The sequence below is a fragment of the Malus sylvestris genome, chromosome 8 (genome assembly GCF_916048215.2).
Source record: "Malus sylvestris chromosome 8, drMalSylv7.2, whole genome shotgun sequence".
In the NCBI taxonomy this organism is placed as follows: Eukaryota; Viridiplantae; Streptophyta; class Magnoliopsida; order Rosales; family Rosaceae; genus Malus; species Malus sylvestris.
The window spans coordinates 8,313,415-8,440,991 of NC_062267.1; the positions used below are offsets into that span (position 1 = coordinate 8,313,415).

Sequence of the window (127,577 nt, forward strand, 5' to 3'; positions counted from 1 at the left end):
AGTTGAGAGACCAAGAACTGCTTTGCACGCTGAGTTTATTGCAGCCCAACGGGCGGTTATGTTGGTTGAAAGCCTATCTACGGAGGAGGTAAAGTTTAATTATGAAGGAGATGCTAGTTTGGTGTTGGCAATCATGAAGGGTCGAGGGGATGATTGTTCAAAGTTCAGTCCCGTAATAAATGATTTGGGATTCTTCCTAGCGATCCAGCGGGAAGGTAATTCGGCAGCGCATCGACTTGCTCGGATAGGGATCAATTGTGTTCAGGAGGTTTTGTGGTTTGAGGAGCCTTCGAATTTGATTCAAGATATTCTCATTAAGGAGGGATTGTAATTTCTTATCTATTATTCATTTGAGGATAGGTTTATTGATGTGCGGGACGCTCTTTTCCTTCGATCGAGTTGAAATCCCCGACAATGTTTTTATCGAGGCCCACTATGCACATTATCCTCAGTTTGTGCGTATTCTAAGTTGTTCAATGAATATCGTACTTTGTTTCAAAAAAAAATAAAAATAAATAAAACTCCTTATCTAATTGATAAAGCCAAAATCAATTGTTGTTATGTATATAATATTGGTAATAAAGCAAAACATAAATGTATTAAATATTTAAATATAAACATATTTAGTCCAACATACAACATAACAGTTAATATATAATTTACATACTGGTGGGGTCTCTTCCACTTATATACAACACACAAGTCTGTAAAGTGACCTTGAGGTAGAAGGTGAACCTTGTCACTCCAAGCGCTCAATCTCCATCACTATTGCTAAAGACACCTCGTACCTATCAAAACATGTCAAACTGCAAAAACGCCATCTACACCATGGAAATGGTGTACCGGGAAAAGAAAACCCGGATAAGTTATAAAGCTCGTGTGAATGCTAATAATACGATGTATGTGTAAAAAAGTTAATCGATCTTATTTATAGAACATTTCAGAAATTCTTTGCATGTATAAAGTAATCTTCGCTCCACAAATCTTGATAGGATACACACAAGTTTTCAACCGACGACTTTTCGTTCATACATATGATAAAATAATAGGAGGTGGATTGTCTGCCCTCCCATTTTCATACTCTTCTCATCCTCTCCTATTTTGTGTGGTCACGGTTAAGTCACATCAACATTTTATATTCCTATTACTTTTTATTTTATTATTTTTATAAAAAAAATCAATATAAAATGTTGACGTTGCTTAACCGTGACCATACAAACAGGAGGGGTTGAGAAGAGTATGGAAATGAGAGGGCAGACAATCCACCTCCAAAATAATAGGGTTAGAACCACGCTCACAGCCTTGTTCCACACCGCTTGTGTCACAATCAACAAACTCTTGCTCGGACAAAGCCATCAATGTGCCATTGTAAGCTTAGTAATTCCGTCCATGGCTGCCACTGCTGAAAATGTCCAACAACATCCTGCAAGCATTTTATTACAATTAAATATCATGTTGTTTTTGTGGTATAAATTAAATAGTGGTTAATTTGATGGACATAGATTTGTATTTAGAGTACAAGAAACCATTTGGTTAAGTTCCTAGATTGTCTACAAATAAAATTGATTACCACATTGGCCTTGGTCCTTGATTGGTGTCACGGCTCCTTTCCTTCTCCAATCGACAGTTGGCGGTGTTGTAGCATTTTCATATGGGGTGTGATATCCACACATCATTTTTTATTTCTCACACACCCTTTTAATTTTCGGCCGTCAAATCGAATGAATTAAAGAATAACAAAGAATAAAAATTAATAGGAATGTGTAAGAAGTTAAAAAAAAAAAAAGTGTAGATAGCACATTTTTTTTCATATTTGAAAGAAGTCTTTGTGGAACAATCGTGCCCCATGAATCCATTTCTCGAGGCATTGAAGTCTTCATTTGTAAGGTCTGCAAATTGATTGACGCTCAACTTAGTAAGGTTTGTTTGCATCACTATTGGAAGATTCTATAGACTCCACCTTTTCCTTGAATGTATTGAATATATTGAAACGCTTCTCCTCCTCGTTAATGTCGGTATATGCACGTCCATAACAAGCCATTCATTGCTCATATTTTCCGTACATTGATGCATCTTGGAGAGTGCGAGACGTGGCTTGAGAAGACAAAGCCCCCAAAATAAAGATTAAGGCCAGATAAATACAGTTGCAGTAGGAAGTCAATATTTGCAAATTCTAAAAGTTGCAGTGCAGTCCCTTGAAATGTTTCGGTAACTAGCGTCGCCGTATCATTAACATTTAAATCCATTCCCCGTCTATTTCTAGTGATCGAACAACATTTCTATGCTCTGAGAAATTATATCCATCATAATTTGTAGACTGTTGCTGTTCAACAATGCAAATATACGTAGAAATTATGGGACGAAAGATGAGTCTTCCTAACACAACACACCCTTAAGTTACGCGAATTAAAAGAACCACCATGATAAATACAAATGTCATGACAAACATCAGAAGCCATGTGAAACAAGTAGTCTTGGACGCCTTTGAGTATATACCTGCTGCCCGTGTAGTGGCGTGACGGGTGCTTGCCAAGCTACCTTCAACAGCCTTCTCTGTAGAATCAAGTATCTGCACACAAGCCATATAACTAAGTTATGAGATCAACATACATGTCATTCCATCAGCACTCCATTTACATCTAATACACACCAAAGAATAAACAGATAAAAGTATTTTTATGTAACAAACGATGTTGCATTATTGCTGGGAACATTTTCCGATGATAAAAGGGTTTTGGCTTGTGACAATGTACGTTCTATTACAATCATGACTAGCACAGTCAACAGCTTATATAAGAATACATAGTGTTCCAAATTTTTCAGAGATCCAATAAAAGATACTCAGCAGCGTATCCTTCTTTTCCTAGCTCTGATTGCCAAGCTTATTGTGTTATTCAACTTCCTTCTTTATTTTAAATTTATGAACATGGAAAACCGGACCAGATATCATATTGCAAGCCTCCCCAAACCCCTTTACGGTAAACTATTTCTCAACAAAAATTAAATCAGTTCTGTTACCACTTACCACTTCAATTCCTCGGCAAGTTTTTTTTTTTTTTTTAAATTTTTTAGCCCCCTTCTCTTAGGAACTCATTACAGTCCCAACATTCGTTTCTTTGTTTAACATTTTCCTTTTCAAGAATTTCTCCTAATCTCACACCCTCTAAATCCAAAGCAATATTCACCAAAACTTCCCTTCAGTGTCGCCCTAAACAAATCAAACCACAGCCAGCTAAATCCAAAAAGTATTGACTCTATAGACTTTATAACATCCTGCAATAGATATCTCAGGGTGCTTACTTTTTCAGTGTTTTCCAGGGAGTGACTCATCATGAGACTACTCTCTTTGAGCTGTCTAGCCAATCCAACCATTTCGTCTGTCAAATCCTCTTGAAGCTTTCTGTAAACAAGAGAGAAAAGTTTATAAGAATCGAAAGCATAATGTGGAAAGGAAATGTAATTAGCATTTGAAAGTCTTAACGGCTGAATTGTGTGTTCTACCTTATGGACATCAATTGACTTGGGATTGAGGAAATTTCCTCTCTAACAGTAACTGTATCTACTCTGATGGGTTATCTGGTTCAAGGTCACGTTATTCGAGCCACCATCTGTTGGCAATGGTGTACAAACATGCAGAGGGATTTTAGAATCGCTGCATATGGCAGGAAAGCATGGGTTGGCCTTGGACTAGGGTTGCTACAATTTGGATGGTCCTCCTAGTTCCTTAAGCACTCTGAATAACAGAGAGGCTGGGGTCTGTAGGCCAATATTTATCTTTGGGTAGCGTCTTGTCTTTGTTACCATCAAAGTAAAGCAAGAAATTGTACAGAAAGAAGGAACACATCCCAAAGTTGCCTGACTATCGTTCTAAATTTATCTGATGTCCCAAGCGAGCATCCGTGTCATTTCTATTTGTACATATGCATTTTTTTAAGCAAAAATCAACTTCTATTTTTACTAAAACAAAAGTTTCATACTGAAAACACATATAACTACATCGCTGTGTTAATTAATGACTAACATCCTAGAACTCCCGTTTTCAATTTCATCCAGTCTCATAACTCCAGTTTAATAGAAAAAATTGAGATACTATGAATATACCTATGCTTTTCAATGTGTGCTTGGGCTGCTGCATCCAGTTTGACAGGCCCTGAAGAATCAACACCAGCAGTCTCGCGAGTTCCATCTTCAGTATTTGAGATAGGCCTGTTTAACAAAAACACAGTTAAAATAAAACAAGTCATTGCAGACAAAATATCACTAAGAAGGAGCTGAAACCATAGTGATCCCAACTATCATTCACTTACACAAATCTCCTTCTCAAACCTGGAGAAGGGGGAATCTGATTGTCTCCTGTATCAGAGGAGTTTGCTTTGACAGAAATTCTTGCAAGGGGCACCTCGGGTGTTTGAATATCAGGCTGGGAATTGGCGAAAGAAATCACAATTAGGAGCAAGGAACTCCATATATTGCACATATATACATTACATTCTTCGACCAAAAAACAAACAATACATTACATTCTAAAGAAATATTTGCTTGCCAAACGGTTAATCAGGTAAACTCGTGCTTTCATATATGATGCCAGATTCACAATATTTGATATACCATGTCAGATATCTAGCAATAGAACATTATCCATATATTACAGATTCAGTCTTGAGATGCCATGAACTGACACAACAAATTACATGTAGCATGAAATGGTGTGGACAGCTATAAAAACTATCTCTAGGAATTGTTCCCCGCATAAGAACTAAAAACTGTCCAACCATCCATCACAGCTCAAAAAAATAAAAACCTGTAATATTTTAGTTGTCATGTCAACCAGTCTCCCAAGAAATTTGTTTCAGCCTAACAATATTTTGTTTCTCATACCTTATCATTATAATTTCCCGGCCTTCAAACTAAATCTACTATTAGTAAAATTGATTCGAATCGTAGAAATTCACAGAACATTGTAAATTAAAGTACACATTTTGCCAGTGTAGCTGGTTTAAAGTACATAAAACCAACACTTCAACAAAAGGCAACGTGTATGCTTTCTAGATCATATGCACTCACTGGTGGAGCAGCTAATTTGGAAGCAATGGCTTCAATCTTCTCTGAATAGTCACTCAAAACAGCCTTTGAAACTCTGGGTATAAAATCGAAGATAATGATATCAATTAGTAAACTAAGAATGTTGCAAACTCTTAAGTAGGGCAGAGTCTCAAGAAAATACATAGAAATAGAGAAGATGAAAATGTTGATCTGTGTAGCCACCATTAGTACCCAGTATCAAGAAAATAGTGTTTGGAATGTGAATCAATATTTCCATCACACCTACCAAAATCTGTAAAGGTTTGTAAGGTAAAGGAAAGGAAGCGTATTGGAACATGCATCGAACTATTGGACAAATAATCGTTAAAAAAAAAGTAATCAAGGGAGAAAATAAAACACATAAAAAAAGGTCGTACCCAGTGCACAAGGCTCCCGCTTTACGCAGGGTCTGGGAGAGGTGAATGTCGGCTAGCCTTACCCCCATTTATGGAGAGGCTGCTCCCAAGTCTCGAACCCGAGACCTACCGCTCATGGGCGAAGGCACTTGCCATCGCACCAAGTGCGACCTCTGGAGAAAATAAAACACATACTTCAACAAAAAAAAATAAATAAAAATAAAACACATTCTGACCTGGGTAAGCCTTCTGGAGTTCTCTCTTCAGCTAGTTGTTCTACCAGTTCTCGTAAAGTAGCAACATACTGCAAAGTAGCGGTACTTAGTCATCCATAAATGGCACACATCTCCAAAGAAAAAACAAACAAAAAAACCTAGAACTGTAAATATCACGCTGAGAAACCGGAAATAGTTGGCACAAAGCAATTACCCGCAAATGGATAAAACTTTGTAACCTATAATTCTAATAACAACATACATGAACAAGTTTTGCCTGGTTCTGTTGCTGAGGCGCAGCTGCAAGCAGCCTCTTCAAATTCACCTCTGTTTTACTGATTCTCATCCCAAAATCCTACACCATTTAACAAACATAAAACAACAAACAATTCAACACTCAACCAACACCCATGAAACCATCACTTTTTTTGAAAATGATCTCTATGCTTTGTTTTTTTATCTAAACATCGTCAATTTGATATTGATCAGTTCAACAATTGGTATTTGTAAAGTGATCATTTCATCAATTTCCCAAAAAATTAACCCAAACCTTAAAAAAAGAAAATCCATAACCCAATTCTGCACAGGTCATACGTACGAGTAATCAAGATGCAAGAGTTCCCTATTCAAGATACACAACTCCTAATTCTAGCGCTCCTAATCTTGCACAAGCAGAAAGTACACAAACCATGGCATAGCAATCGGGTTTCAAATTCCCCTTCAGGCAGTGGAGATGTACATTCGCATAGGGTGCGTTTGGTACGCAGACGGAACGGAACGGAACGGGACGGGACGGGACGGGACGGAACGGAACGGGACGGGACGGGACGGAACGAATGTGTAATTTTTGAAAAAGACATGGGGTATATTTGTCTTAAAATGGTAAAACATTGTGTTCCACAGACGTGGAACAAACCCGTTCCAGGGGGGAGGTGGGACGCAAAAACACCCAAAATCTGTCCCGTGGAACAACCCGTTCCACCCATTTTTGGCTCACCAAACGCGGGACGGAACGTCTCGTCCCGTTCCGTCCCGTCCCGTCCCACGTACCAAACGCACCATAAAGAACCTTTCAGATAAGCTGACACAGAGCTTTAACAATTACACCAAATCTCGATAGAGATATCTAGATTATGCAGGTACCTTTCTACCATAATAAGTGACGAGATTAAATCTTTAAAAGAGAAGAACCACACAATAAAAAACCCTTTAATGTACCCACAAATCACGGCAGTCCAAGAAACAACATTTTTCTCCGGCATTTCATCAAATATCTTATGTGCATGTTCCAAATACCCACATTTCGCCACAAGGATATGAATGAAGTCCGATCGCCTCGCACACGCTTTCAGATGCAGAAGCACCTCCTTGTCAGGATTCATCAGATGCACAGCCAATGGTTACAAACCCTTAAATCAAAACCTCCCATTTTTTCTAATTGACAACCCCTTCCTCACCCATCAGATTCTTCTAATTGACAACAATAGTTACAATGGACGGACGGGATTCCATCCAATCTTAGTCGTTGGTTTTAGGTTTCCTCATCCACGAGTCCACGACCTATCTGACTGATTCGATTCGACTTCGACTCTCTCACTCTGTCACTCAAGTCTCTCTCGCCGTCTCGGACCCTTCCCTCCACCACCCCGACATCATGACGGCCCTGGCGACCACCACGACGGCCCAGCAACTTCGACGACATCCTAGACTTACAGTTACAGAACCCAGTCACCCCACCACCCATCTTCACGATTTGTCATCTCTGCGTATATAATTGATCTGTTACCGCCAGTCCGGATAAGAAGGTAAAACCTAATGTTTGATTTTTGGGTGATTTTGGGGTTTGATTGAATTGATTTGTAGGGTTTGTTAAATTGGGATTTTGCTGATTAAGATGAATGTATGCGTTTGGTGAAATTTGTATGGATCATGGCAAATGAATAATTTCCCCGTAACTAGTTAAAGAGTGAAACTTCTTCATGATCATGGATTTTTCCAGTTTTATTATATGTAATGACGACTATTTCAGTAGGAACTATATAATTTAATTTTCTGTTAGCAGGACAATGGTAAGGCCTTTTTGTACTCATTATTAGTCCCCAACCATTTTCTGTGTTTGAATCTTCAGATTTATGAATGCCCTTCGCTATTTGCTCGATTGGAAGTGCTCAATATCTCTGAAAATCCTCTCACTGATAGATGTGTATATTGCCTCTCCATTATCTTGGAAAATTGCAAGGGTAAAGTGCTTTCTTTGAAGCTCAAGTTTTTAAACTTTTCCTGCTCCTTATTGATGTGTGGTAGCGTATATGCTTCTTGGTAAATCTAGTTCTTTTAAAGGTATTTGTTCAAAGTAACACTAAGGGCTTGTTTAGTATTTCTGTGCTTTGAAAAAAAGTTGCTGTGAGAATAAGCGGCTGTGCTGTGAGAATAAGCGACTGTGAAATAAATCAGCAGAGTATTTGGTAAACTTTTTTGTAAAAGTGCTTTTGGAAAAAAAAAACAGTCTGATAGTGAGTCTTTTCATTAGAGGAGCACTGTAGCTCCGTGTGCTTTGAAAAAAAAAACCAGTTTTCCAAAGCTGCAAATAGCAGCTTCAGCTTTTTCCTTTGATTTCAGCTTATTCTCACAGCAACTTCCAAAATAAGCCATTTTTTTTCAGTTTACCAAACACCTAAAACCTTCACAGTTTTTTTTCATTGGTGTTTTTTTAAGCACCTCACTTCCAAACTACCCCTAAATCATCCCTGCTAGGGGTGGGTTCGGTTTAAATCGGTTCGGTTTTTTGGTAAAACCGAAACCAAACCGAAATTTCGGTTTGGTTCATTTTTTTTCGGTTTTTTTTCGGTTCGGTTTCGGTTTTTTGTTTTTTTTTTTTCAAAAAATGAAAAACATTGAAATTTTAAATTTTAACATATCCAACACAATCATAACATAAGCATTCTAACTAGAATCAAAGACAATGAAATATTTTTTTTTTTTTAAATCGTACAAATGACTTAGAAAAATTAAATTGTATGATGTTGTTCAAAGATCAGGGTTGTTTGCTTGTAACTTCATGTTGACCACTTGATTAGTAAAAGTAATGCGTGGGTGAATTTATTTAGTGTGTGTTGGATTCTTTTCCATCACAAATTACCCAAGTAATCTACTCGAAATAAATGTTTATAGATTCTGTTACATGTTATATGAGAGTAGATTTGGAAAAGAAATCTGGGGTAGAAGCAGACAGTGCTATGGAGATAGATTTAGGTACTTCAGGAGGAGGTTTGGTTCCGGAACCTTATATGAGGGAGAAATAATAGGTTAGGGTTTAGAGTTTTTATAGGCCTGTTTTTTAATATTTTGAGCTTAAAATTTGGCAACACATTGGGTTTAGCACATTTTAACTTACAAATTGGGTTTAGAAAATATTACCCAAAACAAATAATTAAATAAAAAAATTAATTTAATTAATTTGGTTCGGTTCGGTTTCTAGATCACTAAAACCGAACTGAACCAAAAGAATTCGGTTCGGTTCGGTTCGGTTTTTTCAATTTGGTTCGGTTTTTTCGGTTTCGGTTCGGTTTGGTTTTCGATTTTTTTCGGTTTTCGGTTTTTTGAACCCACCCTTAATCCCTGCTTATATGGACTTTGCTTTGTAGCTCTTTGCAGCTTGAGCATAGAGCGCTGTTCTGTCACGTCTACAACAATTGAAAAGGTTGCCGATGCATTGAATGCTGATTATGTGCTTGAGCAACTTTGAATAGGTGTGCTTGACATATGGTAATTGCAATACACATTAGTGGTTGGACTATTTTGTAGGTTGATTTGATCTCTAGATGTCTCCAGGATGTTGCAAAGGGATTGACTGTAATGACCAAAATACCCTCCTAATTTTAAATAATTACGCTCCAACTCAACACAAATGTGATGGTAATGGTGTAAAAAAGGCAAAATCGAGTGGCAAAGGTTTGACTGCAGATTTGCTATAGTAAAACACTCAACTTTAAAATAGAAAATATCAAACCCCATTTGGTTGACCAAGAAAATAAAATGTGATTTTATTGATTTAAAACCCAAAAATTGAGTACAAGGGATGGACAGCAATTATCCCCAAATCCCCTAATTGCCTCTCTATCAAAACCACGTACTTGGATTATTTACAATTCCAACTTTAAATGGCAAAGCATGCTGAGGAAGACTTGATCAATGATGAATGTGAACAACATGTTCACCGAGACGTTGATGGCTTGTCCGGCTGATCGAATCTCGAGAGGGCATATCTCACTCGACACCAGCCACCCCATCGAACCCAAGACCATGCAAATGCCACCACATATGCACATACCAAGAACAAGATCCAATTGACTTGATGTTTTGTAAATGATCATTCTCCACTGAGACCAAACTTCATGGCTATCATCACTCCGATAGCAACCTGCAATGCAATTTTAATTAGATAAAATATACTTTAGAAATTCAGATTTAGTTGAAGAAAACAAAAGAGACATTTCCTATTATTGTTTAAATTAAGCTGGTAATAATGAATTAGTTTCATTGAATTGATCATGTCATTAATTATGTACCTGGCATATCATCATTTGTGTACCACCTTCAGGTTGACAGGCAAGCTTAAGAGATTGAAAAGGGGAGTGAATGAAGAATTAGTGTAGGAACAACACAAAAATTCATATGATATAAACTAATGAAAGGTTCACAATTCGGTTTAGTTACAAAATATGAAAAAATTTATGTTTTCATTTCGACATTATTATAATATAGAAAAAATATCCTTAAGTATCATCGTTTTCAATCTAGCCCTCATCACGTTGATGCAGCTCCTTCATCATGTTGATATGCTGCATCACGAAATCCGGAAAAGGGTGAGGATCATCATTACATATAAAGGCAACTTTTCTTTTCCCAAGCTCCTCATCTAGTAATATAATGGATAGTGTAATGCACAAATTGTTTTAAAATCATGCAACACATTACAATTACTACAAACTTTGACGTACATGCTCACGAAACCAAGAAGGATACTTATCTTTGTGTCTTTGCTCCATGTTTAAACTACTTTCATGCTTTATTATTTCCTCATGTTCCTTGCATAACAAGTCAAATAAATATTAGAGGGAAAAAACTATTCAACGTAAATATAGAGGATGTCACCTACTCAAGGAATGGTGTCACGTCGTCACAATTGTTGAATATAAACCATTCAACCATCTTCACGTCAGCGCTAGCGAATCCAACACTTGAACTACCCATAAATGGTTTTGCAATTTCGGCAAATGCAGAAAGCTTCTCTTGTTGAACGACACCGCCAATATTTTATTCACGTCGATTGGAAGAATTTTCAACATTACGGAGATACATTCCACAAAAAATAAGGAATTCATTTCAAAGGTATCCCACTATAATAGATCCATTAGGACGTGATTTGTTCCGCACATTTAAACCTTCCCAATAGTCTACAAAGAAATTAAACTGTTACAATTTTAATTTACAATCATAAGAAACAATGAGATTGAATGGGAGAATAATACTGCTACCTTTCTATTGGGTAATCTATCGGAAATTAACAAACCCATCAAGTATCACTTTATCTGCTAAGTGAATCATGACTTGAATCATTACATCAAAGAATGCAGGGGAAATATTTGTTCAAGCCGGCACGATATCTTCTTTCAGCCTTTCAAAGTATGCCACACGCAAAAATTTTGGCACATATTTGTTGAAAAAAGCTTGATAATTGAATGATCGGTTCAATTACGTTTTTCGGCAAAAAATTTCGTGGCACTTTTCAATATTTTGTTTGAAAAGTGCCATGAGATAATCATAGCATGTGTTTGACATTTGAAACATGACCTTGCTGTGCATGAACTCCACAATTTTCATTAGTAAACCTTCACACCCAAGGTACAATTCTCCTTGAGCTTGTTTTAATCATCTCTCAATGGATGAAGTCGTTGAATTTCTTGTGGATGAAGATTATTATCATCCTTATCCACTTCTACATTATCACCGTTGATAGTATAATTGTATGACATTCCATATCTACCCAAATCTTGTTGAATTTCTCTCAATCTTCAATCTACAATTATTACAAGTTTGGCATGGGCACTTAGTATAACCCTTAGCGTTGACAAGTTTGCTTACACTTTAAAAAAAATTCTGAAATCCCATTAAAATATTCATTAGTCACTTGATTCGGATTATGTATCCATTCCCTATCCATGGCATACAAAGTATCCACTCCCTGTTGATGTTAATAGTGGTAATACATGCACGGATGTAATAGTGAAGAGAGTAATTTGACGACAACAACAACAACAACAACAACAACAACAACAACAACAAAGCCTTTTCCCACTAAGTGGGGTCGGCTATATGAATCCTAGAACGCCATTGCGCTCGGTTTTGTGTCATGTCCTCCGTTAGATCCACGTACTCTAAGTCTTTTCTTAGGGTCTCTTCCAAAGTTTTCCTAGGTCTTCCTCTACCCCTTCGGCCCCGAACCTCTGTTCCGTAGTCACATCTTCGAACCGGAGCGTCATTAGGCCTTCTTTGCACATGTCCAAACCACCGTAACCGATTTTCTCTCATCTTTCCTTCAACTTCGGCTACTCCTACTTTACCTCGGATGTCCTCATTCACAATCTTATCCTTTCTCGTGTGCCCACACATCCCACGAAACATCCTTATCTCCTCTACACCCATTTTGTGTACGTGTTGATGCTTCACCGCCCAACATTCTGTGCCATACAACATCGCTGGCTTTATTGCCGTCCTATAAAATTTTCCCTTGAGCTTCAGTGACCTACGACGGTCACACAACACGCCGGATGCACTCTTACACTTCATCCATCCAGCTTGTATTCTATGGTTGAGATTTCCATCTAATTCTCCGTTCTCTTGCAAGATAGATCCTAGGTAGCGAAAACGGTCGCTTTTTGTGATCTTCGCTAGATTGCTCCGATCATTAGTGTGGATAAGTATATAAATGGATAGAGATAGGAAAGCAAACACCAGATGTACGTGGTTCACCCATATTGGCTACGTCCACGAAATAGAGGAGTTCTCATTAATTGTGAAGGGTTTACACAAGTACATAGGTTCAAGCTCTCTTTTAGTGAGTACAAGTGAATGATTTAATACAAATGACATTAGGAAATATTGTGGGAGAATGATCTCGTAATCACGAAACTTCTAAGTTCCGGAGTGTGGTATCGTCTTGACTTGCCTTATCTGTCTCGTAGGTAGATGTGGCATCTTCTCTGGAAGTACTCTTCCTCTATCCAGGGGTGGTATCTTTAACTGGTGGAGATGCACAAGGTAATGTATCAATTTCACTTGAAGCTTACTTGTAGTTTCAGGCTTGGTCAAGCGCGATACAAACCATGTAGTAGGAGTCCTCCAAGTTGCCGAGCTAGGGGATCTGCTGAAAGAGGCGACAGACAAGGTAAGCAATCAGAGCTCCAAGCAATCAGTCCCAGATCAGAACTTTGATTTCGAGTTCCTGCTGATTGTTCACATTCTCCCTATCTTGCAGGCAGCATGAAGGATAAAGAGAAGAAAAATGAAAATAGATGATATGAGATACTTTTGCTTTTGAAGAAGTAACTTTCCACATGCTTATTCTTGAACTGGGCTGGAGGGTTTTCTGGTTTCCTCCAGAGTATAAGGCCGACTGAAGAATTTGAGGGTCAAAACAAGTCCATCAAATCTATAGTACGTTCGACCCTGCTGATATGGGATACTTTTGCTTTTGACAGAGTAGTGGATGTATCGGCACGTGTGCTGTTATGCTTGTCTCCACATGCTTCCTTGTATCATTCTCACTTGCCCTATATGTTCCTCAGGCAGATGCGGTATCTTCCCTGGAAGCATAAGATGTTGAAGATGAGTACTCGAGAGCAATGCCAGGTAAGTAATCAAGTAAGGGGTTCCAGGCAGTCCGTTCCAGACTGGAAGCTTGATTCCAAGTGTTGACTGATTGCTCTCTTTCTTCTTGTCTTGCAGGTAAGAACAAGGCCAAAGGAAAATACAGGGAAAAAACATGATATGGGATACTCTTGCTTTTAACCCTGATGATATGAGATATTCTTGCTCTAGTATAGCTTGTTTGCAGAGGTATTATCGGGGGGAAAGAAAGCTGAATATTTCGAAAGGCTTCTTTGGGAGTGCCTTCTCAGATATGAGGAAGGGTTGAGCATTTTTGCAGGTCTGCCTGTCTGTTGGCGATGAAGGTCAACATATATAGGAGTCTTCCTAACCACAAGTAGTAATGCTATTCCTTTACCCTGCTTGGTCATAACATGGTAGTGGGAGCTGCCAGCTTCACATGTTTTAACTCTGTCAGAGCACTTTGAAAAAGTGGTCTGTGGTATCTGGAAAGCTGATGTTGCGTGTAAAGATTACAGACAAACTTTATCCAAGGAGATCCGGCTCTTGAAGTTGGGAAAGTGGTGCCTCTTCAGTTTTCGAACAAGCAATCCTGTCGGAGATCTGGCTCTCGAGATTCGGAGAACGATGCCTTTTCGATTTTTGAGAAAGCAATTCTACTAGGGGTCTGGCTCTCGAGATTCGGAGAGCGGTGTTTCTTCGATTTTTGAGAAAGTAATCATGTTGGGAGTCTGGCTCTCGAGATTCGGAGGGCGGTGCCTCTTCGATTTTGGAGCAAGCAATCTTGTTGGGAGTGTTTTCTCGAATGTGAGAAAAGGTTGGGCATGTTTGCTAGTCTATCTTGCCACGAAGCACAGAGGTTGACACACAGGGACTTTCCAATTATCCAGCAGTGGTACTGTTCCTTTACCCTTGTGGGTAATAATATGGTAGCTAGACCTTCAAAATTTATGTGTCTAAACTTTGTTAGTGCTGTTTCTTTGCTATTCTTTTACCCTTCTTGGTCAGAGCGGTGTAGTGGGAGCTGCAAGCTTCACGTGTCTCAACTTTGTCAGAGAACTTTGGCAAAGTTATCTGTGGTACCCATGAGCTAATGTTGTGTGTGGGAAGTGGGTGATTGAACAGTAAGATTCATGTGATTTCTACTTCACCAGAAATCTTCGACATAATGCCCATAATTTTCGCAAAGCTGACAGGTGCTGACAAGGCTGGAAAAGTAGATGCCTCTTCGATTTCTGAGATCGGCCCTCGTGGTCTCTGAGCAGCCCAACTTTTGAGAAAGCAAGCGCCTCTTCGATTTCTGAGATCGGCCTTCGTGGTCTTTGAGCAGCCCAACTTTTGAGAAAGCAAACGTCTCGTGGTCTCTGAGCAGCCCAGCTTTTGAGAAAGCAAACGCCTCTTCGATTTCTGAAGCTCCGTCGAGTGCAGATTTTTATAGAGGCTGGCATTAAGTTCCAAAGCACACTTGAATCTCCACCAGTAGAAGCTCCATTCTTGCACTTCTAAGATCTTGAATTGTCCGACCTCTTCTCTCTTCAACACCTTTGAAAATGTCTGGCCCCTCCGACTGTCGTTTTGACTTGAACCTTGTTGAAGAGGCAGCCACGCCTTCTCCAGACAACATATGGCGCCCATCATTCGTCTCCCCTACTGGTCCTCTTACCGTTGGGGATTCCGTGATGAAAAATGATATGACCGCTGCGGTAGTGGCCAGGAACCTTCTCACTCCCAAAGATAACAGACTACTTTCCAAACGGTCTGATGAGTTGGCTGTTAAGGATTCTCTGGCTCTCAGTGTTCAGTGTGCAGGTTCTGTGTCTAACATGGCCCAACGCCTATTTGCTCGAACCCGCCAAGTTGAATCATTGGCGGCTGAAGTGATGAGTCTCAAATAGGAGATTAGAGGGCTCAAGCATGAGAATAAACAGTTGCACCGGCTCGCACATGACTATGCTACAAACATGAAGAGGAAGCTTGACCAGATGAAGGAATCTGATGGTCAGGTTTTACTTGATCATCAGAGATTTGTGGGTTTGTTCCAAAGGCATTTATTGCCTTCGTCTTCTGGGGCTGTACCGCGTAATGAAGCTCCAAATGATCAACCTCTGCTGCCTCCTCCTTCTAGGGTTCTGTCCAGTACTGAGGTTCCAAATGATCCCCCTCCAGTGCCTGCTCTTTCTGGGGCTCTACCGACTGCTGAGACTTCTCCTAAGCAACCTTTGTGAAGGCTCCCTCTTGTTTGTTTATTTTGACTCATGTATATGTACATATTTGTGACTTATCGGGGATACCAATAAATAGCTTTCCTTCATTTCAACGTATTGTGTTAAATACACCAAAGCTTTCTTCGCTAAGTTCTCTGAATTTTCTTTTGTTGAAGCTTGTATGTTGAAGCTTTGTGAGTGGAGCATGTAGGTTGAGGTAGTATTCCCTTAATTTCCCGAGTGAGGAAAACTTCTCGGTTGGAGACTTGGAAAATCCAAGTCACTGAGTGGGATCGGCTATATGAATCTTTGAACGCCATTGTGCTCGGTCCTGTGTCATGTCCTCCGTTAGATCCAAGTACTCTAAGTCTTTTCTTAGAGTCTCTTCCAAAGTTTTCCTAGGTCTTCCTCTACCCCTTCGGCCCTGAACCTCTGTCCCATAGTCGCATCTTCTAATCAGAGCGTCAGTAGGCCTTCTTTGCACATGTCCGAAGCACCGTAACCTATTTTCTCTCATCTTTCCTTCAATTTCGGCTACTCCTACTTTACCCCAGATATCCTCATTCCTAATCTTATCCTTTCTTGTGTGCCCACACATCCAACGAAGCATCCTCATCTCCGCTACACCCATTTTGTGTACGTGTTGATGCTTCACCGCCCAACATTCTGTGCCATACAGCATCGCCGACCTTATTACCGTCCTATAAAATTTTCCCTTGAGCTTCAGTGGCATACGGCGGTCACACAACACGCCGGATGCACTCTTCCACTTCATCCATCCAGCTTGTATTCTATGGTTGAGATCTCCATCTAATTCTCCGTTCTTTTGCAAGATAGATCTTAGGTAACGAAAACAATCGCTCTTTGGTATTTCTTGATCTCCGATCCTCACCCCTAACTCGTTTTGGCTTCCATTTGCAGTGAACTTGCACTCCATATATATTCTGTCTTTGATCGGCTTAGGCGAAGACCTTTAGATTCCAACACTTCTCTCCAAAGGTTAAGCTTTGCATTTACCCCTTCCTGAGTTTCATCTATCAACACTATATCGTCTGCGAAAAGCATACACCAAGGAATATCATCTTGAATATGTCCTGTTAACTCATCCATTACCAATGCAAAAAGGTAAGGACTTAAGGATGAGCCTTGATGTAATCCTACAGTTATGGGAAAGCTTTCGGTTTGTCCTTCATGAGTTCTTACGGCAGTCTTTGCTCCTTCATACATATCCTTTATAGCTTGGATATATGCTACTCGTACTCATTTCTTCTTTAAAATCCTCCAAAGAATGTCTCTTGGGACCCTATCATACGCTTTTTCCAAATCTATAAAGACCATGTGTAAATCCTTTTTCCCATCTCTATATCTTTCCATCAATCTTCGTAAGAGATAGATTGCCTCCATGGTTGAGCGCCCTGGCATGAACCTGAATTGGTTGTCCGAAACCCGTGTCTCTTGCCTCAATCTATGCTCAATGACTCTCTCCCAGAGCTTCATTGTATGACTCATTAGCTTAATACCCCTATAGTTCATGCAATTTTGTACGTCGCCCTTATTCTTGTAGATAGGCACCAAAGTGCTCGTTCGCCACTCATTTGGCATCTTCTTCGTTTTCAAAATCCTATTGAAAAGGTCAGTGAGCCATGTTATACCTGTCTCTCCCAAAACTTTCCACACTTCGATTGGTATATCGTCTGGGCCTACTGCTTTTCTATGCTTCATCTTCTTCAAAGCTACAACCACTTCTTCCTTCCAGATTCGACGATAAAAAGAGTAGTTTCTACACTCTTCTGAGTTACTCAACTCCCCTAAAGAAGCACTCATTTCATGTCCTTCATTGAAAAGATTATGAAAATAACCTCTCCATCTATCTTTAACCGCGTTCTCTGTAGCAAGAACCTTTCCATCCTCATCCTTGATGCACCTCACTTGGTTTAGGTCCCTTGTCTTCTTTTCCCTTGCTCTAGCTAGTTTATAGATATCAAACTCTCCTTCTTTGGTATCTAGTCGCTTATACATATCGTCATAAGCCGCTAACTTAGCTTCTCTCACAGCTTTCTTCGCCTCTTGCTTCGCTTTTCTATACCTTTCACCATTTTCATCGGTCATATCCTTGTATAAGGCTTTACAACATTCCTTTTTAGCCTTCACCTTTGTTTGTACCTCCTCATTCCACCACCAAGATTCCTTTTGGTGTGTGGCAAAGCCCTTAGACTCTCCTAATACCTCTTTTGCTACTTTTCGGATACAACTAGCCATGGAATCCCACATTTGGCTAGCTTCCCCCTCTCTATCCCACACACACTGGGTGATTACTTTCTCTTTGAAAATGACTTGTTTTTCTTCTTTTAGATTCCACCATCTAGTCCTTGGGCACTTCCAAGTCTTGTTCTTTTTTCTCACTCTTTTGATATGTACATCTATCACCAACAAGCGATGTTGATTAGCCACGCTCTCTCCTGGTATAACTTTGCAATCCTTACAAGTTATACGATCCCCTTTCCTCATTAGAAGAAAATCTATTTGTGTTTTTGACGACCCACTCTTGTAGGTGATCACATGTTCTTCTCTCTTCTTAAAGAAGGTGTTGGCTAAGAAGAGATCATATGCCATTGCAAAATCCAAGATAGCTTCCCCATCCTCGTTTCTCTCCCCAAAACCATGGCCACCATGAAAACCTCCATAGTTGCCTGTCTCCCTACCCACGTGTCCATTTAAATCTCCTCCTATAAATAACTTCTCCGTCTGAGCAATTCCTTACACCAAGTCTCCAAGGTCTTCCCAAAATTTCTCCTTCGAACTCATATCCAACCCTACTTGAGGTGCGTACGCACTAATCACATTGATAAGTTCTTGTCCTATTACAATCTTGATTGCCATGATTCTATCTCCTACTCTCTTGACATCTACAACATCTTGTGTCAAGGTCTTGTCCACGATGATGCCAACACCGTTTCTCGTTCTATTTGTGCCCGAGTACCAAAGTTTAAACCCTGAGTTTTCTAGATCATTTGCCTTAAGACCAACCCACTTAGTTTCTTGTAGGCACATAATATTTATCCTTCTCCTCACCATAACTTCCACTACTTCCATAGATTTTCCCGTTAAGGTTCCTATATTCCACGTTCCTAAACGCATTCTACTCTCCTGAACTCTACCCTTCTGTCCTAGCTTCTTCACCCTCCCCCGTCCAATGGAATCAAAGTACTTCTTTTGTGTGTCCCGTGTAAAGTTGATAGGTGCATATGCTCCCAAACAACTTTGAGTGGAGTCGTTCGAAAAGAAGTTTCTATGGCCCCCTTGCTCATTTAACACTGCATCCGGGTGCCTATGGAGATACAGCGACCCTTGCTCACTTATCACTGTGCTCGGGCCACACAGCGCGCCACTTACGGGTGAAGCCCTAGCTTTAGCGCGATTTCGTTCTGAATTCATTTTCATAAGGATTATGTTTTCAAAAGCAAATGAAATCATATTTTCTCTCCTCTTTGTGTTATCAGAACTTGAAATTGAAGACATAACATCGAATACCACCAACAGTTAATAGTGGAGCTAATCCGCAGACATCAGCATTTTTCAAATGAGAAACATGCATCACATTCTTTCAATGAAAAGTTGAATGTGGTGTTTTAAATAAAGAAGAATCATACTGGGTAATAGACAGACCTTGAAAATCACTAATGTAAACCATGTCAGGGCTTTAGACTAAGGCAAATGATTATGCGAATTATTGATGTTGTCTGTTATATGAGAGCTTGCTCCAGAGTCAATAAGCCAGCACACATAGAAGCAAGTTTGGCTGGGGGAATGCAACCTTGAAAGTTTGGATTCTTACGACTGTACCAATTGATTGTAAGATGTCCAGGATCCTTACAAATTTGGTTTCCGCCACAATTGTTATGATTGAATCTGTTACGATTATTAGGATTCCTCTGAAAATTGTTGTTCCTATGAAAATTACCTCGATTTGGAACATGCTGAGCACTTGAGGCCTAGGGTGGAGGCTCTCAAGGTGTATGAAGCAGGAGATGAGCATGTGAGGGCACCAGAAAATAATGAAAAGCCTGATAAGGCTTATCTGAAGAAGAATGAGCTTAATGTGCTTCCTTCGAGCAAAAGCCATCTCTTTGTTGAGCAAGAGACCATGAATTTCATCAACAGTGGTGTCTGCATGATGGAATTAACCCGATCCACTTCTTTAGTTCAATCTCGCTCTTGTATTTCTCCTCCTCCACCACCTCCCTATCCAACTACTTCTCCTCCATCTTTACAGTTTGCTGCACCTAATCCATTTCTCCTACTTCATCTTCTCATTCCCCACAACCTATCCATTCTATTCACCCCATGCAAACTAAACCAAAATCGGAAATTTATAAACCAAAGGCCTTTTTTGCAACCAAACACCCCCTGCCTTCTCATTTAGTTACAGACTTTCTGCCTTTCACATATCTCCAAGCTTCTAAGTTTTCTCATTGGAGGGCTGCCATTCAAGATGAATTTAGTTCTTTACAAAAAAACATGTACTTGGACCTTTGGTTCTAATTCATCCTTCTCAAAATCTAATTGGTTGCAAGTAGGTTTTTCGAATTAAAGATAAATCAGATGGCTATGTGGATAGAGATAAGATTCGATTGGTTGCTAAAGGCTATAATCAAGAAGAAGACATTAATTATAGTGAAATCTTCAACTCTGTAGCTAAACTTGTTATAATAAGAATTTTGCTCACTTTGTTAGTTCAAGTCAATTGGTTTTTACATCAATTGGATGTAAGCAATGCTTTTCTGCATGGCTTCTTGAATGAAAATGTTTTCATAACCCAACCTTCTAAAGTCATTGATTAGGATAAACCAACACATGTTTATCATTTGCAAAAGTCACTCTATGGTCTCAAACAGGCGCCTCAAGCATGGTTTGAAAAACTCAGGCTGCTCTAAGAACATGGATTTCAAGCTTCTCAATCATATCACGTTCTATTTGTTCTTTCTCAACCTCTCTTGGTGTTACTTCTGATTTATGTTGATGATATTATTGTCACATACCACTGTTCTACTGCTTGTACTGCAGTTATAACTCATCCCAGTGCACAATTTCTTGTTAAAGATTTAGGAGATCTTCACTATTTTCTTGGACTAGAAGTTCAATGATCCTCTTTGGCAGATTCACTCATCATACCGAATAAATCTTGAATTTATTTAACAACACCTCTTGGTTTTGCAAAACTTGATCTTTGCGTCTCTCCACTTGATAATCCTACATAATATAGGTCTTTGATGGGGCGCTTCGGTATCTTACATGGACACGGTCTAACTTATCATTTGGTGTAAATTTGGTTTGTCATTCATGCATTCTCATCGGGACCTCATTTTCAAGTTGTTCGGTAGATCTTAAGCTATCTCAAATGGACTATTAGTTATGGTTCATGGTTCCCTAAGGTCTCTACTCCTCTCATGCTTAAAGCTTTCTCAAATGCTGATTGGGTAGGCTGCCGTGTTTTGTGCATTTTTCTAGGTCCCTCGTATTATTGGAGAACCAAGAACAGCACCATAGCTCGCTCTTATGCCGAGGCCGAATATAGAGCCCTTGCTTATACTGATACTGAGCCCTTGCTCATATTGCTGCTAAAATCACTTAGGTCTATAAATTGTTTAGTGACACTGGTTTTAAATTGCCTATTTTGCTTCAAATAAATCTGTTGTGATAATGTTTCAGCTATAGAATGCTTCAAATCCAATGTTTCATGCTCACACCAAACAATTGGAATTGATTACCACTATATTCAAGAGCTAGTTCTTGCCAAGCTCTTACAATTCAATTTTCTTGTAATCAAGATCAAGTGGCTAACATTCACACCAAGTCTCTTCCCAAACCCAGATTTCTTTATTTGCGATCCAATTTTTCACTTCAACCCTTTTCGTTCAGCTTGAGATGGCGTGAAGAGAGTAATCTGAAAATTGAAAAATAAGTCAGGATAGTAAAAAGAAACAACCAAAAGTTAATTAGAAAAGTCGCTACCAGAAAAATAACCATAGACCACCAATCTTATTGGTGCCTATTGGAAATAGTAGACACTGAAATCGGTGGCAAACATCAATTGCCACCATGCAGCGACTGAATTAGGGTTCGTGTCCTATATAAAGGAATCTCTTGTAACAAACACCACCATCTATACATCGGTGGCCAAATCAACAGTAGAGATATGATATTTTCATCTCTTTGTTTATAGTTATAGATGCCTTTTAGCATCGGTGGCCAAATTGCAATTTATGTTTTTTAAAAAGGGGCCCGCTGAGGACCCATTTACCAATCCCATTATTTATACCACACGTTTTAGATGAAAATTTGTCATTTGACAATCCCAGGAAGTTCCACAATCTTTGCATCCATCTAACAACTTGAACATAGTCATTTCAATTACATAATCAACACATTTTTCCAGATTCACCTGCATAACGATAACACCAGGAGAGTTAACCTTAAGTTTACAAAATCAGAAAATAAGAAATAAGAACTGGAAAATTTATAATTCAACCAAAAATAGAAAATACAAACAGTATTTCAACTATTGTGTTTGTTACTCACAAATTTTGACAATATTTACAGATCCCGTTTCACAATTGATAAAGGGAAGCAATTTTATACCTTCTTAGCCTTGATCCATGGTTGGCTGTTTGTCGATCGTGGTTCCCCTGCAAACACAGACATGCAAAGTTGATTGAATAAAACCCCCTAATTTGTCTTTTCAAAGTTGCAAACCCCTAATGATAAGTTACACACCTGACCCAGAAAGCGTTTGCAAACTCCCATAACAAAACCCTAAAATTGGAAGATAAATGTTTCCTGCAACCAAAAAATGAAATCAAACAAAATATCCACACGCAAATCAGCAAAAAATAAAGAAAGCATTTAGCAAGAATCGAATTTTACAACAATCAATTAAACAAATTTATCACCAACCAAAGCACCCAAACCGTTGCGATTCCTCCACAAAAAATAGCGGGAAAAAATAGGCTAACTACCCTTCTAAAGGATCGGATCATGATGAAAACACCAAGACACACACAGAGATGCATAGAAACAGAAAGAGAGATAGAAAAACATAGAGAAGAAAAAAAGAGGAGAGCTAAAACCCGACAGCCATGCACGTGCAACACACATGACCAAGGGCAAAATTAGCACCAATGCACAAACTTCAACACTGAAAATTGCAAGTTGCCATCGAAAAGAAAGGTAAAAAAAAAAGGGAGAAACTTGAAATAGGTCCAATTTTATAGCCCAACATTAGAATTAGTCTAATTTTTAGTTACTTTTGACTTAGCTCCAATGACTAGGATTCCATGTCAGCATTTTTCTAATTAAGTTGATTTTTTTGCATTATTATTACTATTTTACCCTCTTATGACTTTTGCACGTTCTCCATATAATTCCCACGTTTTAAATTTTTATCAGAATTCAAATTCGTCGTTCAATTCATCTTTCTCCCTGATTTCTTGGTAACAATTTTTGAATTTGAATTTCTTATCAATCTATTTTTAAGGAAAGCTTAATCACTTTTAACTTTCTATACAAATTACATGTGTTTTATACCTGCAGATTTCTTCAGAGACCTATTCTCCAGATACAATTTTTATGATCGTGTTTTTCCTTCGTGGTTTGGCGATACTCAACCTTCTCCATCTATCAAAGGACTAAAACAAAGCAAATTGAATGCCACAACCGGAAATCTATTGGGGAAGAAACACGCCCAACAAGTGCTATAGGTGTAATAGAGTGCCAATTATTTTCAAGTCAAGTATATTATAATTGTTTTCTCCTTTATTGTTGTTTGTTGTGCGAATTCAAAACATGAAGACATTATCCTAATCCCCCTCATCCCTTTCTATCATCTCTCATTGATATGCTTATTTCTCTTTTTATTCAAAAAAACCAATGCACATAAGGTATTTGATGTTATGCCTCTTTGAAAATTCAACAAACAAAGTAATATACATGTACAATATCCTACAAGCCAACACGGATTAGAAGCACAGTAGCCTTGTGTTTTCACTGCAGAATTCAATTCATCCAAAATATCCTACAAGCCAACACGGTTTAGAAGCACAGTAGCCAAAATGTAATATACCTGTACAACTAATTATGATATGTATATATGCTAAGTTCCTAACATTATATGAAATAGCTAATTATGATATGTACAATTATTAGTATGCTGAAATAGCTATTACATTTATGTTTTTTTCCTGTGTTTTATAATTGTTTAGTTATGGAAGGAGCTATGATTGCGAATTGCACTTTTGAGAGCAAGACTCTTTTAATTCTAGTGTCTAATCATACTAAGTTCAAGGATATTGCTGAACAAATTTGTTCCTGATTTGTGCGATTAAGTCTTGAAGTCATGGAGTTGACGTACTCTCTAGGAGAACACCAATCTTGTTTACTGCAATCTAACATGGATGTGAGTGTAATGAAATTTTCAAGTTGTGCTGAAAATATGAAATCTATTCCTGTTAGTGTTTCCATGGTTGAACCAGTTAAGAAACTTGATCCCATTTCTTCCCCACATGATAAGCAGATTTTTACATATGAAGGCTTAAAACCCTCAGATGATCGTGTAGATTTAGGGAAGTTTTCCACTCCTCATGGGAAGACATATTTGTCCCATGCTTGGAGAAACTACATTAGCCATGTTGGTCAAGAATTTCCAGGTGGTGTCAAGGAGTTTAGACAAAGATTGATGAAGTATGCAGTTGAAAAGGGTTTCAGGTATGTTTATGTAAGAAATGATAGTGAACGTGTTACTACTGAATGCTTCAATAAAGATGATAAGGGTTGTGTTTGGCTTGTGCATGCCATTTTGAATCGTCCTAGCAGGTTATTCTACATTAAAAGTCTAAATAATGTACATACATGTAAAGCTAGGTTTCATGATAAAAAAAGCATCAAGATGGGTTCCAAAATTGTGGCGTCGGTCCTTGTTGATGAGATTCGAACCAATCCAATTGTAAGATCAATCGATGTTGTTAGAGATTTCAAGAAAAACTATGGTATAGCTTTTTCTTACTATAATGCTTGGTATGGTATAGAGTTAGCAATGATGAAGGTCCATGGTGATGATACACAGTCATATAGACAACTATTATGGTATGCAGAAGCAGTGCTAGCAACCAACCCAGGCTCTCATGTCCAACTTGATTATAATGATAGTTCATGTCGGTTCGAGCGTTTATTCATTTCATATAATGCTAGTATTGAAAGGTTCAAATTCTGCAGACCTTTCTTGTGCCTCAATGGAACTTTTATAAAAAACAAGTATGAAGGTCATTTGTTTGTAGCCATTGGGAAAAATGGTAATCAAGGTATGATTTAGACATGTACTTATATTATAGGCTGCATGAAAGCTAATAATTTTTTTTCCACATTGATAGGTAGTTTAAATGTTTATCCATGTTGTTGACAAAATTGATCATTTTGTTAATTTTTCTCCATGTTAAGTAGTTTAATAGGGTCTCAAACAGTAATATATGAGAAAGTATTGTTTTATAACTTTATACATGTTGTGTCCATCCTTTATTATAACTTGTTCTTATGTATTCATCCTTAACATATTTTTCTCTAACATGTTCTTCTTCCTCAACACATCATGATTTTTCCCACTAGCTTTTGGCATTATGGACTCTGAAAACGAAAACAATTGGACATGGTTTCTGGAAAATTTAGTAGAGTTATTACTTCCCCAAGGTCGTACGGTTACATTCATATCAGGCCACAACAGAGGTTTACTTGAAGCTGTTTCCAGCGTTTTTCCAGAAGCACCACATGCATTCTGCATGTTTCATTTGAAATTGAATATACAAAGTAAATATCCAAAGCAGATGGGTTCTGGTTATGGTGAAGTCATTGCTAACCTGTTCCAAAAATGTTGTTACGTTCCATCCCAACTTGTGTTCGATCAGGAAATGAAAACTCTCATCAAGGATGGTGGTACAATAATTCAGAATTTTTTGCAAAACACACCCAAAGAAAACTGGTCCAATGCCTACTTCAGGGGGAAAAAAATATGGTAAGATGTGCTATAATATTGCAGAATCCTTCAATTTTTGGATTTTGGATGAATGCAAGATGCCAACTTACCAAATGATTGATTGATAACATATGTGTGAAGCTGATGGAGATAAGTTCTGATAGGCAACATGAAGCCGAAAGATGGACCTCACCAATTTGCCCAACAATGGATGACGAAATGATGAAAATGGTTGAAGTTGGAAGACATTGGAATGTGTGTCGTTCAAGTGAACATATTTTTGAAGTCAGAGATGAGTATTCTGTCATGGTGGACTTACAAAGTCATACTTGTTCTTGTTATCAGTGGCAAATCAAAGGGTTCCCTTGTGCACATGCTTTGGCAGCTATTTTGAAAGATGGAGGTAACCCATATGATTATGTCGAAGATTATTTCACAACAGATTTCTATAAGTCTTCTTATTCATATCCCATCATTCTTGTACCTGATATTGAAAGGGATGAACAATCTATGAGTCAGGAGTTTGTGATAGAACCCCCATTGACAAAGAGGCCCCCAGGTAGACCAAAAGTTAAAAGACTAAAATCTATTGGGGAAGAAACACGCCCCAACAAGTGCAGTAGGTGTGGTGATGCTACACGCCACAACTGGAAAACTTACAACGCCTCTATTTGACATACATCTCCATTGCCATTTGGATTTTTTTTTTCAAATATATGGACACATGCTTTTTTTTTTTTTTTTTATCAATGTAATAAAATGATGCCTTAGACTTTTTAGTTTACTCATATTCTTCTTTTTTCCAGTATCTACTTACATGTCATATGGCTTATGCAATCTGTGAAGACTAAATTTTTATTATGATATCATTACTAAACCTTTCAAATCAAACCTATATGTAACAAGCAGCCATAAGATGGAAAATTTTATCCTACCTATCAATTTGGCTTACAATATAAACTACCTATCCTGTATAGTATGATTTTTCAAGACACAATTAGTTGTACAGGTATATTACTTTTTGGGACGGTTTTAAACTACCTAACATATGTAGGAAAATTATCGACAACCATTTTTTATCAACAATTTGAAAGTACCTCTCATTGTACAATTCGAAAGTACACCAGACGAACTATGTCTAGATAATGACAAAATAACATTATCTGAGATTTCAAACAAATCTTATTGTGCAATCAATAAAGGAAAACATGAAGAATATCCCCTTTCAATTGAAATTGAAATTAAAAAACAGATATGACAAAGCATATCTCAGTTCACATAACATCCAAACTTATCTAGCAGAAAATGAATTCGGATGGATTGGAGTCCCATCATTTATTAAATTGAAACATTTAAATGAAACAAAAACTCAAATTTTGCATAACATCTTTATCCTACTCTTCCTTTTCCCAGCTACCATCTCCCTCATTTATGAATCTACAAAGGACATGTGCTCTCATATTCTTCATTGCCCCTGTTGAAAAGACACATTCGACTAATTCTCCCTCAGCTTTTTTTGTGCTATATACATTATAGCAACTCCACAGTCATAACTGTTTAACAAAAAAAAAAGGGGTATGAACTTAAATATTACATTCTATCACCAAGAAACCAACAAATAGGCATAATACAGATGAAATTAACACTTACATGTTAGGAAATTGTTGTAAGCATGATATGTTTGCTTTCAGTGGATACTCAACATTAGTTTGCCTCAGCCACATCAGAAATTCTGTCATCATGGCTAAGCGTGTACAACAACGTATGTACCTTATCTCCTTTCATGATATGTTTGCAAATAGACTTCTCATTGAGCTTTCTTGAAATACTATCTTTCATGTGCTTAAAGTAGTCAGAAATTTTCACATGCTACAAAAAAAAAAAAAAAAAAAAAAAAAAAAAAAAAAAAGAACACATTACAAAGTTAGTGTGTGAAATAAAATTTGAAGGATAAGAGGTATACTACATAGTTATCAACTTACCAATTTTTTAGCATCTTCGAAATAAGGATCCACATATATATTCAACTTGGTTTGTAATGTGTTGTAATGTTCCCACCATCCACTTTGCTTGTTGAGCACAAGCAAAGTATAATGCATTCCTTTGAAATGGTTAAACGGAAAGAAAACATCGTCGTTCTCCCGTACCTTCTTCAATAGAAGTTCAAGATAAATATATATTCTCACTGTACAATTCGATTCATCCACAATATCCTATAAGCCAAAATGGATTAGAAGCACAATAGCCGAAAAGTAATATACCTGCATAACTAATTATGATGTAAAAATCATATTCTACAAGCGCAAGTAGAAGATTCTCTAGATTAATGCTAGAAGATCAAAATAAAAATGGATTACTGTGTTACAGAAGCAGGTAGTTTATAATTACCACATATACTAATAAAAATGGATCAGAAAAAAATAATAAAAATCAACATTTGACAATTACACTACTCATCACTAAAAAACATTGGACAATATTAAACTAGCTAGAATAAAGGAAAATTAACTGCAATGTTTGAAGAACTAAAATTTACGCACCCACGCAAATGTCGGCATAAACCCATATTTCAGCTGATCTTTTGGAATCCCAATTTGATCGTCATTCAAAATTTCAAAAAAAGAATCAACTACCTACATAAAGAACCAAAACATCTTATGAATCATTTGTAAACCTTTCATTCAAATATAATTGTATTCATTGCTATCTAAGTCAAATAATTATAAAAATTACAAATACTTGTCGACTAACACCTCCCTCATTCAAGAGTGCGAGGATATCATCACGGATCACTGCACAATGCTCTCCTTTCCACATTGAAACCCTATATATAGTTCAAACAACATAATCAACAGCTTGATATCTAACAGGTAAAAAAATGTAAAAATAAGGATGAAAAATTATACACTACCTATCATCATTCAAATCCAGAAATTGTTTCAACTTCTCTGCGTACGGTATTGGAAGACACTTGCCCACTCGTAGCCTACGCACAACTATTGTCTTCATCGGTGCCATTATTTTTGTGTTCCCATATTCATGCATTTGAATTGCTCGTGAACCAACACAATTTTTATCCATATGAACTACCATTTTTTTATTAACACAAGCATCATACTTGTAATCTGGCATCAACAAGGGCTTCCTTTGTTTTGATTTCACCCGCAAAATCATTGAGTTTTGTTTTGGAGATTTGTCTTTCACTATGTAATTTTCCTTACATTTCAGCTCATCCTTCAGATTCTTGTTTTCAATAGTAAGCTTCATAATTTATGAACAGTAGTCCTCAACCAAAAGACTCATCTCTTGTAATTTTCTCTCCAAGTCATTAAGGTCCGCCTTACTGTTGGAAGACTTTCCCAAGTTGTTTTCCAAAAATTCTGATGGCAGTATATCAAACATTGGGAGAAATTCTTCATCTGACACTTTATGAGGCTCCACATTTATCCCCCCACCATGTGAACGCAGTTGTATGATTTTCTTCTCTGTTTCAGGTGTTTTTGGACTGCCCCCACCTACCTGTACAACTTCCTGTTACATAAACACACAATGTTTAATTTTATTAAAGTACATAAGACTTTAGTTACATAATCTGTTCAAAAAATAACATACCTACTCCAACATGGATTAGAAGCACAATAGCTCAATAAGGAATTCGATTAGAATGGGAAATCCAAAAACGAACCAACTCATAGTCCAGCTCACTCATGGATTAGATTAAAATGGGAAATCCAAAAACGAGCCAAAACATATTAGAATAGAAGCACAGTAGCCAAAAAGTGGTATACTTGCACAACTAATTATGATGTAAAAATCACATTCTACAACTAATTATCATGTGAAAGTCATATTCTACAATGGTAGGTAGTTTATATATGTGTTGGATAAACATACCTCCAACTCATGGATCTTCATAATTTCCATCTTTGCATACAATTCCGACAAATTCCACTTAACAAAAGAGGCATATTTTCCCTTCCTCTGATTGGATTGATCAAATGAGTACGCTCACAAAACCAGAATTGCATCAGTAAGATATTAATATGTTACTTCATTTGAACACAGATAGAATAAAATGAAATAAAATGTAGATTAACATACCAATAATCCAATTACACAATCAGTTACACTTTCGTAACGTTCTCCCATATTATCAATTGTGCCCAACAACCAATTTTTTACTGCTACATCGCACGCATTATCCTTCATCTTGGTAATATCCTCAACGTACCCAACCATGTACAGACTAGTATTATTTCCATTCCTACTGAAAAACAGTGTCAAGCAAAAATATAAACGAACCAGTCGCACAAATCACCCTCATGCACACTACCATGCATCTTAACCACTCTCAAAATCCTTTCTTCCAATATCTTCTTACTTATATCTTTGACGTCTACAAGACATCTCTCATAAAAACCTGTAAACGCACTTTTTCTTCTCCTACTACTCAGGTTGATCTCTTCCCCTTCATTAGGCAACCTGAAAATCTCAGCTATATCTTTGGCAGTTATTGTTGCAGTTATTCCACCAAGCACAAATGCTTTTTGTACGGGGTCGCAGCACTTCAATATAGACACAATATTCGCATCACATTTCCTGCAAACACCATCAATGATCAAATTCTCACAGTACGCTTTGAACAACCTCCCAAACGGTGTACGGTTCATTAACTCAAGATCCGCATTTGTCACACTAAGTCTCATTTCTTCCATAACGCAACGAAACTTCAAAAGGTCAGACCTATACTTTAGGCTTATCCTTTTTTTTTTTCTCTCCATGCAAAACATCTTTGGCTACAAGTAATATAAAGTCTGCTATAAGCATGATTATTCCAAAACATACTAAATAATGCCCAAATGATAATATATCAAGACAAACTCATATTTATATAAGCAATGTTAAAAATAGACTAATTTAACAATGTGAACTAATTATTCTAAAAGTAACTCTACATAATAAACGACGTATCAATTTAAATTACCAATTATTAAAGTTCCAAATAATCCACAATTTAAATCGATAAAATTAAACCTCCCAAACTTAAACTAATCATTACTAAACCTTCCAAATCAAACCTATATGTAACAAGCAGCCATAAAATGTTAAATTTTATCCTACCTATCAATTTGGCTTACAATATAAACTACCTATCCTTGTAGAATATGAAAGATGAACTGTAGTACCTGTAATCTAGGTATCAAATACCACAAAAGTAAAAAGTCAACGCAGCATACCAAAATACTGGAGAAACAAATTCAACCAATCATCGTCCCACATTTCACATGCATAAGCAACACCCTGTTTTTTGTATTTTGATCCAACTCAAACCCATTACTAATAATGTAATTATATACCCTCTTAACCCCCCCTAATCGATTTCAAACTAGTGCAAGCCTTCACTAATGCGTCGTAAACACTGGCCACCAATTCATAGTCGTCGTCAAACTCTAAAATCTCGAACAATTGAAGTGAAAAAAAAAAAGAAATTAAGAGCAAAGATACGGTAGCACCTGTTATCAAATACTGGTATTGAAATCGTGGGAGTTTCATACCTGTTATCCAGGTAACGAACACTGCAAAAACAAAGCCCAAATCACCAAATCAAAATATTCGAAAAAAAAAAAAACCAGATTACCATGTATAAAGCTGAAATCTTCCGAGAAGATACAATACCTGTTCTCCAGGTATACCAGGAAACTCGAACCAGATATTCGCCTATTTTGTTTTCATCATATACTGGGTGAAAATTTATAGCTTTCATAGCTTCATATGGATTTAGGATTCAAACCCCGGTTTTCGCTGGATACAGACGTAAAACCAATTTGAAAGATAGGAGGATAAGGGGGGTCGTTTGATCTGCAAGAGACCTAATAAATGGGGTCTTTTGAATAAACAATGAGTTTAATCTGCAAGACACCTAATAAACCATCTAATGGCATTTGTTGTAATTTTGTTGGTACATTATGCGCATTTTAATTGCTGACATGGATTATTGTTGTACTTACTAGCCCCCACTTATGCTTATGTAATATAAGTGGATTCCATTCAAAATAGGCTTATAAAATTGGACCCATATCAAAAGACCTCTAAAAAAAATACAGTTGAAAATCATAATGAATGAAGGGCTAATGAAATGGGAGGTGAGTGGGTTTTGGTGTGGTCATGTCAATGAATAATTTTTTTCCTTTTATTATTAAAATAAAATAAATCATTATAAGAATGTATTTTATAGTAAAAATTAGCACCCATGCACAGACTTCAACATTGAAAATTGCAAGTTGCCACAAAAAAGAGAGGTAAAAAAAAAATAAAAAATTCAGTTGAAAATCATAATTTGGTTAACCACACTGTTTTTTGGTGTTTGAGTTTCAATAGCCACGGATAATATATTTTGGTGTATATAAAGTTAGAAAGCCACTTCTTTCTTTAGTGTGTAAAAAGGAGTCTCTTATAGTTAGAAAAGAAAACTAATGAAAATGATTTGAAAATTTTGAGTTTTGACGATAAGGACAAAATAAAAGGTAAAATGAATAGTACCATGATTGACTTTTTAATGTGAAAATATGATTTTTCGTCAAAGTGAACAGTACCGAGAGCTTTTCATTAAAGTTCCCTGAATTCTTGTAGTGAGTTTACCCCTGTAATTTTCTTTTACCTTTATTTAACTGCTAGCTTTTCTAAAGTATAACTATAAATACCAAAGTAACTTGTAGTTCCAGAAGGGAATGAAATCATATTTTCTCTCTTTTCTCTGTTTTCCCTTTTAATAGCTCATTACCCTCAAACTAGTTCAATATTACATAACCAAAAATCACATATCTAGGCCGTTTTATTTTTATTTATTTATTTACAGCAGCTAAAGTAACGAAGAATTAGATTAGAAAAATTACACACCAAGGCAGGGTAGTCAAGCAACAAGAATTTGTCGAAAGAATACAAGAATTAGTCAAGCAATAAAAATCACATATCTAGGTCGTTTTCTTTTTATTTATTTATATACAGCAGCTAAAGTAATGAAGAATTAGATTAGAAAAATTACACACCAAGGCAGGGTAGTCAAGCAACAAGAATTTGTCGAAAGAATATAAGAATTAGTCAAGCAACAAAAATCACATATCTAGGCCGTTTTCTTTTTATTTATTTATATACAGCAGCTAAAGTAATGAAGAATTAGATTAGAAAAATATAACACCAAGGCAGGGTAGTCAAGCAACAAGAATTTGTCGAAAGAATACAAGAATTAGTCAAGCAACAAAAATCACATATCTAGGCCGTTTTCTTTTTATTTATTTATTTACAGCAGCTAAAGTAATGAAGAATTAGATTAGAAAAATATAACACCAAGGCAGGGTAGTCAAGCAACAAGAATTTGTCGAAAGAATACAAGAATTAGTCAAGCAACAAAAATCACATATCTAGGCCGTTTTCTTTTTATTTATTTATTTACAGCAGCTAAAGTAATGAAGAATGTAGTACCGTTAAATTTCATAAACTGTGTAGTGCCGTTAAGTTTCATAAACAGTCTAATAAGTTTCATAAACAGTTTGTGCACATCATTTTTTTTTATTTTAATTTATTTTAATATTAAAATTATATCTTTTTCATTAAAATTTAAGTTATTTTGTCATTTTTATTAAAATTAAGAGTTTTTCATTAAAATTTTAGTCTTTTTATTAAATAAAGTTATAGCATCATTTTTTATTAAAATAAACTTAATCCAAGCTCTTTTCATGGAAGTTCCCTAAGAAATATGTCGGCACAATAATCCTCACAATTCACAATCTTTTCGAGAGAAAACGACTAGGAATTTTGGATGCATGCAGGTGTAGCCACAACTTATAATAAGGGGCTGAACGTAACTTTAATATGTAGGATCTTACACGTGAGTAATTATATTATAATAATTACAAACTTGATATTTATGACCTAACAATGTTATCATTCCAAATTATATGATAATAATACCACATAACCCATTTTTTTAATAAAATTATAGCCAAAATTTTATCAAGAAAAGAGATTGAAAGCATACGCAAACAATAAGAGTATTAAATGTTGATTTAAATTTAATGAAAAAATCAAACAAATTTAATACACACATGTGAATTAATTAAGAAACTTGAGGTAAGAAATGAAGTGACATACACCTTTAAGCCCCAAATGTCTTCAGTTTCATGAATCTTAAGCACTTATGATGTTAAATTATGTTTAATGGAGAAAATATTACTATACAAATATGAAAAACCTAGGTATATATAAGATATACGTATGGTTCTAAAAGATGCTAGGTGCTAGTCGGGCGGTGGGCTAGGGCCTAGCGACTAGGTGGATTTAATTAAATCTATTATATTTCGTGTAAATAAGAGTATGTTTATGCTTAAAATATATATGATTTCATCATAAACTACAAAATAGAATGACATATCTATTATGAGCTATTGGAACATAATAAAAATGTGGGAACAAGCATATAATGTGTTGATGCACAAAATCAGTGGGGACTTTGGTACAACAGAAAGTGTTAAGTTTGTGACCTTCGCTAGATTGATCCGGTCACTAGTGTGGATAAGTATGTAAATGTATAGAGACAGGGAAGCAAACACAAGATGTACGTGGTTCACCCAGATTGGCTACGTCCATGGAGTAGAGGAGTTCTCATTAATTGTGAAGGGTTTACACAAGTACATAGGTTCAAGCTCTCCTTTAGTGAGTACTAGTGGATGATTTAGTACAAATAACATTAGGAAATATTGTGGGAGAATGATCTCTTTTTATAGAAGAGAGTTTCTAGCTTTGTTCTGACATTGCCACGTGTCGTGTTGTGATTGGCTTCCGATGTTGACACGTGTCACGCTAGGATTGGCTTCTGATGTCGAAACGTGTTACGCCGTGATTGACCTCCTGGTTGGAGGGAAAGTCTTATGGGTTCTTGACGGTATAACGTTGACTGCTGCTCGGTAGTTTCGGGATTGGTCAAGTATGGTACAAACAGTGCTCCCCTAAGTTCTCGAGTGAGGGAAGCTCCTCGGTTGTGGACTTGCAAGATCCAAGCCGGTGAGTAATCACGAAACTTCTAAGTATCAAAGTGTGGTATCATTTTCATTTGCCTTATCTGTCTTATAGGTAGATGTGGCATCTTCTATGGAAGTACTCTTTCTCCATCCAGAGGTGGTATCTTTAACCGGTGGAGATGTATAAGGTAATGTATCAATTTCACTTGAAACTTACTTGTAGTTTCAGGCTTGGTTAAGCGCGATACAAACCATGTAGTAGGAGTCCCCCAAGTCACCGAGCTAGGAGATCTGCCGAAAGAGGTGACAGACAAGGTAAGCAATTAGAGCTCCAAGCAATCAGTCCTAGATCAGAAGTTTGATTTTGAGTTCCGGTTGATTGTTCACATTCTCCTTATCTTGCAGGTAGCATGAAGGATAAAGAGAAGAAAAAGGAGAAGAGATATATGAGATACTTTTGCTTTTGAAAAAGTAACTTTTCATTGGCTTATTCTTGAACTGGGCTGAAGGGTTTTCTAGTTTCCTCCAGAGTATAAGGCCGACTCAAGAATTTGAGGGTCAAAACAAATCCATCAAATCAAGAGTTCGTTCGACCTTGATGATATGGGATACTTTTGTTGTTGACAAAATAATGGATGAATTGGCACGTGTTCTGTTGCGCTTGTCTCCACATGCTTCCTTGTATCCTTCTCACTTGCCCTAGCTGTTCCTCAGGCAGATGTGGTATCTTTTCTGGAAGCATAAGATGTTGAAGATGAGTACTCGAGAGCAATGCCAGGTAAGTAATCAGGCAAGGAGTTCTAGGTAGTCAGTTCCTGACTAGAAGCTTGATTCTAAGTGCTGACTGATTGCTCTCGTTCTCATTGTCTTGCAAATAAGAACAAGGTCAAAGGAAAAGATAGGGAAAAAACATGATATGGGATATTCTTGCTTTTAACCCTGATGATATGAGATACTCTTGCTCTGGTGTGGCTTGTTTGCAAAGGTATTATCGGCGGGAAAAGAAGTTGAGTATTTTGAGAGACTCTGCTGAGAGTGCCCTCTCGGATGTGAAGAAAAGTTGAGCATTTTTTTTTATTTGAAGGTCTGCCTGGTTGTGGAGGATGAAGGTCTACATATATAGGAATTGTCCTAACAGCGAGTGGTAACGCTGTTCCTTTACCCTTCTCGGTCATAACAATGTAGTGGGAGCTGCAAGATTCATATGTTTTAACTTTGTCAGAGCACTTTGAAAAAGTGGTATCTAAAAAAGCTGATGTTGCGTGTGAAGATTGTAGATAAGCTTTATCCAAGGAAATATGGCTCTCGAAGTTCGGAGAGTGGTGCCTCTTCGATTTTCGAACAAGCAATCATGTTAAGGATCTAGCTCTCAAGATTTGGAGAACGGTGCCTCTTCAATTTTTGAGAAAGTAAAAAGTAATCCTGTTGGGAGTCTGGCTTTCGAGATTCGGATAGTGGTGCCTCTTCGATTTTTGAGAAAGCAATCCTGTTGAGAGTCTGGCTATCGAGATTCAGAGAGCGGTGCCTCTTAAATTTTTGAGAAAGCAATCCTGTTGTGAGTCTGGCTCTCGATAGTCGGATAGCGGTGCCTCTTCGATTTTTGAGAAAGTCATCCTAGTGGGAGTTTGGCTTTCGAGATTCGGGGAGCGATGTCTCATCAATTTTTGAGCAAGTAATCATGTTGGAAGTGTTTTCTCGATGTGAGTAAAGGTTAGGCATTTTTGCCAGTCTGCCTTACCACAGAACACAGAGGTTGACACACACAGGGACTTTCCAGTTATCAAGCAATGGTGTTGTTCCTTTACCCTTGTGCGTAATGGTAAGGTAGCTGGACCTTCAAAATTTATGTGTTTAAACTTTGTCAGAGATCTTTGGCAAAGTTATCTGTGGTACCCGAGGAGCTGATGTTGCGTGTGGGGATTGTCGACATATTTTACTTAAAAAAATATGCTTCTCGAAATCCAGAGAGTGGTGGCTCTTCGATTTTTTAACAAACGGCTCTGCTGCCCTTTCTTTTATAAGGGCACCAATTGTGTGTAAGAAGTACGTTAAAAAAGTTATTACTTGTAGGAATTTTCCCTTTATTTTCGTACTTCAGAGATTCATTGGACCTCATTTATCCTTCATCATTTCTGAAAATGTCTGGCCTATCCGACCGTCGTTTTAACTTGAACTTTGGTGAAGAGGCATCTATGCCTCCTCAAGACAACATATGGCGCCCATCCTTCTTATCCCCTACTGGTCATCTTACCGTTAGGGACTCTGTGATGAAGAATGATATGACCACTGCGGTGGTGGCCAGGAACCTTCTCATTCCTAAAGATAACAGACTATTTTCCAAACGGTCTGATGAATTGGCTATTAAGGATTCTCTGGCTCTCAGTGTTCGGTGTGCAGGTTCTGTGTTTAATATGGGCCAATGCCTATTTGCTCGAACCAGCTAAGATGATTCATTGGCCGCTAAAGTGATAAGTTTCAAACATGAGATCAGAAGGCTCAAGCATGAGAATAAACAGTTGCACAGGATCGCACATAACTATGCTACAAACATGAAGAGGAAGCTTGACCAGATGCAGGAATCTGATGGTCAGATTTTACTTGATCATCAGATGTGTGTGGGTTTGTTCCAAAGGCATTTATTACGTTCGTCTTTTGGGGCTGTACTGCGTAATGAAGCTCCAAATGATCAACCTCCGATGCCTCTTTCTTTTGGGGTTCTGTCCAATACTGAGGCTCCGAATGATCACCCTTCGGTACCTTCTCTTTCTAGGGCTCTGCCGACTGTTGAGACTTTTCCTAAGTAACCTTTCTGAAGGCTCCCTCTTGTTTGTTTATTTTGACTCATGTATATGTACATATTTGTAACTTATCGGGGATATCAATAAATAAGTTTTGCTTTATTTCAACATATTGTGTTAAATACACCAAAGCCTTCTTCACTAAATTCTTTGAATTTTTTCTTTTGTTGAAGCTTGTATGTTGAAGCTTTGTGAATAAAGCATGTAGGTTGAGGTAGTGTTCCCTTAATTTCCTGAATGAGGAAAACTTCTTGGTTTGAGACTTGAAAAATCCAAGTCACTGAGTGGTTGTGAGACTTCCGAGTATCAAGGTGCAGTAACATATGGTAGGAGTCCCCCAAGTTTCCGGTCGAGGGAGCTGACGAATGAGGCATTTCCTTTCTAAGTGGTAGCCCAAAACTCATTCTTCATATGTATTTGTTATGAAAGTTGTTAGGCCCAAAGAAGATGAGGCCTAGGTAATTTTTTTTTTTGAATTTTCAAATTTTCGAATTTCCGAATATATATATATATATATATATTTTAAAGCTTTGTAGATGAAGCTTTGGTGTTGAAGCTTTGTTGGGTACCATGAATTGATTTTGCTTCACACTATCTTGATCAAGAGTGTGTGAAGCTTTTGTAGGTGAAGCTTTTGTGGTGGGTGAAGCTTTTGTAGGTGAAGCTTTTATGGGTGAAGCTTTTGTGGTGGGTGAAGCTTTTGTAGGTGAAGCTTTTATGGGTGAAGCTTTTGTGGTGGGTGAAGCTTTTGTAGGTGAAGCTTTTATGGGTGAAGCTTTTATGGGTGAAGCTTTTGTGGGTGAAGCTTTTGTGAGTGAAGCTATTGTGGGTAAAGCTTTTACGGGTGAAGCTTTTGTGAGTGAAGCTATTGTGGGTAAAGCTTTTGTGTTGAAACTTTGGAGTTGAAGCTTTGTAGGTGAAGCTTTTGTGTTGAAGCTTTTGTAGGTGAAGCTTTTGTGTTGAAGCTTTTGTGTTGAAGCTTTGGTAGGTGAAGCTTTGGAGTTGAAGCTTTGGAATTGAAGCTTTTGTTGGGTACCATGAATTGATTTTGCTTCACACTATCTTTATCAAGATAGTGTGAAGCTTTTGAGAATTTGTAGTTGTCCTCCATTGATGAAGCTTTTGTTGGTGAAGTTTTTGTGGTGAAGCTTTGTTGGGTACCATGAATTAATTTTGCTTCGCACTATCTTGATCAAGATAGTGTGAAGCTTTTCAGAATTTGTAGTTGTCCTCCATTGATGAAGCTTTGTTGAATTTCCCAATTTCCCTTTTTTTTTGGGAAAACTAGAAATTTGTTGAATTTCCCAATTTTTTTTTTTGGGGAAAATTAGAAATTTGAAAATGTGGAAGAGACAACATATACAAATTTTGCTTCCACGCTGTTGAGCAAGAGATTGTGATGCAAGCCACACCTTGTAATAGTTGAAGGTTTGGATGAACCATATAAATTGAATTTGCTTCGAATAGTCTTGATTAAGAGCGTGTGAAGCTTTCTACGAGTTGTAGTGTTTGCATTGTTACAGAGGAAAAATGTTTGAAGCAGATGCAAGAGGGCTGAATAGCTTGATCTTCGTATGCCATGCACTAAAGTTGTTATTGGCTTGCAATAAGACTTTTTTTGGTGACTATAACTCTTGTTGGGCATAAGTGCTCCCCTAGTTAAGTTGTCAAGTTTGAGGGTTTTTGATTATTTGTGAATGCTAGGAGTTCACATGTACAAGTTGTACCACTCGTCTTCTGGTATGTGGAATGAATGGTGAGTTGCTTTCATCACTTGGTTGGTGGTACGAATGTGAGTTCCTTCATCACCTTTCATCACATTTCATCACCTGGCTGGTGGCACAAGGATGAGTTCCTTCTTCACCTGGTTGGTGGCATGAATGGCAAGTTGCCAAATGATATTAGAGTACGTGTTGTACATTTCATCACCTGGTTGGTGGCATGAAGATAAGTTCATTCTTCACCTGGTTGGTGGCATGAGTGGCAAGTTGCTAAATGATATTAGAGTACGGGTTATACATTTCATCACCTAGTTGGTGGCATGAATGAGAGTATGGGTTGTACATTTCATCACCTGGTTGGTGGCATGAAGGAGAGTACATGTTACATTTCATCATCTGGTTGGTGGCATGAAGATGAGTTATTTCTTCACATTTCATCACCTGGTTGGTGAGAATAAAGGCAAGGTGTCGAGGAACATTGTAGCAAGTGTCGAATGACACAAAGTATGTTGAACCCTTTCGAAGCACAGTTGGCTTATGTATGAATGTGTTGGAATGTATGATTGAATGAATATATTGTGAAGCTGTTCATTTATTTGTATAGTCTTGTTGACATATACTTACACTTTGTTTCATGTTGGAAACATTCATGTTGAAGCTTTGAACCCGAGTGTTTCATTGCTAGGAATTTAAGAGGATTAGGACTGAGTTGTCTAAATCACCTCTTTATTGAATTTATGCCAAATAGTCTTCGTTACATAGGATGCCGAACGATTGAAGCTTAACACTTGTACAATGTGAGTTTACTTGTAATAGTACTTCAAGTGATCAGCATTCCATGGATGTCCAATGGTCTTACCATTGGAGCTTCTAAGCTTGTAGGAGCCAGGGCGACTGATGCCAATAACTTCAAACAGTTCATCCTAGTTTGGACTAAGTGTTCCTTCACTCGGGACTCTATCGCAGAGTAATATTTTCTTCAATACCCAGTCCCTTACTTTGAAAGAACGAGGTTTGACCCTTGAGTCATAGTAGTTGGAGATGCGCTGCTTGTAAGCGACATTTCTTAAATGAGCCTGGTTTTTGTGTTCCTCGACTAGATCTAAGTTGAGGTTTAGTTGTTTGTCATTTTTGCTTTGCATGTAGTTTTAGACTCGGAACGTTGCTTACTCAAGCTCAACTGGGACAACTGCCTCTGTACCAAAGGCAAGTAAGAATGGGGTTTCTCCTATTAATGTTCGATACAAAGTGCGGTATGATCAAAGAACTTGGGGTACAAATTCTGGGGAACAACCTTTAGTCTTTTCTAAGCTGGTTTTCAAAGTTCGCTTGATTATTTTGTTGATGGCTTCAACTTGTGCATTAAACTGGGGATGAGCTTGGGAGGCAAAACATAAGTTGATGTTGAACATAGAGCAGAACATCCTAAACTTATTATTGTCGAACGTCACCCTTTGTCAGTGACTATCGCATTGGGAATGCCAAATCTGCAAAGGATGTTCTTCCATACAAAGTCTTTTATTTTTGCTTCAGTAATGGTTGCCAAGGGTTCTACTTCAGCCCACTTTGTGAAGTAGTCAACTGCAACGATTGCATAGCAGACCTTACCCTTCCTTGCAGGCATTGGGTCGATCAAATCAAGTTCTCATTAGGCCAAGGGCCAAGGGCTGATCATAGGAATCAGCGGCTCGGGAGGGGAGTGAGGAATATTTTCGTAGCGTTGACTCTTATCACATGAGTAAGATATTCTGATGGCATCTTGGTGGAGTGTTAGCTAGTAATATCCTTGGCAAAAAGCCTTGTGTGCTAGGGATGAAGATCCAGCATGATCTTCGCATACTCCTTCATGTATTTCCCGAAGGACAGTTTCTGCCTCTGCGGACGTAAGGTATCTTAGGTATGGTAGGTTAAAACCTCGCTTGTAGAGTTGATCATTAATGATCAAGTAACGGGTAGCCTTGTATCGAATATGCTTAGCTTGGACTTTGTCATTTGGAAGGGTGCCATGAGCAAAAAATCTATAAATCGGGGTAATCCAACTATCCCTCTGTTGTAAGTTGCACACTTCCGCAGCCATGGTGCTTGGTGCTGCCAACAATTCGATCTGAATTTTTCTCCCAATCTTGTCTTCCACCGCTGAGGCGAGGCGAGCCAAAGCATCTGCATGACTATTTGCCACTCGAGGATTTTGGGTAATCTAGTAGTGGAAGTGCTTGAGCAACAATTGTGTTTGTGCCAGATATGCTGCCATGGAGCTATCCTTAGCGTCAAAGTTGTTGGTGACCTGGTTAACCACCAATTGGGAGTCACCGAAGATATCAATTCGTTTAACCCCAAGGTGTTTGGCCAAACATAAGCCTGCTAGGAGGGCTTCATATTCGGCCTCATTGTTCGACGCCTTCCGAGGGTAATTAAACAACTTCTTTAGGCGTAGAAACAATGTCAACAGGATATGTGAAGTCGGCAATGAAGTCTGCCATTGCTTGGCCCTTCTCAGCTGGCTTTGGTTGGTAGGAGATGTCAAACTCACCCAATGTTATCGCCCATTTGATCATTCGCCCGTAAATGTTAGGACTTTATAGTATCTGTCGAAAAGGATGATTAGTAAGCACGATGATGGAGTGTGCTTGGAAGTAAGGGCGAAGTTTTCAAGCAGACATGACCAATGCTAGAGCCAATTTTTCAATGTTAGAGTATCGTGTCTCTGCATCTTGTAAGGCTTTGCTAGCACAGTAGACAGGCCGTTCGACATTACTATCATTTCGAACGAGAACGGAACTTAGTGCTGAAACCGATACCGACAGATAGATAATGAGAGTGTCACCAACCTCAGGATTGGAGAGCAGAGGAGATTTACTCATGTAGTCTTTAAGGTTTTTGAATGCCTCGGCACATTAATCTATCCATGTAATGTACTTCTTACTTCCTTTAAGTACTTTGAAGAAAGGAGCACATTTGTCTGTGGCCTTAGAGATGAACCTAGTTAAGGCTGCCACCTTACCAGTAAGGCTCTGGATGTCTTTTGAAGTTACCTGTTCCTTTATGTTGAGGATTGTTTTAATCTTCTCATGATTAGCCTCAATGCCTCGTTGGCGTATCATAAAGCCTAAGAATTTGCCAGAGCTTATGTCGAAGACACATTTGTTAGGGTTCAACCTCATCAATACCTCTTCAGAATGATGAAAGTTTCAGATAGGTTGGTGATGTGTTGGTCAGCATGTTTGCTCTTGACTAGCATATCATCAACGTAAACTTCCATGCTCTTCCCAATCAGTTCGGCGAACATTGAATTAACCAGTCTCTGATAAATTGCTCCTGCATTCTTTAGGCCGAAGGGCATGACTTTATAGCAATATAGTCCCTTGTCAGTAGTGAAGGCTGTGCGCTCTTGGTTTGGAGGGTTCATGAGGATTTGGTTGTATCTTGAGTAAGCATCCATGAAGCTTAGGAGTTCGCACCCTGCCTTAGAATCTATAAGTCTGTCTATGAGAGGAAGAGGAAAGCCATCATTCGGGCATCATTTGTTTAGGTCGGTGTAATAGACACACATTCTCCAGAAGACCTTTTGGAGCAGGAGACTTTCCTTGGTCGGATTCTTCTTAACAAGGACAATATTTACTACCCACGTTGGATAATTAACTTCGCGGAAGAAGCCTATGCCTTTGAGTTTTTCAACTTTTGCCTTCATTGCCTCGTACCGTTTAGCATCATAAGATCTTCGCTTCTGTCTCACTGGCTTGGTCTTGGGGTCAATACTTAAGCGATGACATATGATATCGGGAGAGATGCTTGGCATGTCCTTGTATGACCAGGCGAAGACCTCAGTGTTCTCTTGCAAAAAAAGAGATCAATGACAACCGAATGGGTGGTGACAAGGTGGTGCCAATCTTCACCATGCGATCCGGATAATCTTTTGAGATAGAGACCTTCTCCAAAAAACGGGTTATGCTTGCTGGGTGAAAGAGTCATATTGAGGATCGTTGGGTTGACTGTTACCACCTTGAAGATCTGAGTAGGCTTCATCTGGGTCGGTCTTTATGACTTGGTCATGTATAGAAAGGGTTTCCTTGGGCACATGCAGGTGTTGTTGCTTGACCAAAGTGTTGTAACATGATCGTGCACTAAGTTGATCTTCTCTGATGTAACCATTGCCATAGGGGGTTGGAAATTTCATCAACAACATATGTGTGGATACCATGGCCTTGAGATTATTGATGCTTGTGCGTCCAAAGATGACATTGTATGCCGTTAGGCAATTAACCACCAAAAAGTTAATGGTAATGGTAGCTGTGTAAGGGCCAGTACCAATGGTGAAAGATACGTATGCTCCCCAAAGGTTGCACGATATCACCGGAGAAGCTTATCAGGGGAGAAATTGAGCGATCGAGCAAGTGTTAAGCTACATTAAGTTCCCTGAAAGCTTCAGCAAACATGATATTGAACGAAGCCCCTGTGTATACCAGGATTCGTCATACTTCAAAGTTGGCTATGTAAGCTTCCAAGATCAGTGGGTCGTTGCGAAGGTAGATGATACCTCTTTCTTCCTCAGGGTATAAACATATTGGATCCCAATTAGGCTTTTGATACTTGCCTCCCCTGATGTTTTCCACGTGAAACACTTGGTGGCCAGACCTTAAAGCTCGTTCACTATTTTTCATGGCCTGTTGCAAGATTTAGATATGGGTGTGCCACCACTTATGGAATATATCACATTCATCTGGCGTTGGTTACAGTTGCCCCTTGGAGGGTGAATGAGGAATTGATCAATTTTTCCTTCACGTGCCAAAGCTTCAATATGATCACGAAGGGTGATACACTTCTCGTCGTTATAGCTGTTATGCTCGTGGTAGCAGCAAAACGTGCTCGTGTTCTTCGTGGGCTTGTAATTCAGGTGCCTTGGCTTTGGCTTGAGTATCAGGTGTGTTATGCTGGGGTAAATGGCCACGCATGTGGTGTTCAAAGGTGTGTATACCTCATACCTCGGGGTAGGGCCTGTCCTGACACGTGCTTGACCCAATGTGTTAACTACCTAGGGTCGTGGATTATCGTGGCGATACCCTTGGTTATCGCGGTAGTGTCTCTTACTCCTTTTACTAACATGAGACTGGTGAGGATGGAAATCTTTCCTTTTGCCCTGAGATTGATACATCTGTTGACTTGGCAGAGTATTAAGTAAGGTAGAGGGAGGCACCGCTGCTGTTTGGAAGGTTGAGGTATTCTCATTTGGGTGAGTCTGGCTTCCACTTCCCACTTGCTGATATGGGATGATTGTTGGGGGTTTCTCTTAGTATGTTCTTACCTCGGCGGAGGCATGGTTATAAGCCTGCGCCATTACCTCAGAGTAAGTTTTCCAAGTGTTGGCATTGATCATGTACTTAAAGAAATGGTCACGTAGGCCTGCCGTGAAGGCTTTGAAGGCAGTCATATCATCTGCCTCGGCACAACGGGAATACTCATGGCTGAAGCGGCCAGTGTACATACATAATGACTCGTCTGGCTTCTGGTGAATAGTGTACAAGTCATCTGCAGAGTGCAAGCGATCGGTTTGGAAAATGTGTTGAGAAACAAACAGTTTCCTCAAATCCTCAAATGAGTCTACCGTCTCAGTTGGAAGACGGCAATACGATTTTAGAGCTCTGCTAGAGAGGGTGGAGGGGAAGAGAAGACATCGCTCTTCGTCGGTGTGCATCTGGTATGCCATGGTGGACTCAAAGAGGTTAAGGTGTTCAATCGAGTCCTCATTTTCAGTATAGAGTTGCAAGCCAAACTTCTGCTTTGTCTTTGCTTAGAGGGGGTGTCGAGGATCTTCCTTGTAAGAGAGCTAGACCTAGGTTGGTTCCAATCAGGTATCTTAGCTTGTCGTTTGGCCTTCAACTTGTTTACTTCCTTAAGAAGCTGTAGGACAAGAGGGTCCTGAATGGAGTCATGTACCACTAGAGCTTTCTTTCGTAAATTTCCATCTCCTCTTGGAAGTAGGAAGGTTTGATCAAGAGCATGTGATTTTTCCCGGACTCATCGTACTGACTTCCAAGGTATGTCTGTCGGAACATCTCTGAGTCCCCTATACCTTTGTGTTTCTCAAGGACTTGTTGCCCCTTCCCCAAATTGGTAGCCGATCTGGGACATGGGAGGGGACCGAGTCTTTCAGAGACACTTGGGTCATTGATCTTCGAGCATACATGGATGGGATTGTCTTGACGTTGCTTAAGAAAGTCTCGACAGTTGTGAAAGACAGCTTTCGATCCTTTCACTCCTTCTATAAGGAGGTGCCTTCCTCCACTACTCTTGCTTCGGGTCGAAGCAGCTGGGTTGAGAGAAGTCTCATGTTGGTCGCCATTTCGATGAGTAGCTCACTACCCATGTCGAGGGCAAATGACCCTCCGTGTTGGGGGGCATCCAGTTGATGGTTGACTTCCATAAGGGTGATAGGCTCATGTGTTTTAGTATATCTAGCCTTGTAGAGCATCTCGAAGACCTTCTCATATTGCTTTTGGAGGATCTCATTCTTTATCGCTATCTTGTTGTTCTGAGCCCCCAGCTTATCGACTTTAGCCTAAAGAGCAAACTTATTTTGTTCATTCTTTCGTTGCTTCGCACCAGGTACAAGAGGGGTGTCATTCTGTGTGTTGTGGCTTCCTTCGCTCCCTATGTTGGAAAGGGATGCCTGGTCAAAAGAGAGTGTACAAATGGTGGAAACCAGCTTAACAAAGATGAAGAGAATGGGAATAAGTGTCGTTCCCACAGACGGCGCCAAATGTTGATGCACAAAATCAGTAGGGACTTTGGTACAACAGAAAGTGTTAAGTTTGTAACCTTCACTAGATTGCTCCGGTCACTAGTGTGGATAAGTATGTAAATGGATAGAGACAGGGAAGTAAACACAAGATGTACGTGGTTCACCCAGATTGGCTACGTCCACGGAGTAGAGGAGTTCTCATTAATTGTGAAAGGTTTACACAAGTACAGGGTCAAGCTCTCCTTTAGTGAGTACTAGTGAATGATTTAGTACAAATGACATTATGAAATATTGTGGGAGAATGATCTCTTTCTATAGAAGAGAGTTTCTAGCTTTGTTCTGACATTGACACATGTCATGTTGTGATTGGCTTCCGATGTTGACACGTGTCACGCTATGATTGGCTTCTGATGTCGACACGTGTCGTGCTGTGATTGACCTCCTGATTGGAGGGAAACTCTTCTGGGTCCTTGACGGTATAACGTTGACCGGTGCTCGGTAGTTTTGGGATTGGTCAAGTATAGTACAAACATAATGTGTGTTCATTTAAGTATTCAACAAGTCTCTTACAATCATTGAAAAAATAAAATGCAAAATGAAAGTTATCTATTTCCTGTTTAAGTGAGTCGTAACCTAGGCGGGTCTAGGTGGGTTAGGCGGGTACATAGGCGGTTTAGACGGACGCCTGTCTAGGCGCCATTTCTTAATTTTTGTACATATATGCATTGTTCTTAATATTAGAACATTGCATATACATACAAAAACATATTTTCAAAATAATGAAAACGATTAAGTAACCCATGTGGGCTTTGATTGGCTCCGCAGGTGGATGCACGGCTACAAACGAGTCACTTTACAAATGAAGTTTCCGTTGTCTTTACCATTTTTTGGCTTTTTTATTAACTAGCCTTCACGCACGCGCTCATGCGCGTGCATAAGACATTTTTTAAATTACGGCGTGCTACGCGCGACTTATATGTTTTAAATGTATTTATATAAGTAAATTGACAAAAGGAAAGTCAAATATTTGAAGTACATGAATAATCTTAGATCATACTAGAAGAAACCTCTCATAAACTAATTAAAACAGCTGAATTCACATAATAAAATCGGTCTCTATAGAATTTACATTAAGAATATAGAAAATAATATTTAATAAGCAATTGATTGAAGCACATTTGCTAGCCCACTGTGAGGCTAAGCCCACCCCTTCCTCCTTAGTGTAGATAATATCGTTTGTTAAAAAAACAATCATTCAACAACTAATTTAATCACATTATTATCCGCATGCGAAATACCTTTTTTATAACCCTCATTACATGCCTCTTAAGATGTTTTGAACGTGTTTAAAAATAGAGAAAATAATATTTAATAAACAATTGATTGAATCACATTATTGCTAGCTCATTGTGAGGCTAAACCCACCGCCCTTTCACTTAGTGTAGATAATATTGTTTGTTAAAAAAAATATCATTTGACAACTAATTTAATCACATTATTTTCCACGTGTGAATGACCTTTTTTATAATTGGCATTACACGTCTCTTAAAATGTTATGAAGGTGTTTAAAAATAGAGAAATTGAATCATATTATTGCTAGCCTATTGTGAGGTACTAATTTTTTTTTAAAGCACAAAAAAATTAATTATAAAAAAAAACTGTTAAAAGGAAGAAAATGCCCTTCCCTTATTTGATGCATTATTTTGGGATGCCTTTGAAGTTTTTTGTATTGGGGACTTTTTTGTCCAAATATTTTTATTGAAGCTTGGTGACACCAAAAATACTATTATTGTTTGTTAAAAAAAACAATCATTTGACAACTAATTTAATCACATTATTATCTGCTTGCGAAAGACATTTTTTATAACTGACATTACACGACTCTTAAGATGTTATGAAGGTATTTAAAAATAGAGAAATTGAATAACATTATTGCTAGCCTATTGTGAGATATTAATTAAAAATAATAATAATAATAAAAAAATTAATTATTAAAAAAAGCACTGTTAAAATGACAAAAATTCCCTTGCCTTATTTGATGCATTATTTTGGGATGTCTTTAAAGTTTTTTGTATTAAGGGCATTTTTGTCCAAATATTTTTGTTGAAACTTGGTGACACCAAAAGTACTAATCACCTTTAGTATTGGCCTTATATATAGATGATGATTATTACTTTTGACCCTTGATCAATTATAGTTTGGAGGAATCCCACATATACTTCTCAAACCATCCCTCGCTTATACTTTTCTTTTTGTTGAGAAGTCCCTAACTTAGACTTAATGCTTGATTTGTTGATGTTAATAGATGTATACTTGTTCGGATACAATACTTCATTAATTAATTACCTTCTTGCTAGATGAATATTACTAGTGGCGGAGTCACATGAAGACCAAGATGGGCACGAGCCTATCCTGAAATATTAGCTTATATACCTTATTTGTTGGTTTTGTAACTAAAGAATCTGTGGCCCGGTGGTTAAAGGGGTTTTTGTGTTCCTGCACATTAGGGGTTCAAAATTTGCTGGTGGAACCTCCTTCAAGTTCTTTATCAGCAGTTGTTTTTTTGGTTAGTTGATACAGAACAAGGTTAATTTATGTTAAAAAAAATCTCATAATAATAGTATTGAGCCATGATTTTAAATTTTTGTTTGAAATTAATGTTAACTATATTGTTAATATCGTAACAAGTTTTGTTTTTATGATATAATTATTTTAATACTAAATTTTTCATACATGTTAAAGATCGACCAGCCTTGTTTGATTAAAAATCTTCATGCCAATACAAAAAAGGAACCTTTAATTTTCTCTCATTAGTTATATTGCTATATTTTTTATCTAATTTTTTTATATGATTTAAAGGCCTCTCCTAGTCTGAATTCTTGGCTTTGCCACTGAATATTACATAACCAACAAATCACATTTCTAAGCCTTTTTTTTCCTGATTGACATTATCGAAGGTAATGAAGAATTAGACTAGAAACTACACACCAAGGCAGGCTAGTCAAGCAACAAGAATTTGTCGAAAAGAAAACAAGAATTTGTCCAAAAAAAAAAAACAAGAATTAGTCGAAACACCTGTAGAAGCGGTACTTGGGCATGCCCAACTAGTCTCTATATAAGCAAAAAGATGAAATAAAATTAGGTGTGGAAGCACACAAAGAAAAATCAAACCCCAGTACAGCATGATTTTCCAAAGCGTTCATGGACATCTTCTAGGCCTTAGTTTGTCAAATTTCCATGCATTCAGACCGAGAAGGGGATAAGCAGTAATCTATGTATTAAGGTCTGTATTTGATGATTTGTCCATGAGACTTGGATTCATGCATCTTCTCTAATAAATTGTTAAGACTGGATATGCCTTCTGGCCGAAATGTTCCGTGCGAAAAATAAATTATCTTAGAGAGGCCATGCTTATTTGGTAGACCATTCAAAAAACGGCACTTCACGGCCGTTGTGTGTTTACCTGTATTCCGTAACCAGCAAGGGTTCAGAAGAGAGGCCTTTAGGGTTAGGTCTCACCCAACAGGATTCGATTAGGGAGTTGTTTATTTACTACATATTCGGGGATGGCCTTGAGGGTAGTCCAAGTAGGCACACGTTTAGTGGAAGGGTTCCTAAAATTTTTTTATATCCTTTAATTAACATATAAATACAAAAAAAAAGTAAAAAAATATCATAATTCGTTTGTTAATGCAGTGGAAATGTTGGCTTCAAATTTTTTTTAGGTGTTAAGTTTGAAACACGAAGCTGCCTTTCAGTCAGTAAATTTTTCTAAATTTTTCTTGTTTTTCAAATTTACTACCAATCAATCTCTCCAACTTCCAATTTATCTATTTAAATGCATATAAAGTTATAAAACTCAAGTCTTTTTGCAATTTTTTTTTCAACTTCTCATTCTCTCCATTTTTTTGCAATTTATCTGTTTAAATGCACATAAATCATAGTTTACTATTCTCAGGTTTCGTGATTTTCAACATTTGGTACATAAAATTTTTTTCGTCCCAGAGTCATACCTAAATTGTTAATTTTGAAACAATCTCATACATCTGTTAGTCTGCCTGAAGTCTCCAATTAACTGATAACGTGGTGCTCATGCAGACAATAACTGAACATCACGTGTCATTAAGGATCCACGTGGAAATTAAAAATTAATGTATTTTTTTTGGTCGTCTTCTACCTCCCTTCCTCCCTTATCCCTCCATTCCCTCCTCTGCACCAACCCACCAAACCCTCCTCTCCTCTCCTCTTCGACTCGTCATACATCCACCCTTCCAGAAGCAGATGATATCAAAAGTGATTCACATAATCAAACATCAAACGACAACCTAGAACAAACAGACATCAAATGTTAACAACACAGACGAACAAAAACCCAATAACAATGTAAGAATCTTGGGTTGTTCGGAAAAAGGTACAACCTTTATATTTCCAGCTGCAGCGATTAAACACAATAAGCACAAATAAGACCAAAACAAAACCCAGAATCCAAAAACCAAGTCTTTTCAAATCCAATCATATCAGCAACCGACCGATTGAAAACCCACAAAAGTAAACGAACAAAATCGAAAAACAAAACATACCCATATGAAGAAACCGAACTATGAAAACAATCCGGAGCAGAAAATCGAAAGAATTGGCCCAGATAATTCGGGTGATGAAAAGACCCTTTTTTTTGTTTATTTTTCTGGAGAAAAAATAAATAGGTGAGAAAAATGGAAAGGAAAACCCACCGAGAACAATGGGGTTGGGAGGAAAGGGAGAGGCCTTGGCCCTTTGAGTGGGTGGGTGGATGGATGGGTTGTTGAAACAAACAAGACCAAAACAAAACCCAGAATCCAAAAACCAAGTCTTTTCAAATCCAATTATATCAGCAACCGACCGATTGAAAACCCACAAGTAAACGAACAAAATCGAAAAACAAAACATACCCAGATGAAGAAACCGATCTATGAAAACAATCCGGAGTAGAAAATTGAAAGAACTGGCTTAGATAATCCGGGTGGGTGATGAAAAGACCCTTCTTTTTTTATTTTTCTGGAGAAAAAAAAATAGGTGAGAAAAATGGAAAACAAAACCCACTGAGAGCAATGGGGGTTGGGAAGGGAGAGGCTTTGGCCCTTTGGGTGGGTGGGTGGATGGGTTGTTGAAACAAACAAGACCAAAACAAAACCCAGAATCTAAAAACCAAGTCTTTTCAAATCCAATCAGATCAGCAACCGATTGAAAACCCACAAAAGTAAACGAACAAAATCGAAAAACAAAACATACCCATATGAAGAAACCGATCTATGAAAACAACCAGTAGAAGAAAATCGAAAGAACTGGCCCAGATAATCCGGATGGGTGATGAAAAGACCCTTCTTTTGTTTATTTTTCTAGTTAAAAAAAAAAAAAGGTGAGAAAAATGGAAATCAAAACCCACTGAGAGCAGTGGGGGTTGGGAGGAAAGGGAGAGGCTTTGGCCCTTTGGGTGGGTGGGTGGGAGGGTGGATTGGTGGAGTCGAAGATTGAGGGAGAAGGGTGGATGTATGACGAGTGGAAGAGGAGAGGAGAGAATGAAGGGAAAAGGGAGGAAGGGAGGTAGAAAACGACCACAATTTTTTTTTGATTGAATTTTTAATTTCCACATGACCCTTAATTATACGTGGTGTCTAGTTATTGTTCACATGAGTACTACGTCATTAGTTAATGGGAAACTTAACAGTCAGACGAATGTATGAGATTTTTCCAAAATTAACACTTTATGTATGACTCTGGGATGAAAAAACTTTATGCACCAAATGTTGAAAATCACGAAACTTAACGTAGTAAACTAAGATTTACCCTAATTTTTAATGATATTTGCTGTGAAAATAAAACTTTTTATGTATTTAACGAATTCTTTTTTATACAAATCAATATACAAATAACTGGAGATTAGAAAATTTTAAGATCCCACTTCGAAGAGTCGACTAAGGCCCCCAAATTCTCAGGGCCGGCCCTGTACATATTTTACGTGCCATTACAGCTGATGAATGTTGGTCAAGAGTTTCTACACAGTTGTTTTCATGGAACTTAATTATTAGTTAATTTTTTTCGTCATTGTTTTAAGATGCAAGCCAAATGTTTAAACCAATTTTGTAAATCAAGCAATGTGGTTGTTGATAATTGGTTTGTTCCCTCTAATTAATATTATCCCAGAAATTATGTCCTGTTGAATTGGACATCATTCGGACATAAAAGTCGAGTAATGTGTGTTGAAAATTATAGTTAGTCATCTGGGGATGACTTTTTTTGCCACAATATTTGTTGCCGTTTAAGAGGCCACATGAAGTCTGACCAATTCTCGTAATTGACTCGGGTCAGGATTGTATGTAAATGCGTTTGCTCGAAAAACAATTCAGAACAATTAGGAGAAAATAAAATCAAGAAATTTTGTCATGTTGAAGATTAAGAATCAAACACCAATAATGCCAATTTTGTGTGCTTAAATAGTATCTCACGTAAGACTATTACCTGTTTGATTGAATTTTCTTTACCATTCATACATGTGAGAACAGAGCCTGTACTTAAGGTGCATGAAATCACCAACTTTATTCACCAAAACATGTTCATAGTGATTTGTTCATTTAATTGTTAATATCTTACTTGTATAATGTAAATAAGATTTAAAGTGGACTATTATTCTTGAAAGTGTAATTACCTAGAAGATTCAATTGATGCCTTCATTAACTAACCATATCCCCAAGAATGCAATAATTAATTTGAAAAGTCTGGATTAGGTCGAACTAAAACTTGTTTTGGATAAATACAAGTTTTGGGTCTAAGTTGGAGGGGAAAAGATCTCCATATAAGGCGTAGATAGGTACTCAAGGTTCCTACACTCAATTATCTTGTCATCACCCCATTCTTTAAGGTTCAAATTATTTGCTATCTGCATTTTTCTTCCAGTTCATAAATAGTACCTACTTACCGTTTCCTTCCTACGTACCCTTCCCTGTACCGAGTATCGTTCATAATATGTCTTCTCTTTTTTCTCAAATGGAGAGAGCAAGATCATTTCTTCAGTCTCCCACTTATGGAAACCTCGTCACTGTTCTTAGCATTGACGGAGGTGGTATCCGAGGGATTATCCCCGGAACTATACTCAGCTTCCTGGAGTCTGAGCTTCAGGTATAACTATCAATTCAAACCCGTAATTTAACTTCAAATTAAAAAAATTTAAACGTCACTTTAATTTATCTCATGCAGAATATTATGCTTGCGCATTTTAACTAATCTTCACTTTAATTTGTTGGTCATATGCAGAAGCTGGATGGTGAAGGTGCAAGGCTAGCAGATTACTTTGATGTGATTGCAGGGACTAGCACAGGTGGCCTCGTGACTGCCATGCTTACTACTCCAGATGAACATGATCGTCCCTTGTTCTCTGCTAAAGATATTAACGCTTTCTATCTCGAACAATGCCCGAAAATCTTCCCCCAGGACAGGTACCTACTTAATTACAAACTTAACTTGAAATCTGTTTGAAAGGGACCTTGCATGTTCTTATAAGCTTATCATGAATACATACTACAAGTTTTGAAATCTTCTCTCTGTTTCTTTTCTTTCATATATTTCACATGTATATAGTGGCTAACAATCAGATATTTTTTTCTCTTGTACAACAGCGCTCCAGTATTTGGTAAGGCCGTGGATATGGTAAAAGCTATGACAGGACCGAAGTATGATGGGAAGTATCTACATAAGATAGTGAAGGAAAAATTAGGAGACAAACGATTGAACGACACATTGACTAACGTTGTAATCCCAACTTTTGATATAAAGCGGCTCCAACCAACCATCTTCTCCAGCTATGAGGTTGGTTAATTTTTTTATACTATTAGCTTGGAATAATTTTCTGAAAAGTTTGCTCTATCTCTACATATATTTATTTTGTATATATGTTGGTGATTTTAGGCCAAGAAGAACAGTAGCATAGATGCTTTACTCTCGGACATATGCATTGCAACTTCAGCAGCCCCAACTTATCTTCCAGCACATCATTTTAAAACAAAAACTTCCACTGGTGAAACAAGAGAATTCGATCTCATTGATGGTGGTGTCGCTGCTAATAACCCGGTATACATTAACACATAGTTGCCATAGGTAATATGGATAAATTTAATGTAAAGACCGTGGCTTGCCACCAGTTGTCTCCCTTTTTTTTAGAAAAAAAAAACACCTATCTTTAATGTAAACATATCTATTCATGACAATATAATTACCAACTAGAACTACGGCTTCATCTAATAATATTTGTTCATTTATCAGGCTTTGGTTGCTATAGGCGAAGTGACGAGGGAAGTCCACCAGGGAAATTCCGACTTCAGCTTTTCCATGAGACCAACTGATTATGGTCGGTTCTTAGTTGTATCGTTGGGTACTGGTTCAGCAAAATGTGAGGAGAAGTACCATGCCAATGACGTAGCTAAATGGGGTCTTGTGGCATGGTTGAGCAGCGGAGGTTCTTGTCCACTGGTCGATGTATTTACACAAGCCAGTAGTGACATGATAGATTTTCACCTTGCCAATGTTTTCCATGCTCTTAACTGTGAGAAAAGTTATCTCCGAATTCAGGTATGGATACATCGATCCTTCTATATATGTTTGATATACTTACACTTTTGACAACATAACATACTTATATTGCTATATAAATCTAGATGGTATATAAATTCAAGCAACATTATATGTCGAAACATATTTACGCGAGCAAAACTTATGTTTGTAGGATGATACATTGGAGAAGACAGTGTCTTCAGTGGACATTGCTACGGAGGAAAACTTGAATAATCTTATAAAAGTCGGAGAGAAATTGCTGAAAAAGCCTGTTTCTAGGGTGAATTTGGATACCGGTGTATTTGAACCAACCCATCAATCTACAAATGAAGAGGCTCTCGTAAGGTATAATTTATCATCATTCACCAAATATCTCCACTATATACGTATTTTAGCATGATCATATGTTCATACTATTGATTAAACATTGCTGACTACTATTTGTTTTCTTAATTATTAATCAATCTATATGTGCTGCAGGATTGCTGGAATTCTGTCTAGGGAGAGGAAGGTCCGTGAAACGAGATCACCACATGGAAAGGGCGCCGTAACCAGCTCCAACTGATGATCACAACTCAGCCTGCTCTCTCTCACAAACACTTGTTATTCCCTTCAATAAAATTCTTTTTTTTGGAAAAATAGTTAATAAATACATTTTGTTGTGGTCTATTTTTATCTGACAAAGGGAGAGGGGCCGGCGGCACAGGAGAGAGGGAAGAGAGATGTGTGTTTGTAGAATTGTAGGGGAATGTGTGTTGTTATCCCTCCTATATTATGCCTTTATTTATAGTAGTAAAGGGAGATAAGATATTCCTTCTTCTCCAAGTAATACAAGTTGTAATAGGAAAGGATAACTAGAATAAAATCTAATCTAGGATTTACACAATTATACTTAAACTAGGAATGTTGATAACACTCCCCCTTGAGTGTGTAAATACTCAAGGTAGATTCAGCATCATGTAGAAGTTGAGGAAGTCGACTCGTCGGCACTGATTCCAAGGAACAACGCTTATTCTCAATAAGGTAGGAACTTGCATAAGTAGTAAGTCTCACTAAAAAACCCTAAGGCTATGGCAAAAACCCGAGTAAGGACAAAATCCATAGTCTAAGGAAAAATGTATGAGAAATGCAAAGTCAAAAGAAACGTCTACATGACATCATCAGGGATATGACCAGCCCAAGGTGGGTGCCTCGTTAAAACCTAGTTAGGTAGCAAAAACCCATTGGGAAAAATGCTCCTAATCGTAGGGAAAAATAGTACATTAAGATCAAGCAAGTATCTACAAGACACTCCCCCTGAGTTTGACATAATTCCAAAGAGAAATAACAAAGTTACAACTCAAAAAGTTTACACATACCAATTCCATGAACAAGTTTCTGAAACGTCGCCTTCGGCAGTGATTTGGTGAAGAGGTTGGCCAGATTGTCTTGTGAACGAATTTGCGTGACTTCAATCTTCTGATGTTCTTGTTGTTGATGTGTAAAGAAAAACTTCGGCGCAATGTGCTTGGTGTTGTCTCCTTTGATTTAACCTTTCTTGAGTTGTTCGATGCAAGCTGCGTTGTCCTAAAAAATCATCGTCAGGGCATTAACGACGAGATGAAGATCGTAGAAGCTTCGAATATGGCCCACTACTGCTCTCAACCAAAAGCATTCCCTAGTTGCTTCATGTAAGGCGAGAATTTCATCATGGTTAGACGAAGTGGCAACTAAGGTCTATTTAGTTGACCACCAAGAGATTGCGGTGCCTCCAATAATAAAGACATAACTCGTTTGAGAACGCGCCTTGTACGGATCGGATAAGTATCCAGCGTCGGCATAACCAAAAAGGCGAGAATCAACCCGATGAGCATAGAGTGTGGCATCACTCGAGGATTCGTAGGGATAGAACAAGCCCAAATCCGTAATACCCTTAACGTAACGGAAGATGTCTTTCACGCCACTCCAGTGTCTGCGTGTTGGTGCATTGCTGTATCTTGCCAAAAGATTAACAACGAAGGAGATATCGGGTCTAGTGCATTGAGCTAAGTACAATAAAGCGCCTATCGCACTTAGATAAGGAACTTTAGGCTCCAAAATCTCTTCATTATCTTCCTTCGGACGGAAGGGATCTGGTTTTGCATCTAATGTATGAACGACCATAGGAGTACTCAAAGACTTCGCTTTATCCTCATTAAAACGGCGCAACACCTTCTGGGTGTAGTTTGATTGATGTACTAGGATTCCATTCGAACAATGCTCTATCTTGAGACCGGGACAGTATCGAGTTTTACCTAAATCTTTCATCTCAAATTCCGACTTCAGGTGCGAAGCAGTTCTCGCAAGCACTTCATGAGTTCCGATGATATTCATGTCATCAACATATACTGCAACAATCGCAAATCCGGAATGTGACTTCTTAATGAACACACAAGGGCATAGTTCGTTGTTCACATATCCCTGACTAGTCAAATACTCACTCAGACGGTTATACCACATTCTTCCGGATTGTTTCAAACCGTAGAGTGAACGCCGCAACCGAATTAAGAGCATGTTCCAGGGTTTAGAAATATTTGAACCAGTCAATGTAAGTCCTTCGGGAACTTTCATATAAATTTCCGTATCAAGATCCCCATAGAGATACGCGGTTACTACGTCCATCAGCTGCATATCCAGTTTTTCAGAAACTACCAAACTGATAAGGTAGCGAAAAGTAATCACATCCATAACGGGTGAGTAAGTTTCGTCATAGTCAATCCCGGGGCATTGCGAGAAACCTTGTGCTACAAGACGAGCTTTGTAACGCACAATCTCGTTCTTCTCATTACACTTCCGAACGAAAACCCACTTGTAGCCAACAGACTTTACATGTGGAAGAGTAGGAACTACAGGTCCAAACACCTTATGTTTCGCAAGTGAATCGAGTTCGACTTGGATTGCTTGTTTCCAGTTTAACCAATCGACTCTACGTCGACATTCATCAACGGAATGCGGTTCAATGTCATTGCTCAACATGATCTTAGTAGCTACTGCAAATGCTAATGCATTGTCGACAATCATCTCATTTCTATGCCACACATCATCTAAGCTAGCATAATAGACCGAAATCTCACGATTCTCAGGAGGAGGATTCATCTCTTCAAGGACGCTTCCGTAATCTAGAATTTCCTCATGAGTTGGGTAGAATGAGTAAGCAATAGTCGGATTCACGGTAAGCTATTCAGGACCTTGTGTCGTGGTTTTCCTCTTCCGGGGGTGTGAATCCTTTGAACCAAGGGGTCTGCCATGCTTTTGTGTAGGAGCAGATGATTGGCTAGCCGCTAATGTACATGGATCACTAGAATTGGCGTCTCGGGTTTCTAGAAGGGCAGTCCGTCATACATTTGGTACATCCATCTTTGCATGCGTATTCGCAGCTGGAATATGTGATCTTGTCACGCGCGCTAGATCGGTGAAAGCATCTGGCATGCTCTGAGCTATGCTCTGGAGATCTAATATGCGTTGCACTTTAGCTTCGGACTGAGCGGTGCGGGGATCTAAATGAGACAAAGTGGGAGTCGTCCACGATAATTCACGTCGTTCATTAGGAACGTTGACATTCTTATCTCCCTCTAACGACGGGAAGATTGTCTCATAGAAGTGACAATCCATGAAACGAGCAATAAATAGATCGTCTGTCAAAGGTTCTAAGTAACGAATAATCGAAGGAGAATCATATCCGACATAGATTCTCATCCTTCGTTGAGGCCCTATTTTTGTACGTAAGGGCAGCGAGATCGGCACATATACCGCACAACCAAAGACGCGGAGATGCGATATGTCAGGTTCGCATCCGGTAACCAACTGAAGGGCACTAAATGGTTGTGTCGCAACAGGCCTCAGGCGGACCAACTTTGCCGCGCGCAATATTACATGGCCCCAAGCAGCAATCGAGAGCTTGGTACGTATGACCAACGATCGAGCAATCATTTGTAAGCGCTTAATGAAAGCCTCTGCTAGGCCATTCTGGGTGTGAACATGGGGTGCATGATGTTCAACTTTAACCTCAACCGACATGCAATAGTCATCAAAAGTTTTAGATGTGAATTCTCCAGCATTATCCAATCGAATAGATTTGATCGGATAATCAGGGTGGTGAACCCTGAGCTTGATAACTTGAGCCAACAGTTTGGAGAATGCAGAGTTCCTTGTGGACAACAAGCACACGTGTGACCCACGTGTGGAAGCGTCAACCAAAACCATAAAATATCTAAATGGTTCGTATGGAGGTTGAATCGGTCCACAAATGTCCCCCTGAATCTGTTGTAGAAAAATGGGAGGATTCGAACGAATCTTGTCATAAGAAGGCTTAGTAATAAGCTTTCCCATATAACATGTTTGACATGCGATTTCATGGATCGAACCTAAGCTTTGGGTTAGTGGATGCCCGTGTGAAGATTCGAGGATACGGCGCATCGCTATTTGTCCAGGATGTCCCAAATGATCATGCCAAAATGTAATTTCATGCGCGGTCCCTGTGGTAGGGCCGACCACATAGTGGCATTCTATGGGGCGTATGGTCGTAGTATACAGACCACTCGAGATACGCTTCATCTTCTCGAGAATACGCTTCTGGCCATATTCGTAGGAAGTTATGCACATAAATTCAACTCCGTTTTCTACGTGGGTTTTAGCGTGGTAATTGTTATCTCTAGTGTCCTTGAAACTGAGTAATGTTCTTCTGGAACGTGGAGAATAGAGTGCCTCAGTAATGGTCAAGATTGTACAATTGGACAACATTATACATGCCTTACCTTATCCTTCTATCAGGTTGGATGGGCCTGAGAAGGTTGTCAGAGGTGCATTCTTAGGTATGAAGTTAGTGAAATAGATGTGTTCACGCAAAACAGTGTGCCTGGTTGCACTATTTGCCAGACAACTAACTTTCCCACTAATCATACCTAGAATGAAAAATTAATTTGAATCGGTCACATGCATAAAAGTTTATAAAAACAAATACCAATTCAAAATAATTTCATTTATTCAAGGATTAAAACTTAATATCCAAAACAAATCGCCAACGAATAATCCAAAAACATAAAGGAAAATTGTTCAAAATCAACCAAAAACAAGGGGGGGTTTGGCCACTAGGTGGAATTCGGCCCTAATGGTCTTATTTTAACTAAAAATAAGTCTATGTCTAAGATTCTAATCTTCCATAGGGGTGGTATCCTCCTGAAAGTCAGAAACCTCCATTTTTGTAGTCTCTGGTTCATCCACTTGCGTGAAGTTTGATTCAATCTTCTTACGACGAGAATGATATTCATCTACAACCTTCTTGGGAGCTCGGCAAACACGGGACCAATGGTCCTTTGAACCACAACGATAGTACATATCGTCATCTATGGTTGTGGGTGCTTTGCCCTTATTCTTGAAGTTTGGGGCCTTGGGAGCGAGATTTGGGCGCTTCTGGCTTTGTTTCCTCCCTTGGATGGGCCTTGGCTCTGTGGACCTTTGTGGGATGGCTTATGGTCGCCCCTACCACACCTCTTTTGGTTTGTTGGGTGCTAATTAGTGCTATAATGTGCTTTAGGCACAGCAGTAGCCCCAGTAGGTCGAGCTTGATGATTCTTCATCAACAGCTGGTTCTGCTTTTCAGCAAGAAGTAAAACAGAGATTAAATCCGAGAACTTGGTGAACTTCTGAGCTCTATATTGTTACTGCAAGACAATATTAGAGGCAGAGAAGGTCGAGTAGGTCTTCTCCAAGAGATCCTCTTTAGTCAAAGTTTCATTGCAAAACTTGAGAAGTGATCGGATTCGACAAACTTCAGAATTATATTCATTCACAGACTTAAAGTCTTGGAAGCGCAAGTGCTACCAGTCGTGTCTTGCTTCAGGCAAGAATATGTTCTTTTAGTGATCGAAACGATCAGCCAAAGCGACCCATAATGCACGTGGATCCTCCTCAGCAAGGTACTCAGTTTGCAAAGCGTCATGGATATGTCTTCGGATGAAGATCATAGCAGTGGCTTTTTCAGCTTCGCCAACAGGTTTATCTATTGCTTTTTCAAAAGCAGGACGCAAGTTCGTTACAGTGAGGTAGAGCTTCACATCTTGAACCCACTTGAGGTAGTTCCTTCCAGAGACCTCCAAAGCGGTGAAGTCGAGTTTGTTCAAATTCGACATGTTCCTATCACAAAATAGATGGACAATATGTGGTTAGGGTAATGGAGAAAAATCAATCCATTAACATATGAGTAGAACATACAGGTTCTAATAAACATGTATTGGTTGGATTTTGCATGAAAAACTTCGGGTTTTCATGGGTGATATGTTGAAGTGAAAACTTCAGGTTTTCAAACAAGGCATGTTTATAAGAAACTTCAGGTTTCAAAGTAATTATGAACTTCAGGTTCATATATTTCTGCAGGCAAACGCAAATATATATGCAAACAAATATGCAACAAGTATATGCAAAAGTATTGTATAATTATAATTGAATTAATTATTTGGACGTTGGGCCAAATTAAAAATGTGGGTGAAAAAATATAAAAACCCAAATTATTTAAAGATATTAAATAATAAAATCTCGGGGGCCTAAAGTATGGGCAAAGCCCACGAGTGGCTCATGGGTGAGCTGCAGGCTCACGGGGAGACATGGCAAGAGAAATGGGCTGCTGTAGGCAGCAAAAAAAATTTCCTTTTTTTTCGAGCTGGGCCGCTGCAGGCGAGCCTAGAAAAACAAAAAATTTCCTTTTTTTTCATCAGGCCAAGAAGAAAATGGGCCAAATGGATGGGCTGCAATCTGGGAGCCCAGATGGCAAGGCTTCAAGCAGAACACCAAAGTCCGGAGGGCTGGTGTTTGTGATCGTGTCCATCTAAGCCCTAATGGGATCGGGTCTAAACCAAAACCACCCCAGCGTGTGCTGGGTGTGTATCACCGGGGAAGAACACCGGTTTTGATCGACGGCGCCACTGCAGGTGGTCGTGTCGGGGTTGTTGGGGCTCGAAGTGAGTCCCGGTTGTTATGGACAACCACGGAGATAAAAGAATCTGAACGTTTCAACAACTATAAAACCCTAAAAATTGAAATCGAATTTTCGAGAAAATTCCGACTAGATTTCAGTGAATCTCGATTGAATTGCCGACATGGGACGACTTCAGGTCGTCGGGAATATGAACCAAAGGTTTAGGGTTGTGGCTGCAGGCCATGCCATGGTCGGGGACACCATGAAAGGTGTCGGATTTTTGGGTTTAGGGTTTTGGAGCTTCTGCTCCGTGGGTTTTCTGGAGAAGATGAGAGCTGCAGGCTCTCGGTTTAGCGTGGAGACCCCATCTGCAGGATGGTGGTCATGGGTTCGAAAGAACCCTAGGTCCCAATCGCAAAAAATTTCTCTTTTTTTTCATTAATTCAATTAGATGCATATATAATTCAATGAATCACATATTTACTTTGATGCATATGCAAATAATAGTTTCAATGCATGTACATATGTAAGATTCAATTCATGAAAAATATCAAATTCACATAATTGCAGCAATTTTGGTTATGAGGCATACACAATTTATGTAGAATCTAAAATACGTTAAATGTAAAGTTTGGTCATGCATCATGATGAATGTTCATGCTATCAGGGCTTGCAAAATATCGCGTTAAAAGCCGTTGTTTTGAAAGAACTTGATTGTGTGATGATATGGATGAGGGGCCAACGACACCGGAGAGAGGGAAGAGAGATGTGTGTTTGTAGAATTGTAGGGGAATGTGTGTTGTTATCCCTCCTACATTGTGCCTTTATTTATAGTAGTAAAGGGAGAGAAGATATTCCTTATTCTCCAAGTAATACAAGTTGTAATAGGAAAGGATAACTAGAATAAAATCTAATCTAGGATTCACACAATCATACTTAAACTAGGAATGTTCACAACACATTTTTAGTTTTAAAAAAATAACGCTATATAGAAAAATAATTAACCATACGGTGAAATTAGTGCTAATTAAATTACTCTTGTGGTTCAGTGCTGAAATTCATTATTTTCTCTCCCAATAAAGACCACTCAACTTGTTGGTTTTGATTATTTTTCATCTTGTAATTCTTTATTTGATTATTTTTTTTATCTTTTAATTCTTTATTTGATTATTTTTTTCATATATAACCAAATTATGCAAAAAAGATTAATTAACTATCCCGATATTGCCAACTGACTAAAGTTTGAGCAGTTCCGACCAAAATATATAATTTTTCCATTTTGTTTCAGCCTTCTGTGTTTTTATTTCATTCGTTTGGTTGCTTGCTGGTACGAAAAATCAATCTTTAAAATCAATTCTTTGATGGGTCTATGAGAAACAAATTCAATCACGAAATGGAGTCAATCATTAGGTTATCGTTTCGCACATTCGGAAGAAAACTATTCCAACACAAAAAAAATTTAAAAGAATAATCTAATAAGATGGATCATTTGCCCCCGACTTGACTTTATTACAACAATTTAAATATCTATCAAATTAATTACAAAAACAAAAGAGTCATGAATTTTTATCCAAAAAACAAAAACAAAAAAATCATGGCTAGTTTGGTCATAGACACATAGCTAGGGCCATATATCAGTTAGGATTTGCAGCATGTCCAACGGGTGACCTTGCAAGGCGAAGCCACTTCTCTTCAGATAATAGTCTTGCAAACCTGCAGAATCACAAGTTACAACTTTCTGTTACTACTAAAATTCTACCTCAGAAATTATGGAAATTTATATCTGGTTTTGGTAATTGATATGGTGTACCTAGTTAGAGCCTCTTCATTGGACTCGTGTTTACAAGGCTCGACCCTGCCAGTCTCCTAATTAACCCTACAAACTGGTTTTTTAAAAAGGCCTTCACCCACTTTGAGAAGATCATCCAAATTCTTCTTACCGGCTGTCCACAGAAGATACTTGTCCTGTTAATGTGTCATCCTGCATTTTTATTTATTCCATTCGATTGTCTTATTACAATTAATATACATATATATTCCATGCATAGTATTAAGTCGGTAACTCAGATTAGAACCTGTTTTGGACTCATAGCAATTAAAAACACTTATGATAATGTTTGGAAGAAAAAACGTGTATATATAGACTAAGCGTATTTTTTTAGAGAAACAATTGAATTTTTAATAGAATTTTAAACATATTTGTATCAGAAACACTTCTAATAAAAGTGCTTTCTGAGCAAAACTATTCTTACGAATGAGATTTCAAATGAGCCTTAACATAATGTTTTTTTGTATCAGTTTCATTGATAATCAAGGTAGTTAAATAGTAAATGTAATCTCTATGTGCAGGATTATATTTCTCATATTTTTATGAGAAGTTGTTGACTGTTTGGCATGGTGTTGATCACCCGGAGTTCATTGGTGAGGGGCGTGCTCTATTTATTTTAGGGAAATTTTATTTAAACCCATGCAACTTCTTTTTACACCCAACTTAAAATTTTAAATGTTAACTTTCTATTTTACCCTATTGTATAATTACTATTAAGTACAAAATGAAATTAATAATAAAACTCAAATTTATCAATAAACCCGAACACTATAATTAAACCCTACGATCATTCTTTGTTTATCCTACGTTCATTCTAGCTAAAACCATAATAACTCTCATAAAGAAAAATAAGTTTTTCTACTGATGGATGGTGATTTTGAAGGTTTGAATCCTCCAACCAAGGTATGACTCAATTTATGAATTTTTTATTCGTTCAATTTCAATTTTTTAGAGTTTAGAAGATGAGTATTTTGGTTATAATTTTTTTTTCAATCAAAATTTCAATCAATCATTCATAGTTTGTTTATCTTTTTGCAACAGTAAATTGATGCAATCGGTTTCCCACTACACCCCAAAAATCTTACTGATATTGCAAGAACCTTGAATTCCGTTTGGTTCTTATGTTCCACCACTCTTGCTACCTTATTGCTGCTCTTTTCTGCCTCCTCCATCACAATGCCAAGCTTCACGAGAGCCTCTCGTTCTGCACACCTTGCAGCTTCTACTTCCGCCTCTACCTCATTGTTAACTTTACTTTGGCTTTTGTTGATTTCCAACCTGAGTGTTTCATACTCTGCAGTTTTGTTTCCTTGTCCATCAAATGAGCCTTTAAATCCGTAACATGCCCTTTTAGTTCTTTCAATTCCTTTTCCAATTCATACTCTCTCTGGCATGACAGGCTTTTTTCAAGCTTTGAATTGAGCCCCTTGTTTATTGAAATTAGCTAGTGTCTTGGACGAATGCGCCTCATAAGCACAAGTTACTTAAACCAAATTCATTCAATTTACAGAGGTGTAAAATTATCCCAAGAATTTTTCACTCCGCCAGGGCGACTTTCTTCCACAGCAATAACCGAAGGCATTAACTTCCCAAAGATATTTGTTAGCAAATGCAAATTAATGAGCGATTTGGGGGAGGGATTAGAGTAGTGGACACCCGAAAATGTTGTACAAGCATCATGAAGCATTTCTCGTGCATCAGTGACCAGGAGATACTGGGGCAGCTTCAATGGGTGTAAAAATAAATCCACATATTGAATTGGGTTTATGGGGGTATATTAGGTATTAAATTTGGGTTTAAAGATATATTAATAGTTTAGTTAAAAATTAAATGGGTGGAAAGAGTAAGTTGGGTGTAAAAAGAGGTTGCATGGATTTAAATAAAATTTTCCTTTATTTTAATAAGAATATGGGGAGGGGTGTGCTCTCAAAAAGTGCAGGACCCTTTGCCTTTGGGTTTAGGGGAGGAGATAATCTCTCTTAATACTCTTTTTTTTTTTTCCTTTTTCTTTCTCTATTTTTTATTGACCATGTCAGCAGTGCCACCTAGGTAATAGTTGATTAAGACATAAGTCGGTGTAATTGAGATGTAGTATAAAAACAGATTTCCCTCTCATTGTATTAGTAAGAAAGTTGGCTATGTTGTAAGGAAACAGTTATCAAATACACAAAGCTTCTCTCTTCCTTCTTCTTCCTTAAGGTTCTACTTTTGGGATTTTCTGATTTTTATAGATTTGTATAGCTTAATTCATAGTGTTGTCATAGTATCAAGAGCCAGTCTCGCTCGTGCGGTAGTCCTGTTTCTGGGTTTTTCGCTCACGTATTGCTGCTCTGCGTGCTGATTGAGGTGATTACGTTCTTGAATTTTTCTTCTGTTCAAAGTTGATTGGAAGATTTTTCTTTAGAAATTGATATTACATTGAAGGCCGATGCCATATGAGAATGTTATATGAAGAATATATGATGATTTATTTGAAGGCTAATGCCAGAATTCTTGATTTTGTGAAGATTATGTTGATTCTTGAAGGCCAATGCCAAAGTTGAGATTTTCTTTGATTCTTGCATAGTTTCTCTGTATTGTGTTGGTAGTTGATTTGTTTACTTGATTGTAGTGTTCGATTTGTGCGATTTCTCATCTGGATTTTTCTTGCCACCTCATTTGAGATCTGGGTTTTTCTGGATTGTAAACTGTTTGAGTATTTCTACAAGTTAATTGCGGCTATCAAAGATGACTTATGTGAAAATTGAAAGTCTACTGGGAATGATTACCGTCAAATTGAATGATAATAACTTCATCAAATGGAGTTATCAATTCTGTTATGTTCTTTGTGGTTATGATCTTCTTGATCATTTCACGAGAAAGTCTGTTTGTCCTCCAAAATTCGCTCTTTCTCCTAAGCTGGGTGTTACCAAGGAGATTAATGATTCATACAAAGAGTGGGTTAAGACTGACATGGCTTTGTTGAGTCTTCTAATTGCCACATTAAGTGATGATGCAATTGAACATGTTGTTGGTTGTAAAACTGCTATGAAAGCTTGGAATGCATTACATGATAGATATATATCAGTTTCTAAAGCTAACATCAATCATTTGAAGGTTGAATTACATACTATGCAAAAAGGGGGAGATACAGTTGATAAATATCTTTTGCGGTTGAAAGCTATTAAGGATAAGTTACAAGCTGCTGGAGAAAAAGTAACTGATAATGATCTAATTATTGTTGCTTTTACTGAATTACCATCTGATTATGATGTGATTAAAACTGTCATTTTAGCTAGAGACTCACCAATCACTCTTAAGAAGTTTCGAGCACAGTTAATAGGGGCAGAAAAGACTATTGAAACTAGAGTGCAAACTTTAGTTTAGAATATGGTTGCAATGTATGTTAATGCTCCTTCTCCACATGGTAAGGCTGTGAATGCTTCTGGTTTCTCTAATTCTTCTAGTAGCAGTTCTCAACCTCCGTTTTCACAGCCTTATGATAACACATTTCCTAGTTCTGGTTCTTCTTCCATGTCTTTGCCACAACAACCTTTTGTTGGTGGTGCTCAAACTTATAATGGTGGAAATTCATCTAATGGTAATCATTTTCAGTTTAATGGTAGTTCTAATGGAGGAAGGCCTTTTCATGGTAACAATTACAGACCTCGAGGCAATGGAGGTTATAAACCAAGGTTTAATGGGTCCAGAAATGGTAATACTTGGCAACCTTGGTAGGGTAATTCTTCAAATAGATTTGAACAAATTCCTGAATGTCAAATCTGTTCAAGGAAGGGTCATGTGGCTATCACTTGTTTGTATTGAAATGATGGTACTACCAATCAATATCCTCAAAAGTGTCAAATCTGTGGAAAGCGTGAACATCAAGGCAATTATGCTTATCAAGGGTCTCAACCTCCTGGTTCATTATTTGCAAATTATGCCTATCAAGGGTTTAATGTGCCTCCACCACAGTTTCCTTATTCACCTGATTTGACCATGTCTCATTCACCACAATTTCATGTGTCTGTTCATTCGCATCCATATGGTTCTACACAACACTTTTTTTCTCCTGTTGGTTTTCAAGCTATGAGTACACCGATCACCCATGCAGATGCATCTGGAGAATCTTGGATTGTTGACACTGGGGCTTTTCATCACATGACTCCATATATCACTGTTCTCGATAGGGCTACACTTTATGAGGGTATTGAGAAGATCATTGTTGGAAATGGTGAAGGTTTGAAAGTTCAGAATATTGGCAATGGGGTTTTACACACACAGTCACATGATTTACATCTTAAAGAGATTTTACATGTTCCCATGTTAACTGTTAATCTTTTGTCTGTTAAAAAGTTGTGTAAAGACAATCATAGTTGGTTTATTTGTGATGATATTCAATTCTTTGTGCAGGACAAGGCAACAGGGGCAATCCTCCACCATGGAAAAAGTAGCAAAAATGAGTTGTTCAAGATTCATGTGCATATTTTTCCTACATTACTGGATCAAGGTGTGCATTCTTCTGCATTCTTGGGGCATGCTGTCAAAACTTCTCTCTAGCATCAAAGACTTGGTCACCTATCTAATGACATACTAACTGCAATGCTTAGAGAATAAGTTATATCTAGTGTTCCTGATTAACTTATAAAAATCTGTTCTCATTGTCTTAGTGGCAAAATGAGTAGGTTACCATTTTCTGATAGGACAGACAGAGTTGATATTCCATTTTGTAATATCCATAGTGATGTTTGAGGGCCTTCTCCAATTGTATCTCGTGAAGGTTACATATATTATGTTTCCTCTATAGATGAAGCTACTAGGTTTGTATGGATCTATCCTTTCATCAATAAATCTGAGGTTTTTGATGCATTTGTAAAGTTTTGTGCTTATGTTGAGAATTAATTCCATACCAAGATCAAAGTTTTACAATTTGATGGCGGTGGAGAGTTTTTGGATACTAATGGAATTATACATTTTATCTCCTGTCCATATACTCCCTAGCATAATGATTTGGCTGAAAGGAAGCATCGACATCTCATTGAAACAAATATTACCTTGTTGTCAATTGCTAAACTTCCTCACAAATTTTGGTTTTATGCAGTATCCCATGCAGTGTACTTGATTAATCGGATGCCTTGTAAAGTGTTACAAATGAGTTTACCATTTAAGCAGTTGTTTAACAAGAAACCAGAGTTGTCCAGTATGAAAGTATTTGGTTCAGCCATATATCCATATCTCAGACCTTTTGTCACATCCTGGCCTGGGCACTCACCACATCCCGGGCTCGACTTCACCGTAGCACGATATTGTCCGCTTTGGGCCCCGACCACTCCCTCACGATTTTGTTTCTGGGAACTCACAAGAGAACTTCCCAGTGGATCACCCATCATGTGATTGCTCTAGCGCGAACTCGCTTAACTTCAGAGTTCCTATGGAACCCGAAGCCAGTGAGCTCCCAAAAAACCTCGTGTTAGGTAAAGATGAGAATATACATATAAGGCTTACAGGATCCACTTCCCTGGGCGATGTGGGATGTTACACCTTTTAATGTACATAAATTACAATCTAGATCTGTTCAATGTGTCCTTTTGGGATATTCACCAGGATATAAGGGTGCTATTTATTATAACATTAAGACAGGGAAGATCATTATTTCTAGGCATGTCATTTATGATGAAAGCATTTTTCCATACAATGAAATACCTAGAAATTCTGGTACTACTTCATGTCAACCATCTTCTTCCAGCACTAGTAGACTTATAATTATTCAGTTACCTTCAATTTAGTCTTCTGCAAAGGTAGGTTAGCCTATTAATTCTGGAATGTCCTCTAGTCAATCTCTTAGTCCATTGGTACAATCTGGTGATAGTTCAGCTTATAATGCATAGGAATCATGTTCCAATGATAGTTCAGCTAATAATGCACAAGAATCCAGTTACAATGCTACTCTTTCCAATGTTAATGCCCTGTTGCATGTCCTTCAGCCTACTCAACTTTAGGTTGTTTTGCCAAGTATCAATTCCTCATCTTCTTCAAGTTTAGAAAGAGTTATTCCTTCTTCAGGCATTCAGATAAGATTGCGCACATGAATAATCACTAGACAGGATTATTCAGCTCTCGGTGTAATGTTTCCTGAAGTTCAGTCATTAACTCTTGATGATGATGATAATTTTTCAAGAAGCTTTACCTTTCTTGCAAATATTGTTGATGCTTCTAAACCATCAACTGTTAAACAAGTATCTCAAATACCTCAATGGCAAATGGCAATGCAGGAAGAATTTGATGCACTTCAAACTCAAGGTACATGGGTTCTAGTTCCTCATTCTGGTGATAAGAATGTTATAGGAAGTAAATGGGCATATAAAATAAAGAGAAATAGTGATGGTTCAATTTCTCGATATACAGCCCGATTGGTCGCACAAGGTTTTAGTCAAGAACAAGGGCTTGATTATACCGAAACATTTAGTCCTATTGTTCGACATACGACTGTGCGATTAATCTTTTCTTTAGCTGCAACACATAAGTGGGATCTTCGACAACTGGATGTTAAGAATGCTTTCTTGCATGGTGAATTGTAAGAAGAGGTTTATATGAAGCAACCTCAAGGATTTATCCATCCTCAGTTTCCCACTCATGTTTGTAAACTAGTGAAGTCCTTATATGGTTTGAAGCAAGCTCTTCGGGCTTGGAATGCTAAATTCACTAGTTATTTACAAGCAATTGGCTTCCATGTCTCTGTTTCTGATTCAAGTCTCTTTGTCAAGGTGGTTGACACTCAGGTTGTTATCCTTCTTCTATATGTGGTTGATATTATCATCACAGGATCTAGCACTTAGTTAATCCAGTCTGTGATTCATACCCTTAGTGAAGTCTTTGATCTTAAAGACATGGGGAAATTGGCCTATTTTCTTGGTCTTCAAGTTACATATAAATCCAATGGTGATTTGTTTATCAATCATGCTAAATATGTGAAGGATATTCTTCACAAGGCAGGCATGGATGATTGTAAGTCCTGTTCTACACCATGTAAGCCTCATAACCAGGTTTTGACTTCAGAAGGAACATTGTTGCCTGGTCATAACATTGTTGCCTGGTCATACTTTATATAGGAGTCTTGTCGAGGTTCTTCAGTATCTAACTTTCACATGACCTGACATAGCATTTGCTGTGAACACCGTGTGTCAGTATATGCATGCTCCTACAAATATTCATTTGGGAATGGTTAAGACGATTATGCGTTTTCTTAAGGGGACTATGCACTGTGGTTTAACTTACATCTTAGAAGGTTCCTTGCAGCTAAATGCTTATAGTGATTCTGATTGGGTTGCTGATTTGAACACTAGGCGATCTATTACTGGCTATGTAGTGTTTTTGGGAGAAAAACTAATTTCTTGGTAGTCGAAGAAACAATTATCTATTTCACGTAGTTCTACTGAAGTTGAATATCGTGCATTAGCTCATACCACTGCAGATATTGCTTGGATCTGACTTTTTCTTAATGATTTACATGAATGCTTGCCTACTCTACCTACTATATTTTGTGATAATCAGTTATCTATTGCTCTTAGTTTGAATCTTGTTCAGCATTCTCGCATCAAACACTTGGAAACTGGTTTCCATTTTGTTCATGAACGTGTACAAAGTGGCGATTTATCAGTTTAATACATCTGCACTTAGGATCAAGTTGCTGATGTCTTAACCAAAAGACTTCTTGGACCCGATTTTCTACAACATTGCTTCAATCTTAAGCTACGTTATCCTAGCTAAGATTGAGGCGCCCGGGGGGGGGGGGTATTGACCATGTCAGTAGTGCCATGTCAACAGTGCCACCTAGGCAATAGTTGCTTAAGACATAAGTCGGTGTAATTGAGATGTAGTATAAAAACATATTTCCCTCTCATTGTATTGGTAAGAAAGTCGGTTTTGTTGTAAGGAAACAATTATCAAATACACAAAGCTTTTCTCTTCCTTCTTCTTCCTCAAGGTTCTACTTTTGGGAATTTCTGATTTTTATAAATTTGTATAGCTTAATTCACAGTGTTATCATTATTTAAAAATAAGTTTTCAACAAAAGGAATTGTAAAATCAAGGTCCTTTATCTCATCAATGTAAGATGTATTTTCAACACGTCTTCTCATGTGTGGTGCATTTTTAAGCCTAACACGTGGATAACATAAATTGGGTGAGGTAGAACATGTGTGGCCATTGGGCTTCATATGTGAGACAACTTGCTATGATACCATGAAAAAAGTTGAGGTTCTACTATAAAACCAATTGACAAGATGATGAGCCCAATTACTTAGAAGCACATGCAAACATTCCTCTTCCCATCAATGTGAAATTTATTCCCAACAAATCGCCTATAGTCCATGGGCTTTATAGGGAAGAAATCTTCACTCCTATTTATTATTGTCTTTATCACCTCACCAATTGCAGCTAAATTATGGAATAAGACCAAAAATAATGTTGGAAGTCATTTAATTAACCAAATAACGTTTAACCAGTTAAAAAAGGTCTGAAGTTCGAATTAATTTTTATATATACCGGATTATTCGCAGCCACACCTCCATCTATAAGGTTAAAATCTTTTGCATTCCCTTGTGAGTCAATTGTTTCAAAATAGTGAGCTGGGAGAAGTAGGTGCAGCTGAGGTTGCAATGCATATGTCTCAGAGTAAAGTGTCAAAGCATGGTTTACTTTTCACCTGAGCACCCAAGAAAACCAGATATTAAATTCAATTATATATCTTCTTTTTTTGTTGCTATAAACAGGGAAAAAAATAACAAACCTACCTCATAGCTAGAAAATATAGTTGGTTTGAGCTGTTTTATGTCAAATGTGGGAATGACAACATTAGTCAATGTCTGGTGCAGTTTTTTAGAACCAAGTTACCGCCCGACCAAGTCATGTAGATCCATCCTATTTTGGCCCTAATAGGGCTTTGATAATCTTATTCATTTTCGGAAACAATGGACAACTAATGTTTAAAACGTTAATGTTCATATTAGAAACTATATATGCAAAAAGATAAGGTTTTTTTTTTTCGGTTAAGAACAATATGTTATGTATCAATATTAAAACAAAAATTGACATGAACATGTAGACATTACTGTTTCTGGGGGAAGATTTTAGGGCAGTGAGTGAGGTAGAAGTCCTTAATATCCTTGGCAGCAAACATCAGGCAGTTGTTCTCATCTAGGGTTTCAAGTATAGCAGTCACTAGACCACGAGTGCTTGTTCCTGCAATCACATCGAAATAGCCAGTGATTCTTGCATCCTCACCATCAAACTTCTGCAACATGATCAATGAAATTCGAGATTTAGTACGTAATGTGAAATATTAATATAATTTAGCAACTGTTCTCTGACATGCAATTAATAAGGATGCATATGAAGATGACATTGAATATGTTGGAAATTCAAATAAAAACAGGTTGTAAATGGTTGCTGCTAGCTGTTAGTTGCTTTACAGGTTGTATTCACATTTCCAGCAACTACAAACATGCTTGCTGCCATGTGATGGCCAAAGGTGGTGATTGCAAGCTGGAAGGATGCAAAGCATGTGTGTGAAAGTGTCTAGCTAGTAGCTGGTGCATGTGTGAAAGGGTGTAAAGATGATGAACACCATCATTCAATGCATGTTGTTGTATTGTTAATCAATTTCTATTTTGTATAAATAGGCCTTCTTGCTAGGCTTTAGTATATCATTCCAATTCCCATTCCATTTCAGCAATTGAGTTTGGAAACTCTTTGAAATATATCAAAGTGCATTGTTTGCCGAAGCTTGTTGCTTCCCTCATTTCTTTTTCTTTTTGTCCAATTTTATTGAGAGTGCAAAGTGAGAGGTGTGATAGAGTTTGTAAACTTATCACCCACATATTTTGGTATTGAGTTAGTAAACTTTGAATACCAACAATTGGTATCAGAGCCAGAATACCATTCTGGCAGGTGCAACAGTTATGGCATCCAACTTAGTACAGATTCAGGTTCCCATATTGAAGAAATAAAATTATGAAAGATGGTGCATCCAATTTAAGGCATTGTTTGGATCACATGAGTTATGGGAAAGTGTCAGTAGTGGGTATGTTGTGCCCATTACCGAGCAAGAAGCCACATATATTGCAAATCAAAGGAACATTCTCAAGGATTTACGTAAGAAGGACCAGAAGACGCTATATCTTCTTTATCAAGGATTAGAAGATTCAACGTTCGAGAAGGTTGCAGAAGCAATAACCAGCAAGCACGTTTGGGACACTCTGAGCACAATTTACCAAGGAGTAGATCGAGTAAAAATAGTACGACTTCAATCATTAAGAGCAGATTTTGAAGCTGCTCATATGGAAAAAGGAGAAAACATTTCAGACTACTACTCTCGGGTACTTGTAATTGTGAATCAAATGAAAAGGAATGGCGAAAGGCTTGATGATGTTCGTGTCATGGAGAAAATCCTTCGATCACTCACATGCAACTTTGAGCATGTGGTGACTGCCATTGAGAAATCCAAGGATTTGGAGAAAATGAGCGTAGAGGAACTGCTAAGATCCTTCCTGGTTCACGAGCAATGCATTCAGAAGAATGCAAGCCCCATAATGCTAGAGCAAGCTTTGGAGTCAAAGTTGAATATTGACAATTGGTCGTAGGCAGTGGAACGCACGTCGTGGGAGTTCATCCAACCGTAGCCGAGGACGAGCCCGAGGAAGAGGTTGAGGCTATGCATAAAATCGAGGTCAATCTCAAGAGTGGAAATCTACTCGAGGAAAGGCGCATATCCAGTGTCACAGTTGCAAGCAATATGGACATTATGCCAATGAATGTTCATATAAAAATGGTGAGCATGTCAACATGGCAGAATCAAGTGGAAATGTTGGTGAGGAATTTACAGTCTTACTAGCACTTCATGATATCAGTAACCAACAAGATGTTTGGTATTTGGACTCTGGTGCAAGCAACCACATGTGTGGAAAGAACGAGTTTTTTGCCAAACTCAAAGATGGGCCTTATGGATCTGTGAGTCTTGGTGACTCCTTAAAGTTGCCAGTTGAAGGCAAAGAAAAGATCAAAATCATCCAGAAGGATGGTAAAGAAGAATACATCTCTGATACCTATTACATACCAGGTATGAAGACCAACATTCTGAGCATTGGTCAACCACTCCAAAAAGGGTGTGTTATACATATGGAGGATATGTTTCTCACTCTCAGGAATGCAAGGAGAAAGCTTATTGCACGTGTTCAAATGTCAAAAAATTGAATGTTCCTGTTGAAGTTGAACACAAAGATTGGGAGTTGCAACATCGGTGTAATGGAAGATGAGTCATGGAAATGGCATCTTCGGTTTGGCCATCTTCATTTCAATGGCCTAAAGTTGCTGTGAAGTGGAGGAATGGTTCATGGTCTACCCCAAATTGAAGCCACACACCAAGTATGTGAAGGTTGTGTGCTTAGCAAGCAAGCACGGCTATCATTCCCTGTTGGTGATACATGGAGAGCAAAGGCACCACTGCAGTTGGTACATACGGATATATGTGGTCCATTGGATCCTATGTTTTATGGAGGTAATAGGTATTTTATTACTTTCATTGATGATTTTAGTAGGAAAACTTGGGTTTATTTTCTCAAGGAGAAGTCGGCTACCCTAAGAATCTTCAAGGAGTTCAAGGCACTCACAGAGGCTGAAAGCAACCATAAGCTTCTGGCTGTGAGATTAGACAGAGGTGGAGAGTGCACTTCTAATGCTTTCCAAGCATACTGCAAGGAACAAGGAATTAGGCATCAACTGACTACTGCCTAGACCCCACAGCAAAATGGGATAGCCGAAAGAAAGAATCGAACCATCCTTGACATGACAAGGTCCATGCTTAAAGAGAAGAATTTGCCAAAAGAATTGTGGGCAGAAGCTGTAGCTTGTTCGATTTGTTTGTTGAATCAATGTCCAACAAAGAGTGTCAAGAGGATGACACCACAAGAGGCTTGGAGTGGATACAACCGAATGTTGCACACCTAAGAGTTTTTGGGTGTGTTGCATATGCTCAAGTTCCAGAAGCCAAGAGGAGGAAACACGATGATAGAGGTGAAAAGTGTGTGTTTGTGGGCTATAGTGAAAAGTCCAAGGCATACAAGCTCTAGAACCTACTAACTGGCAAACTAGTGGTTAGTAGAGATGTCATCTTCAGTGAGGAAGAGGCATAGAAGTGGAACAACAAAAAAGTCAGTAAAGAGAAGATCGTCTCCACTGATTTTGAAGAACCAGAAGTTGTACCACTTGTTGAGCAACAGCCTGCTCAAACAAACACAACAACTCCATTGCACAGAATTGCAAGGAGTGGCCCTACATCTAGTGAAGAAAGCAACTCCTCAACTCCAGTGAGGCTAAGAAGTCTCACCGAGATATATGGACAAGAAAAAGAAGAAGAAACCAGCCTTTTCTACTTATATGCAGACCACGAGCCTCTCTCATTCAATGAAACTGTGGAAGAAGATCGTTGGAGAATAGCCATAGAGGAAGAAATCCATGCCATCGAGAAGAATGACACTTGGGAGTTGACAAAGCTCCCACCAAATCAAAAGGCTATTGGTGTCAAGTGGGTGTACAAGATCAAACGCACTGCAGATGGAAGTGTGGATTGGTACAAATCAAGGCTTGTAGCATAGGGCTACAAACAAAAGTATGGAGTGGACTATGATGAAGTCTATGCTCCAGTTGCAAAAATTGACAAGGTAAGATTGCTAATCTCTCTTGCTACTCATCATAAATGGAAAATTTATTAACTAGATGTCAAGTTAGCCTTCCTTAATGGAGTTCTTGAGGAAGAAGTGTATGTGGAACGACCGGAAGGCTTCCAAGTACAAGGAGAAAAAGATAAGGTGTATCGTTTGAAGAAGGTTGTGTATGGCCTCAAGCAAGCACCACGAGCTTGGAACTCAAGGATTGATAACTACCTTCACCAAAATGGATTTTTGAAATGTCCATACAAGCATTCAGTTTACATGAAGAACGGTGAAAAATGGGAGTTCTTAATTATTTGTCTCTATGTAGATGACTTGTTATTTACAGGAAACAATGAAGCAATGTTCTGTGAGTTCAAGCAATCCATGTTCAGTGAATTCGAGATGACTGACAATGGATTAATGTCATACTTTCTTGGCATAGAGGCGAAGCAAGAAAGTGATGGTATCTACATCTCTCAACAAAAGTACATGAGAGATATATTGGAGAAATTCAATATGGACAAGTGCAATATTGTCAACACTCCAGTTGTAACTGGATTGAAGCTGTCCAAGGAAGGAGAAAGTGAGTTTGTAAACTCAACCGTGTACAAAAGCTTGGTTGGAAGCCTAAGGTACCTTACAATCACAAGACCTGATATAGTTTATGGTGTTGGACTCGTGAGTCGGTACATGGAAACACCAAGGGAGTCTCATTGGTTGGTCGCCAAGAGAATTTTGAGGTACATAAGAGGTACTCTAAACAATGGTCTGTTTTATAATTTTGGTGAAGATGCAAAATTATTTGGTTATTCAAATAGTGATTGGGGAGGTGACCAAGATGAAAGGAAATGCACAACTAGCTATGTGTTTTTTCTAGGATCAACAACTTTCTCATGGACTTCAAAGAAGCAATCAATTGTTGCTTTGTCATCGTGTGAAGCCGAATACATTGTTGTAGCCTCAAATGTGTGTAAGGCAATTTGGTTAAGAAATCTGTTGAAGTCAATGTGTCATCCACAAGTGGAATCGACTGTGAATCATGTGGATAACATCTCAGCTATCAAGCTTGCTAGGAATCCAATCCAACATGAAAGAAGCAAGCATATTGATACCATGTTCCATTTTCTGAGGGATCATGTGAAGCAAAAGACAATCGAACTTGTCTATTGTCACACCAAGGAACAAGTGGCTGACATCTTCACAAAGCCCCTGCCAGTTGAATCATTCCAGCTACTACGTGAAATGCTAGGAATGAAGGCATTTTGATTTGAGGAGGTGTGTTGGAAATTCAAATAAAAACAGGTTATAAATGGTTGCTATTAGCTATTAGTTGCTTTACAGGTTGTATTCACATTTCTAGCAACTACAAACATGCTTGCTGCCATTTGATGGCCAAAGGTGGTGATTGTAAGCTGGAAGGATGCAAAGCATGTGTGTGAAAGTGTCTAGCTAGCAGCTGGTGCATGTGTGAAAGGGTGTAAAGATGGTGAACACCATCATTCATTGCATGTTGTTGTATTGTTAATCAATTTCTGTTTTGTATAAATAGGCCTTCTTGCTAGGCTTTAGTATATCATTCCAATTCCCATTCCATTTCAGCAATTGAGTTTGGAAACTCTTTGAAATATATCAAAGTGCATTGTTTGCCGAAGCTTGTTGCTTCCCTCCTTTCTTTTTTCTTTTTGTCCAATTTTATTGAGAGTGCAAAGTGAGAGTTGTGATAGAGTTTGTAAACTTATAGTTGAATATCAGAGTGCGCAACAAACGAGATTAACAAAATAACAGAAATATTATTAAACAACCGAGAATGCCGGAACGGCTATAAAACCCTAAGAGACTACACTGTGAATAACTTGTGTTCTACAAGCTACAAAACACCATATAAATAGAGAACTAACATAACCCTAATAAGTAAGAAAACGAAACCCTAATACTAGCCCAAATTCAAACAATAAAATAAATAACTATTTTCCAACACCCCCCGTCAAACTCATGGCGGTATACGACATGGGTTTGCAAACAAGCAGATGAGGACTGGCTCCATTAGGCGGACTGGCAGACATTCAAACTTGACTTGACTTGATTGGACTTGACTGAACTTGAACTGGCAAACTGGCGAACTTGCAAACTTGATTGGACTTGACTGGACTTGACTTGACTTGACTTGACTGTCAAACTGGTTCTTGATTCTTGACTTGATTCTGGCTGGCAAATTGGTTCTGGTTTAAATTGGCTAGTGTTGAGAGTATGGAAAGAACCCGTCACTAAACGGACGAGATTTTCATATCTCAATTGTAGCAACAAACAAACAAACACAAATACTATCACTCGAGTGGTCACAATTTCAAGTACTCAAATGACGGTCACAAAACAATCCCAAATAGGCCAACAACTCATGTGGACCTAAAAACAAACTTAACCATTTTTTTTCTTGTTGCCCGTGGACTTAAACTAACAACAAACAATTGTTTTTCTTTTTCCATCTCTTTTTGCCTTTTTTTTTCTATCCTTTCCTTCCTTCCCATTTTTCATTCTTTTTTCTTTCATGCGAACAAACAGCAAAACCTTTCTGTTTTCCTTGTTTTTTTTTTCTTCTGTGCAAACAAACAGCAACAACAAGATCCTTTCTATTTTCCTTTTTTTTTCTTGCAAACAATCAATACAACTAACAAATCTAAAACGAAAACACAAACAGTGGAAGATGACGGAAACAAAACTGATACAAACAAATTGATACCAACGAGAACTGATTGAACCCTAAGGATCGAACCCGCTCTGATACCAAGTTGAATATCAGAGTGCGCAACGAACGAGATTAACAAAATAATAAAAATATTATTAAACAACCGAGAATGCCGGAACGGCTACAAAACCCTAAGAGACTACATTGTGAATAACTTGTATTCTACGAGTTACAAAACACCATATAAATAGAGAACTAACATAACCCTAATAAGTAAGAAAAAGAAACCCTAATACTAATGGGCTAAGCCCAAATTCAAACAATAAAATAAATAACTATTTTCCAACACTTATCACCCACATATTTTGGTATTGAGTTAGTAAACTTTGAATACCAACAGAATATTCTGGCTACTGAAGCTCAGATTCAAGGTAACCAAGAATGGTTCCTGGGATAAGTCCTCTTATTCCACCCCCATCAATGCTGAGAATCGTTATCAAGTTTCCGTAAGTTGGGGCCTGTAATGGTATACTCTTGGTTCTGTCCATGACACTTTCAGAGAGAGAGAGAGAGAGAGAGAGAGAGAGATGGATTCTAGAAGAGGCTTTAAGCAAATATATAGTTAGACTTTTTTGGTGAGTACAGCGGTACTTGTAGACTCTTCTTGCATTAAGTTTCCAAGAATATCAACCAAGTTACTGGTTCATATGCATGCATGCACCCAACCAAGTACAGTGTCAGTGGATTATCATTTGATTCAAATATTCTGGAGTAGCTTCTTGGATAGAGCTCATCAAGTTGCATGGCAGGTTAATTATAAACATGAAAATCATTTTGTATCTAATCATAAATTGTTTACTAATCTCTGTGAGATAATGCAGACTGGTAGGTGAGACTCCAAGCATAAGACTGGTTGGTTATAATGTGAAGCCATTTTGGAGGATTAATAAGAAATGCACTAAGCTTGGCCAAACTCAAACCCCGTGATATGATCATGAACTGCCTACCCTTAAAGCAGGCCTCCATCAAGCATGCAGCTAATATTTTAAGCTTATTATTAAGGTTATCAAGTTCTTCTGTGCAGTTGCGTTCAATGAAGCCACATGATGATAAGATTCCTTGTCAAAACTGTATGCGTTATATATAGTTTGATTTGTATAAGGCGGCAATGTACATTAACAGCAAATTAAGAAGGTCAATTCGAAGGCCAAAAGTCGCTACTGTGATTGATCTATTGGCCAAAGCATTTGTAAGAAATAAAAAATTGGTCTACCATTCAATTATGTCTGCATATAACTTCAACTTGGTGGTAAAGTAATGCTGCATAATTTAATCAAGTTCTATATTGTCAAGATTTTTTTCGTGTGCTTTGATTAAAGGCGTATGTAGTATTTTGTTGTCCTGTCAGTAACCTTATACTTCAGCAATACTATAATCATTGAATGATTCTAATGCTCCTGTCAACAAGGAAGAGGAAAATAGTTTGGTTCTTTTCTTTTATACTGTGTATATATCACACTGCAGTTCAGAAAATAAATTTTTCCACAAAATTATCCAGCTTAATTGAATGCGTCCTGCAGTAACTTGGAGATATATGCTTCTTTTTAGCAGAACACGCGTGACCGATATACATAAATTTGGCTCCAATATAACTTAAGTGAAAAATTAACTTATCAGTTAACTTTGCCAAATGTTTAAACCAATTTTGTAAATCAAGTGATGTGGTTGTTGATGATTGGTTTGTTACTTAATCCTTGATTGGTTTATAAATTTAGTCTCCCTAATTAATATTATCCCTGAAATTATGTCCTGTTGAATTGGACATCATTCGGACATAAAAGTCGAGTAATGTGTGTTGAAAATTATAGTTTGTCATCTGGGGATGACTTTTTTGCCACAATATTTGTTGCAGTTTAAGAGGCCACATGAAGTCTGACCAATTCTCGTAATTGACTCGGCTCAGGATTGTATGTATATGCGTTTGCTCGAAAAACAATTCAGAACAATTAGGAGAAAATAAAATCAAGAAAGTTTGTCATGTTGAAGATTAAGAATCAAACACCAATAATGTCAATTTTGTGTGCTTAAATAGTATCACTCGTAAGACTATTATCTGTTTGATTGAATTTTCTTTACCATTCATACATGCGAGAACAGAGCCTGTACTTAAGGTGCATGAAATCACCAACTTTATTCACCAAAACATGTTCATAGTGACTTGTTCATTTAATTGTTAATATCTTACTTGTATAATTTAAATAAGATTTAAAGTGGACTATTATTCTTGAAAGTGTAATTACCTAGAAGATTCAATTGATGCCTTGATTAACTAAATATGTCCACAAGAATGCAGTAATTAATTTGAAAAGTCTGGAATAGGTCGAACTAAAACTTGTTTTGGATATATACAAGTTTTGGGTCAAAGTTGGAGGGGAAAAGATCTCTATATAAGGCGTAGATAGGTACTCAAGGTTTCTACACTCAATTATCTTGTCATCACCCCATTCTTTAAGGTTCAAATTGTTTGCTATCTGCATTTTTCTTCCAGTTCATAAATAGTACCTACTTACCGTTTCCTTCCTACGTACCCTTCCCTGACCGAGTATCATTCATAATATGTCTTCTCTTTTTTCTCAAATGGAGAGAGCAAGATCCTTTCTTCAGTCTCCCACTTATGGAAACCTCGTCACTGTTCTTAGCATTGACGGAGGTGGTATCCGAGGGATTATCCCCGGAACTATACTCAGCTTCCTGGAGTCTGAGCTTCAGGTATAAATATCAATTCAAACCCATAATTTAACTTCAAATTAAAAAATTTTAAACGTCACTTTAATTTATCTCATGCAGAATAATATGCTTGCACACTCTAACTAATCTTTACTTTAATTTGTTGGTCATATGCAGAAGCTGGATGGTGAAGGTGCAAGGCTAGCAGATTACTTTGATGTGATTGCAGGGACTAGCACAGGTGGCCTCGTGACTGCCATGCTTACTACTCCAGATGAACATGATCGTCCCTTGTTCTCTGCTAAAGATATTAACGCTTTCTATCTCGAACACTGCCCGAAAATCTTCCCCCAGGACAGGTACCTACTTAATTACAAACTTAACTTGAAATCTGTTTGAAAGGGACCTTGCATGTTCTTATAAGCTTATCATGAATACATATATACAAGTCTTGAAATCTTCTCTCTCTGCTTCTTTTCTTTCATATATTTCACATGTATATAGTGGCTAACAATCAGATATTTTTTTTCTCGTACAACAGCGCTCCACTATTTGGTAAGGCCGTGGATATGGTAAAAGCTATGACAGGACCAAAGTATGATGGGAAGTATCTACATAAGATAGTGAAGGAAAAATTAGGAGACAAACGATTGAACGACACATTGACTAACGTTGTAATCCCAACTTTTGATATAAAGCGGCTCCAACCAACCATCTTCTCCAGCTATGAGGTTGGTTAATTTTTTTATACTATTAGCTTGGAATAATTTTCTGAAAAGTTTGCTCTATCTCTACATATATTTATTTTGTATATATGTTGGTGATTTTAGGCCAAGAAGAACAGTAGCATAGATGCTTTACTCTCGGACATATGCATTGCAACTTCAGCAGCCCCAACTTATCTTCCAGCACATCATTTTGAAACAAAAACTTCCACTGGTGAAACAAGAGAATTCGATCTCATTGATGGTGCTGTCGCTGCTAATAACCCGGTATACATTAATACATAGTTGCCATGGTTAGGGAATATGGATAAATTTAATGTAAAGACCGTGTGGCTTGCCACCGGTTGTCTCCCTTTAAAAAAAAACACCTATATTTAATGTAAAAATATCTATTCATGACAATATAATTACCAACTAGAACTACGGCTTCATCTAATAATATTTGTTCATTTATCAGGCTTTGGTTGCTATAGGCGAAGTGACGAGGGAAGTCCACCAGGGAAATTCCGACTTCAGCTTTTCCATGAGACCAACTGATTATGGTCGGTTCTTAGTTGTATCGTTGGGTACTGGTTCAGCAAAATGTGAGGAGAAGTACCATGCCAATGACGTAGCTAAATGGGGTCTTGTGGCATGGTTGACCAGCGGAGGTTCTTGTCCACTGGTCGATGTATTTACCCAAGCCAGTAGTGACATGGTAGATTTTCACCTTGCCACTGTTTTCCAAGCTCTTAACTGTGAGAAAAGTTATCTCCGAATTCAGGTATGTATACATCGATCCTTCTATATATATGTTTGATATACTTACACTTTTGACAACATAACATACTTATATTGCTATATAAATCTAGATGGTATATAAATTCAAGCAACATCAATTATATGTCGAAACATATTTATGTGAGGAAAATTTATGTTTGTAGGATGATACATTGGAGAAGACAGTGTCTTCGGTGGACATTGCTACGGAGGAAAACTTGAATAATCTTATAAAAGTCGGAGAGAAATTGCTGAAAAAGCCTGTTTCTAGGGTGAATTTGGATACCGGTGTATTTGAACCAGCCCATCAATCTACAAATGAAGAGGCTCTCGTAAGGTAGATATAATTTAATCATCATTCACCAAATATCTCCACTATATACGTATTTTAGCATGATCATATGTTCATAATATTGATTAAACATTGCTGACTACTATTTGTTTTCTTAATTATTAATCAATCTATATGTGCTGCAGGATTGCTGGAATTCTGTCTAGGGAGAGGAAAGTCCGTGAAATGAGATCACCACATGGAAAGGGCGCCGTAACCAGCTCCAACTGATGATCACAACTCAGCCTGCTCTCTCTCTCACAAACACTTGTTATTCCCTTCAACAGAATTCTTTTTTTTTTTTTTGGAAAATTAGTTAATAAATACATTTTTAGTTTTTAAAAAAAAATGACACTATATAGAAAAATAGTTAACCATACGGTGAAATTAGTGCTAAACTCTTGTAATTCAGTGCTGAAATTCATTATTTTCTCTCCCAATAAAGACCACTCAACTTGTTGGTTTTGATTATTTTTCATCTTGTAATTCTTTATTTGATTATTTTTTTCATCTTTTAATTCTTTATTTGATTATTTTTTCATATATAACCAAATTATGCAAAAAAAGATTAATTAACTATTCCAATATTGCCAACTTACTAAAGTTTGAGCAGTTCCGACCAAAAAATATATAAATTTTCCATTTTGTTTCAGCCTTCTGTGTTTTTATTTCATTCCTTTGGTTGCTTGCTGGTACGAAAAATCAATCTTTAAAATCAATTCTTTGACGGGTCTATGAGAAACAAATTCAATCACGAAATGGAGTCAATCATTAGGTCAGGGTTTCCCACATTCGGAAGAAAACTATTCCAAACAAAAAAAAATTAAAAGAATAATCTAAACAGTAAGATGGATCATTTGCCCCCAACTTGACTTTATTACAATAATTTAAATATCAATAAAATTAATTACAAAAACAAAAGAGTCATGAATTTTTATCCAAAAAACAAAAGCAAAAGAATCATGGGTAGTTTGGTCATAGACTCATAGCTATAGGGCCATATATCAGTTAGGATTTGCAGCATGTCCAACGGGTAACCTTGCAAGGCGAAGCCACTTCTCTTCAGATAATAGTTCTGAAAATATGACTTTAACCCCTCAAACTCAATTTCTTTCATATAAAACCCGACATAACATTTTTACTCGAATAAAACCCAATGACTAGACTTCACATAAGCAAATTCATTAATTATGACATTTTAAAATTTTCGAATGCCTAAAATACCCCTTTTTGCATGTTTAATGTGCACAATTAAACATATGCAGATTTTAAGGAGGATTAATGATTTTACAAAAATAAAATAATAAAAAAGGCACAAATATTCTAAATGCATTGCATGTTATATGAATTTGGTTGATTCATGTTTCTCTCACTTCATAAAATTTGCTTCTAATTTGATATAGGAATTAATTTGGAAAGTTTTCTTAATCTTAATAACAATTTTCAATTTAAATATATTTTTTAATGAAATAGTCTATCTTTTAAAATATTTATCAATAAAATAATGTACCTATATATATATAATTTTTTTTTTTGCCAACTATAAATTTTTACCATAATTTACCTATATAATAATGTACCTGTTATTTAATCTTTACAACACTAATGTATCTTAAAAAATAATTTACTTATTGTTTAGTTTTAGCAAAAATAATTTACCTACTGTGTATAATTGGTGAAGCTAATGATGTACATATTGTTTAATTTTTTAAAAATTAATGTATGTACAAAAATAATTTATCTATTGTTCAAATTTTAGGATAAAAATTTACATGTTTTTATTTAACAATAATGTATCTACAATTTTATTTTTGTATGAATATAATTTACCTACTTTTTAATTTTATATGAAACTAATTTACCTACTGTGTCAGTAATGTATCTACAATTTTACATACAATATTTACCTTCTTTTTTTTTCACAACAATAGTGTATCTACAATTTTGTTTTTGTATGAATATAGTTTACCTACAATTTAACTTTTCAAAAAATGTATCTTCTATTTTATATTTTACTATCATATATATGTTTCTGTGTTCGCAAAATAATTTATCTAAAGTTATATAGTTAAGAGATATGCTAATGAATTATATTAATTCATTATTAGACTGATATAAGAAATTGTTAAAAACGTTAGCCATAATGGTTGGCTAATAATGGTTGTATGAGAACAGTTATAGAAAGTTGTGGCATAAATTGTAAATAACTTATATTAATAGGTTACTTATTTTCTTATGTGGTAATTTATTTAAATTTTGGGTTTTGATTGAATGTTTATTCATAGGTGGGTTTTTATCTGAAGTATATGAGTTGTATGGGTCTATATCTAAACAACCCATAATAGTTTTGCAAACCTGCAGAATCACAAGTTACAACTTTCTGTTACTACTAAAACTCTACCTCAGAAATTATGGAAATTTATATCTGGTTTTGGTAATTGATATGGTGTACCTAGTTAGAGCCTCTTCATTGGACTCGTGGCTCGACCCTGCAGTCTCCAAATTAACTGGTTTTTTTAAAAAGGCCTTCACCCACTTTGAGAAGATCATCAAAATTCTTCTTATCGGCTGTCCACAGAAGATACTTGTCCTGTTAATGTGCCATCCTGCATTTTTATTTAATCCGTTCAATTGTCTTATTAAAATTAATATACATATATATTCCATGCATAGTATTAAGTCGTTAACTCAGTTTAGAACCTGTTTTGGACTCCTAACAATTAAAAATGCTTATGATAATGTTTGGAGTATATATAGACTAAACGTTTTTTAGAGAAACACTTGAATTTTTAATAGAATTTTTAAACCTTACGAGCAAAACTATTCTTACAAAAGAGATTTCAAATGAGCCTTAACATAATGTTTTTTGTATCAATTTCATTTATAATCAAGGTAGTTAAATAGTAAATGTAATCTCTATGTGCAGGATTATATTTCTCATATTTTTATGAGAATTTGTTGACTGTTTGGCATGGTGTTGATCACCCGGAGTTCATTGGTGAGGGGCGTGCTCTATTTATTTTAATAAGAAAATGGGGAGAGGCGTGCTCTCAAAAAGTGTAGGACCCTTCGCCTTTGGGTTTACGGGAGGAGATAATCTCTCTTAATACTCTATTTTTCTTTTTTTTCTCTATTATTTAAAAATAAGTTTTCAACAAAAGGAATTGTAAATTGAAGATCCTTTATCTCATCAATGTAAGATGTATTTTCAACACGTCTTCTCACGTATGACGCATTTTCAAGCCTAGCACGTGGATAACATAAATTGGGTGACGTAGAACATGTGTGGCCGTTGAGCTTCATATGTGAGACAACTTGCTATGATACCATGAAAAAAGTTGAGGTTTTACTATAAAACCAATTAACAAAATGATGAGCCCAATTACTTAGAAGCACATGCAAAGATTCCTCCTCCCATCAATGTGAAATTTATTCTCAACAAATCGCCCATAGTCCATGGGCTTTATAGGGAAGAAATCTTCACTCCCATTTATTATTGTCTTTGTCACTTCACCAATTGCAACTAAAGTCTGGAATAAGATAAAAAATAATGTTGGAAGTCATTTTATTAACCAAATAACGTTTAACCTGTTAAAAAAGGTCTTGAGTTCGAATTAATTTGTATATATACCGGATTATTCGCAGCCACACCTCCATCTATAAGGTTAAAATCTTTTACATTTCCTTCTGAGTCAATTGTTTCAAAATAGTGAGCTGGGAGAAGTAGGTGCAGCTGAGGTTGCAATGCATATGTCTTAGAGTAAAGTATCAAAGCATGGTTTACTTTTCACTTGAGCGCCCAAGAAAAGCAGATATTAAATTCAGTTATATATCTTCTTTTTTTGTTGCTATAAACAGGGGAAAAAATAACAAACCTACCTCATAGCTGGAAAATATAGTTGGTTGGAGCTGTTTTATGTCAAATGTGGGAATGACAACATTCGTCAATGTCTGGTGCAGTTTTCTAAAACCAAGTTACCGCCCGGCCAAGTCATGTAGATACTTCCCATCCTATTTTGGCCGACAGGGCTTTGATAATCTTATTCATTTTCGGAAACAATGGACAACTGTTGTTTAAAACGTTAATGTTCATATTAGAAACTATATATGCCGGAAGAGAAGGTTTTTATTTTCGGTTAAGAACAATATGTTCTGTATCAATATTAAAACAAAAATTGACATGAACATGTAGACATTACTGTTTCTGGGGGGGGGGGGGGAAGATTTTGGGGCAGTGAGTGAGGTAGAAGTCCGTAATATCCTTGGCAGCAAACACCGGGCGGTTGTTCTCATCTGGGGTTGCAAGCATAGCAGTCACTAGACCACCAGTGCTTGTTCCTGCAATCACATCGAAATAGCCAGCGATTCTTGCATCCTCACCATCCAACTTCTAGGTTAATTATAAACATGAAAATCATTTTGTACCTAATCATAAATTGTTTACTAATCTCTGTAAGATAATACAGACTGGTAGGTGAGACTCCAAGCATAAGACTGGTTGGTTATGATGTGACGCCATATTGGAGGATTAATAAGAAATGCACTAAGCTTGGCCAAACTCAAACCCCGTGATATGATCATGAACTGCCTACCCTTAAAGCAAACCTCCATCAAGCATGCATCTAATATTTTAAGCTTATTATTAAGGTTATCAAGTTCTTCTGTGCAGCTGCGTTCAATGAAGCCACATGATGATAAGATTCCTTGTCAAAACTGTATGCGTTATATATAGTTCGATTCGTATAAGGCGGCAATGTACATTAGCAGCAAATTAAGAAGGTCAATTCGAAGGCCAAAAGTTGCTACTGTGATTGATCTATTGGCCAAAGCATTTGTAAGAAATAAAAAATTGGCCTACCATTCAATTATGTCTGCATATAACTTCAACTTGGTGGTAAAGTAATGCTGCATAATTTAATCAAGTTCTACATTGTCATGATATTTTCGTGTACTTTGATTAAGGGCGTATGTAGTATTTTGTTGTCCTGTCAGTAACCTTATACTTCAGCAATACTATAATCATTGAATGATTCTAATGCTCCTGTCAACAAGGAAGAGGAAAATAGTTTGGTTCTGTTTTTTTATACTGTATATATCACACTGCAGTTCAGAAAATAAATTTTTCCACAAAATTATCCAGCTGAATTGAATGTGTCCTGCAGTAACTTGGAGATATATGCTTCTCTTTAGCAGAACACGTGACTGATATACATAAATTTGGCTCCAATATAACTAAAGTGAAAATTAACTTATCAGTTAACTTTGTCTGAACTTGCTGAAGTGATGATTCAAAATTACATGTCGTGAGTGGTAGAAACTTCAGTGGTTTTTATAGCATATTCTGTGCATACATATTTAAAGCACACTACACCGCATTGAGTTGGATGAATTTTGTATAAAAAAATTGAAGAGCAAAGAATCACACAACGACTCTATTAGATGATTTGTTCGACAAGATTTGAAGGATGCAACAATAAATAATAAGATTGTTGAACTGTAATCTTGTCTTGGCCCAAAGATAATAGATCCAGCCAATGCACAAGGAAAGATGCATGTACATACTAGAGAATTCTAGCAAAGTTCAAGTTGGTGGAAGAGTCTAGAAGAATGGTGAGGATTCTACCAACATACAAGATTAGTGTAGATAATTCTAGCTTAGGAAGGTAGTGGAATTATCTAGATATCTCAAGAATGATGCTCCCATGCTTCTCCAAGGTTCCATCCATGCCTATAAAAGGAGAAGGCATCCACACCATTTGTAGTAACCAAGAGAACAAGTAGTAAGAATAAAAAATTTGTGTAATACTTTGAGTGTTCTTTCTTTCTCTTGCCTATCAATTCCGCTGCATTACATTCTTCTTTGTGAGATAAACATCTCCAAAGTAGTGAAGTCTTTTTAAGCCCCAACAAAGTGGTATCAGAGCTATGGCTAGCAACGCTATGGCAACCTTCCAAGTTCCAGTGCTCGATAACAACAACTTCGATAATTGGAGTATCAAAATGAAGGCCCTTTTGGGAGCACACGATGTATGGGAAGTCGTGGAGAAAGGCTACACTGAACCAGAAGATGAAGCTACTATGTCTCAACCCCAGAAGGAGAGTTTGAAAGATTCAAGAAAGAGAGACAAGAAGGCTCTCTACCTCATCTACCAAGCATTAGATGACAATGGCTTTGAGAAGGTCTCGAGTGCAACCTTTGCCAAGCAAGCATGGGAGAAGCTTCAAACCTCTTACAAAGGAGCTGAACAAGTGAAAAAGGTTCGTCTTCAAGTATTAAGAGGTGAGTTCGAATCTCTACAAATGAAAGGGTCTGAAACAATCTCCGATTATTTCTCAAGAGTCTTAGCTGTTTCGAATCAATTAAAAAGAAACGGAGAAAAGTTAGAAGATGTTAGAATTATGGAGAAGATACTACGCTCGTTGGACCCTAAATTCGAGCACATTGTCGTGAAGATTGAAGAAACTAAAAACTTGGAAGAAATTAGTATAGAGCAATTAATGGGTTCGCTACAAGCATATGAAGAGAAACATAAGAAGAGGTAAGGGAATGATGAGCAGCTCCTTAAGACGCATGTTCAGCCAAAGAAGAAAGAAGAAAGCTTCGACAACAAGAGAAGCCAATACGAAAAAAAGTCATGGCCGAGGTCGTGGACGTGGGCATGGACATGGACATGGACGTGGTTGGAACTTCAATAACCATAACAACTACGAAAAACGAGGAAGATCAACAAAAGGTCGTGGAAAATGACGCTCAAACTTGAGGTATGAAAAATCTCAAGTTCAATGCTATAATTGTCAAAAGTTCGGGCATTATACTTGGGAATGTAGAGCTCCAAACAACAGACTTGATGAGAAGGTCAATTATGTGAAAGAAGAGAAAGAAGAGAATGGCGTTGTGCTACTAGCATGCAAGAACAATGATGGAGACCAAGACTATACATGGTACCTTGACACCAGTGTTAACAACCACATGTGAGGAAGAAAAAGCATGTTCGTAGAGCTCAACGAATCGGTGAGTGGCAACATTTCTTTTGGAGATGAATCCAAAATACCTGTAAAAGGAGAAGGTAACATCCTTATTCCCCTGAAAAATGGTGGTCACCAATTAATTTCAAATGTCTACTACGTGCCCAATATGAAAAGCAACATTTTTAGCTTGGGTCAACTCTTGTAAAAGGTTATGATATTCACATGAAAAATTATAGCCTTTTTCTTAGAGATGACAAAGAAAGATTAATTGCCAAGGTGAAAATGTCAAAGAATAGGATGTTTCCTATGAATATTCAAAATGTTGTTGCAAAGTGCCAAACATGTTACAAAGACACATCCTGGGTTTGGCATCTTCATTTTGGGCATCTTAACTTTGGGGGACTGGAGTTATTATCTAAAAAGGAGATGGTGAGAGGTTTACCGTGTATTAGTCACCCTGACCAAGTTTGCGAAGGATGTTTACTTGGAAAATAGTTCAGGAAATTTCCAAGGAGTCGACCACAAGAGCCCAGAAGCCACTCAAGCTCATTCACACCGAAGTGTGTGGTCCAATAAAACCAAGCTCTTTGGATAAAAATAATTATTTCCTTCTCTTCATTGATGATTTTTCAAGGAAAACCTGGGTATATTTCCTGAAGCATAAATCATAAGTCTTTGGAGAATTCAAGAAGTTCAAAGCCGTTGTAGAAAAGGAGAGTGGTTGTAAGATCAAAGCCATGAGATTTGATTGAGGAAGAGAATTCACTTTGAAGGAATTTCAAGAATTCTGTGAAGCATTCACTTCGAAGGAATTTCAAGAATTCTGTGAAACCAATGGAATTCGTCAACCTTTGACAGTTCCAAAATCCCTCAACAAAATGGTGTGGCAAAAAGAAAAAATCGAACTATCCTCGACATGGCTCGAAGCATGCTCAAAAGCAAGAGATTGCCTAAGGAGTTGTGGGAAAAAGTTGTAGCATGTGCTGTCTACCTATCCAATTGGTCTCCAACAAGGAGTGTATGGGGAAAGACTCGCAAGAAGCATGGAGTGGAAGAAAGTCAGGTATTTCTCATCTAAGAGTTTTTGGAAGCATAGCCCATGTACATGTACCAGACGAGAGGAGAACCAAGCTCGACGACAAAAGTGAGAAGTTGATCTTCATCGGATATGATTCAAATTTAAAAGGCTATAAGTTGTATAATCCGAATAATGGGAAGATGGTGATCAGTCAAGATGTGATGTTTGATGAAAAAAGAGAATGGGATTTTGACTCTCATGCAAGTGATCTCAGCTTCTTTCCTCAGTTTGAAGAAGATAATGAACAAGGGATGATGAAGCAAGTAAGAGAGGTTCAACAAGAATCCACTACTACACCTGCTTCACCAACATCAACCAATTATGGTAATTCACCAGCATCAGCATCGTCAAGTGGAAGCCTAAATGAAAAAGAAATACCACGCACAAAAAGTATATGAGATCTCTATGAGGTAGCTGAAAGACTTGATAATCCTGCAATTTTCTGTCTCTTTGCTGATTGTGAACCAGTCGACTTCCAAGAAGCAGTGCAAGATACTAAGTGGAGGAAAGCAATGGATGAAGAAATTGAAGCAATCCAGAAGAATGATACATGGGAACTTGCTATTCTTCGGAAATGACACAAAGCCATCGGAGTTAAGTGGGTGTACAAGACAAAGAAAAATGCCAACGGAGAGGTCCAAAGATACAAGGCGAGACTAGTGACGAACGGCTATAGTCAAAGAGTCGGAATCGACTATGATGAGGTATTTACACCCGTTGCTCATTTGGAAACGATGCAATTACTAATTTCTTTGGCAACTCAAAACAAATGGAAGATTCAACAAATGGATGTGAAGTCCGCCTTCCTAAATGGAGTTCTTGAACAAGAAGTCTACATTAAGCAACCGTCAGGCTATGAAATCAAAAGGTATGAAGACAAAGTTCTGAAGCTAAAGAAAGCCCTCTATGGGTTCAAACAAGCCCCATGAGTATGGAATAGTCGCATTGACAAGTACTTTCAAGAAAACAACTTCACCAAGTGTCCTCATGAACATGCTCTCTACGTCAAAGTCAAAGATGGAGATATTTTGATTGTGTGCTTATATGTGGATGATCTAATCTTCACCAGGAGTAATCCAAGCATGTTTGAAGAGTTCAAGAAAGTGATGACCAAAGAATTCAAGATGATCGACACCAGGTTAATGGCATACTACCTAGGCATTGAAGTCAAGCAAAATGAAGAAGGCATCTTTATCTCCCAAGAAAGCTACACAAAGGAGATACTGAAAAGTTCAAAATGGACTACTGCAAGCCCATAAGCACGCCAGTGGAGTGCGGAGTCTAACTAACCAAGCATGACAAAGGAGAAAGGGTAGATTCAACATTTTTCAAAAGTCTAGTTGAAAGCTTGCGCTACTTCACTTGCATAAGACCAGATATTCTCTATGCCGTCGGATTAGTCTGTCGCCACATGGAGAATCCCACAATTACACATTTGAAGACCACCAAAAAAATTCTTCGATACCTTAAAGGTACTATTAACTTTGGCTTGTTCTATTCAAGTTCCGATAACTACAAACTTGTTAGATATAGCGATAGTGATTGGGCAGGAGATTCCGACGATAGAAAAAGTACTATTGGATTTGTTTTTTTCATGGGAGACACTGCATTCACATGGATGTCGAAGAAGCAACCGATTGTCACACTATCTACATGTGAAGCTAAATACGTAGCTACTGCCGCATGCGTCTATCATGCAATTTAGATGAGAAACTTGCTGAAAGAATTAAGCATGCCACAAGAAGAGCCAACAGAGATCTATGTCGACCACAAGTCTGCAATAGCTCTTGCAAAGAATCTAGTATTCCATGACAGGAGTAAGCACATAGATACCCGCTATCACTACATAAGAGAGTGCATTGCAAGAAAGGATGTGCAAGTGGAATACGTGAAGTCACAAGACTAAGTCGCCGACATATTCACCAAACCACTCAGGCAAGAAGACTTTGTCAGATTGAGGAACACAATCGGCGTCACAAGACAAGATTAAGAGGGGATGTTGAATTGTAATCTTGTCTTGGCCCAAAAGATAATGGATCCAACCCATGCACAAAGAAAGATCCATGTACATGCTAGAGAATTCTAGCAAAGTTCAAGTTGGAGGAAGAGTCTAGAAGAATAGTGAGGATTCCACCAACATACAAGATTAGTGTAGATAATTCTAGCTTAGGAAGGTAGTGGAATTATCTAGATATCTCAAGAATGATGCTCCCATGCTTCTCCAAGGTTCCATCCATGCCTATAAAAGGAGAAGACATCCACATCATTTGTAGTAACCAAGAGAGCAAGTAGGAAGAAGTGAGAGTGTCAAGTAAGAAGTAAGAAGAAGCAACAAAGCTTCTAAGAGTGTTTGAGTGTTTCCTCTTGTACTAAGTTTGTGTGAGAATAAAAATTTTGTGTAATACTTTGAGTGTTATTTCTTTCTTTTGCCTATCAATTCCGCTGCATTACATTCATCTTTGTGAGATAAACATCTCCAAAGTAGTGAAGTTGTTTTTAAGCCACAACAAAGATTGCAGTATATTCACGAGATTAACGAGTCTGCAATATCTCCAACATATAAAGTTTCGTTAGCTATACTCCAGTCATTTACTGAAGGAAAAACAAGTGCAACTATGCACAGTAAACTACAAGAAAGTACATATAAGGAATACATAATCAGAAAGATATGATTTCATAATTACACTTTGCTGGAAATCTGGGATTGACCAGATTTGTCGGAATTACTTCTTCACTCCAGTCATTTATTGAATAAAAAACAAGTGCAACTATGCACAGATGAGTGAAAAACTCAAATTCAATAAATAAAACAGATAGATACTCCTGAAGTAACAATCTACGACAGTTAATTGGTTAGAAAGCTAAGCTTGAGAATAAGCTGCAACTAGCCTCGCATTATTGCTGAAAACTCACACTTGCCGGACTGTACAAGTTAAGTTAGGGACAATATCAGTGTTGATTAGTAGTGTACCGCCGATCCACCTCTCTGAAAATGCAGGTTTTGTTAAGAACCAGAGGAAAACCATCCCTAGTTACTCATCTGCAATGCTTAAGATGCTATTAAAAACCAAAAAGATAGCCATCCCTAGCTAGTGATCCATGCTCAATGTTTTACTGATCATTATGTTTAAATAATTAATTTTTGTTCATGTCTGATGCTGTGCTTTTTTTTTTGGGGGGGGGGGGGGGGTGTTCATTTGAAAAACAAAAAAACAAAAAGGGGAGCTTGTACTTTCTGACTGCTTCATATATATTGATGCCAATAAAAACCAGTTCTTCCACGCATTTGGTTGTTCATGTTACTATAAAAAAAATGGTCTAAATTAGTTAGTGCAAACCCTAGAGGCCAAGTTAGATGGTGGCCGGCCTTCTTCTTTTACCAAATATGACTTTATCCCTTTAATTTTGGCCTTCTTCTTTTACCAAATATGACTTTATCCCTTTATTTTAAAGTAGCTGCGCACTTAAACTAAGCTTGTGGACTTGTTGGTAACAGTCACATTCCAACTTGACTAATTCAAAATTGTATTAATATTGTCTCATTCCAACTGACCAAAGAGTCAAGTTAATTTGTGACAACGTTTCCAACAGTGATGTATCTACAATTCTGCATGCAACATTAATACCTTTATTACAGAGAAAAAAAAACCCTCAAACCTTTTGTTTAAACAACAAGGAACAAAGTGCCAAACAAGAAAACTTCTTAAAGTTGAATGTTGTAATATCACTCTCTAGAGAATATACTAAGAAGAGTAGGTGAATTTATGGTCGTTTTATCGAAAGAGCTCCCAAAGGTCTCGCCACAAGTGCGTGCATAATGTAACACAGAAATATTGGTGATAATTTATAGACAAGTAGACACGGAAAGGAATTTTTGCTTGCAATATACTTTTAATTTTAATTTTGATGAATCACAACAAAATAATAGAATTAAGGAATACATTTGCAACCCCACCGGGGATTTATTCGATTACATAAAGAATATTAAAGAATTTAGTATGTTGGATTATTGGCTCCTCCCATACCTAAAAACTTACAGACATTGAATTTACTACTTGAAAAATATACTGAATCAAAGAATCATGAGCTGTGTACACAAAGATTAAAATGTGTATTTGATGATCAGTTGGGTTTTGCAGTACATTGACCCTGTGGCGACTTTGCAAGACGAAGCCACTTCTCTTCAGAGAGTAGTTTTGCAAACCTGCAAAGCATAAGTTACAATATTTAGATTTTGGATGAATTAAAAATCAGAGCAGATATTAGCTTATAGAACGTGGAAATATATATTGGGAATTGATATATCATCTGTACACCTTATAAGAGCTTCTTCATTAGTCTCATGATTACAAGCTTCGAATTTTCCTGTCTCTAAATTAACCCTAGAAACAGGTTGTTTCAATAGGCCTTCACCAACTTTCACAAGATTGTCCAAATTCTTCTCTGTTGCTATATCCATAGAAGATACGTCCCCATGCAGCTTGTCATCCTGCGTATTATTTTTTTTCATTCAAATGTAATTTGTTAGTAAATCTAAACCTTCAACCTTAGTCTTGACTCCAATAATTATTTTATGCATATTAGTCGAATATATAAGTATACCTGAATTCGAAGGTAATTTTTCTCCGAGTGAAGGGCTTGGAAAACCACAGAAAGGTTCAGATCAACCATATCAGCACTTGCGTGACTGAAAACATTGATGATCGGTGTCGAGCCTCCGCTGGTTAACCAATTCAATAAGCCCCATTTAGCAGCATCATGTGCATCATATTTCAATTCAGCTTTTGGTGAGCCAGTTCCTAATGATATGACTAGATATCGTCCATAATCCATAGGTTTGATAGGAAAGAAGTCCGGGCTCCCCCTGATTATTTGCTTTGTCACTTCACCAATAGCAACTAAAGTCTGAAAATTGTCTTGAAGTTATTTTCCTGAACAATATTTATTCTAAAAGAATCTAATATTCATTATTTGATCCATTTATAATATGTACCGGATTATTTGCAGCCACTCCACCATCGATTAGGTTGAATTCTCTAACATTTCCGTTGTGGTCCTTGGTTTCAAAATAATGAGCTGGAAGATAAGTTGGTGCTGCTGAGGTTGCAATGCATATGTCTGAGACTAAGGCATCAAAAGATGGCTTATGTTTCACCTGATCGATCGCCCAAGAAAAGTGGATATTATAAATCAGCGACAGTTATATGTCCAGCAAGGCATGTAAGGGTAAAATTAAACCTTGAGAACAAATCAAATAGGTGAAGAGAAGAAAGTGAACCTCAAAGCTAGAAAAGATTGTGGGCTGGAGATTCTTTATGTCAAATGTAGGAATGACAACATTAGTCAATGTCTGGTGGAGCTTTTTTTCACCAAGCTTTTGCCTAACCAAGCTATGCAGATACTTCCCATTGTACTTTGGTCCTGTTAGACTTTTGATAATCTTCGTAATATAAGGAAACAACCAACAACTGTCAATTATTAAACCTAAGATTAGAAACCAGGAAGAAAGTATTTATATCCAGAAACGTTACAATATGCAAATTAGTTATATCAAAGTTATGCAAATTAACATTACGTATTCTGGGGGAAGATTTTAGGGATCTCAGTAAGGTAGAAATCCTTTATATCTTTGGCAGCAAATACAGGACGGTTATTCTCATCTGGAGTTGTTAGCATGGCAGTCACAAGACCACCTGTACTTGTTCCTGAAATCACATCAAAATAGTCGGCAAGTCTTGCATCCTCACCATCCAGCTTCTGCAACATGATCAACAAAAATATAGATTAGTAATTAAATTGATATACGACATTAATTCCTTTTGCAACAGTTGTTAATAAAATATAGAGTACTAGCATTATAAGACAGATGGTTAAGAAGCTGGATAACCATACTACGCATGCAAGGTGAAGATGACCAAATATGTATACTAGCACGTTAAGGTTAAAGCATCGGACTCAAAATTGAATGGTAACGTTTGATTGAGAAGTCTTGAATTTTATGTCTTGTGATGCAAGGCTTAAAAAACACACAGTGAGGTTATGCGTATATCCTCATAAACTAGCAATGCATACTGGATGCATGATTTGCACATGAATGTTTTTTGTGAAATGCAAGTCGTAAAACATTTATATCTAAATATTCCCCGCATGAGATTAACCTAAGATATTCATATTCTACCTGAAGCTCAGATTCTAGGAAAGCAAGGATGGTTCCTGGGATAAGTCCTCTTATTCCACCCCCATCAATGCTTAGAACAGTGATTAGGTTTCCATAAGTTGGGGGCTGAAGGGGAATGCTAGTGGTTCTTTCCATGACACTTGAGAGTTTTGAAATGCTGCTGCGTATATAAAAGGGAGCTGAAGAGAATGAGTCTGAACTTAGAAAATGCTTTAGAAAAATAGCTAGCTAGAGTTCTTTGGTGAGTTTTCATTTAAGAGAAGTATAGGTATTTATAGACTCCCTACTACACTCATTTTCCAAGCGATAACCAAGTCAATGGATTACATACCACCCCCAAAAATGATCAAATAAACAAGAATGTCAATATGTATGCAATGCAAAATTTGACCCGGTTTGTATATTTCTTGGATATGGTCTGAGTTGAACGCGGCATCTTTTCTAAACAACAAAACGATATATAATTAACTAATTGTTCATATCTAGTCCAGCTGTGCCCTGTGTGCTAGAGAGAAAATGTTCATTGCTTCCCTAGCTAGGTCATGGACAAACATATATATTTGAGAATTCAAGACTTGTAGGTGAGACTCCAGGAGAATTGTAGGTAAGAGTGATTATTAGGTGAAACAACTGAGGTTAGAAAACATAAAGGAAACAGCTTGTTAGACCAAACCTCTGCTCATGAAATTTGCCTAACATCTAAAGTAAACTCCATCAAGCAAACTAGTACTGCTTTAGATTTGTAATTATTAAATCAGTTTCTTTTGTGCGGCCAACACACTATGAAGGAATCATGATAAGATTGATGCTGCATTCAAAGGTTTAGTAGAATATCATATCATATATAACGCGCTACAATTAGTTTGATTCGCAAAAGCCGGCGATAGCAGGTTTACATGGTCAATTAGGATGAACAACAGTGGAACAGAGTAGTCAAAATCATGCATGATGATAAAAAGAGATGTATGGTATCTCAAGGACATGTCCATAATTTAGTCATATTCTATGGTTATATGTGTCTCCTGTACCTTGATTAGGACGGAAATTATTGACCTATAACCTATCTTGCAGTATTATCTTGTTAACATTATGGATCTGGATCATCATTGCATCATCTTCTACTATTATACAGTATTCTGGATACAGGGAAAAGAAATCATTTTGCTCCATTTCTCATTGTCCCATACCGTATAGTTTTTCCCCTGACTATAAATTTGGAATTTTTTACTGGTCATTCATTTCCTGGCACCTTCCCTAAGATAAAGTTTGCAAGGAAACTAAATCAGGGGGGGTAATTAGCTGTCAGAGGCTGGCTGAAGCTAATCCCTGCAGCTTAGTTCCTCATCAATTAAGAATTCACTGCATTTCTAATCTTATCCGGATACAACAGAGTTCTGTAATCTTTGTTCTGGTGCGTAAATAGGATGGCGGCTTCTTATAGTTGTATTGGATACTCTTGCATACGTACAAAGATTTCTTTTCTACGTTAAGTCTGATTCAGGCTTTTGGCCTTTTCATCATTTTTCCCCATATGAAAACAACTTCAACTTAATTATTTGTGCCCTAGGGTAACCGGAAGACATAAGAATGCTGTGTTGAAATGATAATTCAAGATATGTACATGCATAAGCAGTCCAAATTAGTACACGCGTGTTCAAATTTTTTTCCTAAGATTCAGATAATCCATGATGAACGAATGAGAAAGAAAAGGATGCACAGATGCAAAAATATGGTAAGAAAGTATGGTTAACTGAGTCTGCAAAACTATACTGTTCACTGTCGACTCAGTAACATATGTTTTTCCTCCACCAGGTGGATGTCACGCTGAGGAAAAAAATGTGTATCACTGATCAAGAATTTTCTATGGTTTAACCCTTGTTTTACAAATGGTAAAAATCACCATCAAGAAATTGGCGCCGTTGTCGGGGACTGTGCCAACAGTTTCCGAGCTTTTGTGTTTATTTTTCTTATGCTTATGTTTATGTCTTATTTTTATTAATCATTAAATTTAAAAAAAAAAACAGCAATTAATTTAGTTGAGTTTTGATCTTTGATTAAGTGTGGTGGATGTGTGGTGTGAGATTTTTGTCTTTGTTTAACTAACTAGTGGTTGCCAATTTGCATAAATTGTGTTTTTGATTCATCTAGGTTTACTTACTTTCTTTTCCTTTTTGTTGTTTAATTAGTTTCTGTTAAGTTTTATTTTATTTTACTTTTATTTTTATTGTGGCTTAATATTTTTGTTGTTTGTTCAGGTGTAGTATATGGTGATTGGAACAAGGTCTAAGAATCAAGTGTTTATTCCTTACGACCCTGAACCAGAGAGAAGTGCAAGGAAGTTAGCTAGAGAAAGATATTTAGCACAAGATTCCAACCTTTGTGATACTTTTCTTGAGGAGTTGTTCCGTGATCCTGAGAGCAGCATATCTATTTTCCAACCTTTGGCACCAGTTGCACACATGGCCCTAGCCTTACCTGTGGCAGGTCAACCTTTAAGGAATTCATTGGCAGCGAGAATCAATGCAGTGCCAAGGTGCATTATATATCCAGATGTGGAATATGGGACAACCTTTGAAATCAAACCTCACATCCTCAACATATTGCCATCCTTTCATGGGTTGCCAAACAGTGATCCCAACATGCATTTGGCTGATTTTATTGAGGCATGTGACAACACCATAATAAGAGGTTTCTCTTCTGAAGCTATCAAGTTACGCTTGTTCCCATTCTCTTTGAAGGACAAAGCCAAGGCGTGGCTGCATTCTCTGCCTGCCAATAGCATTACAACATGGACAGAATTGCAAGAAAAATTTCTCAATAAGTTTTTTCCTTCTTCCAAGAATCTTGCACTCAAGAAAGAGATATTGGCTTTCGCTCAAAAGCCAAACGAGTCTTTCCATGAAGCTTGGGAACGGTATAATGAGATGTACACAAAATGTCCTCATGCTGGGTTTGATTCTAACCTTCAAATGAACATATTTTATGATGGTCTCAATGCCACCACCAAGAGTCAAGTGAATGCATCTGCTGAATGGTCTCAATGCTGGGTTTGATATGATGGCTTCTGAATCCCAACAATGGACAGAAGAACAAACACAAAATAGGGGATTTTTTGAGATTTCTCAGAGTTCTCCTAATGTTTCTGCTCAAATTGCTAAAATGGAAAAGAATTTTTATGCCAAGTTTGCTGCCTTAATGCAGGTCTCTTCCATGCCCAATGCCCAAAAAGCGTGCATCATTTGTAGTGAGACAACTCATGACATCACTTAATGCCCCAACAAGGATAGCTACCCTGAGCTTGTGCAAGAGCATGTGAATATGGTGAATAATTTCATTAGACCCAGAAGTGACCCTTATTCCAATACATATAATCCTGGGTGGAAGAACCATCCCAATCTTAGTTGGGGTGGCAACCAACAGCCACGTCAATACCAACAGTCTTACCAATCAACTAGTGAGACTAAGAAACCATCTCTTGAAGATCAAATGTCACAGCTAGCTCAACATATGTCTGCTCTCTCTAATACCACCAACAATTTTGTCCAATCCACACAAACTAGCATTCAGAATCTCACGACATCAGTGGGGAATTTGGAGACTCAAGTTGGACAGCTTGCTACCATGTTCAATGAAAGAGAGAAAGGAAAGTTCCCGAGCCAATCTGAGCAAAATCCAAGAGGGATGGAGCATTGCAAAGTAATATGGACATTGAGAAGTGGCAAGAGCTATGACAACAGAGAAATGGTGCACCATGAAGCCGAAGTGGAAGAAAAAGAGCTTACTGGAAGTGCACCGTTAGCTGCAAAGTCTCGGTCAGAGGCTATTTCTGCAGCAGGTATTCCATATCCTAGTGCAAGTGACAAAGTGCAATCTTGACCCAACTTTGATGCAAACAAGGAAAAAGGTCTTGGTAGTTTATTTGCACCTTCTGACAAGCCACCATACAAGTCACCTTTGCCATTTCCACAATGACAGCAACAACGTTCCAAGGATCAACAATGCATTGAATTCATGAAGACGTTGGCTAAGGTTCAAATTAATTTGCCTCTATTAGATGCTATTAAACAGATCCTATCATATGCCAAATTTCTGAATGAGCTATGTTCTAAAAAGAAAAAGTTCTTGGAATATGAGAAGGTGATTTTAACTGAGCAATGCAGTGCTGCCCTCTTACATAAGCTACCACCCAAGAAGAAAGATCCGAGAAGTTTCACTATCTCTTGTACTATTGGTAGTCTTGATTTTCATAAAGTATTGATTGATTTAGGAGCAAGTGTTAACCTTATGCCTTATTCTGTTTTTCAAAAATTAGGTGAAGGAGAACGCAAGCCCACATCTGTGAGTCTTCAATTGGCAGATAGGTCCGTGACCTATCCTTTGGGTATTCTGAAAGATGTGATTATTAAAATGGATAAATTCTATCTTCTAGCTGAATTCATTGTTCTTGACATGGAGGAAGACAAGGAAGTGCCTCTCATTTTAGGCCGACCGTTCATGGCCACTGCCCGGACACTTATAGATGTGGAAGCCGGTACTTTAACCTTAAGAGTGCAAGGAGAATCAGTTGTATTCAAACTCTTTAAAGCTGTTAAGTGTCCTTTCGAACCTGAAGAGTGTTTTCGTGTTGATGTTTTGGATGGGATTGTGCATGTAAACTTTGCCTCACGATCATCTAACGATAAGCTGTTAACTTGCCTCACCAACCATGATGCTACTTTATCTATGGAAGAAAATGTGGTGGACGTCATTGCTGCATTAGATAGTGCACCAATTCATAATCCAAAGTGGCGACATGTTTATGAAAGCCTTGGAGTGCCTAAGCAGCCCCTTCTTCCTTCAAGTGAGCAAGCTCCGAAGTTAGAGCTTAAGCTACTGCCGAGCCACCTCAAGTATGCTCATCTTGGGGTGAACGAGATCTTGCCTGTTATTATTGCTGCTGATCTTAATGACACGGAGGAAGACAAATTACTAAGAGTTCTTTGCAAGTATCAAGATGCTCTGGGGTGGACACTTGCTGACATAAAGGGCATTAGTCCAGCTTTGTGCATGCATAGGATTTTTATGGAGGCTGGGACTAAACCAACTGTTGAAGCTCAAAGACATCTAAATCCAATCATGAAGGAAGTTGTAAGAGTTGAGGTGATGAAGTTACTCGATGCAGGTATCATTTATCCAATCTCGGATAGCAAATGGGTGAGCCCGACTCAGGTGGTTCCAAAGAAAACTGGTATTACTGTGGTGAAGAATGATAACAACGAGCTTGTGCCTGCAAGGATGACCACCGGATGGCTAATGTGTGTTGACTACTAGAAAGGATCATTTTCCGCTGCCATTCATTGATCAAATGCTCGAGAGACTAGCTGGTCATTCTTTCTATTGTTTCTTAGATGGTTATTCAGGGTACAACCAAATTCTAATTGCCCCTGAGGATCAAGAGAAGACAACGTTTACATGCCCTTTTGGTACATTTGCATACAGACGAATGCCATTTGAATTGTGCAATGCCCCTGCCATTTTCTAACGATGCATGATGAGTATTTTTTCTGGAATGGTTGAAAATATTGTTGAGGTTTTTATGGATGACTTTTCTGTTTTTGGTAATTCTTTCGATATATGTTTGGATAACTTGTCTTTGGTTTTGGAAAGATGCAGGGAGACTAATCTTGTGTTAAATTGGGAGAAATGCCATTTTATGGTTAAGCATGGCATTGTGCTAGGACATCTAATTTCAAGCAAATGAATAGAGGTCGACAAGGCAAAGATTGAGGTGATCGCCAAATTACCACCACCAACTTCTGTGAAGAATGTGAGATCTTTCTTGGGACATGCTGGTTTTTATCGAAGATTCATCAAGGATTTTTCCAAAATTAGTCGTCCTTTTTGTAATTTACTTGCTAAAGATGCTTGTTTTGATTTTAATGCAAATTGTCATGATGCTTTCAACAAATTGAAGGATCTTCTCACATCAGCCCTAATTATAACAGCTCCAGATTGGACCCTTCCTTTTGAGCTCATGTGCGATGCTTCCGATTACGCTATCGGTGCTATTCTTGGTCAGCGACGTGACAAGCTCCCCCATGTTATATATTATGCCAGCCGCACTTTGAATGATGCTCATCTGAATTATGCCACTACGGAAAAAGAATTACTTGCAGTGGTATTTGCTCTTGAAAAGTTTCGATCGTACTTAATTGGTGCTAAAGTCATTGTGTATTCTGATCATTCTGCTCTCAAGTACTTATTGTCTAAAAAAGAGGCCAAACCACGATTGATTCGATGGGTCCTTCTCTTGCAAGAGTTTGATTTGGAGATCCTAAATAAAAAGGGACGTGAGAATGTTGTGGCGGATCATCTCTCAAGATTAGTAAATGCAAGCACTGATGAGGCAGATTCATTGCCCCTACAAGAGAGCTTTCCAGACGAGCAACTTCTAGCGGTTACTCATCAAGTACCATGGTATGCTGACATTGCAAATTATTTGGCATCTGGAGAAATACCATCAGAGTTCAGTTACCAACAAAGGAAGAAGTTCCTCTCCACTGTAAAACACTACTTTTGGGATGAGCCATACCTTTTCAAGCATTGCCTCCACGGGTGGTGTTTGAAAAAGAAATAAAAAAGATAAGGTTGGGGACAATGAAAATGATGGAGGACGACCATTATGTTGTGAAAAGAAGAGTTCAAACCAAAGTGAACACTTTTAGGTGGAATAGTCTTGTCTTGTGGTGGATCATATAGTAAGTCTTGTCTTTATAATACAATTCTTAAACGGGTAAAGGGAGGAGCACACATGGAAGTGGGAAAGAAAGAGAAGAAAAAAATAAAATAAAATAAAAGTGTGGAGGGAACACATGGCAAGTGGGGAAAAAAAGAAAGAAACATGGCACTTTGTGCTTTGCCTTGCCAATCCCACTACCGAAGTGGAAATTTGACTTGTCTTCCATTGGGCTTTTGTGGATGAAAAAAAGAAAGCAGATAGCTGATTTTGGTTGAAGGGACACGGACAGAGAGGGCAAAGGACAGAAGACAAAGAGGAGAGAGGACAGAGCACGGCAGAAAAGGAAGACAGGCTAAAAATAGAGAGTTGCAGGGAGAAGAAGATGGCAGAAACATAAGGGAGCCGCATCTCCACATGGAAGGAGGAGAAGGGCAGATAGCTTCGTTGTAAAAAAAAGGGTTGTCTCTTTCTTTGATTCTTCATGGATAATTTCTTATGTATTTAAATAATTATGTGTAACTAATTTCCTTTTGCTAGAGTGAGGTCATGAGCCGCAACATGAATACGTAGATTTATCTTTCAATTGCTTAAATGTTGTTACATACTTGCTTTGATATTTTCAATCACTGAATTAAACTATCTATGTACCTTAATGTTTGATCACCATTAGGATGCTTAGAAAAGTTATCGGATGCAATTTTGAACGAATGTCACATTATTAATTGGTTGTGCTTCTTGTGATTGAGGATTGTACTCTCCTAAGGTAAATATCATGTTCTTAGGGATTACATGGTTTAACAAAAGAATTTTCACCAAGATTAATGAATCACTCATGTTTATATTTAATCCAAATGTCATGGATAAGTTGCATGTAGTGGTATGCGTTTTAGCTTGAATGTCACAAGTAAAACATACACAAGGAAAATCCAACCTTCAAAGTATGTGTGTTTTCAATTATTTAAGCAATTGGAAGAGTTACGTAGGAGTGTTGTTGGTAAAGGTTGAACTCTAGCATATTGTCAATCTATTTTTCTTCAATCATTTATTTTATCTTGAATTTCCTCATTTACTTGTTTTGTTTAGTTAAATCACTATTCCTATAAGCCAATTCCAATTTTAGATATTTGTTTAAGTCACATCCAGTAGTATTTAGTTTCGTCAAATTAGTGTAGTTCATTGCGTACGTGCACGATACTAATATTCAAAACTTATCGAACAAGAGTTCGAGACAGAAATAAAATATATATTCTGATAGTTTTTACTGAAGTTACTCTCTTCTCAGACGTACATAGCAGCCGTAGAAGAAAATCAAAAGGGACTAGTCTCGATTCTTGAACTGCAAGTTATTGTCGTCAAACGTTGGTTGCATTCCAACAAATTTTGTAATGAAGGTGGAAAATTTTAAACATGCAGAAAAAGAAGCCATCGCCAGCATCATTTATTTGATCACTTTTCTTGTGTCCAAACCATAAGAAAACAAAGTTTTAACTATCCAACATAGGTACTTATGACAAATAGAATCCAAAACCCTTACTTTAGAAAAGGGGCCTATGGCATATATATAGTTATTATTATATTTAGTGATGGATTGCCCTGACGGTTGATGTCTTTCTTCTCCACCTACTATGTTCCGGGTTGAAATATTGCCCGGCCCCCCCCCCCAACAAAACCCCCCTCTTTTTCCCCAAAACACCCTCTCTCATGTAGTTTGTAATTTAGAGTAGTAATATAGCTCGTACTAAAAAAAAGAATCTTGATGACTTACAAATATGGACTGTTTTCTAATTTCTAAGCAGATTTTATTGCATTAGTTTTCAAGCCGAGCTCGTTGGGAAGTGCTTTTACAATGGTTGAAAGCGTTGTTGGTAAAAATATTTTTGGAACCAATGTTTAATAAAAATGCAAGTAAATTTTGAAAAAACACTAAAAAGTACTTCTTCCAAAAAGCACTTCAAGTGCATTTAGAACCCAAAATCATTTTCTCTAAAAGCGTTTTCAATCATTTTAAGCACTTACAAACGATCCCGTATTTGCGCTACTTTTATTTAGGTCAAGATGCAACACAAGTACTCAAAATTTTATGTCATGCTTAATTTGCCGGCCGCCCTGGTATCGTCGATGATGAGGCCTGATCATGAAGGCTTAATTAAATGCCGACCTGCACATGTGGTTTAAAGAGATTTTTTTGTAAGAGAAGCTATATTATATAAGCAGAAGTTTAATTAGCAAGATAGAACAATTTCGCACACCTAACACCTTATAAGAACCTGTTCATTAGTCTCTTTTTTGCAAGACTTTCCAAATTCTCCTTGGTGGAAACATCACCTAGTATCTACCAATATTAGGTTTCGTATCCTTATTTCAGCCAATATTATGTTTTGTATCCTTATTTCAGCCATTCCATTTAATAACTAGGCTGAATAACATATTAACAATGAATACACACACACACACACACACAGACATATGACTGATTCAGCAATCGATACCTGAACTCCAAGGTAGGTAATTTTATTCAGATGCCAGGGCTTGGAAAACTGCACACGTACGAAGATCGATCGATATCTGCACTTGCTTGAGTTATTACATCTACCAATGGAGTAGAAAGAGAACGGTAATGTAATTACCCAAATACTCCCCATAGGACCGGCCTCAGGGTGTGCGAGCTGTGTGACCGCACAGGGCTTCCGACTCCAAATTTTTATCATCTTTAGTGAAAGCGTACATATTATCAAAACGCGGAAATGTCAAATAAAGTTGTGCTCAGCGAAGTTGCTAATCGTTGTTTTTTCACTCCCATCTCTCATGGCCTGGGTTCGAATCCCTGCACGCCTTCATCTTTGTTATTTTTGTTTTTGTTTTCCTCTTGAGGTAATAAGGGTCTTTTCTGTCATACTGGGCATGTGTGGGGGTTCAAATTATTTTGGGTCCTTTTAGAAGATAATAATGAGGTAGATATTTTTTTTCTTCTTTTTAAATATGTAGTTTAATTTCATTCATTAATTTCCACATGGCGTATTTAATTGGTGCATGTTGCTGACATGACGACATTTTAACAATAAATGGGACGGAATTTAATAGCATGGATCAATTGATTGGTTTTAAAAAAAAATGAGGCATTTAATTTATTAAAAAAAAAAGTTTAGAAATCGATTCGAACTGAGGTGTTATAGTTCAAGGGTAAATGATAATTCACTCTCCTCTTAATTACTCTAATTTAATAGACGGTGATTAAGTTGTAAAGAAGCAGACATATTGCCCGAACTAATAGCATTTTATTTTCTTTTATATACAAAGTTATATTTTAGACCAGGCCCGAAATCTTGCAGGGGGGCCTGCTAAACATCCGAGCGGGCCCGACTCCCTCCCTATATATGGCTTCTGCTTCATTTGTGTTGTGCTAGGATAGCACCAAACCCGTTGGAACCAACTCAAGCTAACCCACAGGAAATTTACCAAATGAAATGCAAGAACAAAATATTAAAGAACACCAAGATTTTAACGAGGTTCCTCAACAGTCAGTGTAACTGGAGTACGTCCTCTAAGCAGTAGGAGCTCACCCAATAATCCACTATCAACCAAATGGGAGTTTACAAAATGTTTTCAATCTCACAACCAAATAACCCAATACACCCAATAGCTCTCACACACCACAGAAACAAATAGAGAGGGAAATATAGTGAATAATTTCCTCTCTATACAAAGCTCAAAGCTAATACACAAATACAACTTTGATTGAGTGAGTACCAACAAAGAAAGAAATCACCTTTCTTTCTTCTCTTTCTGCTCTCAGTTTTCTGCTCTCTGCAGCTCTCTTTGCTCTCTCAAAGATGGACTACAAAAACAGAAAATGGTGCACACTCCTTCCTCTCTCTTTCTCACTTTCGTATGCTAACATTCATCCATCATCATCACCCAATAAAAAATTCAAAAACATCATCATGACCATCAACTTTTCTTTTCAACAAACATAATCATGATGCCTCCTCATCATGATGTCTTTCACCTTTTTTTATTTTGGTTTGTTTATTAGCCGAAAGTTATTTTGTTTTGTTGTCCACTTGGCTACTTGGCCACAATTCAACAATCTCCACCTTGGCCAAGTTCCGAAAAACGCCATGATAAACCAACCAACACAATTAACACACAACATCACTCCCAAACACTAGCAAGAGAACAACTCATGCCGAGCCAAATGCTCCAAAACTCCTACTGCTCAACGCCTTCTTTATATAGGCAAAATGTGAGCCAAGTTCAAACAGTGAACAAACTTAGCTACACCAACAACCTTAGTCAACATATCAGCGGGGTTGTCTTTAGTTGGAATCTTCTGGAGAATGATTTCCCCTTCACCAACAATTTCACTAACAAAGTGATAACGCACATCTATGTGCTTGGTCCTCGCATGATGAACCTGATACTTAGCCAAATAAATGGCACTCTGACTATCACAATGTACCTCCACCTGCTTCTGATCAACCCCCAAATCCCTAATCAGCCCATGTATCCAAATGGCCTCCTTTATAGCTTCAGCAACTGCCATATATTCAGCCTCTGTAGTAGACAAGGCAACAGACGACTGCAAAATGGACCTCCAACAAACTGGTCCTTTAGCCATAGTAAACACATAGCCTGTAGTAGACTTCCTTCCATCCAGATCACCTGCATAATCTGAATCAACATAACCAACTGCAAAATGACCAATACCAGAGTCATCCCTCTCAAAGCATAAACCAACATCTCGAGTACCATGGAGATATCTCAATATCCACTTCGCTGCTTGCCAGTGCTCTTTACCTGGATTATGCATATATCGACTCACCATGCCAACTGCATGAGCAATATCCGGTCTAGAGCATACCATTGCATACATCAAACTACCAACCAAATTTGCATATGGTATATTTTTCATTTGCAGCTTCTCTTTATCATTTTTAGGACATTGTAGAGAACTCAATTTAAAATGAGGAGCCAAAGGGGTACTAACCGGTTTGGTTGAATCATGAACTCCAAACTTCCGAATCAACTTCTCAAGGTATTGTCTTTGATTCAAACTGACCAAACCCTTCTCTCTATCTCTAGTGATCTCCATGCCAAGGATCTTCTTCGCTTCACCAAGATCCTTCATCTCAAACTCATTCTTCATTTGCTTCTTCAATTTCTCAATCTCTTCGACATTCTTTGAGGCAATCAACATATCATCAACATATATCAATAAATAAATGAAAGACCCATCTTGCAACTTCTTGAAGTACACACAATGATCATATTGACTTCTAGAATAATTTTGGCCTCTCATAAATTTATCAAACCTCAAATACCATTGCCTTGGAGATTGCTTCAAGCCATAAAGTGATTTCTTCAATTTGCAAAACAAATTTTCCTTCCCTTTCACACTATACCCATCCGGTTGACACATATAGATCTCTTCATTCAAATCACCATGTAGGAAAGCCGTCTTCACATCGAGTTGCACAAGCTCAAGATCATATTGTGCAACAAGAGCTAACATAATACGAATTGAGGAGTGCTTCACAACTGGAGAAAATATTTCATTGTAGTCAATGCTCTCCTTTTGTGCATACCCTTTAGCAACTAATCTTGCTTTAAATCTCACATTGCTTTTCTCATCAGCATCTTCCTTCTTGGCATACACCCATTTGCAACCGATAGCTTTCTTGCCCTTAGGCAATTTAGCTAACTCCCAAGTCTTGTTCTTCAAGAGAGAATTCATCTCATCACCCATGGCATTGCACCACCTCTTCTTCTCCTCACTCTCAATGGCTTCCTCATAATTGGATGGAATCTCTTCAGTGATAATAGGAAGAGCAAAAACAACATAATCACTATACCGAGCTGGCTTGGTAATTTGTCTCTTTCCTTTGTTCTTGGCAATAGACTCTTGAGGTGAAACTTGTTCTTCAACTTGAATAGAATCTTCAAGTTCAACTTCTTCAACATCCTCATGGTCTCCAACTTCCTCACTTGTAGTGGCTTCGACATCAGCGGAAATAGGATTTGAAGTACCAGAGGCAACTTTCTCAAGCTCCACCTGTTGGACATTTTTCACATTCTTTTCAGAGCCTTTGTACATACTTTCTTCATCAAATGTCACATCTCTACTGATTACAAGTTTTTTCATCTCTGGGCACCACAACCTGTAACCTTTGACACCACTACTAAAACCAAGAAAGATAGCCTTTTTGGCTCTAGGATCAAGTTTATTTTCAGTCACATGAAAATAAGCAGGTGAACCAAAAATACGGATATAGTCATAATCAGAAGAAGGTTTTCCAGTCCATACCTCCATTGGTGTTTTACCCTGAATAGCAGCTGAGGGTAACCGGTTGATGATGTGACATGCATAATTAACTGCCTCTGCCCAAAATGACTTGCTTAAACCCGACTGAGACAACATACATCTAACCTTCTCAAGCAAGGTTCGATTCAATCTTTCTGCAACTCCATTTTGTTGTGGAGTTCCCCGAACACTGAAATGTCTCACAATTCCTTCTTCTTTGCAAACTTTAAAGAAAGGATCGGATGTGTATTCACCACCATTATCCGATCTCAAAATCTTAATCTTTCTCCCAGTCTGGTTCTCGACCATTTTCTTCCAACCCAAGAAAATGCTTAACACCTCACTCTTGTGCTTCATAGTGTAGACCCAAGACCTTCTTGAATAATCATCAACAAAGGTCACGAACCAATGTCTACCACTCAAAGAGGGAGACTTTGTAGGACCCCAAACATCTGAATGCACATAATCAAGAATGCCATTCGTCTGATGTACAGCAGTACCAAACTTCACTCTAGTTTGCTTCCCCAAGACACAATGCTCGCAGAAATCAAGCTTACAAGTCGTGGCACCTTTTAGAAGACCTTGTTTTACAAGCCCTTGTAGAGCTTTTTCACCGGCATGGCCTAATCTCATATGCCACAATCTAGTAGTATCTGAATAAGATGTGCCCATATTTTCAGAGACTACAGATGCTTCACCTGTCACAGTGCTTCCCTGCAATAAATACAAATGGCCACATCTAGGAGCTTTCATCACAACAAGTGCACCATAAGTAACTTTCAATGTTTGTCCATCTGAATGAAACCTGAAACCCTTGGATTCCAAAGTACCCAAAGAAATAAGATTTTTCTTCAAATTCGGTACATACCGAACACCTGTCAACTCTTTAACCATGCCATCATGCAACTTCAAACGAACTGTACCAATCCCTTTTGTTGTGCAAGGATTGTCATCTCCCATGAACACAACGCCACCATCAAACTCTTTCAAGCTTGAAAACCAATCCTTGTGAGGAGTCATATGATGAGTACAACCCGTATCCAACACCCACTTAGTAGCACAATCAAATGATGAGGAAGTGGTTAAAGCAAAATCAGAAAAATCTGTTTCAACCTCAGCAACATTAGCTTCAGAACTTTCTTTGCTTTTGGTCTTCAACCTAGGACAATCTTTCTTCCAATGGCCCTTATTATGACAAAAGGCACATTCATCCCTTTCCAAAGTTTTTCTACCTTTAGAGTTTCCTCTAGGTCGAGACTGTGATTTTTTCCTGCTAGAAGATGATCTCCTCTCCGATGATCTACCTCTAACAAATAAAGCTTCAGAGGTACTATCATGATTTTTATCTCTATGCCTCATTTCATAATTCATCAAGGCATTTGACACATCTTCAAATTTTACAGTTTCTTTACCATGCATAATAGTGGTAACAAAATGCTCATAAGAGTCCGGCAAGGAATTCAACAATATTAAGGCCTTATCTTCATCCTTAATATCCTCATCTAAATTTAACAAGTCGGCAATCAACTTATTAAAAGCATCAAGGTGTCTAATCATTTTTGTACCTTCTTTGTATTGGAAGCGGTAAAGTTTTTTCTTCAAGTGTAGCCGGTTCTCTGCACTCTTCGTCATATACTTGTCTTCCAATTTTTGCCACAACACACTTGCTACCGTCTCCCGCATCACAAAATACTTCTGAGTTTTTGCAAGGCACAACCGAATTGAAGAGCAAGCCCACAAATTTAATTTCTCCCATTCCGGCTTCGACATAGCTTCCGGCTTCTCTCCCAAAGCGGCAAGTAGATCTTGTTGAGCCAACACATCTTTGACCTCACATTGCCACATCCCGAAGTTGTTTGTGCCATCAAACTTTTCAACTTCGAACTTTGCATTTTGCACCGTAGTTCTTGCAAACCCGGAGGTGCTTCCAAAAGGATTCTCATCTTGCCCGTCTGACATCTTTTGGCAACTAGACAGTACCCAAGAGCAACCAGTGCTCTGATACCAATTGTTGTGCTAGGATAGCACCAAACCCGTTGGAACCAACTCAAGCTAACCCACAGGAAATTTACCAAATGAAATGCAAGAACAAAATATTAAAGAACACCAAGATTTTAATGAGGTTCCTCAACTGTCAGTGTAACTGGAGTACGTCCTCGGAGTAGTAGGAGCTCACCCAATAATCCACTATCAACCAAATGGGAGTTTACAAAATGTTTTCAATCTCACAACCAAATAACCCAATACACCCAATAGCTCTCACACACCACAGAAACAAATAGAGAGGGAAATATAGTGAATAATTTCCTCTCTATACAAAGCTCAAAGCTAATACACAAATACAACTTTGATTGAGTGAGTACCAACAAAGAAAGAAATCACCTTTCTTTCTTCTCTTTCTGCTCTCAGTTTTCTGCTCTCTGCAGCTCTCTTTGCTCTCTCAAAGATGGACTACAAAAACAGAAAATGGTGCACACTCCTTCCTCTCTCTTTCTCACTTCTGTATGCTAACATTCATCCATCATTATCACCCAATAAAAAATTCAAAAACATCATCATGACCATCAACTTTTCTTTTCAACAAACATAATCATGATGCCTCCTCATCATGATGTCTTTCACCTTTTTTTTTTTTGGTTTGTTTATTAGCCGAAAGTTGTTTTGTTTTGTTGTCCATTTGGCCACTTGGCCACAATTCAACAATTTGCACCATGCATACTTCTCATCCAATTCATATATCCCATTTGTAATCAAATTTTTGCAAGCCATTTCCCAAATTGGAAGGCCACTGATATCAAACACTGGTGAATGAAAAGTTCGAAGAGGCACCGAATTTCATTAGTGTGGTTAGAAGGGTATCCTATAGGATGTTTTGTTGTAGTACTGTAATCAGGAAATACACGCTTTACAAAAACTGAGATTTACAAAGTTGGTACTGATCACTTTTCTCCTAAATAATTTCTCATCCATAGATGATGAGCAGCACTGTAGTTGGTAGAGAACAAGAAATAAAAATATGGGTGTATATGTACTGTAGTTGGTGCTGTAGCAACTCAATTCAATTACTTTTCTCAGTTTCTCCTCATCTCTAATAAAATTTGTGGAAAATCTAACAAGGGTTTCTTTCTTAAACTAAGTTACTATACAAAAAAAACATCAATGGGAGCAATAAACAGACTGTCAACAGGTTGCTTTCATAGACCATCCACTTTTGTATAATTTTGCAATCAAAGAAATCAGAAAAGGTGGTTGAGTGTACCTTCTGTAAAGATTGAAGAACACAAAGGTTTTACAGTAAAGCTTTGAAGAAATGAAGAACACAGAGAAGGATGAATCTCAGAAAATGCAGAGAGAAAGAGATCTTTTCTTATTGATCAAGTTACTTACAATACAAGAGAGAATCGGTTTTATATGAGTTATTACAAAGCTTGCTCACTAAGGTACAGTAAAAGAAAAGATCCTTATTGCAAGATCATTTAAGATTCTAATCTTAACTAATTCATAACAGCTCACAACCAACTTGTCTAACAACCTCGTTAATCTAATGAAAAGTGGCATCTTATGAGCCTTTGATTTCATCACTCTTACACCATCAAAATCAAAATATCGTTTTGCCTTGCATTATTGCATTATTCCACTATGAAGCTCCCAAAATGTTGAATTTGTGAAAATGAAAGAAACGTAACATCTAGATGACCAAAATTGTGAGACTGCATTGTTCTGCTTAACAACAACTGACATTAATTAACATAAGGACCTACGAAGTCCATCAAACTGATATGGAAGAGATCTTTAATAGAATTATCACAATGAGAAATTCATTCTCAGTGCACAGTAAGATTAAGAGAGAATGAAATGCAATCAAGTATCAGCAATGGAGCTAATAAGATATTATAAAAAAAAAAAGATAGAAACGTAAACAGAAAATTGTAAGTGATACATATAGCTTAGTTGTAACCGTGGTTTCTTAAAGCCCTACTTTATTAAAGCATCTAATTATTTCTGTACAGATTTCAACAACTTATCGACACATGAGTCGTTATCTGTTAGTGATCAAACCTCCAGACCTGCTCAACCAAACCTTGCAGCTAGCAACAATGGGGAAAAGGGAATTGGAGAAGATAAGATGAAGCACAATTCTCAATTTCTGTATTGATTTCAACCACACATTGCAACTGAATTACAAAAGCATATATGCTTTGCAAATGCCAGATGGCAAAATGCAAAACAATCTAACAACTTATAAGTTCTATTACAATTTTTCCCCAAAAGTTAACATATTAACCCCAAGATTTGTTTAATATCAAAACAGATCTCAAACCATAACAATACTCCCCCCCCTTCGACAAAACCTTGTCCACAAGGTTCAGACTTGGAAATCTGGAAACTTCATTGTAAAGGTGTCATAATCCTCCCAGGTGGCTTCACTGTCATCATGATCAACCCATTGAATCAGCAATTGGACTCCTGCAACAATGCCTTTCTTATACATCCTGCGAGCTAGAACAACCTTAGGAATAGCTTGGAACAAGCCATCATCAGTAACCTGTGGAAGAGAGGCACCAACAACCACATCAGTACCCAATTTCTTTTTAAGATTGCTCACATGAAACACTGGATGTATTTTGGTACCCTCAGGGAGTTTCAATTTGTAGGCTATAGCTCCAATCCTTTCTAATACTTCATAAGGTCCAAAGTAGCGAGGTTGAAGTTTATGATACTGGTGTGGTGCTAAGGACTGAAGCTGATATGGTACTAGTCGCAGGTAAACCAAGTTACCAACTTCAAACACCCTTTCACTCCTTCTCTTGTCAGCTTGAACTTTCCTCCGGTTTTGAGCCAAGTCAAGGTTATGCTTGAGTACATCCAGGATCCTATCCCTCTGTTGTAAGAGTTGCTCCACTGATTCCACCCGTGTAGACCCTTCTTCATAAGGACAGATATGTGGAGGAGGGTAACCATAGACCACTTCAAAAGGGGTAAAGCCAGAAGAAGTGTGATAAGAGGTGTTAAAACACCATTCAACCCAAGATAACCATCGCACCCATTTCTTCGGTTGGCCTCCAACAAAACACCGTAAGTAAGTCTCCAAACATCTATTCAACACCTCTGATTGACCATCACTTTGTGGATGGTACCCCAAACTCATTGACAACTTAGATCCTTCCAATTTAAAAAATTCCTTCCAAAAATTGCTCAAAAAGATGGGATCGCGATCACTCACTATAGAGCTTGGCATGCCATGGAGCTTAAACACATTATCAATGAAGACTTTGGCCACTGTGGCAGCACTGTAGGGGTGCGCTAAAGCCATGAAATGGCTATATTTGGATAGCCGGTCGACTACCACCATTATGACAGACTTGGTTTTACAGAGAGGCAAGCCCACAATAAAGTCCATGCTTATAGCAATCCACACCTTACTCGGAATAGGTAGGGTTTGTAAGAGTCCAGGAGGAGACACTGTTTCAAATTTGTTTTGTTGACAAATACCACATTGAGACACAAAAGCTTGGATGTCCTTCTTCATACCCTGCCAATAATACCGTTTTTTTATCCGGTGCTAAGTCTTTAAAATGCCCTGATGTCCAGCTGCATGAGTAGAATGATACTCCTCAATAATCTTCTGTCTCTATGGAGAAATCGGACTAAGTACAATTCGATGCTTGTAGCACAGAAACCCATTGTCCAAAGTATATTTGGATGCAACTGAAGCCCCTGGTGTACCGTGGGTGGGAGGGAGCACTTCCCTGGTCTTGGCAATTACCCATTCATCCTTCTCGATATCTCACCGGAGCTCGTCTAACCACCCAAAGTAGGGGTAGGAAATGGCAGCACAACTCATCTCAATGGCAGAAACTGGAGGGTCACCAATATCAAATTGTAGTGCTTCAGGAATTCTCAAAAGAGCATCGACCACCACATTATCATTGCCCTTCTTGTAATGTATCTCGTAATCAAACCCAATGAGCTTAGAAACCCACTTCTGTTGGAAGAAACCCACTTCTGTTGGAAGGAAGTATTGGCCCGTTAACTGAGAAAATATTTAAGACTGTTGTGGTCAGTCCTTATGATGAAGTGTCGCCCTTGTAAGTAATTTTGTGATTTCTTTACTGCATGAACTATGGCAATAAGTTCTCACTCATAAGCAGAGAAGGCTTGGTTCTTTGGGCCTAAGGCTTTGCTTGTATAAGTTATGGGTCGTTTGCCTTGCTGTAGGACTGCCCCAATGACATTCCCTGATGCATCACATTCTATCTCAAAAGGCTGTGTAAAATCTGGAAGAGCTAATACCTGCGGAGACATCATAAGGGATTTAAGATGATCAAATGCATCCTGGGCAATGGCATCCCAAGTAAACCCGTCCCTTTTAGTTAAATTGTACAGCGACTGACATATTTTTCCATAGCCACGGATGAACTTCCTGTAATAGCCAGTAAGCCCAAGGAAACCCCTTAACCCTTTCACTGTCTTTGGAGGAGGATAACCTGTAACTTAGATAGATCAGCTTGCACTCCATCTTGAGAGACTACATGGCCTAAATACTCCACACAATTCTGCCCAAAAGAACACTTAGAGTGTTTGAGAAATAATTGATTCTATTGTAAAACCTGAAACACCAATTGCAAATGGTGCAAATGATCTGTCCATGTTTTACTGTAGACCAAAATGTCATAAAAAAAGACGAGAACAAATTTTCCAGAAAAGGTTTGAATAAATCATTCATGAGGTTTTGAAATGTGGCCGGAGCATTAGTAAGCCCAAAAGGCATTACTAAAAACTCATAGTGGCCCTCATGGGTACGAAATGCAGTTTTCTCAACATCTTCAAAACTCATTAGTATTTGATGATACCCGGATTGAAGATCAAGTTTAGAGAAGTAAACTGCACCAAAGAGCTCATCAAGTAAATCATCAATAAGTGGTATTGGATACTTGTCCTTCATAGTCAATGCATTTAGCTCCCGATAATCAATACACATACGCCAAGTGCCCTCTTTCTTCTTAACCAATAGGACAGGGAAGGAAAAAGGACTGTGGCTGGGACGAATAAACCCCGAGTCAAGTAATTCTTGCGTAGTTCTTTCAATTTCAGTCTTCTGCATAGGACCATAATGATATGGCCGCAAATTTAAAGGTTTGGTGCCTGGAACCAAAGGAATGTGGTGGTCATGACCCCGAGAATGTGGGAGCTTAGAAGGTAACACAAAGATGGCTTCGAAGGCCCCAAGTAACTCATTTAGTTCGTGTGATTGTTGAGGAGATAATGCAGAATGGTGCAAGAACTGACCCTCAATAGAATAGAGGAAGAGACCCAAATGAGAGTTAGAAAACTCTTTATCCAAGTATTGCAATGAAACTTCCTGAATAAGTGGAGCAGGATATGGGCTGTGAGTTAGTTTGTAGTGCTGAGCATTAGGAGAAAATTCCATGGTCAATAGTTGGAAGTCCCAAAGAATAGAACTTACAGAAGACAACCACTGGACCCCAAGCACCACGTCATAACCACTTAAAGGAATAGAGTATAAGTCAACTACACAATTGTACCCTCCTAAACAAAGGGCAGTGTCCCTACAACAACCCGAGCTCCAGACTGTTCCTCCATCAACGATCATAACCTCAAAGGCTTGAGTACTTTGTGCTTGGTGACCCCATTTCTTAAGCAACCGAGAATCAATGAAATTATGAGTACTCCCTGAGTCCAATAAAATCTTGACAGATTGTCCAAGAACCACACCATCAACCTTCATAGTTTGAACAGACTGTTTAGCAGTGGTTCCATAAAAAGCACTCACTTAAGGACATTGCCAATAACTCAGGAGGAACATCATCAACATCAGTGAATTCACAATGAGCATCAGAATCAACAACATCCAACATGAGTAATTGTTTTAGGCCACATTTATGCCCCGGAACCCATTTATCAGGACAAAACCAGCATTTTCCTTTGTCTCTCTTCAATTGAATCTCGGCAGGAGTTAATTTCTTAACAAGCACAGGACCAGCTCGAGGATCCGCAGGGGCAGAAGGAGGAAGAAGTAGCGGTTGAGGTTTAACAAGGATAGAAGTTCGAGGTGCAGTTGCTCTGAGCTTAGTAAGTTTAGAGTCTAATTGCCCAACAATAGCGATAGCCTCATGTACAGTTGCCAATTTCAAAAGCTTAACATCAAACTTCAATTCACGTTTTAATCCAAAAAAAAAAACTCTTAAGTAGAATAGGCCAAATTACAGTGGTACGATTGGCTAATCTACGAAATTCCACAACGTAATCGCGAAGGGTACCTGTTTGCCTCAATTTGAATAATGCCTCAGCACTATCCTTGAACTTATTTGGGCCAAATTCCCTACAAAAAACCTTAGTGAAGGCCAACCAATCCAGAGTAGATGTGAGACAATCCATCCATTGAAACCACTGCAATGCTTCCCCTTCCAGATGAAAGGATGCAGTGAGCACACGTTGGTGCTCCAGAATGTTGTAGAATGTGAAAAATTGCTCCGTTTTGTAGATCCAGGCGAGTGGGTCATCACCGTCGAAAAAACGGGGAAAATCCACCCGCTGTGTCCACTGAGTTCTATGAGGATGCCCCCCACCCGGCCAATTGAGGTGCCGATGAGGTGGATGTAGATCCAAATCAGGAGGAAGTGGAGGAGGTGGAACGAGTTGAGGCATAGAAATGTCGCCGATGCCCTGATAAGAAAACTCATGGCGAAACTACTCAAAGTACACCGGAAGGCGTCGATCGAGATGAGCGGGAAGATCAGACTCCAAAGCGGAGTGCACAGAGGTCTTCACCACATCGGCGATGATAGATTGAAGATCTGCAAAAAAAGCTTCCAAAGAAGAGAGGCGAGCGTCCATGGTAGCAGAGCGGGTAGCAGCGGGTTTACAGGGCATACACGGAGGGACCAGGATCGAAGGGTGATACCAATGTTAGTGATCAAACCTCCAGACCTGCTCAACCAAACCTTGCAGCTATCAACAATGGGGAAAAGGGAATTAGAGAAGATAAGATGAAGCACAATTCTTAATTTATGTATTGATTTCAACCACACATTGCAACTGAATTACAAAAGCATATATGCTTTGCGAATGCCAGATGGTGAAATGCAAAACAATCTAACAACTTATAAGTTATATTACAAATTTTCCCCATAAGTTAACATATTAACCCCAACATTTGTTTAATATCAAAACTGATCTCAAACCATAACATTATCAGTATCTTTGAGGCTCTTGCATACATGATATAAACATGAAGAGTTCTTCGTGGTAGCAGCATATCCTGCACATGCAATATTGACCTATAAATATTCATGACCACTAGTGGTCAAAGTATTAGTACCTCAATTGGTCTTACACATGGCCCCAAAAGCCAATTCAACAATCAACTTGATAGATAGTGACACGCCCCGACCCTGATATTCTCCGAATACCAGGATAGGCACGTGCTGGCCGACACCCGAGGGTGACGAAAGCCATTTATTGAGTGCAAATGATGAGAATAAGGAGTAAATAAGACTTATAAATATAAAAGAATAAAGCATATGCATTTAAGGAATGTGTTCAGAGCATACGACTAACTAGAATACTAAAAGAAATAAAATAAAAATTGAATGAACAAGGAATGGGTCCCACACCGAGAGGACTCGAAGATGCCAATGCAGAAGTGCCTGGATGCCGAGATTGTATGCCTCGATTCTAAGTCCTGAAGGGGGCGTAAAACAAACATGAGTGGACCAATTTGATATAGATATAATAAAACAGTTATCAACGTACTAACCCCCAGGTTTTATGAAAACACATATATAATGATAAACATAGGTTTTCCGAAACCTAGCATGTCGTGCAATGTCTCAAATCATAACTTGTATATATAGTAATCACTAGTGAATTGTCCAATAACCCCCAGGCCCCATGCCAACTCCCCGTCTTTGAGCAGACAGTCAGAGGAAAATACACTACAGGCCCCTTGCCGGCTCCCTGTCCCTGGTCTTAAATGCCAGAGGAAACACCCTCCAGGCCCTATGCCAACACCAAATCGTCGCCCGGGATGGACCGGAATCTATCCCTACATCCCGTAGCGGAAAAGACCACTAGGTAAGTACAAAACCATTGAATATATCAATATTGAAAAATAACTTCATAGTATAAAGTCATCCATTATCCATACTATAAAGAGGTGTTCTAAACATGTTCTAAATATCATATTGTCATCCATAAGATATTCTATAAGAACATGGGTTATAGGAAAAATAGTAATAATTCAATCTAGCCTCAGTAAGCATGTTATCTCATAAAGTACTTCATAAAACATAAGTATTAAATCATGCTTTTCATGTATGCATTTCTATTATTAAAACATGTTTTTAAAGGGGTCCACTCACCGTACACTGATGGTGCAAAGCTGTACCAAAAAGGTATAGCGGAATCACCGTTAATAATTGCACCTATTCACATAAAGGAGTACCTTTAGTCAAACTATATTCAAACGATTGAATTTGGGAAAACGGACTTTAAAAACGGGTCCAAGACGTCGAAATTAGTCTAGGAGAGGTCCTGAACGAAACACCAAAAAGTCAACTCAAAAAGTCAATGTTGACCGTTGACTGGTCAAAGTCAAAGTCAACTCTAACCGTTGACCAAGTCAACAGTCAGAGTCAACTGGTCAAGGTCAAAGTCAGATTGGGCTTGGATTGGGTTGGGCTGAAAAGGCCTTAGGGGTTTTGGGTTTTAACTAAAGCTAAAGGGATTTGGGAAAAGGGCTGAAAGCCCACTTTATAATTGGCCCAAGGCCTTATTTATAATTCAGAAAATGAATAAAAACCTTAAAAGGTTTTTGGGCTTGACTAATGGGTTACAGGCCCTAAACCTAATGGCCCAAAGGCCTTTTGGTCCTAAACAACTAACAAATAAATAAAAACAACAATTAAAAGGATTGGGCTAAGGCTTAAGCAAAACGGGCTTAAGGCCCGTGGGTTTGACAAACGGCCCAAAGGGCCTGGTGCTTCTACACGGCCTGAAAGGCCTGGTTTCGCTGGAGAACACCGGAGCTTCAACAGCTCCAGCCGACCACCACGCACAATCCTAGACTCTGATCTAGGTACCAAAATGAAGAGCAAGACAATGGGAGTATTTTTATACCTTCCTTTCGTCGAGGAACGGCCGGAGATGGCCTGAAACTCCCCCAACACCCTCGGCTTGCCAGAAATGGGTGTCCCTACACCCGCCTTCGATTTCATCCTAAAACCTCCAAATTTACGAAATAAAACTCAATTAAATCACAACTCACAAGATTCAAGGACGAAATAGAGGGATTTGAGGCTTACCTCACAGGGAAAGTACAAAAATCTCGCCGGAGTTCCTTTTCCGGTTTCTGGGGTCGTGGGAACGAGAGGGAGAGAGAGAGAGAAAGCAGGACGAGATGGTGAATGGCGATGGGTCTTCCTCGCGTACGCGTGCGCGATGGTGTGCGTGTGTGTGTTGCGGTGCAGAGAAGAGAGATATGAGTGAGAGCCGAGAGGGAGAGACAGGAAAAACAGAAAAGAAAAAGGAAGAAGGAAGAGTTCACAGGGGGGGGACAGAGAGAGAATAAGGAGAAATTGCTTAGGGTGCTGCCACGTGGCAGATTTAGAAAGAAAGGGATCCAATGCTTTGGATCCTGATTTGGTAGACAAAAAGGATGAAATTGATATATTTAAAACATTTAGGGGTAATTACAAACATATATCTTTATAATTAGGGGGCGGGTGTTAGATAGGACGACACGTAATAGATGGTTTTATCCAAATAGACTTTTTATTTATTTTTTAAAATGAGATGAATCAAACCTCTTCGTTTGCAAGTTTGCAACAATTTGAAATCTAATTAAAAGAAATAATCCATCAGATGTATTATTTTATATTAGCAACCATTGAAATCCAAACCCCATCGCACAATCAACATTCAATTTGGTGTTGAAGAAAGAAAACAATGAATCACCCTCTCGCGATTGAATTAGGACTTTCATCTCCTTTTTTTTTTTTTTTTTTTTTTAAATTTCGCATTCACAAGAATTGAAATCAACCTAATGTCCAGTACGTTGTGAAAGGGAGAGAGAAGTTTTAAACTACTCTAGCCTAAGGAAAGAGAAATTTAAATTTGAGTCTAAAAGTGTATGTACACTACATAGTTTTAGAAATATTATTTTCTACTAAAAACACACACAAACTATATATATTATGACAATTTTTTGCTCCATACATGTAAGGAGCCATGCATCCTTCCTCGAATGAAAATGTGGCAACATTTTATTGTATAAATTTCATAATCGGGATTGGTTTTTTTTCTTTTTTACCATCATCTAAATATCATCTCTAAAAAAATTTATACAATTTAAAAATTGTTTAGTCATTCATAAATGTCGGATAAATCTAAAAATGATCTTTAAATAATGATAATTAAGAATGGATGCGATTATGACGTTTGTATGATAAAATAAAGAACATGTCATCATATATGGAGAAGTAGCTTGATGTAAATACAAATTGGATTATTTCAATAAAATAGAATAATGGAGAGACTTTCAATAAAGGTTATTTGTTGTTGCGTATCACGAAAATTGAGGTATTTGATTTTTGATATCGTTCGAGTTAATGTAGCTTTGATTTCTCATGTCAGTTTTGAGACGATATAACACATATATCGTTCAAGTTAATTGTAGCTTTGGTTTCTCAGAGCAAGTCCACCCCTAAGGACTTTGCGCCAGCACCCAGCGCATTTATCCACTCAAGTGAACAGTAACAGACTCCAATGAACAGTAATAGGCCAAGGCATCTCCACCCCTAAAAAAATGCGCTGGCACCTAGTGAAAAAATGCGCTGGCACAAACGATCTTCATCCCTACAAATTGCGCTGGCACCCAGCCCATTTAAAATATTTTTAAATTTTTTCTAAAAGAATAAAAAAAATAAAATAGTTTTAATTTCAAATAGGATTTTTAACCAATCTCGTCACGCTACGTGTCATTATCTGAACGTACTATTTTGTGAATAGATTTCCGCTAAGATTTTCAACCAATCCCGACACGCCACGTGTCATTTCCGTTTTACAATAATTTAGCCAAGATTTCAATAAGATTTTCAACCAATCACGTCATGCCACGTGTCATTATCCGAACATACTATTTTGTTGATACATTTCCGATAATATTTTTGACCAATCCCAACACGACACGTGTCATTTCCGGTTTACAATAATTTAGCCAAGATGTCGATAAGATTTTCAACCAATCACGAAGTGCCACGTGGCATTGTCCAGAACCTCATCCTTTCTTTTTTTGTCCATATAAACCCTACATCCCTACATCCATCCTCACACCAAGCTCAATCATTCTTTTTAGCTCAGAATCCTTGTTCATCGTTTTCAAATCTTGAGTTCTTATTACAATGTCTTCTTCCAGAAGGGTGTATAAACAGTTGCAGGAGCAACAACAAAGGTTGTTGGCACAACAGGCAGAATTGGCCAATCTCGAGGAAGGTGGAGGTGGAGATGAGGCTTTCTTCATGGAGGAGGATGAGGATGAGGATGATCACCATAGAAGGCAGAATGCCTCACATTCCCGCCGTGTCATGGAAGCCGTGGGTCAGATAGCCAAACCAAGACGTGTTGCAAACCTTGATAGAAAAAGGGAAAAACGAGGTAAAAATCTATTGGAAGATTATTTTATTCCCAATAGCATATTCCCTGATCATATTTTCAGACGTCGTTTTAGAATGCAACGAAATTTGTTTAACAAAATCATGAGTGATATTTGCAACCATGATCCATACTTTGTGCAAAAAGAGGATGCTTTTCATGTTCTAGGTCTTATTCTCGAGCAAAAAATTACGGCATCCTTGTGAATGCTTGCATATGGAGCATCTGCAGATCAAGTGGATGAGATCGCGAGGATGGGAAAAACAACTGTTCTGGAATCCCTGATGCGGTTTTGCTCTGCAATTGAAGCCCTCTACACCAATGAGTACCTCCGGACACCCACGCCAAGGGACATGCGCAGGCTTCTGAGGAAGGGTGAGATGCGAGGCTTCCCTGGCATGATTGGAAGCATTGACTGGATGCACTGGACTTGGAAAAACTATCCAAGTGCGTGGCAAGAAGCATATGGCGACAGAAAATGAGCCAAAAGCATAATTTTGGAAGCAGTGGCTTCATTTGATACATGAATTTGGCATGCTTTTTTTGGTGTTCCAGGAGCTCAGAATGACTTAAATGTCCTTGCCCAATCCCCAGTGTTCGACGAATTGCTGGAAGGAAACTCGCCAAGATGCACATATTGGGTTAATGGTACCCAATACGAGGGATCATACTACCTTGCAGATGGCATTTACCCAAGGTGGTCAACATGTGTCAAAACAGTGCCACATCCACAGACTGAAAAGGAAAACCACTTTGCAAAATGTCAAGAAGGGTGTAGGAAGGATGTCGAGCGTTGTTTTGGTATCCTGCAAGCTCGTTGGGCGATTATCAGGGCTGCAGCTAGAATGTTTGATGTCGAGGCTCTTCGATCCATCATGATGACGTGTATTATTCTCAACAACATGATTGTTGAAGATGAGTATGATTATGATGTCGTCGATGAATATGAGCCGGATCCGATGAACAACTCAATAACACGTATCTATTGTGCTCGTGACCGGACCAAGGATCCAGTGCAACACGAGCCGTTGGAATGCGATGGACGTTACAATGAATTGATCGTTCAGCGGTACACTAATGTGCAAGAGCCATACTGGCACGTAACCCGCCAGAATGACTTGATTGAGCACCAGTGGGGATTGCATGAAGGCGAAGATAATTAGAATGAGGCTTGTGGTTGAAGAATAAATTGTATTTTTTTTTAAGTTTATGTAATTCTATGTAGTGTGTTTTGTTTTTAAGTTTATTTGGTGAGTTTATGTAATTCTATTTATTTGGTGAGTTTATGTAATTCTATGTAGTGTGTTTTGTTTTTAAATTTATTGGGTGAGTTTATGTAATCTTATTTCATGAGTTTAAATAAAGTACAAAAGAAATAAAGTTTTAAAAATAAATAAATAATTACATTAAAATTGCATAATAAATTAAATAAAAATAAATAAGAAATAACATAAAGATTACATAAGAAATTAAATAAAGTTCAAACCTAAAAAAAGAAAAAACATAAGAAATTACATAAGAAATTAAATAAAGTTCTACAAAAATAAGAAATTACATAAAAATTATACAAAGTCTCTCGAGTTAGGATATGTGGTGCTAGGATCTTGGTTGCCATGATTTGTGTAGATAAAACCCCCTTGACTTGTTTCCGCATCTCTTGTACGCCTCCTTCGCATGACATCTCTTTTTTCCGATGTCCAAAAATATTTAGAATTCGGAGACAATCCTACTAGAGACTTGCTCATAGTGTCACGATTTGCTTGAGCCATCATTTCTTCTCGAAGCAATTCATTTTCTCGATGAAGTGCTTCTCTAACCACCTCGTTATCTCGATTAACTACTTCTCTTTGTCTCTCAGCCGCCGCATCACAGGCCTCAGTAGCTGCTAATATTGCTGCCATAGCAGCAACTTTTTCCTCATCTCTAGCCTTTTCCCGTGCCATGTTCAGTTCACCTTGGCGAGCAAGTTCCTCCATATATTTAGTGTAGTCATTTTTTGAAGAACTACCTTTTTTCTTTGACGCCTTTTTACCTGGAGGCCTGAGGGACTGACGAGTCGGTTGGGTATCGGGCACTTGTTCAGGCGTCCCTTTCGTGTCTTGAAATGTGTCGGCTTCTTGTTCGGCCATGTCTGGTTCTGGAGAACTATGTAGACCCATACCGTGCATGACAACTTCTGGACCAGTTGCCACAATTTTGTATTTAGGGCAATCTTTGACAATTTGCCAACATTCCCATCTAGTGAATGATTTGTTCCCGTTCTTTGAATTGTGGAATGCTTGAGCTTGTAGTGTCTATAAAAATGTGGGATAACATAGTGTTAAAAAATGCAGGTGTAACACAAATAAATAAATTCAAAATATTGATACGGGTGGAATGCATATAAATTACATAAAAATGACATAAGAAATTAAATAAAAATTACATAAGAAATTAAATAAATTAAAATTTTGATGCGGGTGGAATGCATATAAAAATTACACAAGAAATAACATAAAAATTACATACAAAATTAAATAAATCAAAATATTAATGTGAGTGGAATGCATATAAATAAATAAAAATATTGTCACCTGATCCGCTAAATTTGTCCCACTACGGAGGTTACCGGAAGCATGAGAGATGGCGTTTTTCCAACAAGTAAAGGATTCGTTGAGTTTTTTCCAACGACCTTGAAGACCTTGACTAGTTCTGGCGTTTTCTCCATGTACATCGCAAAACGCTTTCGTAATTTTACTCCACATTTCTCGCTTATCCATCTCATTACCCGTAATCGGGTCATGAGTAGTGTGAACCCAACATTCACACAACGTAACATCTTCAATGAGCTTCCACGAAGACATTTTTTTCTCTTTAAGTGTAGAAAATATTGAAATGTAGATAGTATAGAAAGTGTAGAAAATATTGAAATGTGGTGTAAAGGTAGAAGATGAGGGTTAGGTATTTATAGGAAAAAAAATTAACATTTTTCAAAATTTTCTGTATTTTTTAATAATTTTTCTATATATTTTTAATAATTTTTAATGAATTTTAATATAGTTAATTAATCTGGACCGTTGGATTTGAAAAATATTCAAACCCAAGAGCTAGGGAGTTGCCACGTGGCCAATGGTCATATTTATGACCGTTGGGCTTTTTTTTTTATTTACTTTTTGTGAAAAAAACCTGGACCTTTGATCTTTGATCCAACGGTCTATTTTAAAAGTAAAATTTAAAATTTTTTTTACCGTTGGAAATCCAACGGTCTAGAAAACTAGCCGTTGGAAATCCAACGGCATAAAGGAAGCCACGTCGCCAACTCGGGGGGGGGGGGGGGACTGAGTGCGCCTGCACGCGGGCCCGCACTCTGAAACCTTGTCGGGCACTCGCGCCACGCCT

General features: G+C 37.8%; 4 protein-coding genes, 3 long non-coding RNA genes and 6 pseudogenes across 8 annotated transcripts; 5 read left to right on the plus strand and 8 right to left on the minus strand.

Moving 5' to 3' along the window:
* Positions 1 to 2,256: 2,256 nt before the first annotated feature.
* LOC126633150 (uncharacterized) lies at positions 2,257 to 6,397 on the minus strand (annotated as a pseudogene).
* A 916-nt stretch (positions 6,398 to 7,313) lies between these two features.
* Positions 7,314 to 9,561, plus strand: LOC126633153 (uncharacterized). Its single transcript, XR_007626966.1, has 3 exons — positions 7,314 to 7,458; positions 7,782 to 7,893; positions 9,298 to 9,561. It is a non-coding gene; the product is annotated as an uncharacterized LOC126633153 (long non-coding RNA).
* Positions 9,562 to 21,435: 11,874 nt separating this feature from the next.
* LOC126633154 (uncharacterized) lies at positions 21,436 to 22,933 on the minus strand. The gene is made up of 4 exons (XR_007626967.1): positions 22,702 to 22,933; positions 22,522 to 22,584; positions 22,387 to 22,433; positions 21,436 to 21,691 (listed from the first exon to the last, which is right to left on the minus strand). It is a non-coding gene; the product is annotated as an uncharacterized LOC126633154 (long non-coding RNA).
* Positions 22,934 to 24,007: 1,074 nt separating this feature from the next.
* On the plus strand, positions 24,008 to 25,111 carry LOC126631320 (uncharacterized; annotated as a pseudogene).
* Positions 25,112 to 26,898: 1,787 nt separating this feature from the next.
* LOC126633157 (uncharacterized) lies at positions 26,899 to 31,430 on the minus strand. Of its 2 annotated transcripts, none has more exons than XR_007626970.1 (2): positions 31,321 to 31,430; positions 26,899 to 27,318 (listed from the first exon to the last, which is right to left on the minus strand). It is a non-coding gene; the product is annotated as an uncharacterized LOC126633157 (long non-coding RNA). The 2 variants fall into 2 exon arrangements; XR_007626971.1 differs by lacking the exon at positions 31,321 to 31,430 and adding an exon at positions 27,416 to 27,514.
* Positions 28,673 to 31,605, minus strand: LOC126633152 (uncharacterized; annotated as a pseudogene).
* A 21,287-nt stretch (positions 31,606 to 52,892) lies between these two features.
* Positions 52,893 to 55,500, plus strand: LOC126631599 (patatin-like protein 2). Its single transcript, XM_050301721.1, has 7 exons — positions 52,893 to 53,186; positions 53,322 to 53,503; positions 53,684 to 53,873; positions 53,973 to 54,134; positions 54,327 to 54,632; positions 54,787 to 54,959; positions 55,095 to 55,500. Exons 1-7 carry the CDS (start codon positions 53,034 to 53,036, stop codon positions 55,177 to 55,179), a joined length of 1,251 nt encoding a protein of 416 aa, XP_050157678.1. The 5' UTR covers positions 52,893 to 53,033; the 3' UTR covers positions 55,180 to 55,500.
* A 14,736-nt stretch (positions 55,501 to 70,236) lies between these two features.
* LOC126631321 (uncharacterized mitochondrial protein AtMg00240-like) lies at positions 70,237 to 71,011 on the plus strand. Its single transcript, XM_050301489.1, has 3 exons — positions 70,237 to 70,354; positions 70,509 to 70,711; positions 70,901 to 71,011. The coding sequence occupies exons 1-3, from the start codon at positions 70,237 to 70,239 to the stop codon at positions 71,009 to 71,011; spliced, it is 432 nt and encodes a 143-aa protein (XP_050157446.1).
* Positions 71,012 to 71,648: 637 nt separating this feature from the next.
* Positions 71,649 to 79,287, minus strand: LOC126631322 (patatin-like protein 2; annotated as a pseudogene).
* A 1,940-nt stretch (positions 79,288 to 81,227) lies between these two features.
* On the plus strand, positions 81,228 to 83,752 carry LOC126631563 (patatin-like protein 2). The gene is made up of 7 exons (XM_050301683.1): positions 81,228 to 81,508; positions 81,644 to 81,825; positions 82,008 to 82,197; positions 82,297 to 82,458; positions 82,649 to 82,954; positions 83,115 to 83,287; positions 83,428 to 83,752. Exons 1-7 carry the CDS (start codon positions 81,356 to 81,358, stop codon positions 83,510 to 83,512), a joined length of 1,251 nt encoding a protein of 416 aa, XP_050157640.1. The 5' UTR covers positions 81,228 to 81,355; the 3' UTR covers positions 83,513 to 83,752.
* A 2,915-nt stretch (positions 83,753 to 86,667) lies between these two features.
* Positions 86,668 to 87,892, minus strand: LOC126631323 (patatin-like protein 2; annotated as a pseudogene).
* A 7,305-nt stretch (positions 87,893 to 95,197) lies between these two features.
* On the minus strand, positions 95,198 to 97,761 carry LOC126631565 (patatin-like protein 2). The gene is made up of 7 exons (XM_050301688.1): positions 97,507 to 97,761; positions 96,904 to 97,085; positions 96,607 to 96,796; positions 96,322 to 96,483; positions 95,931 to 96,233; positions 95,645 to 95,817; positions 95,198 to 95,532 (listed from the first exon to the last, which is right to left on the minus strand). The coding sequence occupies exons 1-7, from the start codon at positions 97,639 to 97,641 to the stop codon at positions 95,451 to 95,453; spliced, it is 1,227 nt and encodes a 408-aa protein (XP_050157645.1). The 5' UTR covers positions 97,642 to 97,761; the 3' UTR covers positions 95,198 to 95,450.
* Positions 97,762 to 100,352: 2,591 nt separating this feature from the next.
* LOC126633630 (small nucleolar RNA R71) lies at positions 100,353 to 100,459 on the minus strand (annotated as a pseudogene).
* Positions 100,460 to 127,577: the final 27,118 nt, after the last annotated feature.

Excerpts from the sequence above, each read along its gene's own strand:
- LOC126631599 (XM_050301721.1), top strand. The coding sequence starts at position 53,034 with ATGTCTTCTCTTTTTTCTCAAATGGAGAGAGCAAGATCATTTCTTCAG. Across the intron at positions 54,135-54,326 it reads GTGTCGCTGCTAATAACCCG|GCTTTGGTTGCTATAGGCGA; the intron begins GTATACATTAAC and ends TTCATTTATCAG. Across the intron at positions 54,633-54,786 it reads AAAGTTATCTCCGAATTCAG|GATGATACATTGGAGAAGAC; the intron begins GTATGGATACAT and ends TTATGTTTGTAG.
- LOC126631563 (XM_050301683.1), top strand. The coding sequence starts at position 81,356 with ATGTCTTCTCTTTTTTCTCAAATGGAGAGAGCAAGATCCTTTCTTCAG. Across the intron at positions 82,955-83,114 it reads AAAGTTATCTCCGAATTCAG|GATGATACATTGGAGAAGAC; the intron begins GTATGTATACAT and ends TTATGTTTGTAG. Across the intron at positions 83,288-83,427 it reads AATGAAGAGGCTCTCGTAAG|GATTGCTGGAATTCTGTCTA; the intron begins GTAGATATAATT and ends TATGTGCTGCAG.
- LOC126631321 (XM_050301489.1), top strand. The coding sequence starts at position 70,237 with ATGGGGAAATTGGCCTATTTTCTTGGTCTTCAAGTTACATATAAATCC. Across the intron at positions 70,355-70,508 it reads CAAGGCAGGCATGGATGATT|CATTTGCTGTGAACACCGTG; the intron begins GTAAGTCCTGTT and ends GACCTGACATAG. Across the intron at positions 70,712-70,900 it reads GGCGATCTATTACTGGCTAT|TTATCTATTGCTCTTAGTTT; the intron begins GTAGTGTTTTTG and ends TGTGATAATCAG.
- LOC126631565 (XM_050301688.1), bottom strand. The coding sequence starts at position 97,641 with ATGGAAAGAACCACTAGCATTCCCCTTCAGCCCCCAACTTATGGAAAC. Across the intron at positions 97,086-97,506 it reads TCCTAGAATCTGAGCTTCAG|AAGCTGGATGGTGAGGATGC; the intron begins GTAGAATATGAA and ends ATCATGTTGCAG. Across the intron at positions 95,818-95,930 it reads AAAATTACCTTCGAATTCAG|GATGACAAGCTGCATGGGGA; the intron begins GTATACTTATAT and ends AATAATACGCAG.